Source organism: Pipistrellus kuhlii, unplaced genomic scaffold (genome assembly GCF_014108245.1).
Source record: "Pipistrellus kuhlii isolate mPipKuh1 unplaced genomic scaffold, mPipKuh1.p scaffold_m20_p_66, whole genome shotgun sequence".
NCBI classification, from domain to species: Eukaryota; Metazoa; Chordata; class Mammalia; order Chiroptera; family Vespertilionidae; genus Pipistrellus; species Pipistrellus kuhlii.
This window is the reverse complement of record NW_023425569.1, coordinates 1,099,762-1,233,959: the sequence shown is the minus strand read 5'-3', so window position 1 is coordinate 1,233,959 and position 134,198 is coordinate 1,099,762. Positions and strand designations below refer to the sequence as shown.

The window sequence follows — 134,198 nt, the reverse complement described above, 5'->3', positions numbered from 1 at the left end:
TGATATTCTTAGAATATACTCTCAGTCTGCCTGGGATGTTTTTAGCAAAAACTGATAGTAACAATGACTACTAAGCTTGGATTCCCTGCAAAGTAAGAATATGTCCTTTTCTATTTGTGCAAAAGCATTGCTTTCCACAACGCTATTGTCTGATCCCGTTAAATCCAAAAAGGAAAGGCAGAAAAGCAAAACAGCTGATAATTATATTAATGATGCTGATGATGGTGATGAAGATGATGACAGTGGTGACAGTTATGCTGATGATAGTGATGGGGTTGATGGTGACAGTTATGATGATGATGGTGATGAGGAGGATGATGGTGACAGTCATGATGATGGTGATGATGAGGATAATGGTGCTGACAGTTATGATGATGATGGTGATGAGGATGATGATGGTAACATTTATGCTAATGATGTGATGAGGAGGATGATGGTAACAGTTATGATGATGGTGATGATGAGGATAATGATGCTGACAGTTATGATGATGATGGTGATGAGGATGAGGATGATGGTGATGAGGATGAAGATGATGGCAGTGACAGTTATGATGATGATAGTGATGAGGAGGAGGATGGTAGTGGCAATTATGATGATGATGGTGATGAGGATGTGACATTTATGCTGATGGTGATGATGAGGAGAATGGTGACAGTTATAATGATGATGGTGATGATGAGGATAATGGTGCTGACAGTTATGATGATGATGGTGATGAGGATGAGGATGATGGTGATGAGGATGATGATGATAGTGACAGCTTTGATGATGATGAGGAGGAGGAGGATGGCTATGATAGTTATGATTATGATGGTGACAATTATGATGATGATGGTTGTGAGGAAGAGGATGGTGACAGTTATGCTGATGGTGATGAAGAGAATGATGGTGGTGACAGTTATGATGATGATGGTATGATGAGGATGATGATGGTGACAGTTATGATGATGATGGTGATGAAGAGAATGATGGTGGTGACAGTTATGGTGATGATGGTGATGAGGAGGAGGATGGTGACAATTATGATGATGATGGTATTTATGATGGGGAAGGTGATGATGATGATGATGACAACAATGCCCTGACAATGCCCTGACAATGCCCTGACAATGCCCTGCTACCTGATGACCAGAAACACAGCTACAGTGGAACAAAGCTTGTTGACTCATTGTAACAAGGGAGAATGTGCACAAGTGAAGTGGTAAGAGGATGAGAGAAAGAATTTCTAGCAAGATTTCGCTTCTGTAAAGAGATTTGGGTGAGGGTCCAAGAAAGGGGTTGTGGCTCTGAATTGGAATCTTCCAGGAAAGGGGGATTCTGTAATTGGCTAACTTCATCATTCTTAGCCATCGTGTGGAAAGAACAGATGGTGGTTAGAGATACGATTGGGGAACAAGCTGCAGTCCCTTGTAATATTTACTCAGCAGTGAGGGCATTTTGCCATGTTTGTGTTTGAACTGTGCTCTCCTTCTGTCTATGTTTAGACGTGGTTATAAGTTATCCTCAGTGTGTCTATCCCAGTCCCAGGTGGCCTTGTCTGATGCTGAGGTCTGTGACATGTTTATGTTCCCGGGGGAACACCAACTGGTTCCCAGCTCACAGGGCCTGCTTTTTCTTTTTCTGTCCTTATGAAACAGCTGATGTCATTATATTTATATTAAAATAGCAGAACGAATACTTAGATGGCTAAGAACGTGGCTCAGGTTCACAGGTAGAAAGTAACAGGAACTCAACATGGGTCTGACGCAGAAGGCCGTGTTCTCAGCCTCACACTAAAATGCACCCTCCTGTGGTGGTGGTGATGGTGGGCATTTTATTTGAATAAGTAATACACGTACAAGTGACTAAGCCTGGCTGTAAGCAGAGCATGCAGTGCGCATCAGTCTCCTGGACACGCCAGCCCTGTCCCCGCAGCTGGTCCCTGTCATGACGCTGGCCTTGCAGTGTGCGGGCGGAGTGATCCAGTGAAAAGAATTACTTTGGGAGGAACAGCCAGTGACTTAAAACTTGACAAATTACTTGTTCTTTCCTGTTATTCCAAAAACGTTTCCACAAGATTTGAGAAACTCAACCGACATGAACTGAATATATGCTTGTCCCGCTCTGTGCTCATCCCTGGACAAGCTCCCAAAGTGCAGTGCCACCTGCTGGCCTGAGGAGGCCAGAGCACAGGAAGCCCGGCACTGAGTTGGGGGAGCGGTGCAGGAGGAGGGGAGCAGTCCACTGGGCCCGGATTTACAGGTGGGTGGGGAGGAGAAGAGAACTCCAGAGAGGTGTGTGCAGGTGAGTTCTGGCGGTGACACGGGAAAGGGGTTTTAAAGGACACGTGTGTAGGAGAAGTCTAAGATTCACTGGGTGAAGGGAAATAAATGCCCTCGGGTGCAGAGGATGGGCAGGCTCTGTAGCTACTACCCTGAGATCCTTGATAATCCTCCCTATTCCTCGTGGTTTGGGGGATGAGCTGGTTTTCTTTCAAATTATCCAACCTATGTCCTTCTGGGCCTTCCCCCTAACCAATCCCTTTCTGGAACTTTCAGTGCTCTCTACCCTTATCCAAGCTGATCCTTCCTCTTTTTTCTTTTAATCTTCACCCAATGATATGTTTTTATTGATTTGAGAGAGAGAGAGAGAGAGAGAGAGAGAGAGAGAAACATCTCTGAGAAACATTGATTGGCTGCCTCCAGTACATATTCTGTCCAAGGACGGAACGTGCCCTGACTAGGGATGGAACCCCAGTCTTCCGCGCATGGGACATACTCGAGCCAACAGGGCCCCCTGGCCAGGGCTCCAGTCTGCCCTTTATGGCGCCATTTTGGCTCCTACTGCCAATTCCTGAAGTTCTGCACATCATTTGGTTTCTGCTGGGCATGCGCCCAGCAAAGGCATTTTCCCTGCTGTATTTTTTTTTTTTTGGTTGCCCTACTTTAATGTTTATTTTTTAAAAGAATATATCTTTACTGTTGAGAATATTACAGATGTCCCCCTTCCCCCCACATTGGCCCCCTCCACTCTACCTCTACCTCCAGGCCTTCACCACACTATAGTTGGTGTCCGTGGGTTATGCATCTATGCCTACAAATTACCTGGTTGATCTTTTCCCACCCACCTACCCCCAACTTCCCTCTGAGATCTGTTTTGCTTGTCCGTTTATTTTGTTCATTAGATTCCACATATGAGTGAGATCATGTGATACTTGTTTTTCTCTGACTGACTTAGTATTTCACTTAGCATAATGCTTTCCGGGTCCCTCCATGCCGTCTCACAGGGTAGAGATCCTTCTTTTTCTAGCTGCATAGTATTCCGTGGCGTAAATGTACCACAGCTTCTTTATTCACTCATCTCCTGATGGGCACTAGATTGTGTCTAGATCTTAGCTATGGTAGATTGTGCTACTATGGACATAGGGGTGCATACGTTCTTTTGATTGGTGTTTCAAGTTTCTTAGGATACAGTCCTGGAAGTGAGGTCACTGGGTCAAATGGCAGTTCCAGGAACCATCGGCAGCAAACGTGCAGACATCTCTCAGAGCAGTAGGCCTGCTGATCCATCTCCCAGAGCAAGGGAGTCAAGGAGGGAATAAACAAACAGGACTACATAAAAATAAAGGGCTTCTGCACAGCAAAAGAGACCATCAACAAAAAGGAAAGGGACTCACAGTATGAGAACATGTTTGCTAATGGTACCTCTGATGAGGGGTTAGCTTCTCGGCCTCCTGCACCCTCGTCAGCAGGTTCCTCTGAAACATCGCTCACACTTCCCCCTCTCCTGGGCCTGCTCGTCCTGCTCCAACCAAGCGCTCAGTGTTGGAGGGCCCTGGCTCACTCTCTACCCTCCTCTCCCTGAACCTGGCCTGCCCGAGGTCATCTGGGTCGAGCTGTCCCCGCTCCCAGCGCCCAAATGCAACCTAACCCCGAGCCTCTGGACCCGCTCAGTGGCAGCCGGGCTGGAGTCCTGGCTGGGGAGATGGGGGAGTGGGAAAGATGCACTGTGTTTTGGCAAATTAGTAGCAAAAAATAGTAAAATGTCTCACTAAGTTATGTTGATTGCACCTTGGATATATGGGACTAAATAAAATTTATTTTTAAACTAATGTCACATGTTTCTCTTATGCTTTTAATGTGGCTTGTAGTGAAGTTTAAGCTCACGGGGCCTGGGAGAAGCCCGCCTGCCCCGCCGCCCTCCACACCACCCGCCCCCCCTCACCAGCCTCATCCGGCAGCCACAGCGGCCTTTCCCCAACACCAAGACCAGCACCGACAAAACCTTCATGTCTCTTGATTGGGTTGTAGTTTAAGCCCTCAGCACAGCCTACACACCCGCAAGCCCCGGTCACCTGGCCCCACCCTCTTGGAGCTTCATGTCCTCCCCTCCCCCTGCCCAGCAGTTCTCCACATCAAGCTCGTTCTGCCCTGAGGCTGGCACTGCTGTGCTCTCTGCAGGAAAAGCTTCTGTTCCACATGGGGGTCCCTAATGAGAGATGGTGTCTGGCCTTCCTTTAAAACAGCGCTGCCTGTCTCTTCCGCCATGCTGCTGGCGTGAGTGGGAAAGAGCCCATGCTAGCATGGAACAGGCTCTTTTGTTTATTGCATAAGACTCGGCTTCCTGGTGGTCCTTGGGGATCACGAAGTCTGGGCATAACAGGCATCATACACCCGCCTTTGCTTGGATGGCGGCAAGAACACCCCGGGCAGGTGGCCAGTCTGACCTCAGCGGGTGAGTGTGCTCCCGGGGCCTCTAAGACCAGCCAGGCGTGGGCCCCGGCCGCCCGCAGGGCTGCGTGCTAAATGTGTTTCAATATTTAGTTTTGTTACAAGGAATCCATGCCTGTGCTATCACTTAGCAGGAGTTAAACAGCATAGAACTAAAACCTTCTCTTCCCATTTTCCCTCTCTTGTATGGTTGTGGTTTTGAGGACTTAAAGTGTTCAGAGAACATTTTCCTGATCATGTCAAAGATGACCATGAATTCTCCTCTGTCCTGTTCACTTTCTCCCAAGTATCCTGTCTATTCCCCAAGCTGAATTGTTTGCTGAGTATTCCCGCCCATTTGCATATCTGAAGACATTTCCAGTTCTGACTCTCTTTGGCTCTTCTGATGGATGCGCAGGTGGTTCTGAGCACGTTTTCCTTGCTCATGATGGAACCATCCCAGCAAGAATCAGACTCCCTGCCAGGGTCCTAACTGCCAGATCCCTTGTCAAGCAATATTTAAAGACTGGACTTTGCATAAAGTAGCTTCCAATTTTATAATGCATCATTGTACATCCTTTGTAATTAAAAGCACATTGAAGTTGAAAAAAAGAATATTTTTTTATTTTAAAAACCTGTTAGTTTAATCATATTGAATATCATTTTTATCACCTAGAGATTGGTCAAATTTTGCTATATTTGGGTAAAAGTCCTATATCAGAATCTTCAGTTTAAATGGTTAATTGTCTATTTATAATACTTAGTTTTACTTGAAATGGAAAAAGCAAGATCCTCACATAGATCAAAATATATAGATTTATTGATTCTACAGAGTATCCTGTATTTCTGTATATTTTTCTCTAATTATAAATAATTAAAATAAATCTTAAAATGCAAAATAAATAAATAAATAAAATAAAACAGCGCTGCCTGGGCTCCCAGCATGCCCCGCTCCCCCTTTTAGCCCTTGTCACTCTCGGGAGTTCCTTGTTCATCTGCCCTGACCATTCACTGAGGCTACCCTTACTGCTCCTGCCGAGGCTTCGCCATCTTGGGGGCGGACTTTCCCCGCCTTTTTGCCCTCCTTGTTAGGGCCAAAGGTCTGCCTGCACTGTGCTCCGGGTCAGATGAAGCCCTCATGGATGTTTGCTGAGTGACTAAATGCACAGAGAAATGCCACCCCCCCTGCAACCTTCCCCCCAAAACGAGTCCCCATCCGGCAATTTCCATTGTGTGCCTCTTTACTTCTCTCTCTCCCCATCTAGACGACAAACCAGCGAGGCTGCCTGGCTCCTATTTATTTTACCTCTTAGCGCCGCTCCCAGGGACAGATGCACAAGGGGTGGGCAAACTGGTGACGAGCGAAGGGCTTGGTGACCTCCTTCTCCACAGTGTGCCCCATGCCCACAGCGGCAGGTAAGCCACACAGGAGAGAGGTCAGAGCAAGAGTACAGACCTCACACCTTTTACATCCCGGCCAGCCCTCTAAGGCCTGCTGCGTTCCTGCCCCTGGAGTCCAGTAAGTAGCTATCCTACCTAATAAAAGAGCAATATGCAAATTAACTACACCCACCAGCCAGGCCCACCAGTCAGGCCCACCAGTCATGCCCACCAGCCAATCAGAGTGAGTATGCAAATAAACCCAACCAAGATGGATACCAGAAGGGAGGCTTGGGTTTCCCTGGCAACAGAGGAAGCCAAGCTTTCCACACACTCTGGGGGCCCAGGCCTCCACTTAAGGATACAAAGTTTCGAGATCCAAGATGGCTGCGCCCAGGTGAACACCTAGCCGCAGCCGCACACAACAATTTCAATAAAATACAACTAAAATATAAAACGGACATTGCCCAGAGCTACAGGAAGCTTGACTGACTGGAAATTCTACAGCGAGAAGCAAAGAGAAAACCAGAAGGAGGCGCGGAGGAGCTCGAAAAGCCCAAGGTACGGAGACGCGGCGAGTGGAGAGGACGGAGCCAGAGAGGAGGGAGGCCGAGTGCCTGGCTGGCATTCCCTAGCGGGAAGGAGATAAAACTCTGACTGTGCTGGGCCCCGACTGCTCTGAACCCCAGTTCTAGGCCAGACCCCGGGGACTCAGGCTCAGCCATAGGGAGCCGGGCTGTAAGGTGGAACCCCGGGGAGTGGCGAAAGGAGGTCCAGGAGGCGCGCACACTGCGCGCAGAGAAGGGACAGTCAGCTGTGCCGCGGGATTGCCCTGACGGGAAGGAGACTGGGGCTCCAGACTGCTCTGAATGCCACCTCCAACTCCACTTCCAACTGAACTGAACCCCAATACCGGGCTCATTGGGAGAGAGCATAGACTGTTTGGCAGCAGGCGAAAATCAAGGGCACCTTTCTCTCAGAGGCGCCGGCAGCGAGCACTGAAGGACCCGCATAGGGCGGGGCTGACGGAAGCCAAAGCTGCAGGCTCCACCCTGAAACCCTGTCCCATCTGTAACTGCGAAATGCGACAACAAAATAGATCACAAACAAAAGAAATGGAGGACAAAAAGCGTCTGGATATAGAGTTCAAATCTACACTTATAAGGTTTTTCAAGAATTTCCTAGAAAAGATGGATAAGGCCTATGAGGATATGAAAAGAGATCAACTAGAATTAATAAGGAGTCAACAAGAAATGATAAAGGATCAACAAGAAACAAAGAATACATTGTCTGAAATAAAAAATATTTTACAGAGTCCTAAAAACAGAAGGGAAGATCGCAAGAATCAAGTCAAAGATTTGGAACACAAAGAGCCAGAAGACACTCCTTCACAGAAGCTAGAAGGCAAGAGAATCCAGAAAATTGAAGATAATATAAGAAACCTCTGGGACAACTTCAAGCAAACCAACATCAGAATTATGGGGGTCCCAGAAGATGAGAGAGAGCAAGATATCGAAAACATACTGAAAGAAATAGTGACAGAAAACTTTCCCCACCTGGTGAAAGAATTAGACTTACAAGTCCAGGAAGTGCACAGAACTCCAAACAAAAGGAATCCAAAGAGGACCACACCGAGACACATCATTATTAAAATTCCAAGAGCAAAAGACAAAGAGAGAATATTAAAAGAAGCAAGAGCAAAGAAGGTAGTAACCTATAAAGGAGCACCTATACGATTGTCAGCTGACTTCTCAACAGAAACCATGCAGGCCAGAAGGGAATGGCAAGAAATATTCAAGGTGATGAATAGCAAGAACCTACAGCCAAAAATAATTTACCCAGCAAAGCTATCACTCAGAATCGAAGGCCAGATAAAGAGCTTCACTAATAAAAAAAAAAGCTAAAGGAGTTCATCACCACCAAACCAGAATTATATGAATTGCTGAAGGGGGTTCTTTCAGAAGAGAAAGTAAACAAAGATAAAAATTATGAACAACAAATACGTAACTATCAACAAGTGAATCTAATAACCAAGGAAATTAAAAAAATCTGATCAACAATATTAACTATTGAATATAACAGAATCAGAGGTATGGAAGGGGAGTGAACTGACGATTCTTGGGGAAAAGGGGAGAGGGGGGTGTGGGAAGAGACTGAACATAAACTGTGCACCTATGGATGAGGACAATGGAGAGAGGGGAAAGGGCAGAGGGTGGGGTGGGAACCTGGTGGAGGAGAGCAATGGGGGGGGGGGGGCGGCGAAGGAACATTTGTAATAATATGAACAATAAAAACTTATTTTTAAAAAAGGATACAAAGTTTCAATTATAGAAATGGCGGCAGCCACAGCTGGAGCAGGAGGCTAGGCTCCACTCCAGGCATACCACCACAGGTCCCTTGCCCAGGCCACCCCATGCCCCAAGGGAACCCCCACCCTGATCTGGGACATCCTTCAGGGCAAACCAGCTGGCCCCCAACCATGTACCAAAGAGTAATATGCAGATTGCCCATCATTCCATTGCACAAGATAGCTGCCCTATGTGGTCAAAGATCCTGCCCCCATGTGGACACAAGATGGCCAGCAGGGGAGGGCAAGATGGCCTGCAAGGGAGGGCAGTTGGAGGCGATCAACCCTGCAGGAGAGGGCAGTTAGGGGTGACCAGGCCGGCAGAGGAGGGAAGTTGGGGGCAAACAGGCTGGCAGGGAAGCAGTTAGGATCAATCAGGCTGGGAGGGGAGTGGTTAGGAGCAATCAGGCAGGCAGGCAGGTGAGCAGTTGGGAGCCAGCAGTCCTGGATTGTGAGAGGGATGTCTGACTGCGCATTTAGGCCCAATCCCACCTGACATTCGGACATCCCTCAAGGGATCCCAGATTGGAGAGGGTGCAAGCTGGGCTGAGGGACACCCCCCATCCCCATGAACAAATTTTGTGCACCAGGCCTCTAGTTTCCTTATAAGTTCTCTTTCTTGTTCCAAGGACAGTGGATACAGGCTCCTTGCTCTGCTCTTTGCAATCAAGAATCTTCAGGAAAGCAGGACCCAGAAGAAAGAGGATTCGGCTCCCCCTGCTCCCAGTTCTAGTCAAGGTCTCAGCCCGCCAAACGCACCCACCAGCTCAGAAAGCGAAGAGCAGCCATTGCAAAAGCACTGGGTCCAGCACTGAGACTGGAGGCTGGCTGCCTCCATGGTCCAGGCAGGGGACCGAGCTCTTGGTCCTTTGGGCACATGTATGTGAAAAATCAATGTATATCTTGGTAATTAGCAGGTAACTTCCTAAAGCTACCTGCTGATTAACCAAGAATGTGAATCACTTTTTAAAGGTGGGGTCCCCTTCCCCACTCACCATGGCTGTCTGCGTTTCCTTTGGATTTATCTCCCGTTGGCAGCAGCAAACTATAGCCCTCGATTGCATTCCTCTCCATCCCCGGGGGTTCACCAGTCAATCACCACGTGTTCATTCGGAGCCCATTGCCTGTGAGACATTGTTCACTATCAGCGAAGAGAACAGGGCCGCACCGAGTGCCCGGGAGCCTGCTCTGCACACCCCCACAAAACCACGTGAACAGCCAGCCTCTCACTTACCTCTTCTGTCAGTTCAGATTTCTTCTATCAGTTTTTCCAAAGAAGTGCCCATGGCTACTGAGCAGCCTGTCTAGGTGGCCATAGAAATGGGGAATCATAAAAGGACGTTTAGAAATGTAGGCACTTCTATCGATATAAATCCTCAGTAACAGCAATGCGATCGTGTGCAGCCATCACAGAGATTACTCACGGTGTGCTCCAAGAAGTCAGCAAAGAGAGCTCGCAGCCCAGTCCTGCGGAGCAGGGCAGAGGCAGAGGCGGGAAGTTTAGCAGCCTGCTTTAGAAACAGGTCGTGCAGGCCAGCAGCCTCCTTTGTGACAGAAGGGAGACTCCTACAACTAGAGGGACCCCGGCCAGCCACTAACTTCTGCACGGTCTTGACTTCTCCCAGACCCTGTCTTGTCCTCTGGGACATCCGAGAGACCATGGCCTGTCTCAGCAGCTCCTACCAGCTTTAGCAGGAAACCGCTGAGTGCATTTGAATTATCTCCAGTTCCTCATAATCTACCTGCTCCCACAAAAATCCTGAGGCAATTTACAAAGGTTTATGTAGCACCAAACATAAATGTTGGCAAGTTAAGACATCAGGACAAAGGGCTTACCTGGTAGCTTTTTTGTAGAAGGAAGAGAAATAAATTTAAGCTGGCTTTATAAGAAAAGAGGGGGGAGTGCAACAAAAGCATGGGAGACTCCATCGGTGGCATCCAAAAGCAAGAAAGTAGCAGGGTCCCCAGAAAAGCAGTGGGGACAAGCTTCTGTCGGTTCCAGCAGTGTCAGCTGCCTGTCCCCCAGCTCTCCTTCCCCTGTGCCCCTACTTCTCTCTTTTCTCAGTAGCCTGGCTCTCTGCTGCCCTTCCACTGTTACCTGTGGTCTCCAAGCCTACTTTCCTTAGGGCTCTCGCCACCTGGAGAGACGCTGGCGCTGTCTGGCTCGACCTGAAATTCACAGGAAGAGTTGACCTCTAGCCGACTTGTCACATGATTGCCAATTAACCAGTAGTTGGTTGAGGTGAGGGGTGGGCTTCTTGGTCAGCTCAGGCTGTCATAACAAAATGGCCTAGATGGGGGGCATACACCACAGGAACTTCTTTTCTCACAGAGCAAAAGGCTGAAAGCCGAAGGCCATGGTCCGTGTCCGGCGAGAGCTCTTCTTTGGGTTGCAGATGGCCAGCTCCTCTCTGTGTCCTCCATGGCCTTCCCTTGGTCCATGTGGTGGAGACAGAGAAGAGCTCAGATGTCTTTCCTTATAAGGCCACTAATCTCATCATGAGAGCCCCACCCTCATGTCCTCATCTGATCTCAATTACCTCCCTCAGCCTCATCCCCAAACACCATCAGGTTGGGGTGAGGCAGGGCTTCAACATATAAATGGAGAATGGGGCACAATTGAGTCCATGCAATGGGGTCCACCACCAGGTGTGCGGAGGAGCAGCTAATGTGAACTGGGATGCAAATCGCAAGTCTAACCATTAAAGGGAGAGATAGTGTGGAAACAGGCAGCACTGCACATCACTCGCTAGAGGCAGACACAAAAGTGGCTCTGAGCTTCTAGCTGCCCAAGTGCTGAATGACGGAAGGTGCCACTAATTGAAACAAACTGCCTTCCCAGGAGAACCCCTCCCTCCAACCATGCGGCCTCACAGACATTTCTCCTCCAAGTCTGCATGTGGTGGACGGTCCGTGTCCTCAGGGCCTCCCTAAGAACCTGCAACCTCACCGTTCCTGAGATCTCTCCAATGACCCTCAGAGAGGGCGGAAAGCATCATGCCGAACCTCAAGCTAACAGAGCTCCAGAGCAAGGCTCTGTAATCATCCTCCTCATACAGATGAGAATCTGAGTCAGAGGAGCCAGTCGGCTCTCCCAAGGCCTCGAAAGGAATAAGCAGCCGCAATGAGATACCACACGTGCTGAGGAGGGAGCACATTCCCCATCCGCTCTGCCTGACGAGACCTGGTCAGAGCTTCGGAAAGAGACCTGGTTTGCTCTTTCTCCCCTGGCCCTTCCTGTGGCACGAGCAGAGAAAGCCAGAGGAGACAGAGGGCCTCCTGAAGAGAAACAGGCTGGGAGGCAGCAAGTGTGGGAAAGTGCGGTCTCACCATACTACAAAGGCCTGTACAGATGTGCACCCACGACAACGGTCAGGTCAGAGTTGTGAGTTAGGCCAGACTGCCAGGCTGCAAAAGTCATAGTTGGCACCAAAACCAAGCCATTTGGGTGAAGCATGACTGAAGGTGGTAGCTTAGAGAGGCAGAGGCCAGATGCAGGGATGGAAATAGAAACCTCAGGGCCCAGCAGGCAGGCCTGCAGGGAGCCCCTGACATGTGGGAAGATGCTGGAACTTCCAACACGTTGCCTTTCAGCTGCGTGCATTACCAGGAGGTCTCACGGCAGAACATCTCCGCGGCCAAGAGCAGCGCGAGGCAGCCAGGCAGAGTGAGCAGGGCTTGGAGCTCTCAGGAGCAGTCCTCTGCCAGTGGGAGGAACAGCACTGGGGGTGGGAGGCACACCCCGGACCACAGACACTGGGCACGGGGCCAGTGTGTGGAGGACCAGGGCGCTCAGAACAGGAAGATGTCCACGTGCCCGAGCCCAGGTGTAACTGCTGCTGATTCCAGGGAGGGCAAGTGGATTGAACAGTAGCTGCCACAAAGAGAGAGCCAGGTCCGACCCCAGCAGCTGTGAATTCGCACCAGAGGTTTTGGAAATAGTGTTTGCAAGTGGAATAAGAATCTCTAGATGCGGTCATCCTCGAGTTGGGGTTCAATCCAGTGGCCGGTCCTTATGTAAAGAGAAAGAAAGGGAGATTCCCAGAGGGGAGTAGACCACGTGAATGGAGGCAAAGGTGGAAGGCACGTAGCTACCAGCCACAGAAAGCCATGAACTGCCAGCAGTCCCAGAGCTGCGGGACGGGCATGGAGTCATCCGCCAGGAGGAACCAACCTTGTCAGGACCTGAAGATAGGCCTCTGCCCTCCACAGCGGTGAGAGAGCACATTTGTCTTATGCCCCTCAGTCTGTGGTGTTGCTGTATATTATGCAGTCCAGGGAAGCTAAGGCAGAGGGTAACTTACTGCTATTCCATCTGATGGTCAGTTCTGTCCCTGAGAGTGACTGCCCAGAGCACTCTGTAGAGAACCCGAGGCCATTCAGGCTGCACAGGGACCTGCCGTGATAGCCGGTGTGCCGCAGTGGCGGCCTGGGGTGGCAGCGCCGAGCCAGGATCCTCCTCCCTAGCCCAGCATTCACATGGTATCCGCTGCTGAAAATGCAAAGATCGGTAGCATGATTCTTGCCCTCAGTGGCCTTACAGTCTAGCACCAGAACTCAGTCACATTGAGGCTCACTTGATCTTCCTGTGGAACAAGGGAAAATCGGTCACAACAGCTTTGATAGCAGAGTTATCAGCAGGAAATGCTCACAAAATGTCACTTACAGGAAGCAGAGCAGGCCAGGCATTCTACCTGATGTCAAACTCAATGGGGCCCAGGACACTGAAGACAGTGTGTGGGTGTGGACATGGTAGAAGAATGGTTATTATTTTAGAAAAACCCTCAAAGGTGAAGGTTGCCATCAAATATTTGAATTTGTTTTCATATAAGCTAAGCCTATGCCATCCCAGCACCAAGCTCTTTTTTCCCATTATCTTCTGAGAACCTTATTCTCAGAAACTTCACCTTTCCCAGCCATGTCCCAGGAGCAAAATAGCTGAGAGACATCATGTTCTCCATGAACTCTCACACTCATGGGCCTTTCTCCTACCGGTACCTCTGCCTCAAATCTACTTCAACTTCAGCCAAATAAGTATCTTTCCATAGCTGCCCCATTCTCCATCCCCTCATGAATGAATGATCACACACACACACACACACACACACACACACACACACCCTGAGCCATCATGCAGCTCCTCCACTTCAAACACAGCGCAGGCATCGCACAGGCAGTCCACTGTGCAGTTAGATCTTTGGGAAATGTGTCTTGTTCACTGTCAGCCAGTCTCTAGCAGAGTATCTGGCAAATAGAAAATGCTTGATAACACTAAATATTCAGTGGTCATAAAATATTGAACACGTGTGAATAAATGCTTTAAGATTAGCTATGATTTACTGATGTCCTCTGAAGGGAAGTTGAGAGCCATTTTTGCAAGGTTTTCTGGGTTAAATACCACAGCACTAGCCTCCTCCCTGTGCTAGCTGCTCCTAGCTGCCTGTCTGCCAGCCACTTCCATTCAGTCATTGAGGGCTTGTGCATGTCATCTTTTTCTACCCTAGTTTTTCCAGCATTCTGAGTGATGTTAGCACCCACAGGGATGACCCCACACACAGCCTGTGATTCAGTCTCTTGACTTTGACCTACTCACTTCTAGGTGTCTTCTCTTTCCCTCCACCTCATACTTCAGAAATTGCATGAGCTAGCAATATTCTGCTCCTGGAATCACTAGGGTAAGCACTTTCAGCCTCTGTTTCCTCCCCTCGCTTTCTCAATTGACTCTCAATCTGACAGTCCCTCAACTCCAGGTCATTAGCCCTCTCCTTTCTTCATTTACTGATTCAACTTAGCCTCCATGGTCCATGCTTTTAATAACATTTTTTGCCTGTATCCTATGATGCCTTGCCCATCTGCTGCTTTTGTTCACACCGTCCAGATAAGACCCAAGTCTGGAAAAGCCCAACCGGATGCCAGCTCCATGCCTCTCTCCAACCAGGGCATCTCAGATGCACTACACCTTCTTGACCTTCACATTCAAGTGAGTCCACAACTCTGGCAAACAAATCTACCACATCATCCCTTGTCACCCCATAGTAATATATTCCAAACTTAATCTACTTTTCTTAAGTTTCTGCCCCTGATACCCATATTCTTCTCTCTCATCGAATGATCTTCAGAGAAAAAAGATGATATCAGACAGAAAACTCCCACAACCAAACACGCAGCCTTCCTGAGAGGGAGCCCATCTTGTCCTCCTCCACTCAGACAAAGCAGAGGAGCTGACACAACCATCTCTCCATCTGATCTTTGGATCCTATTGCCACCTTCTACCTTGAGAATCTTTAACCATCATTTATCCATTTACTTCCAATATCTTACAGCCTTTCTCCAACTGAGCCTTCTTTGCTTTTAAACATTTGCTCACCATCAGCAGCAGAGTCCAGTTTCTTCACAGTCAAATTTAAGAGTTGTTTATACTCACTGTTGCATTTCTTCCTCTCCCACACACTCCACAACCCACTTTGATCTGGTTCCAATGCCATCATTCCACTGAAATAGCCCTTGCTACTGCCTCCACTGAAGCCCACGCAGCCATGTTCAGTGGACACTTTCTGAGCTTCATCTTTATTGGCCTCTCAATAGCATTTGACCCTGTTGACCTTTCTCTTCCCTGCACCACTTTTCTGTGGGCCTTCGTGACTTAGTACACTGTGGTTCAATGTCTCCTCCTCTAGCCATACCATCTTCATCGCTTGTTCGGGTTTACCCTCCTGCTCTAGCCCATGAGTAGTGTGTGGAAATAAACTAAACTAAAGTGAATTGGACTGAACCCTTTACTTTCCACAGCAGGAATCTCAAAGGGTCTGGTGTCTTCTTAAACTTCCCCTTGCCCCACTTTCTATTTAGTCAGTATATGAGGAAAAAGTTGACAATGTGTTGTCAAGCTGTTCAACAGTTTCTAAGTAGTGGCTAAGTCTGCAAATCTGCTCAACAGTGACTTTGAGTGATGAAATGAGACAGAGCTCACGCCCAGTGGGGTGGGCTGAAGAAGAGGATGGAGAATATGGGTGGTGGCCGCAGGGGCGGGGATGAGGAGTGGGGACCCTGCTGGGCCTGCACTCTCACCTTCCATTTCCTCCCACTCCACGTGGCTTGCCTCCCTCACCCTGTGAAACGCACTCCGTGATAAACGAGCCGCTGGGCGTTACCTTCTCCTTTGTACTCCTGACTTTAAAAGGCCCTAGTCTGATTTAATAGAAGAATAAGTGAAATGATTAAATGCGTCCTCTTAATTCTTGATCTTTCTACTCACAGCTTCTTTGCATTTGAGAAACTGGGAAAACGTTCTGAAGATATAAGAGGGACAGGCTGACAGACAGACAGACAGACAGACAGACAGTGTAGCACAAGGAGCAGGACCAGAGACGGGGCACAGGGGTGGACAGCACCCCAATTGGCAACTGCAGGGACACAGTTACATCCCTGGGCTGCAGGGCCACCACGTTTCGGTTCTGTCCGCGCTTTGGCGAAGCCATAGGTCAAACTATAAACACACAAAAATACATTAAATATTCATGCCTTTGACCCACAGACTTCACTACAGTGATTTTATAGCAAGGAAAGTTTCTACAATACTTGCAAACTCTATGAATAAAAATATTTACACAATCTTAATAGCAAAAATAATTGGCAATATCTCAACTTTACACTGGTAGGTTAATAAGCAAGTAAAATTAATCTGTAATAACATTATTAACACCATAAAAATATGATAACCAGATTAAATTTTACAAAGCAAGACATAAAATTACATACGCAGTGCAACTGGATCAGAGAAGCAAGAGCTTTTTATGCAGAAAATTTAACTTTGAAGGACAGTCACATAAGTTTAAACAGGAAAATAGCCGAAACCGGTTTGGCTCAGTGGATAGAGCGTCGGCTTGCAGACTGAAAGGTCCCGGGTTCAATTCCAGGCAAGGGCATGTACCTTGGTTGAGGGCACATCCCCAGTAGGGGGTGTGCAAGAGGCAGCTGATTGATGGTTCTCTTTCATCGATGTTTCTAACTCTCTATCCCTCTCTCTTCCTCTCTGTAAAAAATCAATAAAATACATTAAAATAAAATAAAAATACAGGAAAAACATATGTATTAAAAATCTAGCATTCACACATCCACTCATCATGTGTCCAATCCTGCGGGTCATGCCTCTCCTGTGTGCTGCGCATGCACTGCGCACTGAGGTGTGCTGGTGAGGAGAACATGGTACAACGTGCCCTAAAGAAGCTTATGATGTAGTAACTGGATTATAATTTGATTCACTAAGGATTGTAGCAGAACAAAGAAATCAGGTTAAGAGATAACACCGTAAAAATAAATTAATTCAAAAAGCTCTGGCTGGGTGGTTCAGTGGTTGGAGCATTTTTTTTCTTACACCAAAAGGTTGAAGGTTCGATTCCTGGTCAGGGAACATACCTAGTCTGTGGGTTCAATCCCTGGTTGGGGTGTGTACAGAAGGCAATTAATCATTGCTTCTCTCTGACATCTTTGTTTTCTTTCTCTCTCTTTCCCTTCCCCTCTCTTCAAAATCAATAAACACACACGCATACACATATACTCAGGTCTGGATTATAATTTTTAAAAAGCTAGAAAAATAGTGGCAAAAATCAAACCTAAAGAAAAAGGAAAGAATTACTAAATATAAAAAGTTGGATTCATTCAAATCCTAAAAAGTAGAATCAATTTTAAGAACTGACAGGGTGAAAAGACCATGATACAGACAAACATCTCACAATGCCAACTGACAAAAGGGGGGAAACAAAGCGTGCAGCAGGGAGGACTCTGACTCCCAGGCCTGATGTAAGGTCTTTGTTTTGGCGTTGCCCTTTGTTCTCATCTCACAGCACAAAAGGAGCTGAACAAACTGAAAACCAGCCACTCTTCCTGGCCATCAGAGAACTGAAATCACGGCACCCTCTGCCCAGACAGGAGGGCACAGAGTCAGGCCCACGAGAAGCCCAGCGCAGACACCACCTGGGAGCCGTGCTGGGCGGCCCGGCTGTGATGACAAACTGCTGGTCACCCCTCCCTCGGGCCAGTCGGAGGATCTCACACTTCCTGGGCTTTGCCTCCAGGACTGGCCCCGGGTTCCCGTGAAGATGGCTGGGAAAGACCCTTAGGGCCGATGGGGAGAGGAGCCGTGGTGAAATATGCCGAGCCATTCTTCGTAACAAAAGCACTGACAGGCGCAGGCATGGGACAGTGTTTGTTTATTATAGAACTGTGTACGCCTCAGTGATAAATTTTAAAATCGCAGATAAATGGTGCTCTTAAAAGACAGGAATTGACCAAAACTGATGAAATAAGAGGGAAATTTGAATGGAACCAGGATAAGTGTGGAGAAAGGAGCTTCTGTAAGAAACAACCGATGTCATTCTTCGGGATGCAATTTGGAGGACGTGTCAAATGGCTCCAACTCATGCAGGTGCGTGACCTATAAATCACCCTCAATAATAGTGCAAACGAGTGTTCTTCTACAGTCAGAGATATTTATCAAAGTGCTATGTATAATAGCAAAAACTGAGAACAACTTACATTTCAAGTAAAAACAATTTTGAGAAATAAATGGTGGTGCGTCTCTAACGGCTGGTTCCAAAGCTGCTGGTGATGTGATGCAGTGTCAGAAAGCAGCTGCCCGCGTGATGGAGGGACATCTCGGCTGGTGACTATTAGGGGAGAACAGTTCCCAAAGGCTGACATCACATCGCCACTGCACTGCACCCGGGCTTCGGTGTGGGAATTGTTCACTTTCCTCTTCGTGGTCTATATTTTTTCTTTTCACATTTTCATATTTATAACATATGTGTAAAGTATGTACACAGTGAAAAACTGACCAACAAACATACTAAAATATTATTGTCTCAGGTGCTAAAAATATGGTCTTATTTTTTATTCTTATTCTCCACACTGCAACAGTTTAGGGAATTCTTTTATGACTATCATTGCCGATTGAGAAATCAATAAACTTGTAAAGGATGCGGGTTCCTAGGTTGTGGTGCCAATCTGTACGGACCATGTGAGCTCGGCTCCCTCCCTCCCGCACCCTCAGGCCTCCAGTCCGCCGAGGCCCCGCCCACACTCCCTCCAGCCACAGGGATGACCTCCTGTTGAAAACTTGGTAAACATCCATTTGGAAACAGATTTTTAAGGAGAAATTAAAACAAGAAACGTTAATTTGTTCCATTACAACGATTTAATAGAAACAACCATCTAAGAAACGGGAAATGTCAAGGGCATTGGTGGTTGTGTCTAGACACCAATGTTAACGGGGGCCTGGCAGGGAGGAAGGAGAGGGCGAGGCTGCTTCAGAGCCGGCCTGCAGGAGGCCAGCCCTCCACCTCGGCGAGGCCTCCTGGGCCCACTGTGCCCAGAGAACCAGCTTGTCCGCTCGGAGGGGCTCCGGTTGGCCTGCAGATGCCTGCCAGGCCAGGTGCTGTGCTGGGGCCGGGGACTGGGAAGGAAAGGAGGCACAGAGTGTTCTCAGGGGCCTCACCCACCCGACAGGAAAGAGAAGCAGAGCGCTAATCTCCACGTCTCAGAGGGGCAGTGGGTAGGAGCGACAGGAGCCGCCCGCATTCAGCCTGGCTGTGCAGGCGCTCACAGTACGGAGCCTGAGCTGAGCTGAGGGAAGGTGAGGACACGCACCAGGAAAGCAGATGAGTGTGGAAACAGTTGGTCCTCTCCCACAGGGAGCTCTCCCGCGGGCTGTAATGTAGCATTAAACTCTATAACATAGTTGAGGGACAATATTATCACAGCACCACAAGCAATGGTGGCTGAGAACTTTGGGGGGCGGGGGAAGGGGGATGGGGGTAGGGGGGACTGCTGAAGGTGAGTGAGAGGGGGCGGGAAGCAGCCTCGGAATGGGAGTAATGGAGAGCTACCACCTTTCTGAGCCAGGGCTCACTGCACCCATTTCACAGACCAGGAAACTGAGGATCAGAAAGTTTCAATGGCTGGTCCCAGGCTTGTTGCTGGTAAATCTGGGCTCCTGGGCCTCTGGTGAGCGCTCAGCATTAGCGAGGACCCACGCTTCAGAGGGCAGGTGGGGCGGGTGCTGTCCTGGGAAAGCGAGTCTGGAAGCCACACACTCTGCCATCCACTGTTCCCCACCCCGCCCTGCCCCGGGCTCAGCGCGGCCCCCACAGTGAGGCCCCCTCCAGGCAACAGCGCCGTGCTCTTCGTTGGCAGCGGCAGCATTGGAGCTGGAGGTAATGAAGCAGAAGGACCTGCCGGTCAAGGACCTCCCAGCCGCTGGCATCGCCCACACTGGCTCAGCCAAATCCTACCCCCAGGGAGGCCCTGGCCCCAGTGCCATGTGGCCCTGGAGACACCAGGGCGCCAGGTGGGGGTGCAGCCTCAGCAATGTGGGGGTGGGAGTCTAGATGGTTAGGGTTTGGGGTATGTTTTTGCTTCTTTGAAAATTAAAATCACTAAGTTATCATTTACTCTGGATGCAAGTATTTCTGTAGTTTTGACTAATGTGCGCACTCTCAGAACAGGAAGTGCTTCTAGACCCACCTGTGAGTGTTGGACCTCCCGATGCTGAGCCCTGGCCCGGGGGCGGGGGGCCAGGGCCGGGGGCCGGGGGCCGGGGGCCGGGGGCCGGGGGCTGGGGGCTGGGGCCGGGGGCCGGGGGCCGGGGGCGTGATGGCCACCAGGTAGACACCGCAGAGCTGGGCCCACGGCCCAGAACCTCAGCGAGGCCTCCCAGCCGGGCTGGGGCGGGCAGCGGGCAGCGGGCAGCGGGCACCGGACTGCGGGCTGCGGTGGGAGGAGCAGGGACTCTACACCAGGCCACAAGCCCGCCGCCCCCTCTCACCGGCCTCATGTCCCTCCTGGAACGCAGACACCAGCTCCTAGGGACAGCGGGGTCCCCTGGGCTGTGTGAGGGCCCGCAGGGGGCACTCAGTAAGTGGTCCCAGGACAGGCAGAGGCTCAGGCACAGCCTAAGGAGGGGACCCTGGGCAGAGGAACCATGGCCTTAGCTGCTGGGCCTTGACTTTTGACTTATCTTCTTCAGCACCGATGTGTCAGCCTTGGCCGCCCAGCCTCCAGGCTGTGAGAACATGAACGCTGCTGTGTGAGCTGCCCGTCCGTGGTGCTGCCCCCGCTGCCCGATCAGGCTGGTGCCAGCTCCAGCCGCTCCCTCCTCCGTCCCCTCCTCCCCGCACCGCCTGTCCTCAGCCACTGCCTTCCTTTGTCAGCCTGTGCTGTGGAACGTGAGCTCGCTGTCTGTCCCAGGACCTTTCAGTCCTCTTCCCAGCGGGCACGGCGCCTGCCCGGCGCGCGAGCCGGGGCACACACTGCCTCTGCTCCTTACCCTCCTCGGAGAAATCCCATTCCTTCCTGAGGAACAAGGGGCCTGCGTGAGGAAGCCCAGGGACCCTCACACCAGGCCGGGCCAGGGTCCGTCCGGGTGAACCACGCAGAGGGCGTGTGGAGTGGCGCCGTTAGAACGCGCCCCAGGACGTGAAGAGGGCGGAGAGGTGCCGGCCGGCGTCTGCGTGCTGTGCTGGGGGCGGGCGCTCCGTCCCACACAGACGCACGTGCGGGCGAGGCGGGAGCGCGGGCGGCCAGCCATTCAGCGTGGCCCTGCGCAGGAGTCTCTGCTCCTCACGACCAGAGAAGAAATGCACAGTCTTCAACCCCCTCATAGCAAGCACTAACGGTGGCAACAATCATTCAAATAGAACGTAAAACTTGACCCAGAAAACTGGACTTGATCGAATGAACACAAAAGAACTGAAAATGGCAGAGGCCACAGTCAGTAAGAGTTATTAATAACAAAGCTGGCCAACAAATTCAATCTCCAGAACAACAACAAAATATATATATATATATATATACACAAAAGAATTGAGTTAGGTAAAAATAATTTTAGAGAAATAAAGTGAAAACAATCGGAGACAGTCTACTGCCTGCACAGAAAATCGGCCAGGACATTACATTGAAGAGTAGCGTTTACTCCAGAATATTATTCTCAATGCACATTCCTCAGAGTGGGGGTAATTCTTACTCACATCTTTGTATTTGAAGCACTGCCTGCAGGGAAGGCTGCTCTGGAGCGGCCATGGCCACGGCTCTGTGGTGCAGACAAAGCCACGTCCTGCCTCGGGCCCTGGGAGCCACACGCCACCGAGGGAGCAGCTGGGGAGAGCCTTCCGTCACTGAACCCGGCTCTGCCTCCACCCCCCACCCCCGAGTCAGGAGAGCCCTTCCCAGCTCTTTCAGCGACACATGCGTCCCCAACACCATGCACTCCCCCCGCCCCGCACCCACGGCCCTCCTCGCCCACTCGCCACACTCGATGCCTGCTCAGGACACAGCATGCTCCACCGTGGTCGGCCAGGGCCTTGTTTTTTTTTAATGTCTAAAGTTTTACATATGTCTCCTTTCCCCCAACTGAAACACCCCCCCCCCAAGCCATTCCCACCCCGGCAAGCCCCCAACGCCCCAGTGTCTGTGCCCATTGGTGATGCTAATGTGCGTGCATACAGTCCTTTGGCTGCTCTCCAACCACACACCACCACCACCACCGCCGCTGCCGCCATTTGTCTCTGGATCTGTTCTTATTCATCACGTTATGTTGATCATTATGTCCCACGTATGAGGGAGACCATGTTTACTCTTGGAGGGGATGTGAGTGCTCGGCTGTGGAGCGGTGAGGAGGCTCCGGTCACTGCGGGCGCTGCTGAGAAGCTGCACGGTGTAAGCGCCTCCCAGCCTCGCCGGCTGCCCTCTCGGGCTGTGAGCCCCCAGAGCTACCATTTCCTCTGTGTCCTGGGCCTCCAGCCGAGAGCCATGCCCGACATCAGACATTTTACTGTTTCTCACGTGGACAAGCTCAGACCAAGCACCCCAAACCTTAACAGGAAGGGGTGAAGATTAGCATTTCCTTCCAAACTAGAAAGTGTCTGGTTCTGACAGTTTGATTGGCAGCAAGACAAGAGGCCCTGGCTCCTGAGCCGTGTGAGAGCAGGAGTGGATCGAACCAGCGGCCACAGCAGCTAGAGGGCGAGCAGAGGCCAGTGGGGCCAGCGTGTGAGGGAGACACTCACAAAGGAGTGCTGAGTGCCGGTCGGCTCCCTGGCAGCCCGTTCCAGACAATGGGCTGATCGCAAAAGAGTAACTTGCTCAACGAAGACACAGAAACAGATCTGTCTCCTGGCGTCCATCACAGCGGCAGAACCACGGTGGGGATCCTGGACAAGGCACACCTGCCTCCTACCTGTAAATCCTGGATCAGCACACCCTGCCTCCTACCTGTAAATCCTGGACCGGCACACCTGCCTCCCACGCAGGCGGATTGAGGACTACGGTGCATCCAGGCATCTACGATGGTTAGGACGCTCCCGCGGGCGAGTGAGCGATCACAAAGGCGGGCACCTGAGCCACCTGGGGAGCGTGGACACCCGACCAGCCGCCCGGCATCTCCAGGAGGGCTGAGGTCTGGCGGCCGGCAGAACGGCTGGGACCCACGCCGCCCGCTACCCGATGTGCACCTGCGATGGCTCAGGGGAAGCACCACAGCCTTCAGCGGAGATGCTGCTGGCAGACCAGCGTGAGGCCTGGAGGGCGGGAGCCCTGTGGATCCTCCTTCTGCCCAACACCTCCCTGAGCTGAGGCTGCTCATTGTCCTTCAGCATCGGCCACCCACCCAGACAGTCCATCCCCAGATAATGGTGCAGTGCCAGGAGCAAAGCTGCTGCCCAGGGGACAGGGGGTGATCCTCAGACACTCCGTCTGGCTCTGAGGGCCCTGGGCACACTTGGCTTCTGAAAACATGGCGATGCCTTGGACCAGCTGTTACTTCCTGCCACTTCCATGCTTGAAGGTGAGCTGGCCCATCCTCACAACCCCATTTGCAAAGCACTCAGCACAAGAAGAACTGATGCCAAATGCTGGCCACCACCTACCAGGAGACGACAGGAAAATCCCGATCCACCCAGGTCCGCCCTCACAGTGGAGGCTCAGCCTGGTGCAGAGAGCCAGCCGCCTGGCCGGGCTCAGGCCTGGGCTTCCAGAGGCTCAGGTTTCCACGTCCCTGTGACTCCCTTCTCCCTTCCAGCCCTCTGCAGGGGGGGGGGGGGGGGGGGGCCGTGTGTGAGGGGGAGGCGTGGAGAGTGTGTGTGTGGGGGGGGGGGGGGAGGCAGCCTGGCTCCTGAGCCCAGCTGCGGAGCCTAGCAGGGACCCAGCGGGGTTGGGCCGTGTGGAGACCCTCGCTGAGAACTCTGCAGCGATGTGAGAACCAGCAGGGCTCTGTTAGTACCGTCTTTCTCTTAAATACACTCGGCCGAGCTCACCTGAATAAAGAGCAGGTTACCGTTAGTTAAGGCCGGTTATTCCTGTCAACCCCAAAGGCACCCTCTCACTCTCCTTCCCAGGGGGAGACGCCGGGGCGCGGCGAGTTTAAGGAATAGGCCCTCAGCCCCCTTCTCGCCTCCCCACAGCCTTGTGGGACACGCGTGGGCCGTGCAGGGGACCGCAGGCGGGAGGCCGGGCCCGAAGGCCCCCCGGGACCGGCCCGACCACAGCACTGACCGCTCCTCGGAACCAGGCTCTTCCAGGAGGGCAGCCAGCGGAGGGCCAACGGCAGCACCGCCAGGCCTGGGCACGGCGGCTCCACGGCTTCTGAGGGGCTCTGAGCCCACACCGCCACGCAGGCCACGTGCGGAGAGGCCGCCGGAGATGGGAGAAGAGGCGGCCTCCGCACAGCTCAGCCCTCCCTGCAGAGCAGGTGGCTGCGGCCCCACTGCACGGAGCAAAGCAGAGGCGCCGGCCGCAGTCTGTGAGAAGCCCGCTGCCCTCACGCACCCGCACGGAGCCGGAGCCGAAGGCGCGCCAGGAGGAGCCTCTCCCCAGCCACCCGCAGCCTGTCCAGGCTTCCCTCCCCACGGGGCTGGGCAGGGCCTGGGAGGAGCGAATGCTGCCTCAGGCCGCGCTGCTGGCCAGCCGCCTCCAGGAGACCTGAAGTCCGGCTTCTTAGGTTCCAAAGCTCCTTACTCCCGTTCACTGCCAGAGGCGCCCCAGCCCCAGAGCAGCCCCTCTCCCCACCCTGCCGCCCTGGCACCTGCACCCACCACGCCAGCCGCCTCCCAGGCAGCCGAGGGGCCGCCTCCTTCCCAGGCCCCACAGGCTCCCTCCCACATCGCAGGCCTGGTTCTGTGATGCTGACAGATGCTGCCATCCCCTCCTCTGACCCTCAGCAGCCACCCCGGGGCACTCATTTGATTTCTTCATCCGCAGGACCAGGCTGCCGACCTTGCCGCCCACAGACCCAGCAATCGTTAGCACAGTTAATAATTTCCTTTCCTGAGCAATCGATCTCCAGCCTCTCACTTCCCCCATCACATTGTGAGGACGGCTCTGACTTGGACAGCAAAGGCGGGGAGGGGAGGAAGAAGGCAAGTGGCGGCGTGCAGTGTAGGCAGTGCTTAGCCGGCGGGGGGTACTTGGTGAGCCCTAAGGCCCAGGGCCAGGGCCGTGGGAACAATGGCCTCAGGAAGGTGGGTTGGCCTGCAGGTACACACCTGGCCTCTCCCCCCAGGGTCACCCACCCAGGCCAAGTTGTAAACAAAATTGACCAGATCTGCCTTTGAATAGCCCACATTTTGTGTACCTCCTGTGGCCACGGAGGGCCCAGCCACCTGGAGCACCAGTCCGGCACTAACCAGGCACAGGAAACCGGAAGACACACTGTGGCCCAGCTGACAGGCGCCAAGCGCGGCTCCGGCTCTGCTCAGGGGCCAGCGAGAGCACGTGCTGGGCTTCCCGCTCCCCGTCCAAAGGGGGTTCAGTAGGTGAGTCAACGCTCGTCCAGCTGTTTGAAAAGCTCCTCTCGCGCAGTTAGTGCTCAGTAAATCCTGGCAGTGCTGTGTTCTGCGTTTTCTATCCACGGAAAAGAAAAACAGGCTGCGGTGTTTTTACTATTATTATCAAAATTGAAGAAAATACTCACAAGTTTGACTTGATTTCTTATATTTTAAACTGTTAACTCATATTTAAACTTCTAACTTGTGCAAATGTATCATGAATCACCCCAAACACCAATAGATGTCTACTCGTGCTGGCCCAACCCACCTCAGCGCCTGCGCAGCTGGCCTTGCTCGTACTCAGCGTGGAAATCCCCATGTGCGAGCCTTTGGCAGCAAAGTGGAAAATAAGAAAAATGGAAGCATGCTTGTCCACATTACTTAGGCCCATGGACACGCAGGTGCAGCCTATGGCGTCCTCAGGGAGCATCCAGTCGGCATGGCGACTGTGGCTCATTCCAAAGCTGCCAGTCATGGAGGGACATTCATTTATTTCCAGGAACGTGTCACAGTGACAGTCTGAGAACAAAGTGCCAAAGAGTTGTATCAGTGACAATTGCCACCCAAAGCACTAGTGGGCTTTTTAATGAATTAATCATAATAACTATATATATATAAAACCAGAGTCCAACGCCATCATGACCATAATGACTTAATGACCAGTTGCTATGACACCCACTTGTCCAGCGAACCAGCCTGATCCAAAAATTTAGGGTCTGGGGACCTAGGAGTTGCTCGGTCTCAGCCTTGGGCAGCTGCATGGACAAAGCTCAGCTTTGGTGGAAGTGGACCTGGGATCAGGGTGCTGGAGTCAGGCATGGGGTGGGGAGGCTCTCCTGGTGGCCACAGCAGTCTCCGCAGTCCCCGATAGCACCTGGGCATCTGGCCCCGGTCAGACAGCGGCAGGAATAGGGGCTGGGGCTCAGGGGCAGCGGCACACAGGAGCCAGGAGGTGTGAGGCCAGACGTGGGCCCCCACCCGCCCACTGGGCCCAGCAGCACCAGCAGGCAGGCCGTGATGTGCAGCAAGGCACTGGGCCGCAGACAGGAGGGGAAGCAAAGATCTAAAAACATTTGGATCCTCTAGTTTCTTTTTCTTTTTAAAATTTATTTTATTGGTTTTTTTACAGAGAGGAAGGGAGAGGGATAGAGAGTTAGAAACATCGATTCGCTGCCTCCTACACTCCTCCCACTGGGGATGTGCCTGCAACAAAGGTACATGCCCTTGACCGGAATCAAATCTGGGACCCTTCAGTTTACAGGCCAACGCTCTATCCACTGAACCAAACTAGATAAAGCTGGATCCTCTACTTTCAACAAAAACAAAGCTGCACAGGGTCCGGTCTGAGAAGGGGTGAGATGTTATGGAAGGCTCCCTTCTTTGAGTCTCAGCTTCCTCTTCTGTGGAACCGAGACCAAAGATTGTGTGTTCATAGTTACTGAAGACCGTGGCAGCTGTGTTTCCCAAAAATGGCCATGTTTCCCATCCCTCCCTTGGCCTTGCCACTTTCTGCCACGTCCTCTCTCCTGAAGGGGGCTGACCTCTGAATTCCAAGGCCAAGGCCGAAAAGGCGCTGGGCTGCAGACCCACCCACCCCGCCAGGGTTTCCCTTCTCGCCCCACCTAAGCCCTCCTGGCTTGCTTCCCCTCCTTGCTGCACATCACGGCCAACCTGCTGTGCTGCTGGGCCCAGTGGGTGGGGTGGGAGCCCACGTCTGGCCTCGCACCTCCTGGCTCCTGTGTGCCGCTGCCCCTGAGCTCATATAAATTGACAGGTCTGTGTAAACCAGGGACACCCCCTGGTGAAACTGTTGTCTTTTGCCTTCTTTTCAGGGAGATCGGGATCATTAAATTCTAGAGACAATGATGGCTGGATTAAAAGGCAGCCGTGGTGTGGGAATGTTCCATTGGGGAGAGTGAAGTACTGCTTATGGAAGGATGTCGCTGTTGGCAGCTGTAATTCTTGGACATGTGCTATCCCTCAGTACATCATTAGCTGAAGCGCCTGGGGACACATGAAAACATGGACGGCAAGCTTTCCTCCTGCAGAATTGCTGATTTGTAAGGAAGCTGGTAACATACTTCCGCAGTGGAAAGAACGCAAAATGGGAAGACGGAGGACTTAAACTAGGCTCCACTCTCTCCTAAGGTCACAGCCCTCCACTCTTGGGCACTGGGGAGTCAGGGCTGGGGTGGCACTGCCTCTGGGGAACCCACCAGTGGAGAGGCAGGGGTGAGACTGTTACTCCCACACCACTTGATGGACAGACATCCTGTAGCCTAAAGCATGCAAAGGGTAACTACCAAGCCTGGAGGGGAGGGCAGGTTCGGCTCTGACGGTCAACATGGCCCTGCTTTCCTCAGACAGGAGACCAAGCTGGCACTGCGGTGGGAACATCAGTGGAAAACAAGAGAAACGGAGCCACTTTAACATGGAGCTGGAGCCCATCCCAGAGGAGCTGCCTTGCACACCTTCTGCCTCAAACCTTCAGATGTTAAAACAGGCGAAAGAAGCCCATGGGCGGGGCCTAAGCCACCCCGAGTCCCAAGGAACTGTTTGCAGAGGTAACAGGAAGGCAGGTATTAAGACTACTGGACTATGGCTACGGACTGAACATGAAGACCTTGTTTAGAATTGACATCACTGTTAGTTTATCTGCGCCTGTAAAATGCCTTCCTTCTATGCCTGTGATTCTTCCCCTTCTCTGTCTCATACACACCATGGCCCAGGTCTTCCAATTGGAACACAACTTGGGGCTTCTGCCTGAGTCCGTGATTCACAAATAGCTTTTTCTTTTTTATCTGAAATAAAGGTTTGCTGCCTCTCACTCAGGCCTTTTATTTTTAGGCGAAAAATAAAGTTTGCAAGTAAAAAATTAAGATTCGCTTAACTCCGAGCTCCTTAGCTATTTTCTAACTTTCAGGTGGAATGACTTGTGAGTCACCTGAAGCCCACCTAATCCAGCCCTGACTCCCTGCACTCGTAACCCTAATGTATTGCATTTACAAAGAGTTTTCAATAATATGTGGAAGATATTACAAAATTTTCAATGACATGTAATCTCAACTATATGCATGTATGTCTGCAACCAACATAAGATTTTTAAAAATCTTTATTATTGGGAGAATTACAGTATTACTTTTTACCCATTGTTCCCTTCAACCTGGTTCCCACCCTGCCCCAGGCCTTTACTACCCTTTGTCTGTGAGCACAGGGAATGCATATGTGCATGTAAGGTCTTTGGTTAAGCTCTTGTCGCTCTCTCACCCCCTTCCCTATGGGATTCCTCAGTCTGTTTCATGTTTCCATGTCTCATTCTATTTTATTCATTTTTTCCATTAGATTCCTTGTTCATTTCTTTTGATTTTTAGATTCAATTGTTGATAGATATGAATTTATTGCCATTTTATTGTTCATATTTTTTATTTTTTTCTTCTTCCTCTTCTTTGCAATACTGGTTTAGTGGTGATAAACTCCATTAGCTTTTCCTTATATATGAAGCTCTTCATCTCACCTTCAATTTTAAATGATGTAGGTCCTTGCTATCCATCACTTTGAATAGTCTTACCACTCCCTTCTGGCCTGCAAAGCTTCTGTTGAGAAATCAGCTGACAGTTGTATGGCAGCACCCTTGTAGGCAACTAACTGTTTTTCCCAACATATGATTTTAATGGAAGACAAGAAATTAAAAGGAACGTTGTTGATTGGCAGAGACACAGAAATGATCTGGCACACAAAGCTCAATGGAGCCACAGCTGGAGAAGTGGAGACCGGCAGAGAGAAGCAGCGTTAGACTCACCAGGTGGGTGCCTAAATCCCAGCCAGCTGTGCCACCTGGGACACATTCTTACCAACTGCGTCTCTTTGATTCATTAATTTCTCCAGCAAATATTTATCAAAAACTTACCATGAATAAAAATGAGTACTGGACCCTATGGAACTGTCTCAGTCCCCCCACTGATCAAAATAAAGACAATAACACCTACCTTGCAGGGTTATTGTACAAATTCAGCTAAAATGCATGGGGCAGGGTCCCTCACACATGCTTTACAAATGGTATCAGTTCCTATAGGCTGAAACCACAGGTTGGGATTTGATATAAGAATTCATCTTCAGGAGCTAGAGTGCATTCCTACAGCTCAGAGGATGTTCAGTGAAAGCCAGGTATGAGGTGAGTCCCTTCCCATTGTCTCTGTCCTTCAGCTCCACCCCATCATTTCCCAGGTCACAGTCTTACAGCAAACGATCTTCAGGACATAATGGGCTGGCGGCAGCAGGCAGCCGCTCTGAGCCATTCTCACCCTGAATGGTTTGCCTGAGTGACAGCCAGGTCCCATGCCAAGAGCCATCAGCCTTTTCTAGATAAACAGCCTTTATTTAGTAAAACCAAATGAAGAAGAGTCGGGATTTAAGAGAAAAATTGTCTGTCAGAAATATAAGCCTCACATTGAGCAGCATGTCTTAGAGCGGAAGCCCAGATTTAAAAGAGCATTGCCTTTTGTTTCAAAAATGGGATGCAGTAGTGTCCTGCACAGAACAAAGCTGTGTCTCCAAGGAGGGTGATGCTGGCCATCCACCCAGGGCATGAAGTGGCTCATCTGACTTGAGAACCCGCCAATTGGATGTCAATCGTGTGGCTTCTGAATGAAGGGCAGAGAAAGATGTCCTACGAGAGGAGAAACATCAAATAGAGCTGTAGACCTGCAGAGCTGGAAAGCACCTCGGCAACCAATAGTCTTAAAAATGTTAAGACAATCTGGAGAGACCAGAAAAGTGAAGCAAATTTCCCCAAGGAACCCAGCCGGGGAAGACAGTGTCTTAGCTCGGTTCCCTCGAGAGCAGAGCCTGAGACAAAGGCTTGGGGGCAGAAGGTTTTGTGGGGGTGATCCCAGGAAGAAGGGCTGAGGGAGCCTGAGACAGGGAAGGAGGAAAGCCAACCCCAGACGGCATTGCCAAGGTCACTGCTATGGGCAATGCGAACTCATTTTTCAATGGGACCCCTGAGCAGGGCACAGACTGCCCCGCGGGATGGTCTGCCAGAGGATGCGAGGCAGAGTGTTTCTCTGTCAAGTCCTGTCCCAGTAGCAGAGGATTGTCCCAGAGCTTTAACGCCCAGGACCTCTGCACACAAAATCCAGGTCTCCTGGCTCCCAACTGCTCGCCCGCCTGCCTTCCTGATTGCTCCTAACCGCTTCTGTTTGCCAGCATGATCACCCCCTAACCACTCCTCTGCAAGCCTGATTGACACCTAACTGCTCCCTGCCAGCCCAATTGCCCCTAACTGCCCTCCCCTGCTGGCCTGGTCACCTGTAACTGCCCTCCCTTGCCAGCCTGATAATCCCCAACTGCCCTGGAACTCTGTCCTCCCAAATTTATATGCTGCAGCCCTAACCCCTGTAGCTCAAAACAAGAGTGTATCTGGAGGGAGGACCTGTAGAGGCAACCAAGTATAATGAATCCCTTAGGGTAGACCCTAATCCAATGTGACTGGGTGTTCTTATAAGAGGAGACACAAAAAGGGTCACCAGGGCAGGAGTCTCGGGAGGAGGCCTGTGAGGGCCCAGCGGGAGGTACTGTAGACAAGCCCAGGAGGGAGCCCAGAGCAGCTCCTGGGGCGGCCCTCAGAGACCCACCTGCCAACACCGCAGTTTCCCCACTGCCCCAGCCTGGTGAGAAAATAGGGTCTCGTTGTTTAAACTCCCTTGTCTATGGTGTGTGGTTTGGCACCAAGCTGAGTAACACCGGGATCTCAAAGCATAGACAAGACACAGGCTCTGCTGGGCCTTCCACGTGTCCCTCACAGAGCTCTCAGAACTGCCTGTGCAGCTGCCCCAGACCCCACGCTGAGCCCGAGCCGTGCTGAGTCAGTCAGTGTGCAACAGGCCCTGGACCGTGCTGAGTCAGACAGCTGCCTCTGGGCTAGACAAGGGCAGTGAAGCCCAGCCAGGGGGTCATCCTGCCCACCAGAGGAACGCACGGCTGGTGTCCCTTCCATTGCGCATCACCAGGTGTCAGGAGGGCAGACAGTTGTTCCAGTGTTTACCCTTGTCCCTTCTCGTGTATCTTAATCATACTTTTGTGCTGACCGTGACCACTGTCCCAGTTTCTAAGTGACCAATGAGGAGTCCGGGGGAAAGCCACCCCAAAGAGCGTGGTTGAGGAGTTACATCTGTCAGCATCTGCCGTAATAAAGGTTAAAAATTAAGAAGTTTAAAAACAGCCCTCCTCAGTTTGGCTCAGTGGACTGAAGGGTCCTGGGCTCGATTCTGGTCAAGGGCATATACCTGGGTTGCAGGCTCGGTACACCGTAGGGGGTTTGCAGGAGGCAGCTGATCAAGGATTCTCTCTCATCCACATGGAGCCACAGCCTCCCTCTCCGTCAGCCACGGCTCCCAGGGCAGATCCATGCACCCTCAGCAGAGGTGGGGGCCCTGGGCCGCCTCCCGCCGGCTTGCCCTCTGTCATCACCCGGTGGGGCCCACCTTCCTCTTGTTCCTACTCCCAGGCCTTTCCATGCACTTCCTCTCACTCAGCCCCAGCTCCCCCCTTCCAGCATGTCCGGAGCCCCAGGTGCTGTCCCTGCAAGCCTGTGACACTCCCTGACAGACTGTCCCAGCCTGTCCTTCCATGGCGGCCAGTGTTTCTTCTGCCTCGTTAACTTGGTTGGAATGTGAACGGAAATGGCTCCATCTTCTATTCCGTTTGTGTCCTTCCCACCCCTCGGTTAATGCTGTGTCCTTAGTGTGTGGCTATGAGATGTCTCTGCGACTGAGCCGGGAAGCCTTTCACGTTTCTCTTTCCTTTCTTTCATCTCAGGATAACAGCTCTGCGGTTTGTGTGAAACCAAAGGCCCTGGAATACAATGCTGAGCCCTCTGCACTCATTTTATTCTTCATGGTATTGTTTGATTCCTGGGGTTGAATAAAACATGAAAACAGAAGAACTTATACCCTCAGATATACAATCTGAGTCATTACCTGGAGATTTCCACTGGAGCTGACACGGAGGCAAGAGGCACATGTGTTTGTTGGTCAGTTCCTCACCTGTGGGACGAAGGTGGCGCGGTTGGGTGAGCTCCCCTGTGTGAGCGCCTGGCGCCCCGGTGGAGTAGGGTGTGGTTAGAGGAAGGTCGAACTAAGAGACCGGCCTCTGGGAAGACCACCTGAGTAGATGGACGGCTCCCATCAGACCTTGGCAGGCCGAGGGCTGGAGGGCAGACAGGAGCCACAGGGCAAATTAGCCAGCAGTGCTTTCCTCATTTCCTAACAGGAAACAAGCCTGAGTGAGCTTCAAGGACTGGGCCTCAACACATAACCGGAGCCCTGACCTCCAGCTCCCACCCAGACCCCTCGCTCCCACACACACACAAAAAAAACAACCCACAAAGTTATTTTTCAGAATAAGAGACCACCTAAAAATAGCAGAGTTGACTTACAGAGTAAGAGACTGTCTAAGAGAACAGAGTAGGATACATTCCTTGGATGAGAAAAGAATTCGGAAATCTAACAAAAAATTTCCCTAGCCCTCGCCAAGACCCTCCTAAGTTCCCAAAGGAACTTGATTTAACTATAACAACATTTAATCCTGACTATTCTAACCTTCTCCAATTAATTCAACTACTGGTTTCTGAGAGCAAAGTAACAAACAGCTAAATAGAATTTGCTGAAAAACTCTTGTCTCTCTTTAAAACAGAGAGACGGTAAAAAGTGCAGGGAATTAATTAACCCAGCAGTTTTACCAAGCCATTCCTGAGACTTATTCCCCGAAGACCAGGATCCAGCCACATAAGAGAAAACCTGATGAACTAGGACTTGATTTCTTTGATTTCTTTTTTTAATTTAAACATTACTTGGGTCTGTCTCCAGAGAGTTACAAGGATCCTCAAAATGATCCCTTACTAAATGGGGAATTTTGAGAGGATTGATGAAGCGTATAACTCTGATTAAACAACATAAATTAAACTGCCTGAACACAGTTCAAGTTTGTGCAGTGATAAACTAGCAATTATGATTGATGAACTATCTAAAACTCTTCAAAAGAGAAGAAAAGATAAAGCTACAAAATCATGAACTTACAGCCCCAGTGATAAAGCAGCCGCCGAGCCCCCGGGCCTCCTGGACAGGGGGAGAGGGGTCTGCTTATGTTGGTGCACAGACGGGGCTGATCCGAGAGAGGAGCAGGGACATTACCCAGTGGATACGCAGGGACTTCCATGGTGGGTGTGATGGAAGCTCTTATCCATCTGGAATAGGACCTGCCCAGCAGGCTGCACTAACTGCTCTAACTCAGGCTTGTCAATTGGCCAAAGATCGAGCAGCCAATATCCACACGGATGGTCACTATGCATTTGGGGCAGCTCATGACTGAAATGTTCTAGAAGCAACGGGGCTTCCCACTTCCTCAGGGAAAAATGGGAAACACGTTTCATAATCATTAGGTGCCATGGAGCAACCAACTGGCAATTATCCAAATTCCAGGGCATTCGAAAGCTGCCACTGTGGATGCGAACTGCCGTCATTTAGCTGACATTGACTCTAACCAGGAGTGCTAGAGGGGTTACCCAGAGCCCAGGGTGCTCCTTGGTTCCTGTCAGGCCAGGAAAAGGCTCTCTGCTACGGTCCCCATGGACAGCTACAGAAGAAGGAATGAGGAAATGGCACATCCAGCCCAGACTAACAGCTATGGCCCAGACTGCTCACAGGCCAGTCCTGCCTGCAGCGGCCCAACTGCCTGCTCTTCAACACGTGCATGAGTCAGCACCCTGGGTCCCAAAAACATTATAGACAAAAAGGAAAAGGAAAGAGAGACTCAGATCCTGAGAGCCCAGAGATCAGGAATGATTCAGAATAGTCTTAATAAAGGCATAAGCCTGACTGCCTCAGATACACTCACTTTTTCTTTTGAAAATGTGGCCTTGACTTTCATCAAGTTACAGGTTGCCCCCCCTCCCTCCACACCCCCAGAATGGCCCATGGTTTTAGCAAGGCACAAATCGACACTAGAGCTTCCTAGGAATAACTCCTTAGCGCTGTGGTACCGCATTACCCACCTAAAGGCTGGTCGACAATGCATCCTGCGATGGACTTACGATCAATCCAAAAGGAGAACTGTGGGTGAAAAGGGGCCAAGGACCAAACCCAAAAAGCTCAGCAGAGGCCTACATCGAGAGTCTTGAAATTCAGAGGCCAAAAGTAACCAGACAAGACATTCTGAACTTAAAACTCCGAACTGAAAGTGGCCCACGGTGGGTAGTCACATGAGCCTGCAGTTCCTGACAAAAATCAGTCTTTAGCTTAAGTGGGCCTGTTCATTGTCTCTGCGAGTCTAAGATAACACGTCTTTGAAATGTCAAGGAAATGTTCTTTTCCAGAACCCTCAAAGCGCCAGGCGTAGCACCACAGCAAGCGCCCACAGAACCCCTCGTGTTACTTTGTTGCCCACATACCATCTCTATGTGCTGTAAGACTCACTATCCTGCACCCACCAATACAAAATGGTGTCTCTTCATTTTGCTTTTCATCCACTCCTACCTTTGTAATCTACCACCAATGGTTTTCCTTTAATTCTAATAATCCTATATAATAAAAGCCTATCATGCTACCCTATTTCCCCGAAAATAAGACAGTGTCTTATATTAATTTTTGCTCCCAAAGATGCGCTAGGTCTTATTTACAGGGGCTGTCTTATTTTTCCATGAAGAATATGGTACACATTTATTGTTAAATGAAAATAAAGGAAATTTATTACCTGTATACGGTACGGTAGTATGGTAGTTGTCAACATAAACCAGACAAACTGTGAATCCTACAGTATCAAGAATTTACTCATTTATTCAATGACAATCATGTCATCATCTTCTGGAACATCATCCTAACAATTCAATTCCTGAATTTCCTGGTGAATTTCTTGTGACTCCATTTCTTTCAGAATCAGTGGACCAAATCTCTCATGTTCAGCAATAGCATTCTGAGACCGCCCTATTTTCAGGGGATGCCTTATATTTCACTCAGAAGGAAACTTGTAAGTAGGTCTTATTTTTGGAGGATGTCTTATTTTCGGGAAACACAGTAAGTGTCTAACCATTTGACTGTTCAACCAGTCGCTATGATGCACACTGACCACCAGGGGGAAGATGCTCTGACTGGTAGGTTAGCTTGTTCCTGGGGTCCAGCTGATCAGGACTGGGCAAGACGGGCCAGACACAGCCTGGAGCCTTCCCAGAGTCCCTCCCTCACCCAGTTGTGCACCAGTGAGGTCCCTAGCCCAGCCTGCGCCCTCTCACAATCCAGGACCCCTTGGGGGACATTGGAGAGCCAGTTTTGGCCCGATCCCTGCAGGCCAGGCTGAGGGACCTCACCAGTGCACAGGGCCTCTAGTGTATAAAATAATCTGCAAAACTGCTATCTTGGGGAGTATTTTCTAAATTCATTAAGATTTTGCTTCCCAGTGATTGCCATCAGTTTAGCTCAAATCAACTCTAAGATTTGTTTCAGGCTGGGTGCTCTTTTGTCCACAGTCCTATAAAACTGCTCCCACTTCAGATGCCAGTCACAATTCAGGTTGTCACCTGGGCTTCTGACCCACTGCCTATAGATCTGGTATTCCAAAGACCCCCTCCTCCTGTTTATTAATTTGCTAGAGCAACTCACATAACTCAGAGGATCATTTTATTTGCTAGATCACATTATATAAAAGGATATAACTTAGAAACAGACAGATGGAAGAAATGCTTAGGGCAGAATATGGAGAAAAGAGGAAGCAGAGCTTATATTACTGGGGAGACAAAGAGGCCCAGTTATTGTCTTCCTGAAGGAAAGATTTCAATCAAGAAACAGAGTGTAGAAAAGCAAGTAAGAATTTATTGGCCACAGCAAAATCATTCTCCAGGCAGCGAGACAAGGAAGGGCATAGAAGCAACAGGAGAGCCCTGGCTGGGGGCTCTGGCTCGTGGGAAGCCAGAGGAAAGGGGGGGAAGGGGCCTTGAAGACGGGTTGGGGGGGCCTTGGAGACAGGTTGGGGGACCTTGGAGACAGGTTGGGGGGCCTTGGAGACAGGTTGGGGGGCTTTGGAGACAGGTTAGGGATTAGCCGGACTAGCTGCCGCTGCCCATTGCTCCCCTGCATACAAGTCTCCTGGTGTCCCTTAGAGGAAAAGGGAGGGGAGGGGATGGCCCAGTGTGCCCCTGGGGGAGAGAGAGCACTGGGTCCCTCATCGTGGGCATGTATATCTGTTTCTCTTGCAGGTGGGATTCGCAGGGGAGGGTCTCTGTAGAAATCCATCACCTTCCCAGGGGTACTCTTTCAGGGCCGGGGTCTCCACTGATTGGTAGGAGCTGGGGAAGGGTCGTTAGTCAATGAAGCTGGTCCCGAGGCAGCCACGGCAGCACTTGTCTGGTTTTGATGCTTTTCTTGGCCTGGAGCTGAAATACAACTGAGACCTAGATGTTATCTCTACTGTTTGGGGTCTAAACCGTATGACTGGTGATATGAAATGTCAGGGGTCCAAACCGCACGAGCAGTGATGTGCTAGCGAGGAAGGGTACCCTGAGGACAAGGTTCCTGTTTCCCAGTCTTGCCCTTGCTAGGCACAGGGCCTTCTGCCCTGGGGGTTCTGCACCTGGCCCACCGTCCTTGTTCTGCTCGTGCATGTCTAACTGCCTATCACATGTCCATGTCCTCTGTGAGTGTTCTGAGGCTCTCCCCAAATTTCTACGTGATCACCAACTGGAGGTTCTCCAAAGGCACCCCTTCTGGGAATTCGGTGGAGGCTAATGATGCATCCGGAGTGGTTCAATCCTTGGGTGGTGATTGGATTCCATCCCCAGGGTCAGGATGAAACTGGCAGGTTCCGGCCTCTAATCGGGTGGTGCTTGCCTGCACTGGCCCCATCCTTAAATGTGGGCTGGGAGTCTCCTCGCTAACACTAAAACAGCACCTTGATTGCTCTCAACACTTGGGAAATTCCAAGGGTTTTGGGAGCTTTATGAAAGAAACAGGACGCAGACCAAATATACATTTCTTATTATAAGTCACAGTCATAACGAGCTACAGTACCCAGTTGAGCAAACACCGGTGCACATGTGCTGTGGGGCCTTCTCAGGTGCTGTGAACACTTCAGTGAGTGGATGTGGTGGAGCAAGTGACTGCCATGTGGGTGGACATCGTGCCTAAGAGCACAGACTAGGGTTCCAAAGAAGGAAGAGTTCGCTGGAGATGAACATAGCAAGCTTCCAGCCTCTGGCCTGCCCTGAGGATTCCAGCCTGGCCAGCCTCAATCCCCTGAGCCAATCCCTTAAAATCAAGTCTGTCTTTCTTGCTCTCAGCTCTCAGCTAATGCATAGTCACTGGACCTCTCCCTAGTTTTCTCAAAGGGAATTCTCCAGGGAAAAGAAATAGATTTCGGGAGAGAAACCAAGATGGCAGTATAGGTAACTGCCTAACTGCAGCCTCACACACAATTTCAAAAAATACAACTAAAATATAAAGTGGACATTATCCAGAACTATAGGAAAGTTGACTGACTGGAAATTCTACAATGAGAAGGAAAGAGAAAACCAGAAGAAAATCAGAGGAGCTGTAAAAGCCTAAGATACGGAGACACGGTGCGTGCGCGGAGAGCACGGAGCCTGAGAGGAGGGGCGGCTGAGTGCCTGGCTGGTGTTCCCTAGTGGGAAGGAGATAAAAGCTCCAGACTGTGCTGAACCCTAGTTCCAACAGCACTGAACCCCAGTTCTGAGCGAGACCCTGGGGACCCAGACACATACAGAGGGAATCTGGGCTGTAAGGCAGAAGCTCAGGGGAGCAGCGAAAGGCAGAGCCCCGGATTTGCGCACACCGCACGCAGAGGACTGACTGTTGACTGTGCTGCTAGATTGCCCTAGTGGGAAGGAGACAAATGCTCTGGACTGTGCTGAGCCCCAGTTCCGACTGCTCTGAACCCCAGTTCTGGTTGAGACCCTCGGGCCCCAGGCTCATACAGAGGGAATCTGGGCTGTAAGGCAGAAGCTCAGGGGAGCGGCAAAAGGCAGAGCCCCCGAATCGCGCACATTTCGTGCAGAGGACAGACTGTTGATTGAGCAGCTGGATTGCCCTAGCACGAAGGAGACATAAGCTCTGACTGCTCTTAATCCCACTTCTAACTGCACTGAACCCCAGTTGCGGGCTCGTTGGGGGAGAGACTAGACTGTCTAGTAGCGGGCAAAACTCTAGGGCACCTTTCTCTCAGAGGTGCTTGCAGCAAGTACCAAAGGACACTGAGGAACACTGAGACTCAGGAACCTCATAGGGCAGGGCTAACAGGAAGCCAAGGCTGTAGGCTCCACCCTGAAACTCTGCCCCATCCAAGCTGAGCACAGAGGCTCTTGCAGTTTTCCAAGTCCAGTCGAATAAGGCTGTCTCCTGGCATAGATACAGCTAATCCTCCCACTCTACCAATTCAGGGAAGCAGCAAAAATGTCGAGACAAGGAAACAGATCACAAATGAAAGAAATGGAGGACAAAAAGCGACTGGATATAGAGTTCAAAACCACACTTATAAGGTTTTTCAAGAATCTCCTAGAAAAGGCCGATAAAATAAACAAGACCTATAAAGATATGAAAAGGGATCAACTAGAAATAATAAGGGATCAACAAGAAATAAAGAATACATTCTCTGAATTAAAAAATATTATACAGAGTCCTAAAAACAGAATGGAAGATTGCAAGAATCAAGTCAAAGACTTGGAACACAAAGAGCCAGAGGACACTCCTCCGCAGAAGCAAGAAGACAAGAGAATCCAGAAAGTTGAAAATAGTGTAAGAAACCTCTGGGACAACTTCAAGCGAACCAACATCAGAATTATGGGCATCCCAGAAGATGACAGAGAGCAAGATACCGAAAACATACTGAAAGAAATAGTGACAGAAAACTTCCCCCACCTGGTGAAAGAATTAGACTTACAAGTCCAGGAAGTGCACAGAACCCCAAACAAAAGGAATCCAAAGAGGACCACAACAAGACACATCATAATTAAAATTCCAAGAGCAAAAGACAAAGAGAGAATATTAAAAGCAGCAAGAGAAAAGCAGGTAGTTACCTATAAAGGAGCACCCATATGATTGTCAGCTGATTTCTCAACAGAAACCATGCAAGCCAGATGGGAATGGCAAGAAATATTCAAGGTGATGAATAACAAGAACCTACAGCCAAAAATACTCTACCCAGCAAAGGTATCACTCAGAATTGAAGGCCAGATAAAGAGCTTCACAAATAAAAAAAAAAGCTAAAGGAGTTCATCACCACCAACCCAGAATTATATGAATTGCTGAAGGGGGTTCTTTAGGAAGAGGAAGAAAATAAAGATAAAAATTATGAACAACAAATATGTAACTATCAACAAGTGAATTTAAAAACCAAGGGAATTAAAAAACCTGATGAACAATAATAATTGTTGAATATAATAGAATCAGAGGTATGGAAGGGGAGTGGCCTGACAATTCTCAGGGAAAAGAGGACAGGGGGTGGGGGAGGGGGGGTATGGGAAGAAACTGAACATAAACTGTGCACCTATGGATGAGGACAATGGGGGTGGGGAAAGGGCAGAGAATGGGTGGGAACCTGGTGGAGGGGGGGAAAATGAGGAACTTTTGTAATAATATGAACAATAAAGATTTATTTATTTTTCCGGCGTATAAGATGACCCCTAATTTTACAGTTAAAACATAGGTGTAGGCCTATATTTGCTGAATAAGACTACCCCCCCCCCCCCACTTCAAAGAAAAGACTTACTTTGCTGTCAAGATCTGCAGGTAATTTTTGTGCAATTTTGGTCTTTTGCCCCCGATTTTCGGTTGACTTTTTTTCTGTTCAAAAGTCGTCTTATACACCGTAAAATATGGTAGATTTCTTCACATCTTACCTAATAATAGAGAAACAGGCAAATTGATTGTACCTGTGCTACGCCCACAGCCAATCAGAGTGTGTATGCAAATTAACCCAACAAAGATGGCAGTTAATTTCCATACATACCTAGGTCAGGTCACTCCCAGCAGGACCCCTCCAGCGGAGGCTTTAGCCTGGGATCAGAAGGAAGGGGAAAATATTGATGGAAACATATCCTCAGGTGAGGATAAAAAGAAAAATAAAGAAATGTCATATCCTATGAAAGACACATCTTGAAAATGCTTAAAGAAAGTTTTCATTTTTTCATGGTGAAGAGACTGGAGTCCGTGTTGATGAAAATACCTTGGTGGCTGCAGTGACTGGCAGTGGCTGCAGCAGTGGGGTGATGGGTCTGGGGCCTTCCGCTGATCAGTCCAGTCGCCTCCCACAAAAGGAGGCCAGACTGAGACTGAGGTCCCCTCCCAATGGGGAGTGGGCCTAAGCCATCAATAGGACATCCCCTGAGGGCCCGCAGTATGTGAGAGGGGGCAGGCTGGGCTGAGGGACCCCTTCCCAGTGCACGAATTTCATGCACCAGACCCCTACTGGATAAATAAAACATCACCTCCTGCCGTGTCTGACATATATTAGAGTTTTTCTGCATTGTGGCCATGCTCAGGGTCTCCGGGTTCTGCTGCCCATACATGGGAGAGACCCGGGAGCGGATCCCATGCTTCTCTGTCTTCCATTTTCTCCGCTGCTCACCGGAGAGAGGCAGTGCTGGCCGAGGGAGCCGGTAGCATTCTATGCACCTGCACATAGAGCACGTAGGAGGGGCTGACAGGAGTGTTCCTGAAGGGTACCACGGTCAGTGCTGCTGTCGCTCACAGCAATCACCCATCTGCAGGCCCGGGAGCAGGCTGCATGGACCCTTCCTGGAGGCTGGCCTAGCAAACAGGTGCCGTCCCTGGTCCCCGGGGAGCAGAGCGGCGCCCACTCTGGCAGGCTGGGCGGCCTACACCGGCAGGCAGCATGCCTCTTCGAATGGCTGTGTCCTCCGCCTTCTCTTTTGTCCTGCATGCCAGCTTGTTCTCGTGCAAGCTCTATGCCGTGGGTCCCAGAGGCCACCAGCAGCCCAGGCTGCTTTCTCTGCCCAAGTCATCCAGCAAGTCTCAGAATTGCGTTCTCCTGGTCCTGCGTGGGGTTCCATGTTCTCCTGGTCCTGCATGTGGTCACATGTTCTCCTGGTCCTGCGTGGGGTCACATGTTCTCCTGGTCCTGCATGTGATCACATGTTCTCCTGGTCCTGCATGTGATCACATGTTCTCCTGGTCCTGCGTGGGGTCGATGTCCTCCTGGTCCTGCATGAGGCTGCATGTCCTCCTGGTCCTGCGTGGGCTGCATGTTCTCCTGGTCCTGCGTGGGCTGCATGTTCTCCTGGTTCTGCATGGGGTTGCATGCCCAGCCCCGAGCCAGATCCCTGACTGATCGGCCAGGCCCCGGCGACACACTGCTGGAGGGGGTGGCAGAGCAGGAACTCGGGGAGAGGCTGGGGTATGAGCAGGAGAGGGTGCGGGCAGCAGGGGCAGCTGTGGCCATGCCCTGGCCCAGGTCTGTGCTCCCCTCCCAGCCTCGCACCCGCACCCAACCCGCTCCCGCAGGCAGGCCGACTTCCAGCAGCCCAGGATGCAGAAACAGCTTAGAGTGCTCGCGCTGCAGGCCAGGTTCCCGCAGCAAGAACCGGGCTGAGCAGGATGGAGATACAAGTCTTACCTCCCAAAATGAACCGAAGTCCCTCAAAGGTTCCTCCACAGCCTTTGGTAGTCTGACTCTCCCAGCACAAAGCAGCTAGACTCTGCCTGAAGGGAAGTATGAGCTCTTGAATGTACACGTGTGTGCACACACACACACACACACTCACACACAGAGGCAGGAACAAGTGGTGAACATACAGGTAAATCAGTCTAGGAGAAGGCATAAAAAAAGTATATAATGATGCATATGTGTGAGATATATATATATATATATATATATATATATATATATATATATACACACACACATATTTACATCTTATATATAGTTGTATATACACTTTGTGGCCAGATTATTATGATCTCTGAACCCATAATAACCTGGCCACTCAGTATGTGTGTGTGTGTGTGTGTGTGTGTGTGTGTGTGTGTGTTTGTGTGTGTGTGTGTATATATATATATTTTTTTTTTTTTTGAGAGGCCCATTGCATGGGTGGGGTCCAGCGAGGGGAAATGGGCACTTGGCTGGCCTGTCTGCTGGTCGAACTCCTGGTCGAGGGGAAATTTGCATATTAGCCTTTTATTATATAGAATATACATTGAGTGGCCAGATTATTTTGCATTCAGAGATCATAATAATCTGGCCACTCAGTGTATATATCAACATATGTGTGTTATATCATAGATTCAAATATTATATATTCTCAAATAACATGTGTTATCAGGGAAGGCAAGGGGATTTAGAAAAGCAGAGAAGTGGCCATTTGAGGCCAAGTGGTCGGAACAAGTCTCTCTGAGGAAGAAATTTGAACAAAAACTTGAATGAAGGGAAGGATGCAGCCATGCGCAGATCTGGGCTAATTTTTAATGCCTTTTCTTTGTGCATCAGTAACCAGGAGGCAAAAAAGGTGACCTGTCTTCTTGCTCACCCCAACCTCTTCACCGAACTCTGCCTTTATCCCAGCCCACTCACCTCCCCTGTCCCCGCCCCTCAGCTCCAGCCACACCCCAGCAGCCACCCTACAGCTCAAGGGTGAAGAGCTGTGAGCAGCCACAGCTATAGCCATTCTAGCTAACTCCAAAAGCCAGCTGATAACCATTATATTTATTTGAAGTCAGGATGCAGGGAATATTATCATTCAGCAGAAAATGTGTGAGGATGGAGAGAAAAGATTTAAATGTATAAAAAGAAAGTCACCACAGGAAAAAGCTGGTAAATACAGCTGGATTTGATATAAACAGTCAAATTAAAAATTCAAATTTCTGGCACCTTCTTTGACTGTGAAAATACTCTCACTAGAACCAGGAGAAATTTATTCTGGAATGTCACTTCAAAGGCATTGCTCCCCTCAACTCAAGAGGATGTTAAAGACCCTCGTTCAGGACATTATTTTTTGAGATAATCAGCATAATTGTGAAAATTAAGGTGTTTCCAAACATTTGCCATGATATAGCCACCAATGAGGTACGGAGAGTGTCTGCAATGAGGTAAGGAGAGGGAAAAAGCCTGTGAGCCATGGCTTTCTTACACGCTTCCGCTCCGCCTTCGTTGGCACCGCTCTCCCATCGCTCCCTGTGAGAACTGCCATCTCTGAACAAAGCTCAGGTGGCCGCACACATTGTGGACGGAGCTTCCTGCCATCGGGAAAGCAGAGCTAACTGACCTGCAGCCAGGAACGGAGTCAGGGAGAACTACGTTTTGGAATCCTGGCCCCTGGAGGCTCATAGTCTCTCAGACACAGAATTCCAGGCCCACCCTGTGTGTCTGCTGAGTGCTCACCATGTGGCTAGCCTGCATGGCCAGGTCCTCTCCGTGTAAAACACACACCCCAATTCTAAGAGCAAGGATAAAAAAAGGTAGACCTCATCATTAAATACTTTAGTCATTATTCGATAGGTTAAATAACGTATTAATAGTAGTAATTCACTTGTTTCTCTGTGGATGCTGCTACTAGAAAAATTACGATGACATGGGTGGCTCCCGTTCTGTTAACTTGGGACAGCCCTGGTCTGGACACTGAGAGGTCCTGGTCTTGTTAAGGCCTCAACAAAGCAGCATGTGGTTCTGTGTCTTCTTCCAACAGTGCTCGCTGGCCACACACGCAAAGCGCATGCAGTCCCCGTTCTCCCCCTTCCACTGCTCTCTCCCGCAGAGGCCCAGAGGGCCCCGCCTGCTTTAACTTGGGCTTTAACCAGGCCGGGAGCCCCACAAAGCACAGGCAGCCGTTCCTGGCAGGAGCGTGAGCTTGGGGAAGCCAACTCCACCTCGAACCCTGATGTCTAGCCCTGGGGGGAGTGGTGGCAGGTTGGGGGGCCCATGGGGAGAAGGGGGGACACATATGTAATACTTTCAACCATAAAGATAAATTTAAAAAATAAGTGTGAATTTGGAAAAGTTATCTCTGTGCTTCAAAAATGTTTCATGATAAAGCCAAAATATTTACTTTCCTGAGGCAGATAAAATGCATGTAAAAGTTTACATGTATTTGTATGCCTCCACCGGTCTTACTTAACGTCTGTGGGCTCAAGGCCAAGGACAAATGGAAGCCCACAGATCATCTCTGGGCTTCAGCATGGGAGTTTGGGGAAGACACAGCTCAGTCATAACACCCACATCCAAATATTTAAAATGTAAATCAAGCTAACAAGCTGCTTGATAAAATGTGTTCTATCTTGACAAATACTCTTTTTCTGCAATAAAAATAAAAATTATGTGTAATTCTTTGCTTACTAAAAGTTACCAAAATATCACAAGCAAGTAAATGTAATTATTGTGTCTTCTTGGATATTCTGATGAGTGAATGAGTAACAAAAAAACAACAACTATTAATTGTTTTATTCCATAAAATGTATTATCCTTTACTTCATGTCATTGAAATAATTATGTTAAAGGTTTATATATATATATATTTGTGTTCTATTGTTAGGAAACAAAAAACAAAATAAAATTGCATTCAATGTGTACAAAATTTGGCTCTACTTTCTTCAAAAGTGTAAATGAGAAATAAAAATTACTATTCTTATGTTTTTTAAAAAAGTTATTTTTATTTGAAAATAGGCAAAATTACTTATTAAAGTATAACATTTTAGTTAATGAATAGCAACTTTAAAATCAAATGTACTTCAATAAAGTATTTTTATAAGACTTTTTTATAAGTCTTTGAAACTTTAGTTAAATCTTTTACAGTCCTTATCTAAAAATAAAATTGCCTATTATTCTGGCATTCACTGACTATCTCAATGCCAATTAAAGAATAGGTATCAGGCTTCCCCGTGTGGTGTCCAGACCTACATACATGACTTTACAAGACGATCCTCAGCCATCGTGTGCAGTATTTGCGATTGGCGCCCTGACTGGTGAGGCCTTCTGCTGGTGTATGGACAGAAGAAAGAGAATGAATGCTGACACTGGTGGAGAATGACACTATTTTGCAAGGCTCTACTGTATTAATGAGTTCTGAATTTGACAATTTAATTAGTCTGTCTTCACGGGAAAATTTGACATCAATTAGCTTATCTTTATCTTTACCTAAGTGCTTCTGCATTCAGAGCCTCCGTCTCCTGAAGCTGGGCTCACCGCCAAGCTGCTGCGGCTCAGCCCTCTCACCTCTGTTGCCTGCCAACACGGTTGTCCGTTATTCGGAGGACTTAAGTGAGAGCTGTGAAGAGGCGCTTCCTGGGCTGAATGGCGTGAGCCACCAGAGTGGGTGTTCAAGGATGCGGTCGCTGGGTGTCTTTACTGAGCTCCAAGAGGCAGGGGTACCACGTTTTCTCAAATAAATTGTGTCTGTAATATGCAAGAGTCTCCAAAACATAGGACCCAGAGTAAGGTGCCCCTTGCCAGTGCCTTAGGCCTGTCAGAAGCAGACAGTCATCCTGGACCTGAGGCGGCTCACTGAGCTCCACCGCTATTAGCTGTGCTCTTGGGGAAAACAGGAAGCTTACTGGACTGCAGCCTCCTCCCCTGGTCTCTGGGTTTCAGGCAGCCAGCAACTGGGCCTGACCTTCCCCCTGCATCCGCAGCACCTGGAGCTGCAGGGGGTCTCAGTAATTCTGGACTAGTTACCCAAGTTCCTACACTCACTGAGTCTTACTATTTACATCTGTGAAAGAACAGAGGATGCTGAGAGGAGTCAGAGCAGACTTATGTGGACAGGGAAGGAGTGGGAGGAGGAGGAATTGCGGAGCTAGCTGAAACCCCAAGATGTTTTGCAGAAAAACAGGGTGTTTTGAAACAAGGATGTTTTTCTTCAAGTGCAAAATTAATGTTGCAAAAGGGCCAGGAACCAATCAGAGAGCTGTGCAAATAGACAAAGAGGGCCGTTAGCAGATATAAGGGGAGAGCAGGATGCTTCCGGGGCAGCCCATTGAATCCCTCCCTGAGGGGAGCCTGTGTGTATTCGCAGTAAACTCCTGCCTTATTGAGCTCCTCTGGTCCTCGGCCTCATTCTTTGATTCCATGAGACACACACCAGGAAGAATTCGTGCTCACCAGTTCCCATGTCAATGCCTGACCTCATTAAGACTATTTTGAGAATTACATGTGATAAAATTTGCAGAACCCCTGAATACTCTATTAATATTTTATAGATTAATTATAATAAGTAAAGTTAGCAAGCTGTTGAAGGCCTGTGTTCTCATGTACAAGATAGAAGAAGTGATGAAGTTGCTGGTGGAACTAGTGATAAGGCTAAAAGGCTAATTCCAATGTAACCCTGATGTGTGGGGGGCTAGCAATCTGAGTCTGTGCAGTAACCTAATGTACATCCTTGATGACCTATAATTAAGTCACTGCCCCTTTCCTCCACAATCTGGTCTTGCAAGACCTGTTACCTAAATGCTCACATTTTATGGAGGCCATAGACCATGAACAACACACAACCACCAACGGGTTATCAGCACTGATACCAGGCCAGGCCCTTAGATGTGATCTCAAGATCCCATCACAACCCACAGGGTTTTCTGCAAAGCCCATGAGAGGTCCGGAAGGCCTCATCCATATTTGGGGGACAAAGAAACCAAAGGGTTAACAGAAGGGCTTCCACCATATTGGTTGCCTCAGACTCTGGAGGCAACTTCTCTGAGCTGCCGGAGTAATAAAGCTGTGAAACTCCTTTTATCTAAGCATCACTTGGGTTTCTTTGGTCTTCTACCGTTGTATCATAAATCAGCTAGATACAAGATGCCCTAACAAGCCAATTAATTAGGAGTCTTTCTTAAGCATGGGCTCAGAACAGAATATCTCTATCAAATTCTGAGCAATACATAGAGGAAGTTTTCCTTATTTATATCCTTTTGAGCTCTTTGTGGATTTTACAAAGAGCTCTGTGTAAGTTATTTTTGCAGGTAGTTTGTGACCTTGGATATACAATGAACAAACACTTAGCATGAGACTATGGGAATGTTATCAGTATTAGTCTATTACGTTAGATGGATAGCTTGCAAGGTCAGACAGTTAAGTTTTTATCTTTTTCTATTATTCAGACTAAAACAGCTATTTACAGAATAAGAGACTATTTAAAAACAACAGAGTTGATCTGTAGAACAAGGAACTGTCTAAGAATAACAGAGTAGTTCAAAGAGCAGTTTCAATCAGCAGTTTTCCAAAGGAGGGATTACTATGCTTCGTTCCCAATTGGTTCTAAGTAAATGAGTCAAATCATTGACTCTGGTGGATCATTGTTAACATTGTTAACCTATTTAGCGTTGAAATTTCTTTTATTAAGTTCTATAAAGAGAAGTAATAACAAGATGTGTGTGAGAGTCTTATTTCAGAGCATCTGAAGAGTCCTGGATTCTCTATTCTGCCTGTGCTGCCTTAAGCTGGGTGTGATGAAGCCATGTTGGGATCCTGTCTACTTTGACTGCTGTAGGGTGGTCAGGATGATGGTGTGTGGTCCTCTCCAGGTAGGAGTTAGTCTTTGGGTGTAAATTTCTTTACCCAAAAGAGTCACCAGGGTGGTAGGGATGAACTGAATCAGAAGTTTGTACAGGCAGAGTGTCTCAGGCGTGCTTCTGGACTGCTTTTTGGGTAGATTGTAAAGCCTATAAGGACATGAGTGAAGATTGGTTATGGATTTCAGCTTTTCTAGATTTGGCATAGAGTACTTATCTCTTAAAAGCTCTGTAAGCTTAGTATGGTTCCGTGTAAGCTGGTAGGTCAAGGTCTGGAATAGTCACTAGAATCTGTAGAGGCCCCACTGGTTTTAGGGCAGCCTCCCGGGCTGCTTTGTCTGCTTCCTTGACAAGTATAGTAGCGGCTGCTACTTCCTGGAAGCAGGCAGACTATCTAGATGCAACGGGGTCAAGTTTTTGGATAAGTAGGCTACCAGCCTTTGCTAGGGGCCAAGACTTTGGATGAGAACCCTTTGGCTATGCCCCTTGTCCTATATATTATATGTAGAGGTGGAAAGACTTTTTACATCTGGTAGTGCTAGTTGGCCCATCATCCTTGCTCTGTTCACATCTGTCTTACTGCCAAATATATTACTCAAGGATCCTGGCTCTGAATTCTTTTAGGGAAAATGGATGTCGATGGGACTCCTCTGGTTAATTCCATTCTGAAGAGGACGAAGTTTTCTTTCAGAGCCAAGAGATCCTTTCTGTCTGTCAGAGGGACAATGAGGCCTGGGCACCGAAGGAGGTGGGCTCGTGACATGGTGGAGACAAATTGCCTTATAAATTTTAGTATTATTGAGCAACTAGAGGCCCAGTGCATGAAATTCATGCATGGGGGCAGGGGGTGTCCCTTGGCCCAGCCTGCACCCTCTCCAATCTGAGACCCCCTCGAAGGATGTCTGACTGCCCATTTAGGCCCGATCCCCCCCCGGCAGTAGGACATCCCTCTCACATATATATACAGGACTGCTGGCTCCCAACTGTTTGCCTATCTGCCTTCCTGGTTGCCCTAACCGGCTACTGGCAGGTAGAAGCAGGTTGATTTCAAAATGATGATGCTAAGCACACCTTACTGTGCTCCCTTATTGCACCACGGGACACTTGGGGGCACATGACCAGGGCACTCCACACCGTGCAGACCATAATATTTAAAAATGACTCTTGTTCTCATCATTATCAATCAGTCGTAAAGTATTCATGTAACATTCACTAATGCAAGAGAGTGGGCACTGTTCTGAGCTGCAAACATTGTACAGCTTCTCCGCTGCCTGGAGTAGGATGTCCTAGGACAGAGGAAGGTGGAGTAGATCCCTGAACAATGGGTCAGCTGGAGTTTAGAGAGAGTTAGAGGTTCACACTCCAGCCAAGCGTGCCCTGGCGTCGCACCTGTGCCCCGAGTTTCTTGGAAATGGCTAAAATAGCTTTTGTAACCTTTGGGTTGTCATTGTAACTGTCCTAACTCCCTCTTGTGGATTCTGAGTATAAATTTGTTCTAACACCTGAGGTATGCACTGCAGTTTGGCCTTTTCCGCGGTCATTGGCCAGCTTATTAAAGGCTCATAAATTTTTTTAAATATTTTATTGATTTTTTTACAGAGAGGAAAAGAGAGGGATAGAGAGTTAGAAACATCGATGAGACAGAATCATCGATCAGCTGCCTCTTGCACACTCCCACCCCCCACTGGGGATGTGCCCGCAACCAAGGTATGTGCCCTTGACCGGAATCGAACCTGGGACCCTTCAGTCTGCAGGCCAATGCTTTACCCACTGTAAAGGCTCATAAATTTTTATCTCTGTCTCTGGTGGTCATCTCTTGCCCCATAACAGGCACAGAAAAGCAGGTTTCCTTCCCATGAAGCATATGTTGTCCCACTGAGAAGATGACTTTAAAATACAGGAAATCGTTTTTTTAATTACATGGGACAGTGCACAGAGGGAAGTCAGATGCTGCCCTGCATAGTGCTGACCCCCTGAGACAGGAATGCTGAAGAAAGGCTGGAGCAGGAACAGTTTATAAATGACTGACAGAGAAAGAGAAAGAAAAAAGCCAGGGAGGAGAGAGGGTAAAGGATGGGAGGCTGGAGGGAAGGAGAGAGGGAGGGGGAGGAAAGAAAAATAAAGGTAATGGAGTTGAGTGGACATAGAGAAGGGAAGCTACAGTGCACAGGTCAATGTTGGAGAGAATGGAAACCAATATACTAGGTCTAGCGCCTCATTCTCTCAGATTTGAAGGCTGAGGCCCTGTCTTTTGATGTGAAATGATGCTGATATGAGGAAGCAGATGGTCCTCATGTAGCAGATACAATCACTGCAACACTCCTGGATGCTGTGGGAAGGTCAGGTACACAGATTCTGCTGCCTTCTGTCGTCTTCTTTCCCAATGTTACCGAGTCTGCACACTGCAGCTCCCGGCCGGGGTGCCCTCAGTGATCACCACTCCGTTAACCTGTGGGCACCCGGGCCACAGCAAGTATTAACCATCTGGCGCCTCCTTCCATGTTTGCATGTCGCTCAATCACATAGGGTAGTTATCCACCCTCATTTGGCCATTTAGATAGCCAGGCTTTCGCTCATTTCCAAAACACAGCTACAGGGTAACATTTTGTCAGTATTAAGCCAAGCATTTTAACCCCATCTCCTCATTTTCCAGTTAACCTCCCATTTTCCAGGCCAGCTGTTCAGGCCATGACCCCTTTAACAAGACAATAGACTTTAAAGTCAGGCATCGTGAAAAGGAGAAAAAATTGCTAAGGTTTTTTGGAATCAGCTATTTTATTGTCCAGGACTAGGAAACATCAGACGGTGACATTTTCTACAGGAAAAGAGCCAAACGAAAAAGAAAGGGAAACCACCTCTCTGGCCAGGCCACTCTGAGGAGCCAAAGACCACGGTGGGAGCCGGCCACGGGAGTGGGTGCTGGATGCCGAAGGGGCCATGGTCAGAGGGGCTGCCCACCCCCATCAAGAGGGATCCTTGTGAGAAGCCACCTCAGCACCTGCCGCTTCCCTCACCCAGGCTCCCGGGGCCACTCGGAGAGGAGGTGGAGAGCTGTGGGAATAAAGAGACTGCGTTTTTTGCCTAAAAGATTTAAATAGATTACCTAATGGCTCAATCAGGTAAGACCAATTTAAACCTCATAGGACTTGAAAGTTAATTTAAAGGAAAAGTAGATTCATGGGAAGCATAAAGAAACTACACTCCATCTACGCACCTGCGTGCCCTCGCTCCTGCAGCATCAGCATCTGCCGGTGCAGGCTCTTCCCCCGTGCTGGTCCCTGTGAATCAGATGCAGAATGGATGCCTCCATCTTGCGAAAACATCATTACTGCCCTCCTCTAACAGAGTAAGTCAAGTTATGGGAGAAGGACTTACCGAGTGGAGAGAAGAAAACTATTAAACATCTCAGAAGCACGATCCGCCCAGACTGCTATCAGCAAAGCCAGTGGCTGTGACTCGCAGGCCAGCGCTCGCTGTGCCCATCGTGCCAGGTGTGTAATATGAGTGACTCCTGCTGTCAGCAGCATCGCCCATCCTCCCGTGTGCCGAGCACTCACAGTGGTTGCCGCCCTGGCAGGGGTGCTGCAATGCCCCTTCCTAATATGGGGTCAAACCAGGGGACAGCTGTGGTAGAAATCGCTGTACACAATGTCTGCGCTTGAGGAGGATGGTGGCAAACAGTCAAATCCATGTACTAACAGGACATGCAATACAGGCCGCCAGTCTGAGGGCCTGTTACTGGGGACACAGTGACCACAGCAGCCTGGAGGAGCTGTTCCCAGATCTTTTTTCCCTCCAACGAAAGGAAGCTCCTCATCTGCAGAATGAGCAGCCCTGGACCCATGCACAGTAACGACTCTGGTTTTGCCAAAGCCCTAGTACAGGCAAGGGTTACAGATGTTACTGCTCACTTTTTTTGACTAGTTTTAAACACAAAATGTAGGAAACTCCCGCCTCAGTAAGACAATCCATTTGTTTATCCAGAGTCTTGGCTGAAACCTTCCTCATGCTGCCTCTCCAGTGCCCCAGAAGCAGTCTGCGGGCTCCCCGTCCCTCTGCCCACACAGCCTGGCCTCACCTCTGCTGGTGCCAGGCGATGCCCCACAGCTCTTTCCTTCCGCCCATTCAGTCTTGACTCAAACTCTGGCTTCTCGGTGAGACACCCCCACTCATCCACATGCCCTGGTGTTCCCCATCTTTTTAAACGGGTCTATTTTCTCCCATCACATGTTTACCCTCTAACATGCCATCAAACTGGGCTACACGCGGTAAATAAAGAGCTGATTGACTGAACTGTGTTTTTAGTCACTTAATAGAGCACAAAGGCAGTTCCTCCACCATAAATATAATTCCATCATCATTTTCACAGCACTGTGGTGTCACCTGTACATCAAAGGTACAGATGCTGTACATCTTTATTCTACCAACTAATTGTAAAAATTATGACGTTTAAGGCACACTCTCCTGTGGAGTAATACAACATCTGAGATCATGGCAAACCAAGGTGTGAACTGTGAATGGCATTTTCACAGGCATGCCATAAAGAGTATAATTGGATCCATTAAGTATGAAGTACATGAAGTTTAAAGGTTACTGAATAAATGATGTTATTGAACAAAGTGAAATTGAATACAAATTGACTAAAATTAGTGTTCATTTCCTTTCTGAAAAGTCCATTCATGGACCCTGAGGAAAAAGATTAATTTGATGTGAACCCTGAGAATAAATTTCCCTGCTAAGATGAACTCACAAGGCCAGTCAACAGAGAGCCCACATTTTATGAGTAATACTAGTGGTCTGGTGCACAAATTCATGCACATTGAAAGTAAATTAATTAGAATAAATATTTTAATATTGTTATTTGCCCTTTATCTATAACAGAAGTGTCAACCAAATTCACAATCAATGACAAATCAAAACATACACATGTCATTGGCACTAGAGAGAGCTTTAAATGTATAATGCATGCATGAATCAATTTAGCCTTTTATCCTATACTAAAGGCTGGATGCACAGAATTCATGCATGGGGTGGTGGGGTCCCTCAGCCTGGCCTGAACCCTCTTGCAATCCAGGACCCCTGGGGGGATGTTCAATCAAGCCTAAACCAGCAGCTGAACAACCCTCTTGCAACCCAGGATGCCTCACTCCTAACCGCCTGCCAGGACAAGGAACCCCCCTAGGGAGGGGCCACAGGAAGGCTCCCAAGTGTGTCTGGCCAGTCTCACCCAGTTCCAATCAGCCAGACCCCAACAGCAAGCTAACCTCCCAGTCAGAGTGTCTTCCCTCTCAAGGTCGGTGTGGGTCATAGTGACTGGTTGAATGATCAGACACTTAGCATATCAGGCTTTTATTTTCTATATATATAAAAACCACCCATCTGCTCACTCCTAACCACCCACCTGCTCACTCCTAACCACTCGCCTGCTCACTCCTTACCGCTTGGCTCGCAGCTCCTTAGCACTGCCACAGAGTCAGGAGAGGCTCCTTACACTGCTGCTGCACTTGTCAACCGTGAGCCTGACTTCTGGCTGAGCAGTGCTCCTGCTGTGAGAGCACACTGACCACCAGGAGGCAGCTCCTGGTGGTCATCTGCCCCCCTGGTGGTCAGTGCACATTATAGCAACTGGTCATTCTGTCATAACATTCGCTTAGGCTTTTATATATCCTATATAATAATCCTATATAATAATAGAGGAATGTGCAAATTATCCAGGATGCCCTCACAGGTAACGACTGGCAGGAGCGGGTGGGTGTGGCTGCATGCCGCTCGAGACCAGGGGATGTGAGGCTGTGTCAAATAAAATAAAATGCATTCACATGCCCTAAAGCACAGACATCCCAGCAGATAACTCAGTGCAGGTTATTGTGTCATCATTGTGATGACACAATAAATCACAATGATGACACAATACTGATTACACAATAAACTTCATTTAAAGTTGCCCGGGAAGGCTGCTGGGGCTTTCATCTGTCCCTGTCTACACGGAAGATGACAGGATTCTGTTTTCTCGGCACCCAGGTAGGGGGCCTCCCTGGGCAGCTCTCCCCTCCACACCCTGCACAGGACCGGGGCTCCGCTCCCGACCAGGATCCCCGAAGGGAGGGAGCAAGGTGCTTTCCCTGGGACCCTGTTCTCCCTGGGAGTCGGTGTTCATTTTGGTCAATCCTCACCTGAGAACATTTTTCTATTGATTTTTTTTATTTTTTATTAGAGAGAGTGGAAGTGGGGGAGAAAGACAGAAAATAATATGAGAGATATCAATTGGTTGCCTCTTGCTGAATCCCCAACCAGGGCCCTGGATTTAGCCTGCAACCCAGGTTCATGCCCTTGATCGGAATCCAACCCAGTACCCTTCAGTCCGCCTGCAAAAGCACTAGCCACTGAACCAAACCAGCATTTTTTTTTCTTTTTAAGTCCTCCTCTAAGGATTTTATTTTCATTGATTCTAGAGAGAGAGGAAGGGAGAAGGTAAGAGAGAGAAACATTGATCAGCTGCCCAAGCAATCTGGCAGGGATAGAACCCACAACCTGTGAATGTGCCCTCACCTGGAATTGAACCCATGACCCTTAGGCACATGGAAGGATACTCTAATTACTGATCCACACTGACCAGGGCCTGGAGGTACAATCAAAAAAATTTTCAGATCTTCCCTGGCCAGGTGGCTCAATTGGTTGGAGTCTCAACTTGTAACCAAAGGATTTCCTACTGGATTCTAGGTTAGGGCACACGCTTAGGTTTAGGTTAGGTCCCTCTGGATCAGCAGGTGCAGAGGCAGCCTGCTGGTATTTCTCTGTTACATGGATGTTTCTCTCTCTAAAAACCAATTTTAAAAATATCCTCAGATCTAAAATTTTATTTGGTTCTTTTTTAAATTTTATTTTTTTCATTTACAGTTCACATTCAATATCCTATCCTATATAATAAAACCCTAATATGCAAATCAACCGAACAGTGGAATGACTGGTCACTATGAACTGACAACCAGGGAGCAGACGCTCAACATAGGAGTTGCCCCCTGGTGGTCAGTGCACTCCCACACGGGGAGCACCACTCAACCAGAAGCCGGGCTCACAACTGGCGAGTGCAGCGGCGGTGATGGGAGTCTCTGCAGCAGCACTAAGGAGCAGCGAGCTGAGCATTAGGGCGCAGCAAGCAGGTGGGCAGTAAGAAACGAGGGGTTCCAGACTGAGAGAGGACACAGGCCAGGCTGAGGAGCCCTCCCTACCCCCAGTGCATGGATTTTGTGCACCAGGCCTCTAATATAGATAATAAAAGCCTGATATGCTAAGTGTCTGACCATTCAGCCAGTCACTATGATGCACACTGACTACCAGGAGGCAGATGCTCTGACCGGTAGGTTAGCTTAATGCTGGGATTCAGCTGATCTGGACTGGGTGAGATGGGCTGGACACACTCGGGAGCCTTCCTGTGGTCCCTCCCTGAGCCCAATTGTGCACCAGTGGGGCCCCTTGGCCTGGTCCATGCCCTCTGCAATCTGGGACCCTTCAGGGGATATCAAAGAGCCAGTTTCGGCCAGATCCCTGCAGGCAGGACCAAGGAACCCCACTGGTGCATAACTTCATGCACCAGGCCTCTGGTATATATAGAATAAACTTGCTTAATTAGACCTGCTTCCTGATTTAGCTAAACGTTTTCCAGCCCAGTGAAGCACCCCAACTTCTCTTTCAGGTAATTTTTAGCAACACAGCAGTAAATATCAACACAAAGCAGATTATTATTGTAGATCAAGCAAGGAGAACATAGGGTAAAATATTTAACTACAGTCGTGTTTGACTATATTCTGTGCAGTGAGAAAACCTGAAATCATTTTCAAGGTCCACCATTTCTTACTTCTTTTCAGTCAGGTGAAGTTTCTAAGCTTTCTAAATCTCCGTTTTCCAGCTAATGAAAAGAAAATAGAATTCTACTGAGTCTTCTATCTACCTACTCCAAGACTTGTGTGAGGATCAAATGAGATGAGACACAGGAAAATGCGTTACAGACATTTGGTTAAAGTATAAAATGTTTGCAAGGACACACAAATCCAGGAAGAACAGAAAGTCTCAAGCAAGATGAACACTTAAATATCCACACCAAGACAAATCATAATTAAAATGGCAAAGCTTAAAGACAAAGAAATAATTTTAAAAGTCACAAGAGAAAGACAGTTCATTACCTACAAGGGAGCTCCAATTAGACTACAAGTTGACTTCATAACAGAAATCTCTTCAGCCAGAAGAGGTTTGCATGAAATGTTCAAAGTGATGAAAAGCAAGGATCTACAACCAAGACTAAAATGGAAAGAGATGGCCCTGGCCAGGTAGCTGAGTTGGTTAGAGCATCATTCTGATACACCAAGGTTGTGGGTTCAATCCCAGGCAGGGTACATACAATAATCAATTAATTGATGCATAAATAAATAAATGAAACAAAAAAAGCAATGCTTATCTCTTTTTCTGCCTTCCCCTCTCTATAATCAAACAATAAACAAATAAAATTTAAACTATAAAATTTATGGATAAATTAAGATCTTCCCAGACAAGAAAAAGCTTTTAAAGAAGTTATCACCAAATCAGTATAACAAGAATTGTTAAAGGATCTTCTTTTAAAAGAAAGGGGGGCTCTGACCAGTTTGGCTCTGACCAGTGACTAGAGCATTGGGCCACGGACTGAAAGGTCCTGGGTTTGATTCTGGTCGAAGGCATGTACCTTGGTTGTAGGCTCAATCCCCAGTGGGGGCATGCAGGAGGCAGCTGATTGATGTTTCTCTCTCATCGATGTATTGAACTCTCTATCCCTCTCCTTTCCTCTCTAAAAAATTTTTTAAATCTATTAAAAAGAAAGGGGGGAAAAAGATGAACATAGTTATAAAAAATAAAATAGCAATAAATCATACCTATCAGTGATTGCTTTAATTATAAGTGGTTTAAATGCTCCAATCAAAAGGTATATGAGCCTAGACCGGTTTGGCTCAGTGGATAGAGCGTCGGCTTGGGGACTGAAGGGACCTGGGTTCGATTCCGGTCAAGGGCATGTACCTTGTTTGAGGACATATCCCCAGTGGGGGGTGTGCAAGAGGCAGCTGATCGATGACTCTCTCTCATCGATGTTTCTAGCTCTCTATCTCTCTCCCTTCCTCTCTGTACAAAATCAATAAAATATATATGTTTTTTAAACAGGTATATGGAAGCTGAATGGATAATAAAACAAGATCCATATACATGCTATCTACAAGAGATGCACTTCAAAACAAAAAATACACACAAACTAGAAGTAAAGGGATGAAAAATGATATTTCATGCAAATTGAGAGGGGGGAAAAAGCAATACTTACGTTAGACAAAATAGATTTTAAGATAAAGGCTAAATAAGAGATAAAGGACACTACATATTCATAAAAGGGGCAATCCAGCAGGAGGATATAACTCTTGTAAACATTTATGCACCCAACATAGGAGCACCTAAATATGTAAAGCCAATCTTGATGGACATAAAGGGAGAGATCAACATGAATACAGTCACAGTGGGGACTTTAACACCCATTGACATCCCTGGATACATCTCCCAGACAGAAAGTCAACAAGGAAACAGCAGCTTTAAATGACACACTCGATCTGATTGATTTAATTGATATCTTCACTGCATTTCACCCCCAAGCAGCAGAGTATACATTCTTGTCAAGTGCACATGAAACATTTTCTAGGATAGAACACATATTAGGGCACAAAACAAGTCTCAATTAATTTCAGAAAACTGAAATCATATCAAGTATCTTCTCTGAGCACCATGGTCTGAAACTAGAAATCAGTTACAAGAAAAAAACATGAAAAACACACGAACACATGGAGGCAAATAACATTGTTTCTATACAATGACTGGGTTAACAATGAGATCAAGGGAGAAATCAAAAGTTACCTGAAACAAATAAAATTCAGAACAGGATAACCAAAATCCATGAACACAGTGAAAGCAGTCCAAGGAGGAAATTTCATAGCATTACAGACCTACCTCAAAAACAAGACAAATCTCAGATGACACAAAGCAAACTTGGGGCAAAATCTATAAACCTGACCCTCTTAAAGTCCCAGCAAAACAAATAAACAATATTGACTTCCTGATTGCACAGAAATTAGCCTTATCTTGGAACTAGTATAAATAAGAACCCTCAGTGGGACCGAGTTTTCCCCAGTGCACAGCTCCTTCCTAACCAGACACAGACCTCGGCCACAGGCCCGGCGACAGGCCATGGTGCCCGTGGTGGGTGCAGTGCCGGACCCTGGGGAAGCCCGGCTTCCCTCTGATCCGCCAGGCTCGGGCCAGCAGTTGCCTGGGGAGTGGGAGGGCCATGATTTCTGGGAATTTTTACCGTTTGCTTACAGGTAGAGTTGATGCTTTGCGAGATGACTGTCCACTGTGATTCTGGAGTGCCTAAAATTACTAGCCCCCAATACGGCCACACTTTCTAATTACTGCTCTTGCTACATGCTATCTATCATTTGGTAACCGTTTTCATTCTCTTAAAAGTGGTTCTTTGGCCTCTGCCATTCCAGAATCCTCTCACCGTAAGTGAACTCAGAAGAAACCATTTCCGCTGCCATGTCTCCTGCCAGCAGAAGCCCAGCACGGTGCTGTGCAAAGACCCTGATACTCCCTCTGCCCGCCCATCAGAAGAGCGTGTCTCGGCTCTCCTGAAGAGCTTTTGCGTCCACCTTTTCTCAGGACACATTCCAGTCCTCCTCTCACTGTCCGCCTGACGGAGGGAGGTATTTGGGGGATCTTCCTTGCCAATCCAAGGTGCAGTTTGATCGAGGCTCAACTGGGTGGTGTGGGGTGGGTCTGCATCCAGGCTCACTTACACGGTTGCTCAGGCTTCTGCCCCTCAGGATATGGGTCTGTTTACTTCAATCGTGAACTAAAAGCAAAGGGCACTTTGGGGACATGGTGGAATTTATCTCAAGTTTGGGCTCCAAGTTTCAGCTCCATGCCCTCCTCAGACACAGCTTCCAGATCCTGAATCCAAGAAGCAGAATACGGATCCCCTGCCTCCTGTGAGCTTGCTTGCAGCACCTGGAGCGCAGAGGGCACCACCCTATTCAGAGCCACAAATGGGAAGCAGGGTTCTGTGTGATTGCCTTGCCCGGAAGAGCCCTGACACAGGCGCCTCTGGGGGACATCCATGGACATCGGGCGTGTTTTAAATTGGGCTGAATAATTCCTCAAATGTTAATATAATATCTCACTAGAGTCAGGCGGAAAACCTAGAGAAACGTTCCTCTCTGCTATTGCAGGGTGAGTGGAACGGAGGCACAGCTGGGCAAGGCGGCTCCAGCCCCGGCAGGCAGTTTTACACACACACACACACACACACACACACACACACACACACCACGCCGCTCCCAGAGGCGCCCCTCCCAGAGGTCCTGGGAGGGCAAGACCTGGACGCCTGGCCAGTGTGGCTGACACCGAGACCTGTTTATGGGGTGGTGTCACCAGGGCCAAACCTCTCCCTATCCCCGCAATCTCCTCACTGGGCGTTTTTATGCCTGAAACTCTCCTCCCTGGGACAGATTCTTTCCTGTGAGGATCGGCACCACAGCTCGTGATTAACCACAGCCAGTCTGACTCCCTGGTCTGCGTGCTTTACAGGGACAATCCATTAATTCTCACAACGATCTTGTGAGATTGGAACTCTCATGTAACAGATGAGGAAACGGAGGCACAGCGCAATGAGACTGCTCAGGGTCATGCAAGTGTAACGAGTAGGGGGTGGACCAGCAGCCTTGCTCCAGCGTCTGTTTTCTTAACGATCGCACGTGGTTTTCTCTAAATACAAGCCAAACCAATCAGCCGCTGCTGCATCCGTACCATGGCAGGGCTCTGGGCCCAGCTGGAGGAGATGCCGCGTGAGCCGCTGTCTGAGCGGTGCAGGACTCGGGGCCTCCCTTCAGCTTAGGGCCCTGGGCCAGGCACCCTCGTCCTGAGACTCACACGGAGGGCCTCTGAGGTCCGCTGTGACAGCAAGGCAGGCAGACGTTTTTACAGTGCTGGAGCGTGCTTGGCCACCCATGGCCAGTGGCCGAACTGGCTCTGCCAGCAGTTTTATGTACGGTATGAGACACAATTTACACACACACACACCTACACGCACACATACCCCACCTTCTCTACTGCTGGCACTCCAAAGGAAAGCAGTCTGTGCAGTCATGCCACTGTCACACACACACACACACACACACACACACACACACACACACACACACATTCACACACACACACTCACACACGTGCACATGCACACCCCACCTCCTCTACGGCTAGCACTCCAGAGGAAGGCAGTCTGTGCAGTCATGCCCTGTCACACACACACACACACACACACACACACACATACACACACACGTGCACACGCACACCCCACCTCCTCTACGGCTAGCACTCCAGAGGAAGGCAGTCTGTGCAGTCATGCCACTGTCACACACACACACACACACACACACACACATACACACACACACATACACACACACGTGCACATGCACACCCCACCTCCTTCTCGGCTAGCACTCCAGAGGAAGGCAGTCTGTGCAGTCATGCCACTGTCACACACACACACACACACACACACACACACATACACACACACACACACACGTACACACACGTGCACATGCACACCCCACCTCCTCTACGGCTAGCACTCCAGAGGAAGGCAGTCTGTGCAGTCATGCCACTGTCACACACACACACACGTACACACACACGTGCACATGCACACCCCACCTCCTCTACGGCTAGCACTCCAGAGGAAGGCGGTCTGTGCAACAGACCCCGGCTGCCCGGTGAGGTCGGGGAAGGGGAGGGGGAAGCTAGCTCTGTCTGGAGGATGCACCGCAGGCGTGAGCACCAGCACCAATTGCCTCACAGCCTGCAGCCCGGAGCCTGCGGCCAAGGCATGAGCCCTCCCTGATGGAGGGGAGGGCCTCCCCCTGCGCATCCACACTGCAGACACCAGGGGCTCCTGCTGGAACCCGGAGACCTCCCCCACAGGGGCACAGGGCCCTGTGACATGTATGCTTCTCGGATGGCACTGAGAGATACTGGGCTGCAATTCCCCCTCCTCTCCCCCCCCCCCCACTATAGCATGTTTGCAGGCTGCCTCCTGTGCAGAGGGGGCTGGGCCTATGCTGGGGGCCTGGGCCTGTGCTGGGGCCTGTGCTGGGGGCCTGGGCCTGTGCTGGGGCCTGTGCTGGGGCCTGTGCTGGGGCCTGTGCTGGGGGCCTGGGCCTGTGCTGGGGCCTGTGCTGGGGGCCTGGGCCTGTGCTGGGGCCTGTGCTGGGGGCCTGTGCTGGGGCCTGTGCTGGGGGCCTGGGCCTGTGCTGGGGCCTGTGCTGGGGCCTGTGCTGGGGCCTGTGCTGGGGGCCTGGGCCTGTGCTGGGGCCTGTGCTGGGGGCCTGGGCCTGTGCTGGGGCCTGTGCTGGGGGCCTGTGCTGGGGCCTGTGCTGGGGGCCTGGGCCTGTGCTGGGGGCCTGGGCCTGTGCTGGGGGCCTGGGCCTGTGCTGGGGGCCGGGCCTATGCTGGGGGCCTGGGCCTGTGCTGGGGGCCTGGGCCTGTGCTGGGGCCTGTGCTGGGTGCCTGGGCCTGTGCTGGGGCCTGTGCTGGGGCCTGTGCTGGGGGCCGGGCCTGTGCTGGGGGCCAGGCCTGTGCTGGGGGCCAGGCCTGTGCTGGGGGCCAGGCCTGTGTGTGCGATGGGCCTGTGCCCAGAGCCTCTGGAGAACATGCAGGTGTTCAGCCGAGCACCTGGAGTGCTGGGAACAAGCCAGCAAGGACCGAGGATGGATGCTGGCTGCTCCTGCTCCCCCAGGAGCCTGTGGAAGAACTGAGGAAACACAGCCGTCCCCGAGGTGACAGCTGAGTAGCATGTGGCCCTTGAAGATTCTCAGTGAGAAGTTGGTTCAAAGCAGTTTATGGCAGTCGCTTTTTTTGTATAATTGACCCTCTCTCCTTCATTACAAAGCACTAGGATGAAGAGTATAAAGCTCCTTAGTAAGGCCGAATCCCTGGGAGGAGACCATGGAACGAAGGAAAAGGCCCCAGAGTGTTAACCTTGGCACCTGGCGCCAGGCCTGATGAAGGCCAGGCAGAACGAGGGCCCAGAGGAGGTCCTTCCTCCTATTAGCTAAAGTAATTCACACACGGTGTTTGCATGTCTACCGCTTCACCTGGAAGCACAGCCATTTCTGGCGGAAGGCAATGACGAGGAGACGGTGACGCCGCGGCTAGCTTGGCCGTGGAGGGCCACCTCTAATGAAAAGCCCTGTGGGACAGAACCCCGCCTGGCCCAAGAGGAGGCTCTCCACACCTCCTGGCTCAGACCTGCAACAGCTGAGCCCTGCCCGGCGCCCAGCCCCCAGGTCAGAACCAGGGCCACGTTCTGGGAGGCAGAGAAGATGGAAAAGAATATTCCAAATTGAGGAAGTTTATACTGTGACAACTTGAGAGCAACAGCACCCTTTCCGAATTTCTGATCGGAAAACTGACCAAAGAACACTACCTCCTAACATAAAACACCAAGAAATGCTACTACTGTGTTTCCCCGAAAATAAAACATCCTCCGAAAATAAGACCTACCTACAGGTTTCCTTCTGAGTGAAATATAAGGCATCCCCCGAAAATAAGCCCCCCCCAGGCTAAACATGAGAGATTTGGTTCACTGATTCTGAAAGAAATGGAGTCACAAGAAATTCACCAGGAAATTCAGGAATTGGAGTGTTATGATGATGTTCCAGAAGATGATGACATGATGGTCATTGAATAAATGAGTAAATTCTTGATACTGTAGGATTCACAGTTTGTCTGGTTTGTGTTGACAACTACCGTACTACCGTACCCTATACAGGTAATAAATTTCCTTTATTTTCATTTAACAATAAATGTGTACCGTATTCTTCTTCATGGAAAAATAAGACATCCCCTGAAAATAAGACCTAGCACATCTTTGGGAGCAAAAATTAATATAAGACACGGTCTTATTTTCGGGGAAACAGGGTAGCCGTTAGAGGAATACAATAAGCACGGTTTTACATCCTGACGGAACCTCTAAGGAGGATTGGAACGATGCCCAGCGGCCAGGAGGGGCATGAGCGGCTGCTGTGGCAGCTCGGTCAGGAGGACGGAGCAGAGGAGGGGGGAGCTATCAAACCTAGTGTCTGCCTGGGGCAGAGAGCTGAAAAAGACAAGGTAGGAGCCAGGAAGAAATTCTTATCAATTAGGTTAATGATTAAAAATCTTAGCCGAAACCGGTTTGGCTCAGTGGATAGAGCGTTGGCCTGGGGACTAAAGGGTCCCGGGTTTGATTCCGGTCAAGGGCATGTACTTTGGTTGCAAGCACATCCCCAGCAAAAGGCAGCTGATCAATGACTCTCTCTCTCATCGATGTTTCTAACTCTCTATCTCTCTCCCTTCCTCTCTGTAAAAAGTCAATAAAATATATATATTTTTTTTAAATCTTAGCTTAGACTTAAGATGAACAAAAAAATACATCATGATGATAGACAATGATGATGATAGATAGATAGATAGATAGATAGATAGATAGATAGAAAGATAGAGATAGATAATAGATAGATTTCCCTGGGAACTCATAATTAGAAGCCGCCCTTTGCATAGATTTGAGGGTCAAATTTATACAACTGAAATTGACTGAGAAACTCCAAAAATAAGCAAGCAACATAAAGTTGGTTCTCGGGGACCTGTCATGCACAGTGCCCGGAGTGAGATCTATTATTGAAAGACCTGATGTTAAATGTGACCATTATCTCCAAGTGAAACCAAAGATTCAGTACAGTTCTAACAAAACCAGAGCAGGTGTGTTTGTGAAAACTGCTACGTTGGTTATAAAATGCAGGTGAAAATGCAGAGCTGAAAATAAACAAACCCCTTTCCAAAAGAGCAAAGTTGGGCCCGCACCAGAGACAGGACCCGTGAGAGGCCCAGCGTGTGAGACAGTGCTGCGCCCGCCACACCGACTGGCACCAGCCAAGCTCCAGCCACGAATGACACACGGGAAATCCCTTGCCACCTCCAAGCCAGAAACTGACACAGAATCCCAAGGCAGGTCCGGGCCTCCAGGCACTGGGATGGTGGAGCTACAGATAGACGGACTGCTGGCTGGTGGTCTGACCCAGGCCAGGGGCCCTGCCTGGCTCCAGGGCTCTGATAGACCTCAGGGGATTCCAACACTGGAATGCTGACAGCCAGCAAGCCTGATTTTGTGTGGGAGTGTTTTATCTTTAGATTTTTTTAACTTTTTCTGATTACGTGGAACTCACATAGAGATTTTAGGAAATACAAAAATGTGTGATAAGAAAAATAATTTTCACCCATTTTCCTACCACTCCGAGATTACAGGAATACTTCTGAAGGTATGTTTTGAAAAGTGGTTGCACCATCCACCCCCCACCCGACCTAACAGAGGGTCTTGTTCTGTTTCCGCCTTATGCGTGAGTCTGGTCTCCTGAATACGCCTGTCCACTTCTAGACAGCGAGGCCTCTTTGTTCTAAAGATGAGAGTGAGCCAGAGCTCCCCATTCACCCAGCGCCCAGGGCAGAGCTCCTCCCAGCACGCTCCTGGCAGGACGCCCAGCCCCCGCGGCACCGGCAGCCGGTCCTGACTGTCTGCTGGGCACAGGATGGTGCCAGGGGTCTGACCGGAGGGTCCCACTGGACCTGGGTTCAGCCACCTCGGTACTTGGGCTCTGGCTAGGAAAGAATGAAGAGCACGTTTATTTGGAAACTCACAGAGGTGGAAGAAGCAATTCCTAGGAGAAATGTGCTCAGGAAACAAGTTCCAGAAGCAAAGGAAGGGCCGTGGAGCTTGGGAGTGAGGAGGCTGATGGTAACGTGCGGGGGGCAGGGGAGAAAGGGAGAGGCTCCAGGAGGGAGGCACGGGGTCCCCTTCCTAAGGCCGTCCCAGGGGAAGATCTCAATCGGATATTCAGCAGCTTCCCAGGGTGTCCTTCCAGGGTCTAGGTGGCCACAGATTGGTTGGCGGCATGGGGCAGGGGCCGTTATCCACATTACCCAGTGCAAGCGATCCTGAGGGCAGCAGAGTGCTGCTGGCCTGGTTTTACTGCTTCTCTGGGCCTGGAGCTGAAATATTGTACAACTGAGGCCCAGATACTATCTCCAGGGAGGAAAGCTCAGGTCCAACACAGGCCCAGTGAGTGAGGTGCTAGGGTGGACAGGCCACGCATGGGTGAGGTCCCACCCTGCAGGTGTCCTCTGCTGGGCACCTGAGGCTTCCCACCTGGCCACCTCAGCCCTGGCCCATCGTCCTTCCTCTCTCATGTCTGTCTGACTGCCCACACACACACAGAGTCACTGGCTCTGTTCCTCGCTTGCTGCTGGACCTCCCAGCCCTCCCAGGTGGTCACACCATCCACTGCCCGGTGGAGTTCACACCTCCATCCAGACCAAGCCGAGCCTCTAGCCAGGCTGTTGCCGAGCAGTGCTCCCAGGGGGTGGGGCAGCGGTCTGTTCTTGCAGGGAGGACTCCCCACTGAGGGGAGACGAGTGGAAGCAGAGAACAGCCGGTAGGTGTTTCATTCCGTTTACAGTTGTTGATGTCGCTGCTACAAGACCCTGGGGGAGTGTAATGTGTCTTGTTTGGGAGCAGTTAGTTTAAATGTGTTTTAACTGCTCTGGGCTTCAGTGGAAGAGCCATTGTTTTCTTCTGCAGAATCCTGGGCTCACGGAGGCAGCGAGGGAGGCGAGGGCTGTCAGTGGATGTGGAATGGGCTCCGCACCAGGAAGCTCTGTGAGGCATGGTCCTGCCCGAAGACTCTGCCCGCACTCCACTCCTGATGGAGAGCTGCTTTCCGCTCGAACCCCAGCAGGGGTGAGCCTCCCGCCACCGGAGGAAGTATAACCGCCCGCATCCACCGCATTGGCACTGACTGTACGGGGCCGAGCCGTAGACATAGGCAGGGCCGGAGCCGCGGCCAGGGAGGAGCAAGAGCGTCAGGCCAATAGGGAGGCACGGCCCCCAGAAGCAACCCAAGAACCCCCACTCCGCCTGCATCCCACACCCAACTCGCTCGTGGGGACAGTTGGCTTGAATGTGCCCCGTGGCGATGGTGGTGGTGACCGTGAGCTCCCCCATACCTCAGCCTAGGGGACCCACTGCAGCTGGAAGAGAGCATGGCTTTGAAAGGGTTTTGAGTCCGGCCACTGGCTTCAGCTCAGGGTCAGTACTGTCCTTGGTGACGAAGGGGAATCTCACTGGTGACGCCTGGCAGGCTGGAGGGAGGAACTGCCTTGTAAAAGCACTGCATGCGGCTGTCCACAGCGAGCACTCGTAGTGGGAACAGTTGGTGATCGGTGGTGGGAACAGTGAATGATCGGTGGTGCGAACAGGGAGTGACCAGTGGTAGGAACAGTTGGTGATCGGTGGTGCGAACACGGAGTGACCGGTGGTGGGAACAGGGAGTGACCAGTGGTAGGAACAGTTGGTAATCGGTGGTGAGAACAGTTGGTGATCGGTGGTGGGAACAGGGAGTGACTGGTGATGGGAACAGGGAGTGACCGGTGGTGGGAATAGTTGGTGATCGATGATGGAAACAGGGAGTGACTGGTGGTGGGAACAGTTGGTGATCGGTGGTGGGAACAGGGAGTGACCTGTGGTGGGAACAGGGAGTGACCGGTGGTGGGCACAGTTGGTGATCGGTGGTGGGAACCGGGAGTGACCTGTGGTGGGAACAGGGAATGACTGGTGGTGAGAACAGGGAGTGATCGGTGGTGGAAATAGCTGGTGATCAGTGGTGGGAACAGGGAGTGATCGGTGGTGGGAACAGGGAGAGCTCGGTGGTGGGAACAGGGAGTGACTGGTGGTGGGAACAGTTGGTGATCGGTGGTGGGAACAGGGAGTGACTGGTGGTGGGAACAGGGAGTGACCAGTGGTGGGCACAGTTGGTGATCGGTGGTGGGAACAGGGAGTGACTGGTGGTGGGAACAGGGAGTGGTAGGTGGTGGGAACAGGGAGTGATCGGTGGTGGAAATAGCTGGTGATCGGTGGTGGGAACAGGGAGTGACCAGTGGTGGGAACAGGGAGAGCTCGGTGGTGGGAACAGGGAGTGACCTGTGGTGGGAACAGTTGGTGATCGGTGGTGGGAACAGTGAATGATCAGTGGTGCGAACAGAAAGTGATCGCTGGTGGGAACAGGGAGTGACCGGTGGTGGGAACAGTTGGTGATCGGTGGTGGGAACAGGGAGTGACTGGTGGTGGGAACAGTTGGTGATCAGTGGTGGGAACAGGGAGTGACCGGTGGTGGGAACAGGGAGTGATGGGGGTTAGGAGTCCAGGGTGTGTCTGCTGTCTGTGCTGCTGTGGCTGAGAAACCCACAGGCCGAACCTCCGTGGGAACCGGGATCCCCCTGGGAGCAGTGTGTGAGCTCCCCCGCAGGAGCTGTACAAACGGGAAGGTTCCCACAAACACTCCCCGGCCATCGCCACGACGGGTAGAGGAACCGGGACCTGCCATCTGGGGTTCGGGCGGAGTGGCCACGGCAGGGCTGCAGCGGAGCACAGGCCTCTGAGGGCTGCCCACCGCAGATAGGACACCCGGGAGGGGAGCCGGGACGGCCCTGACCCCGACGCCCCTCCCTGTGAGAAACTGAGAGTGTCCTGGGTGATGCGCCTTCCAGGGAGTAAGAGACAAGGCACGAAGCCTGGGCACTGAAAATTCCCTCCCAAGCACTTTATGCATTTCTCTCCTTAGGAAAATAGAAGCAGGAAGTTCTGGTTCTGGGAAAATGGTGAAAAAAGCTACCACAAACCCCTTCCACCACAAATGCATAGAGATTCTAGATAAACTAATGCTAAAATACACTTTAATGCACTACTTTTTAAAACCTTTTTCATATGTCAGATCCAGTCATTACAACCTCACTCCACGTGGACTGAACGGAGACTCCATGCGCCTGAGAATCGGCCTGTTGCTGGGCAGACCCCCAAGTCCCGGGCCTCCCGCGCCGGCACTGCTGTCTGCTCAGGGGAGCAGGAAAGTGTCTGTGGGCACAGCCCTCGGTCAGGGAGTGGACAGGGTCTGTGGGCACAGCCCCCGGTCAGGGAGTGGACAGTGTCTAGTGTCTGTGGGCACAGCCCCCAATCAGGGAGTGGACAGTGTCTGTGGGCACAGCCCTCTGTCAGGGAGTGGACAGGGTCTGTGGGCACAGCCCCGGTCAGGGAGTGGACGGTGTCTGTGGGCACAGCCCTCTGTCAGGGAGTGGACAGGGTCTGTGGGCACAGCCCCGGTCAGGGAGTGGACAGTGTCTGTGGGCACAGCCCCCGGTCAGGGAGTGGACAGGGTCTGTGGGCACAGCCCCCGGTCAGGGAGTGGACAGTGTCTGTGGGCACAGCCCCCGGTCAGGGAGTGGACAGGGTCTGTGGGCACAGCCCCCCGTCAGGGAGTGGACAGTGTCTGTGGGCACAGCCCCAGTCAGGGAGTGTCTAGTGTCTGTGGGCACAGCCCCCGGTCAGGGAGTGGACAGTGTCTGTGGGCACAGCCCCCGGTCAGGGAGTGGACAGTGTCTGTGGGCACAGCCCCCGGTCAGGGAGTGGACGGTGTCTGTGGGCACAGCCCCCGGTCAGGGAGTGGACAGGGTCTGTGGGCACAGCCCCCGGTCAGGGAGTGGACGGTGTCTGTGGGCACAGCCCCCGGTCAGGGAGTGGACAGTGTCTATGGGCACAGCCCCCGGTCAGGGAGTGGACAGGGTCTGTGGGCACAGCCCCCGGTCAGGGAGTGGACAGGGTCTGTGGGCACAGCCCCCAGTCAGGGAGTGGACGGTGTCTGTGGGCACAGCCCCCAGTCAGGGAGTGGACGGTGTCTGTGGGCACAGCCCCCAGTCAGGGAGTGGACAGGGTCTGTGGGCACAGCCCCCGGTCAGGGAGTGGACAGGGTCTGTGGGCACAGCCCCCGGTCAGGGAGTGGACAGTGTCTAGTGTCTGTGGGCACAGCCCCCGGTCAGGGAGTGGACAGGGTTTGTGGGCACAGCCCCCGGTCAGGGAGTGGACAGTGTCTGTGGGCACAGCCCCCGGTCAGGGAGTGGACAGGGTTTGTGGGCACAGCCCCCGGTCAGGGAGTGGACAGGGTCTGTGGGCACAGCCCCCGGTCAGGGAGTGGACGGTGTCTGTGGGCACAGCCCCCGGTCAGGGAGTGGACAGTGTCTAGTGTCTGTGGGCACAGCCCCCGGTCAGGGAGTGGACAGGGTCTGTGGGCACAGCCCCCGGTCAGGGAGTGGACAGGGTCTGTGGGCACAGCCCCTGGTCAGGGAGTGGACAGGGTCTGTGGGCACAGCCCCCAGTCAGGGAGTGGACAGGGTCTGTGGGCACAGCCCCCGGTCAGGGAGTGGACAGGGTCTGTGGGCACAGCCCCTGGTCAGGGAGTGGACAGGGTCTGTGGGCACAGCTCCCTGCACCCGGGAGCGGCAGGAGCTGTGGCTCCAGCTGGCCGCTTGCATGGGCAGCCCCCTCAGATGCGCTGGTGGCATTGCTCTCCTCCTTTGCATGATTTATTTCCTGGCTCGCTTCCAGTCTGTTCCTTTCCCATTTCTGGCTTCTTTGCTGCCATCCAGCTCTGCTAAGAATTACTAATTGGCGCTTCAGAAGCTTAGGAAGAGGCCAGGAAGCTCGGGCAAGACATGGGTGTGGCTTCAGCTGGAGCACCGTGGCCTTTAAACCTGGAAGAATCTGTTTCTAGTGCCCTCTTGGGGCCATTTCTGAGAACTGCAATGGAAGCAGCTAAATAGTGATCCTGGTGGTCTGTATGCAGAGACACCCTTTTCTTTACTTCTAGCTTAAGACCAGTCTATCTTTTCTGAATGAAACATGGCTTTAAAATTGTCAAGAGCGGAATATTAAATCAGAGAGAGAGGATCCAAGATGGCTGCTCAGGTAGACATCTAACCACAGCAGCACACAACAATTTCAATGGAATACAACTAAAATGTAGAGTGGACATCGCTCAGAGCTGCAGGCAGTCGACTGACTGAAAATTCTACAAGAAGGAAAGCGAAAACCAGAAGGAAAATCAGAGGAGCTAAAAAAAAGCCTAAGGTACGGAAACATGCTGTGCGCCCGCACACACGCACAGGCAGAGAGGTTGCAGCTGGAGAGGAGGAGGAGGCTGGGTGCTGCCTGGCGTTCCCTAGCAGGAAGGAAATAGAACCCCCAGCCTGGGCTGAACCCCCGAACCAGCAGCACTGAGCCCCAGTTATGGGCCAGACCCTGGGGACCCAGGCTCCGGCAGGGGGAGACGGGGCTGTGAGGCAGAATCCCAGGGGAGCGGCGAAAGGCGGGACCCCCGGAGTCGCGTGCACATTGTGCACAGAGGACTGAATGTTGACTCTGATGCTGGATTACCCTAGCCGGAAGAAACAAAGCCTCCAGCTGCGCTGAGCCTCAGTCTGGACTGCTCTGAACCCCAGTTCTAGGCCAATCCCTGGGGACCCAAGCTCAAGCAGAGGGAGATGGGGCTGTGAGGTGGAGTCCTGGGAGAGCGGAGAAAGGCCTAGCCCCCGGAGTCGCGCACATTGCTTGCAAGGGAAGGAATGTTGACTCTGATGCAGGATTGCCCTGGAGGGAAGGAAACAGGAGCCCCAGCCCTGTTGGGCCCCAGTTTCAACTGCTCTGAACCCCAGTCCTAGGCCAGACCCTGGGGACCCAGGCTCAGGCAGGGGAAGACGGGGCTGTGAGGCGGAATCCCAGGGGAGCGGCGAAAAGCGGAGCCCCCAGAGTCGCACACACTGCGGGCAGAGGACAGTCTGTTGACTCTGATCCTAGACTCCCCTAGCGGGAAGGAGAAAAAAAGCTCCAGACTGGAGGAACGAGACGAGGAGCAGGAGCCCCTGCCAGACACCAACCAGCCAGGCACCAGCAAGGAGCCGGGCGACGGGGCCCCAAGGTGGGGGGGTGCCCCTGAGCCTTCGACCGCTGAGCGCGGGCAACGGAGCCAAGGCTGGGGGCTGCTTCCTGGGCAGCGCTGACCCCGGCAACAGGCTGAAGCAGTGCAGGAGCCCACGGAGAACAAAGGGGTGCCACAGGCCAACCTGCTGAGCTCCCAGGACAAGGAGGAAGAAACCAAAGAAGTTCTCAATGTGAAGAAATCAAGTGAGAGCAAAAGATAGTAAAATTACTTAAGAAAGAATACAAAGAAGATCTTGAAAAATCAAAGACTAAGTCAGAACTCAACTCACCAGCCAACATTGCAACATAAATGCATTTAAAAAAAAAAAAAAAAAAAAAAAAGGACAGAATGTTGGAACAGCGGCGGCCAGGCCTAGAGTGGCCAGGCACAAAGCAGCAACGGCCAGGCCCCAGAGCAGCAGCAGCCAGAACCAGAGCAGCAACAGCTAGCACTGGAGCAGCCAGACCTGGGGCAGTGGCAGCCAGGCCTGAGGCGGAGGCGGCCAAGCCCAGGGTGGCCAGTCCAGGAACACCCAGACCTGGAGTGGCCGGGCCCGGAGAAGCCGGGTTGGGAGCAGCCAGGTCCAGAACAGCAGTAGCCAAGCCCGGAGCATCCAGGCCGGGAGAAGCCAGAGTCAGAGCGGCCGGGCCCGGGGCAGCCGGGCCCAGAGCAGCCGGGTTGGGTGCGGCCAGGCCCAGAGCAGCAGCTGCCAGGCTGGGAGCAGCCAGGCCCGGAGCAGTGGCTGCCAGGCTGAGAGCGGCCAGGCGTGGAACAGCCGGGTCAGGTGCGGCCAGGCCTGGAGCAGCAGCTGCCAGGCTGGGAGCGGCCAGGCCCGGAGCAGCGGCTGGCAGGCTGGGAGCAGCCAGGCCCAGAGCAGACGGGTCTGGTGCGGCCAGGCCCGGAGCAGCAGCTGCCAGGCTGGGAGCGGCCAGGCCCGGAGCAGCCAGGTCGGGTGCGGCCAGGCCTGGAGCAGCAGCTGCCAGGCTGGGAGCGGCCAGGCCCGGAGCAGCGGCTGCCAGGCTGGGAGCAGCCAGGCCCGGAGCAGCCGGGTTTGGTGCGGCCAGGCCCGGAGCAGCAGCTGCCAGGCTGGGAGCAGCCAGGCCTGGAGCAGCCGGGCCCAAAGCAGCCGGGTTGGGTGCGGCCAGGCCCGGAGCAGCAGCAGCCAAGTCCAGAGCAACTAGGTCGGGAGAGGCAGTGACCAGACCCAGAACAGCTGGTTGTGGAACGAACCAGAGCAACAGAGGCCAGGCCCAGAGCAGCCAGGCCCAGAACAGCTCACTCCTCACCTGCCCCTGCCCCACGGCTGCCTCTCAGACATGGCTGGAAACTTTTGTGGGAACTTGAGGGTCTGCTGAATCAAGTGATGAAGGCTTAGATCTGGATGTGTTGAGTTAGTATAGTGCTGGGGTGTTGATCTGTGAGTGCCTTGGGTGGGGCCTGGATGAGGCTGGTTGACCTATTTGGAAATGTCTTTTGTGTGAAGTGTATCATTGGGCATGTGGAGGTATTATTGATATGAGAAAATGCTAAGTAACTGATTTACTATCTGAAAAGGGATTTACTATCGGGGAAAGGGAGGGAGGAAGAGACTGAACATAAACTGCACATATGGATGAGGACAATGGGGGAGGGGAGGGGGCGGAGGGTGGGGTGGGAGCCTGGTGGAGGGGGAAAGAAATGAGGAACCTTTGTAATAATATGAACAATAAAGATTGATTTAAAAAAATAAATAAATAAATAAATAATAAAGAAAAAAGAAAAAAAGAAAAAAGAAAAGAAAAAAGAAAATACTTAAATAAAAAATAAATAAATAAATAAATAAATAAATAAATAAATAAATAAATAAATAAAATTGTCAAGAGCATACGTAGCAGTCACAGGGCCCGAGCCGTGGCCAGGAAACAAGCTCTTGATGGGTAACATTCAGCAAACTAGCTCAGTCCATGTTTTAGCCAATATCCAGATAAAATCAGTTTTACAGTGAAACTAATTCTGGTGTTTGCCCTTACGAACTCAGCGTCCCTTTTCTCCCGGCCAGCCAGGCCCTCGCCCACCATCCAGCACGTGCTGCCTCTTCTCCAGGCCGCGCTCCTGTGCCTCCGACCCGCCGTGACTGCTGCCAAGACTGGGTGCCCGTCTGTCCTAGGTGTATAGTGTCCAGGAGTTTCTCCTGCCGTAGGCCCACGGCCCACAATAGTGAACACAGATGGTCACACCCAACAATGTCACTTCTAGGAATACATCTTCCTGAGAGGCACACTAGTGTGAAATTCTAGTTGAATGCAGGCTCTCATATAGTGTTTTTAATAGCAAAATATAGGCAATCATATGACTGCCTCCAACAAGAGAATCCTATATAATGGAAGTGTAGTATGCAAATTGTCTCCTGACTGGCTGGCGGAAGGGAGGGAGGCTCCTGCCAACAGCTGGCAGCCACTAGGGACCATAGCAGTGCACGAATGTCATGCACTGCGTCTCTAGTAGAAAATAAATTATGGTACAATACAATAAATAGCTGGCAGCCAAAAAAGAAAATGATGTGGAAAATCTCCAGGATATATTATTATGTAAAGAAAGTGCAGCCTTAGCTTGTTTGCTCAGTGGATAGAGCATCAGCCTGCAAGTCCAAGGTTCAATTCAGTCAAAGGTATGTAATTCAGTTGCAGGTTCTTCCTGGATGGGCCCTGGTCTGGCTCCTGTAGGAAGTAACTAATTGATGTGTTTCTCTGACATCAATATTTCTCTGTCTTTTCCTCTCCCTTCCACTGTCTCTAAAAACCAGTGGAAAAACATCCTATAGTGAGCATTTTATTTAAAAGTGCACATAGTATACTAACATAGACGTGTGGGTGTGTGTGATGTGCAATTGAATATTCCTAGAAGAGTACCTAAGCAACCAATAGTATTGGAGCCTTAGAGGAGGGGAACTGAGTGGCTTTGGGTAGGAGTGGAGGGAGGCTTTGAAACTTTAATTTTGCACCTATTTATTTTCAGTAAGTGTGTTTACTTTTCCAGACATGCATAAGGAAAAGAATGGTCCTTGCCACGTGGACCAACTGGGAGCTGGAAGGGCAGTGTCCACATCAACCAGGAGCAGAAGGTGTAGGTCGGTTAGCAAATGTCATGCATTTCTCTGTATTTGTTCCTTTTGTTATTCCAGGGCTTTCAGTCAAGAGTGTTTCTGAGTTAAAATTTTCAAAGCATTTCCTTTATTTTTGTATGTAAAAAGTTAGAAAGGTGACCCAGAGCGGGAGCTGTAGATTTTCCTTAGCGATTTTAGAACTCGTTTCCCACCCAGCTGTGCTGGATTGGACCAGGGTCGTGGGCTTTCCAGGACACAGAGCTGTGCTCTAAACCCACGTGCCTGCTGGGTGCCGGTTTTCTCCGGGTGGATCCTGTCCAGGAGTTCCTCCTACAAAAGGCCCAGGGAGGCTTTCCTGGTGGCCACAGCAGTCCCCGAAGGCCATGTGCCAGCTTTTTAATGAAAAAATTTGGAACCCAATTGCAACATTATCTAGTCAAATCCAGGACTCCTCTGAGCTGCTTTCATGTCTTTGGAGAGGGAAAGATGGGACTCCTCCGTGTCTTTTAGGCTCAATGGGTAGCCCATCTTTAGATACGAGAGGGCCAGGGCATTTTACTTGAGGTAAGCAAAACTGAAGCTTATCTTTTGAGATATTATGTCCTTTTATAGCTAACTGGTGCAATAAGTATATTGCATCTTCTTGGGAGTCTAATATGTCCTAGAGCATAAAAATAAAGCATCTACACACCTGAAACATGTAAAATTTTATTAACAAGTGTCACCCCAATAAATTGAGTAAACAGAAAAAAAATAAAGTATCTACACATTGGATTAGAGCAGAATATCTGAAAAATTCAACACCATTCAAATCCGTTTTTAGTATCTAAAACAATAGATGGGACTGTCTGTATATCCCTGGGGCATTACTGCCCAAGTAAACTTGTAATCCTTCCAAGTGAAAGCAAAGAGCTTTCTCTCTCTCTCTCTCTCTCGATCGATAGAGTCGCTCGAAATAGTCATCTAATCTCTCCCTCTCTCTCTCTCTCCTCTCCTCTCCTCTCCTCTCTCTCTCTCTCTCTCTCCTCTCTCTCTCTCTCTCTCTCTCTCTCTCTCTCTCTCAGAAATGTGCAAAAGGCACTACATAAATCTATCACTGAAAAATATTGACAGTTCACAGGCACGGCTAATAATTGGTTCTGTGGATTTGGAACCTCGGGAAGTTTGGGAATAACTATCTTATTTATATAATAGCTCTGAGATCCTGTACATCATTGTGTTGTAGGCAGCTATAAACAGCACCAGGAAATAGACTAGTGGAGTCAGATTGGACCTGGGTTCAGCAACCTCAGTACTTAAGTTCTGGCTAGGAAAGAATTCAGAGGCAAGACTGAAACTATAAGAGAACATGTATATATATAAAAAGCTAGAGACCATAATGCTGTCACAGCCTTAATGACCTAACGACCGGTCACTGTGACACCCCCTGCAGCCAGCAAACTTGCCTGATTCCCAAACTTGCCTGATTCGTGCTGGATCACCCCCAACACCTTGATCAGGGTGGGGTCAGCTGGCCAACCACCTTGGCTGGCAGAAATTTGGGGTCCAGGGACCTTGGAGTTGCTTGGTCTCAGTCTCGGGCAGCTACACGGTCAGATCTCTCCTTTGGTGGAAGTGGGCCTGGGATCAGGGCACGGGAGCTGGGGATGGAGAGGAGAGGCTTTCCTGGGGCCACAGCAGTCCCCGAAGGCCATGTGCAGCATGTGGGCATCTGGCCCCCGTCAGACAGCGGCAGGAATAGGGGCCACGGGGCCCAGGGGGCAGCAGCACACAGGAACCAGGAGGTGCAAGGCCCAACCTGAGCTTTTACCCCGCCCACCAGGCCCAACAGCACCAGCAGGTGAGCCATGATGTGCAGCAAGGAGGGGAAGCAAGCCAGGAGGGCGAGGCCGCAAGCAAGACAGAGCCCCGAGCGAGCGGCATGGCAGAGCTGGAGCTGGAAACCCTGGCGGGTGGGCGGGACTGCAGCCCTGCGCCTTTTGGCCTTGGCATTCAGAGGTCAGCCCCCTTCGAGAGAGGACGTGGCGGAAAGTGGCAAGGCCACGGGAGGGATGGGAAACGTGGCCATCTTCGGGAAACACATCTGCCACGGTCTTCAGTAACTATGAACAGATAATCTTTGGTCTCGTTCCACAGAAGAGGAAACTGAGACAAAAGGGAGCCTTCCATGTCCCCTCACCCCTTCTCAGACCTGACCCTGTGCAGCTTTGTTTTCAGTGAAAGTAGAGGATCCAAAATGTTTTTAGATCTTCACTCTGTTAGGCAGGAGAGAATTTAGCACAGGGTATCAGTGCTTGGGCAATCATTGGAAAGCTGGAGTGGGTATTAGGCTGGACCCCCAGGAAAGACTCCCTGCCAGCGGGAGGAGCTGTCCCCTCGGCCACAACTGAACTCCGATCCGGCCGCCCTGGCCTTCCGGGAAACGGGGCATGAGCGTGGGAGCGAGCTTACACGGGGCCCCCCCCCACAAGCCTCACAGGGCTGCGGACGCGGGGCCCAGCGGTGGGACCGGCTCTGAGGGAGGCTGCGGGGACCGGAGGGCGGGTGTCCCTCTGGGCCCGGGGCCGTGTCCCCGCACACACTGACCTGCATCGGCCCTGCACGGACTGGACGGAGGAGCTGGGGCCGAGCGTGGGCCCCGGCACCAGGCTCAGACCCCCCACCGCTCACCTGCGAGCCACAAACCAACCTCCTGTTCCCTCACCTGACCCGGAACCCCGGCCCCCGACCCCGAGTTCTCACGTCTATTAAATCACACCACTCAGGGCGGCACCTAGTAAACTTCTTTTTAATCCTCACCTGAGTTTATTTTTTCATTGATCTTTAGAGAGTGGAGGGGAGAGAGAAAAACATCATTGTGAGAGACACATCAACTGGTGCCTTCTGCCCAACCCCAAACCTGCAACCGAGGGATGTGCCCTGGACCAGAAACCGCACCGAAGACCCTCCGGTCCCTGGACAGCACTGACACAGCACGGCCAGGGCCCCAGCAGACCTCTCGGCACGCAGCTGGCTCTGCAGCCCCTCTTCCCTCGCTGTCCCTGGTTCCTGCCTCTGCATGCCATCCAGCTCCCGCAGGGCCGCCGTGAGGGGAGGAGAGAGGGGAGGGGAGGAGCCGCCCAGCGGACTCACAGGGCTGGTGGTGCAGCTGGTGGCGACCCAGGAACCGGCCTCTGCCAGCACACGCCCAGGCGGGGAGCACAGGTACCGGTGACGACGCACAGACAGGAATGGAGAGAACACGCACTTCCCGAGCTTCTGTCGGGCTGTCTCATTGTTTTGAACACTAAGGTTTATTGTCAAACAGCACACAGACGCCTGCGGGGCAGGGCCAGGCCAGACAGCGGTCTGGTCCTAAGGTGTCTAGGGGGACTGGACCCCACGCCCAGCAGGGCAGGAAAGGAGGACCCTGGCCAGGTGGCTCAGCCAAAGCTTCAGGCAAGCGCGGCGGCTCCGCAGCCGGGGCCCACCGGGCCGGACGCGGCTGTGGACCCCGGAGGGCGCTGGCGGTGGCGGCAGCCAGGAACTCAACTAGGGGACAGCAGCATCGGAGGCTGGCGACTCCCGCTGCCGGACCGGCTCTTCGGAAAGCCCCCTCCTCTTCGGGAGACGCCTCTCGGCTCAGGTCTCTCCTCGATTCCCTTTGCTCTCCAAAAAGTTCAAAAACAAAAAAAAGAACACACACACTTGGGGAGAAGGTGTTCACACAGACGCCCCGCACACGGCCTCACTGCACACGCTCCGTGAAGTTCTCGGGGAAGACGCCCTGGCACTTGTCCAGCTCCTTGTGCTGGTTCCAGTCGCTCTCCTTCACGCCCATGAGCCAGCCTTCGTCCTGGGGGGCAGAGCGCAGGCTGATCGGGCGCCAAGGAGGGTGCTGGACCCGCAGGCTGTGTGTGGCCGGGGATCTCTGGGAAGCTGTCCGCCCCCGAAAGAACGCTCCTCCAGGCAGCCTTCCCTGCTAACCTCCCCAGACCCAAGCCCAGCTGCCAGGACCGTCCGCCCTTCGGCAGGTGGGTTAACCCCGTCCTCTGGCGGGACCTCGTCACCCCGGACCCTGGAAGTCGGCCTGACCGCGGCCCTGCTCTGGGCGTGTCTGACAGCCCTCAGTCCCAGCCAGGAGCTCCCCACCGTTCACAGGCACCTGCCAAGGACTTGGCCACCCTCCCGAACCCCCAATCAGCCCAGGACAGCAGGCTTCCAGAGGAGCCCGAGGCACCCCCCAGCCTCTGCCCCAGACCCGACCCTCCCAGGTCCCGACATCTCCCGGGCCCAGACCCTGCCCCAGGCCTGCAGCTGAGCTATGCCAGGTGCCACCTGCATCCCCATCGCTTCCCTCTCTGTCCTCTGTCCTACCTGAGCCACTCCTGCTGGCCCAGATGGCAGGCAGGGGCAGAGCCAGGATTCTGCCCTGAAACCCGCCCCACCAGGGCTGCGACCGAGGTTCAGGAGGAGCCGCTGACGGGCATCAGCCGGGAACCTCATTCCTCACCCCCGCCCGTGGCTGCAGTGCGGTGCCCTGAGCCGCCCAGGACCTCCTCCTTCCCAACCAGCCTCCTCCCACCCTCAGCCCTGTCAGCCAAACCCCCCGGAGGTGCGGAGGACTAAGTAGGCCAGTCCAACCAGGACCCCTGGGCACTGCAGATGTCACCTGGATATCAAGGGGCACCCCCAACCCCCTGCCAACACCCCGACACCCACAGTGAGTCCTGCTGCAGCCACAGCCAGTGCACACAGCAGCCGGCCCACCCAGGAGACAGGGCCGCCAAGCTTGCCCCCACGGAGCTCCCCCCCGCCCCCCGCCCCCCGCCCAGGCAGATAAGGAGAAGCCAGGAGGTTCACGGAAGGACGGCCCCGGTGGAGGGGGGTGGGGGGTACACAGGGAAGTATGGAGAAGGAAGCCTACAGAGCTGAGGCGTGCAAGGAAGCGTGGGGAGAGAGGAGAGGCATGTGGGGGACCAGATAGACAGAGGGAGGGAAAGTCGGAGGGAGGGAGGAAGGGACGGAAGGATGGAGGGATAGAGAGATGGAGGGAGGGACAGAGGAAGGGAAGGAGGGAGGGACGGAGGGATGGAGGGATAGAGAGATGGAGGGAGGGACAGAGGGAGGGACGGAGGGAGGGACGGAGGGATGGAGGGATAGAGAGATGGAGGGAGGGACAGAGGGAGGGAAGGAGGGAGGGACGGAGGGATGGAGGGATAGAGAGATGGAGGGAGGGACAGAGGGAGGGACGGAGGGAGGGACGGACGGAGGGACGGAAGGAGGGATAGAGGGATGGAGGGAGGGAGGGAGGGACGGAGGGATGGAGGGATAGAGAGATGGAGGGAGGGACAGAGGAAGGGACGGAGGGATGGAGGGATAGAGAGATGGAGGGAGGGACAGAGGGAGGGACGGAGGGAGGGACGGACGGAGGGATAGAGGGATAAAGGGACAGAAGGAGGAAGGGAGGGAGGGACGGACTGACGGAGGGACGGAAGGAGGGAGCGGGCGAAGGGCGTGAGGAGGACAGGTACGGGGCCCACCTGCTCCTCGGGGTTCTGGAAGGGGATCACCAGCACCACGTCCCCCGCCTTGAGCTGCAACTCGTCCGTGTCGGTGGCGGCGTAGTCATGCTGGGCCTGCACCTGCGGGGGTGCGGGAGCTGCTCACCCGCGCTCGGAGGCCTGGCCCTGCGGCCGGTGTGCGCGGCCAGGAGCGCGGGAGCAGTGCCAGCTCGCCAGCCAGTGGCAGGCGCTGCAGGAGGGAGGCGGCTTCGGGCCAACTCCATCGCCGGCCTCCCCCGCCCCAGGACACCTGGGCAGGGACCGGCGAGCTGGGGCTGGGCCGGGCCTTACCTTGAACATGAACCCCGGGGGCAGGTCCACGCGCGCACCCCCGCCGCTGCCCTCCACCGCCCCGTTCACCGCGGAGAAGGTCTCCACCACCACGGCCGGCAGCGAGTTCTGGGAGGGAGCGTGTCCGTGAGCGGGAGGGGGGCGGGAGGGGGCGGGGGGGGGGCGGGAGGGGCAGGAGGGGGGTGGCAAGGGGGGCAGGGAGGGTGTGGGAGAGGGGGGCGGGAGGGGGCGGGAGGGGGCAGGAGGGGGTGGCAAGGGGGGCAGGAGGGTGTGGAGAGGGGGGCGGGAGGGGGCGGGAGGGGGCAGGAGGGGGGTGGCAAGGGGGGCAGGGAGGGTGTGGAGAGGGGGGCGGGAGGGGTGTGGGGAGGGGGCGGGAGGGGGCGGGAGGGGGCAGGAGGGGGGTGGCGAGGGGTGCTGGCTGGCACCAGCCCAGCCTGCCTCCAGCCCCCCCGCGGAAACTGCAGCACACAGAGCTGGGGCACAGACAGGCGAGCAGCAGACAGACAGACAGCGGGGAGGAGAGGCAGGGCAGGGCCAGCCCTGGGTCTCACCGAGGCTGCTTCCCCGGCTGCTGTGTCCCCGGGCTCCTGGGTGCCTCCTGCCGCCTCCGAGGCCTCTGCCGGCTGCAACATAAACGCAGCCGGTCAGACGGGCCACCGTGGACAGGCAGGGCCAGGGGCAGCGCCGCGAGGCGCCTGGAGCCGGCCAGCGTCTGACCGGCCAGGAGCCCTGGAGCAGAGCGAGGTCCTGGGCTTGGGAGCAGCTGGCCCGACATCGCCCTCACAGGCCCGCCGAGGCCCAAGCCGAGGCGCCTGGCCACCAGCCCCGCCTGGCCGCCGGCCCGCAGGCTGCTCCGGGAAGAGGGCGGGCGCAGGCTGGGCACCGGGATGGGGGGTGGCTGGGCAGGGTCAGGGGCCCCTGGTGCAGCCGGCTGCCCCGGGCCAGCCCCCCTCGGCCACTGCCAGCCCTGGGAGCGATCCGCACCCCTCGCTCTTCGGAGGGGGATGGCACTGCAGGGGGCGAGGGAGGAGGCTCTGACAGTCCTCACCCTAACCCCGCGGTGCTCCGCATGCTCCTCCCTCCGGGGAGGGGTGCTCTGAGCCAGCCGCCCGAGCACGGTGACTGCCCATCCCAGGCAGGGCCCGTGGCCCTGCGTCACCCCTGGCTCGCGCAGCGTGTCCATCCTAAGCTCCCTCCTCTAGGCTCCTCTTCCGAGCTACACCCCGTTCCGGGGGCAGACGGGGCTGGCAGGCGGCACTTACTTGGGCAGGCCCTGGCTCGGCCGCCCGGCCGGGCCAGGCCACGGCAAAGGTGCCCTCGGCAGCGTTGGGCTCGCTGGGAGGTGAGCTGCCAGCTGGCCCCTCTGCGGGCTGGTGGCAGGCACCACGGAGAAGGGGGGAGGGCGGGAGCCGGGGGGGCGGGCGGTGGGCAGGGCACGAGACAGAGACAGGCGTGAGCCGCCGGTGCTGGCACAGGGGCAGCGCTGGCCAGAGCCCGGACAGACGCCCACCCTGTGGGGCACCTGCCTCCATGTCCCAGTCCCCCTGAAACTCCCCCAGGCCCTCCAGTCAGCCCTTCCACGGGCTGTCCCAGCCGCCCAGCCTGGCCGAGGCGCGTCGCCAGCCCTTCCACAGGCCCGTCCCTGCCTCGGAGCCCGTGCAGAGCCGCCAGCTCACCTTTCCCTCCCCCCACCCTGCCCCCTGTGGCCCCGATGTGGCCCCCTGTGGCCTCTGGGGACAAAGCCTGTCAAAGGCAGAGACCCCGCCCCAGGCCTCCGATGGGAAGTCAGCCAGCTGGCCGGGGTGGAGGCCGCTCAGGCCCTGGCACCGGGCCATCCGGGAGGACCCTTCCCAAGTGAAACCAAGGGGCCCTCCCCATGGGCTGGCGGGCAGGGCCCTCCCCACGGGGCTGGCGGGCAGGGCCCTCCCCATGGGGCTGACGAGCAGGGGCCCTCCCCATGGGCTGACGAGCAGGGGCCCTCCCCATGGGGCTGACGAGCAGGGGCCCTCCCCACGGGGCTGGGGGGCAGGGCCCTCCCCACGGGGCTGGGGGGCAGGGCCCTCCCCATGGGGCTGGCGGGCAGGGGCCCTCCCCATGGGGCTGACGAGCAGGGGCCCTCCCCATGGGGCTGACGAGCAGGGGCCCTCCCCACGGGGCTGGGGGGCAGGGCCCTCCCCACGGGGCTGGGGGGCAGGGCCCTCCCCACGGGGCTGGCGGGCAGGAGCCCCAGAAGAGGAGCCGCTGGCGGCAGCCGCACAGGAGCGGCTGTGCTCACGCTGAGCGGGCCCCACGCAGAGGGCGGCGGGACCGCGCGGAGCAGCAGGCTTACCTCCCAGAGGTCCCAGGGGATGGGCTGAGGCAGCAGGGGGAGAAGCACAGAGTTAGCACAGGAGTTAGCGGGCAGCAAGCAGCAGGTGACCCGCCCCACCCCCCCAGGGCCCTCGAGCCGGCAGGCACAGGTCAGCCTGAGCCAGGCTGGGTCCCCGGAGGCCGAGTCCCGGACAGCGCTCCGGAGACTGCCACCCAGGCCGGGGCACCCCGACAGGGCTGCCGCAGGACAGGCGCGGGCGCTGGAGAAGCTGACCGCTGCCAGGTGAGGCCACGGCCCTCCCCCGGGCCCGCCCTGTCCCTTCCGTTCCCGTGCTGGACTGGCAGAGGGGCGAGGCCCGGAGGGAGGGGAGTGGGAGCGGGCCGGGCCCACGGGCCCTCACGGCCGGGGGACAGACAGGAGCCCAGGGCCCGCGGCCCGGATGCCGGCGGGCACAGGGGTGGCAGATCGGACCAACCTGACCGGAGGGCGTGGGCGCCTTCACGGGGCTCGCCGCGGGCAGGGGGTCAAAGTCCAGGTCCAGCAGGCTGGCCTGCTCCGAGAACGGCCCCGGGGCCTCGAACTGGGCGGGGCGGCGGCAGCAGAGGAGGAAGCGGTTAGTGACGGAGAAGCACACACAGCACAGACAGGCGGCGCGGCCGAGGGCACACGGGCGCCCGCGCAGACGGCCCTCACGGGGCAGCACGTCCTCGCCGGACACCCCGGCGCACACCCCCACCTCAGGCCGGCCCCCACCCGCCAGCCCGCTCACTGCGGGCTCTGCCTCTCACTCCTGCACCACCAGCTGCCAGAACCTCCCGCCCGGGGCCCCCGGGACCTCCTCGGGACCTCCCCGCCCCCGGGCCCTCCCCGCCCCCGGGACCTCACCACACACCCGGGACCTCCCCGCCCCCGGGACCTCACCGCCCCCAGGACCTCACCATACACCTGGGAAGCCCGGGCATGTGGGCGGGCAGGCCACGGGCCCTGGGACAGGCTCGTCTCCCTCTCCGCCCTGACAGATGTCCCCCTGTGTGACACCCACCAGCCAGCTCCCGGGGGTGAGGACAGGGCCAAACCAGACACACTGCCACGGGGCCCGACCGTGAAGGTGGGTCCCAACACCTGTGGCACCCCAGCCACCCCGAGATCACCATGAGGGCCCGGTCAGCTCAGCAATGGGCCTGTGAAGGCACACGTGGCCCGGTGCTGGAGGCCCCGCCCACGGTGAGGGCCTCACAGGCCAGAGCCCTGCAGAAGATGCCCCAGCACCGAGCCGGGGACACGCGGCCCCGTCCGTGTGAGGGCTCCCGGCCTCAATCCGGGGGCCCACCAGCTCTGCCTCTCCTGGCAGGCACGAGCACGGAGGGGAGCGCCCTCCGGCCCTGTCCTCGGTCCTCCGAGGCCCGGGGTGTGCGGAGGGCTCCCCGAGAAGCTGCTCGCCGAGGTGTGGCCTCAGGAGAGGCCTGCAGGCCTGGAGCACCGGGCACCGCTGCCCACGGCTCAGGGGACAAGGCCTGGCTGAGGAACTGACCAGGTCACTATGGAGGTGGGGACACTGCCCAGCCAGGTCACAGTGCTGGGCACGGGCAGAAGCACACGCCAGCGGCATGTGGCCCAGCAGCCTGCTCCCTGCACTCAGGATGCCACCGGCGTCCCCACCTCCACAGACCGGCTGCCCGCCCGGGCCCAGGCCTGACACGGCCCTGTGCCCACGCAGCACCACACTGCACGTCCCTGCTTCTGACCGAGTCCTCCTGAGAGGATGGTCCTCAGCTCCACCTCCTCCCCCTCCACCCTGCTCATCACCGCCCTGCCCAGCGCCCGACCTGGCCCTCAGCTCCACCTCCTCCCCCCTCCACCCTGCTCATCACCGCCCTGCCCAGCGCCCGACCTGGCCCTCAGCTCCACCTCCTCCCCCTCCACCGTGCTCACACCGCCCTGCCCAGCGCCCGGCCGCTGAGAGGCTGCTACGGAGTCCGAGCGAGTGCCCCAGGCAGGGCCCCCACAGCCTGGGACCGAAAGCCACACAGAACCAGGTTTGCGTGGCCAGGGCCTGGCTGGGAGGCGCAGGACCCAGGCCCTGGCCGCACTGCGTGTGGTGCAGGCCGCTCCGGAGCGACCCTCTGCTCGGCCTCCTGCTGACCTGCTGGGCAAGCACTGGCAGGCGAGCTCCGAGCTCAGTCTGGCCCACCACAGCCTCAGGCTGTCTCTGCCCCAGGAAGGACCCCGCCCCACTGGCAAGGCCTCCGCGCTCCCACCCTTCAGCCCCAGCATCCATGCCCAGGAGGCCGCTGAGATGATCACCCGCTGGGACCGCCTGCTCAGGTGCCTGAGGCGGCCGCGGGCATGCTCAGATGGAGGAGGGATGACGATGGAAGCGCGGTGAACGAATGAGTGAGGGAGGGAGGCGCAGGCCAGGTCTCTGGCCGAAGCCCGGCTCTGCAGGCAGAGGCACAGGTGGGATGGAGGGAGGCCATGCACGCCCGGAGAGCAGGAGGAGGGGAGCTGGGCCGCAGCCGGCGCGGCTGACCTGGGAGGGGGTGGTCACGCTGATCTCGGGGATAAAGGTGTCACCAAACAGGCTGAGGATCTGCTCCTGCTTGACCTCCTTGGACGGGGTGAGTTTGGGAGGCGGAGGGACAGGTGGGCCTTTCCGGAGCTGATCCACGCGGGTGAGGGGCCGCGCAGGGAGCACGGGGTGGGAGACAGACAGACAGACAAAGCCAAGGTTAGTCACACGGACGCGGCCCGCCCAGGCAGCGGGGTGGATGAAGCAAGGAGTCACTGCTCCCCGAGACAGGCCCCAGCCCCCCTCCAGGGAGGAGGTCTGGCGCTGTGCAGAGAGAACGAGGAAAGGCGGGGGAGAAGGAAGGGGAAGGAGGGGAGAGCAGAGGAGCAGAGGGCTCTCCAGGTGAGGCCCAGCCGCCTGGCCCCTCGGCCTCGCTCTGCCTGCTCCGCTGGGAGCTCGGGCAGCGGGGCCTCCAGTCACTGCGGCCTGAGCAGGACCAGGAGGAGGCCGCAGAGCAGTCACAGCCCTGCCCGGAGCCGGGCCTCACGGCGCGCCCGCCCGCCCGCAGCACTCATCAAGGGGCTGCCAGTCTGCCTCCCAGGCGACTGCCGGCTTCGATGCAAGCGCCGCTCAAAGGGGGCTCGGCTCTGCTACCATCTGTGTCCTCATCACGGTCGGTGGGTGAGGCACAGCCCAGCAGAGCTGCTGCCAGGAGTGGAGGGCAGGCAGCCCACGGAGACACTGCCCCGCCCTCCGCTTCAACTCCCTTCAGGAAGCCTGGAGGGCGGGCGGGCGGGGCAGGTTTCTCCACGGGGGCCCTTTCACTGTCCCATGCCAGGTGGCAGCTGCCCGCCCCCCCCAGGACCTGGTGCTCGGGCTGAGGGCCTGAGCCTGTGTCCTACGTGGAGGGAAGATGGAGGGCGTAAAGCCACTGGGCACAGTGAGGAGGAAGGAAACAGGACAGACGCCCTGCATTAAGGCAGCCTGGGCCAGCAGGGCTCAGGGAGAGCAACGCCGGCTCAGCCCACTCTGGGCAAAGCCCCTGGCTCCAGACCGGCCCAGGCCCGGGCGGGAAGCAGAACGGGGAGAGGGGCCGCAGCCGCAGGAGGACAGGCAGGAGGGGCAGCGCCGAGACCGCCTACCTGAGACGGGGACTTGGGCAGGGCAGGCCCGGGGGCGGCCGCCCCCGCCGGCTCGGGCTCGTGGTTGGCTCTGGCCTCGGCGGTGGCCGCGGGGGAGCCATCGGGCGGCGGCGAGGGGCTCTTGTTCTCTTTCGCAGGCGCGCCGTCACTGCGGAGGGAGACAGGGTGTCCGGTGGAGGGGGGCCTAGCGCCAAAGAACGTGTGCAGATCTGCAGGTGTGTGCGGGAGGTGTGCACGTCGGATGCCCTGGGGTTCATGTGCACGAGAACACGTGTGTGTGTGTGTGTGAGCATGAAGAGCAGTGTGCAGGAGGATGTGCATGTGAGGATGCCCAGGGTCCATGTGCACGAGAACCGTGTGTGTGTGTGTGTGTGTGTGTGTGTGTGAGAGAGAGGGGGGGGGGGGAGAGCATGTAGAGCAGTGTGCAGAAGGCTGTGCATGTGAGGATGCCCAGGGTCCATGTGCAAGAGAACACGTGTGTGTGTGTGTGTGAGCATGAAGAGCAGTGTGCAGGAGGATGTGCATGTGAGGATGCCCAGGGTCCATGTGCACGAGAACCGTGTGTGTGTGTGTGTGTGTGTGTGAGAGAGAGAGGGGGGTGGGGGGAGAGCATGTAGAGCAGTGTGCAGAAGGCTGTGCATGTGAGGATGCCCAGGGTCCATGTGCAAGAGAACTGTGTGTGTGTGTGTGTGTGAGAGAGACAGAGAGAGAGAGAGAGGGAGAGAGAGGGAGAGCATGTAGAGCAGTGTGCAGAAGGCTGTGCATGTGAGGATGCCCAGGGTCCATGTGCAAGAGAACACGTGTGTGTGTGTGTGAGAGCATGTAGAGCAGTGTGCGGGAGGAGTGTTCATGTGAGGATGCCCAGGTTCCATGTGCAGAACGTGTGTGTGTGTGTGTGTGTAGCCCAGGTTCCATGTGCAGAACGTGTGTGTGTGTGTGTGTGTGTGTGTGTGTGTGTGTGAGCATGAAGAGCAGTGTGCAGGAGGGTGTGCATGTGAGGATGCCCAGGGTCCATGTGCACGAGAACATGTGTGTGTGTATGTGTGTGTGTGTGTGTGAGCATGTAGAGCAGTGTGCGGGAGGAGTGTTCATGTGAGGATGCCCAGGTTCCATGTGCAGAACGTGTGTGTGTGTGTGTGTGTGTGTGTGAGCATGTGGAGCAGTGTGTGAACCCGAGTGTGAGGAGTGTCCACGTGGACTCACTGGAACGTGATGTGCCACGGGTGAGCTGCGGGTCCCTGTGCCTGAGGCCTGGAAGCAGCACCTGGGCAGCTCTGAGCGGGGCCTGTGGTCCCCAGGGGTCAGAGCGGCCTGGTGGCCTCACGGGCCCGAGCTCGCCAGAGAGAAAGCCAAGCAGCCTAGAGGCAATGAGTCCCCACCAGCCACACGTCAGTCCTGCGATCCACTGGGTGCTGAGCTGCACCCAGAGGCCTGCTGCCTCCTCCCGCCCGCCGCCCCACTCACACTCACACCGATGCCTGGCCCCCCGCCCACACCACGCCTCCGCCCAGGCCTCACATCGCTGTCTCCGAACCCTGGCTCCCAGGGACCTTCCGGGAAGGCCTGGGAGGCCCCGGAGGCCATGGCGGAGGAGAGCAGAGGGTGCCCACAGCCCAGGGCTGGGCTGGGGGTGAGTTTCATGAGCACCTGTTCCGCATGAGAACCAGGAGCTGTGTGCACAGGCCTCCTGTGTGTGTGGGTGCAGAGGGCCCAGCACACCTGTGTGTGCTCAGACATGCCGGCACGGCTGGCCGCCACTAGCCACCAGCCCAGTGGCTGTGCACATTCCACTCAAGTGGAGTCAATTAAGAATCCAGCTCCTTGCCCTGACCAGTGTGGCTCAGTGGATAAAGCGTCGGCCTGCGGACTGAAGGTTCGATTCCGGTCAAGGGCATGTACCTTGGTTGCGGGCACATCCCCAATAGGAGGTGTGCAGGAGGCAGCTGATGGATGTTTCTCTCTCATCAATGTTTCTAACTCTATCCCTCTCCTTTCCGCTCTGTAAAAAGTCAGAAAGACTCCAGCTCCTCAGGCACACTGGCCGGACCCCGATGCAGCCACACGCGGTGCCTGGCTGCCTGGGCAGGGGCTCCAGCGGGCAGTCCCGGGAGTGAGTGGGTGAGTGTCCTGGGAGGCGTGTGCTCCGAGGATCAGGTGGGCGGACAGAGGCGGCCCCGCCCTCCGGCCCCTCTGCGCTGGCACCGTTAACCAGCGCACACGGCTCAGGCTGCCGCCCCCCGCCCTCCCGGTGCCTCCCGGTGCCCAGTTAGGGGTTAGTGCCCGGAGCAGCGGGCGGCATGCACGGGCGCAGCGGCGGCCTGGCCCCACAGCACTCGGCGGTACCTGGGCTTCTTCCTGCGCAGCCGCGAGAACAGTTTAGCTTTCTTTCTGTGGACGGACGGACGGAGCCTTCACCCAGGGAAGCGGGCTGTGGCTGGCCGTCCTCACCCCTCGGGCCACTAACGGGGCCGGGCGGAAAGCCACCCCCAACACCCAGGGGTGCGAGGTCAGCCCGGGCCCCGGCGTGCTGACGAGACGGCGGAGCCGGGGAGCTCAGGGCCGGCGGGCAGCCACGGGCTCCGGCGTGTCCGGAAGGGGTGGCCGTGCCAGTGGGCCCCGGGCCGGTGAGCAGGCCGCTGCGGGCACCAGCCCTCCTTCCCCCGGTGGCCAGGATGGCGACCAGGACAGCCCTTGCCCGGCCCGCAGCAGGAGGCACTGGCGTCCCCCTTGGCCTGCACCCACCGCCACCCCCAGCGCTGCTCAGCCAGGGCACGCTGGTGATTGTCAGAGGAGAGGGGCAGCAATGTGCACTGAACGCTCCTTGGTCCCGGGTAACCCAGCCACCCGCGAAGCAGAGTGGCTCCCTGTGCTCCCACTCAGGCGCCGAGAGGCCTTCCCGCCCTCCCCTCAGGAAGCGGGTCTCCTCGACACGCTGTCCTGGCTCTGGCTGGGGTGTGCGATGCCAGCCCAGACTCGGGCTCCCCCCGCCCTAAGAGGACTGCTCACTTCCCGGACCCCACACCCTCCGCCTCCCGCAGAGGAGGGCTCCTCCCGCAGGAGGCTCGGAGGGCAGCCCGCACCGCTGCCCGAGCACAGGCAGGCCACGCCGGGAAGGCCACGCCGGTGACCACGGAAGCAGCCCTGCCCAGCCTCGCCGGTCCCAGCCCCGCGGCCACGCCGGCCCAGCACCGAGCACGCGCCTCACGCACCTGGGCTGGGCCTTGACCGTGAAGGTGTTGCTCCCGTGCTGCTTCTCCAGGCCGCCCAGCACGTCGTTGAGGCTCTGGTTGAGCTGCGGAGAGAGGGCACCGGGCAGGGCCCCTGAGCCACCACAGCCTCTCCCCACGCCCGGCTCCCCGAAGCCCCCGCACGCCCTGCCCGAAAGCAGCGCTGCCCGGCAGCGGGAGCTGCGAGCCCACCCCCACGGGAAGCCAGGGGGGAGTGGAGGAAGCGGCTGCCTGCCCACGGAGCCTCTTTCGTGGAGATTCCTCACAGCGCCCGCGGAGCCGGCTGTGGGAATGGTTAGCCGCCTTCAAACAGCCGTGGCTCTGAGCTGCTAGGCCACCTGCCGAGATGCTCCCGGCCACTGCCCCTGCCGGGAGTCCCACCAGGCCTGCCCTGCGCACCCAGCCTCTGGGCTGCTGCCAGGAGGCTCCGGGACCACCCCTCCTGCTCTACACAATGCTTTCCGCCCGGCCACCTGGTCCCCTGTCCTCGCTGCCCGGCCTCTGAGGGCGAGGGGAAAGAAGGCAGAAAGGGCGGCTACGGTGCCGGGTGACTGGGAAGGCCCGCGACGGCCCTCTGCGGGCCGGGGCCCAGCACCCCTTCCCCCTGCAGGCGCCAGGGCCGCCAGGGCACGGGGGTGGAGGTCCGGCCGGTCCCCCTCTGCTCTGCCCTCTGCCTCCCGGTTAAACCACGTGAAAGTAACAACACGGGCGTGGGCAACCCCACCTTCCCACACAGGGCCGCAAAGATCTAGCAGCCCTGGCTCAACCTCTGAGACACATGGAAGGATGTTAAAAACAGAAAATCCCAGCAGATTATTTATTTGCTTACGAAATGGGAAGCCACCACGTTTCCTGACAGCCCCCCAGGCCCAAGCTGCCTGAGGACAGTCACAGCATGAGCAGCGGGCTCTGTGCAGCCAGCACCCCTCCCCCCTCCCCCTCCCCCCCGCACCCCCACACCCCCCGCAGCTCCGGGGCAGTGGAGGGGCGTTGGGGGCTCCGGGCCACAGGGCCTGTGCCACTCGGTGGGGAGGTGGGAGCTGGCCGGCCTCTGTGCCCGGGGCCGCCCGCACACCCACCTTGCTCATCTCCCGGTGGAAGTTCTCCTCCAGGCCCGCGATGCTCTGGAACGTGTTCACATAGAACCCCACGCGGCTGCGGAGACAAAAGGAACACGCAGGTCAGTCAGGGTGGCGGCCAGGAGCCCGTGCACGCCGCCCGCTGCACCCGCGCCTGCGACACAGCTGAGAGGCGTGTACCCGATGCAGGGGCACCAGGGGTGCAGGTGGGGAGGGGGCACCGGGGGTGCAGGTGGGGAGGGGGCACCGGGGGTGCAGGTGGGAGGGGGCACCGGGGGTGCAGGTGGGAGGGGGCACCAGGGGTGCAGGTGGGGAGGGGGCACCGGGGGTGCAGGTGGGAGGGGGCACCGGGGGTGCATGTGGGGAGGGGGCACCGGGGGTGCAGGTGGGGAGGGGGCACCGGGGGTGCAGGTGGGAGGGGGCACCAGGGGTGCAGGTGGGGAGGGGGCACTGGGGGTGCAGGTGGGAGGGGGCACCGGGGGTGCAGGTGGACAGGGGGCGAGGGGCCGGCCACCTCCCCCTCACCTGTTCCACAGGGACGGCAGCTCCTCCTGCAGGTCCACATTCATCTCCTCGAACACCTTCTGCGCTTTGACCAGCTCCTCCTCGGCCTGCAGGCGGGACCAGTGTTGGCTTCTGCTGCCAGTCCCAGCCTGAGAGCGAGGCCAGGCCGGCCCCTCAGACCTGCTCCAACCTCCCGCCCGCCTGCGAGCTCACACTGGGCTCTGGGCCGGGGGTGGGACCGGGCAGCCCCAGCCTCGCAGCCCCTGGGACCCGGCGCCAGGCCCTCGGAGGGGCGGACAGCCCTGGCGAGGGGAGCCCTCTCCTGCCGGGCAGCCCGGGAGGGAGACGAGGGGTGACAGGGCACAGGAAGGTGCAGCGTGGGCCGGGGCACAGGACCCAGCCTCGGGACCTGCCGCTATGTGAGCCCCAGGCTCGGTGTCAGCCTGCGCCCTGCCCCCTCTCAAGGCCCCTCTGCTCAGGCTCAGCCCCCAGCCTGCATCCACCTCCCCAGCAGCCTTCCCCCTCCTGTCACCTGTGCGCCCAGCTGGAGGGCAGGCCTGCTCCAGCCCCCCCGCCCTGCGCAAGCCGGTGCCCTCCAGCCGCTCCCACCCCGCAGTGGTGCTGGGGCCCAGGCCGAGCCCAAGGGGGGAAAGCTGCAGCCCCCGCGCCCCCAAGGTGCAGGGCCACCACCAGACCCGCTGGGGGCTCTGCCAGCTCTCCTGCAGGCACGGCTGGAAACAGTGACTCAGAGTGCCTGGCTCGGGCTGAGTCACCGCCCAGGACCCCTCCCACGACAGCCTCTGCCGAAAGGCCGCATCGCCACGGGCCTCCCCCGCCTCGGGCACCAGGCCAGCCCGCGCCGCCCCTCTGCGCGTGCCAGGCTGAGCTCTGCAGCTCGGGTGCAGGGGGCGGGGAGCGGTCCGCCATCTGCCGGAACTTGCTCAAGTGAGCGTGCCTGGCCCAAGCTTTAACATCCTGATTTAAAGTTAGAGGTGGGAGGGAGGGCAGAAACCCATGCCCTGCTCCCGCGAGGGGCTCCGGCCCGGCAGCTGCCCCTGGGCGCTAAGATGGCGTGCACGCCGCAGCTCGGCCGCAAGCCTGAGCGCCCGGCACTGCCCTGCGCCTCCCTCCGCAGCCTGGGCCGTCCCCGCTCGGTGCCGTGGAGCCCGCCTCCCCCCAGATGCCGGCCTGGCTCCCGAGAACAACCGTGACCAGGACGAGGGCAGCGGCAGGGTCTCGGCGCCGTGTGCCGGCACGGCCCGCGGCCCAGCGATCCTGGGAAGCACGGCGCTACTCCTTTAACCCCGAAGGTCAGGGCCGGAGCCACGTGCACCCCCTGGGTCTGAGCGGCAGGGAGTGCAGGACCGCCGCCCGCCGGGGAGGGAGGACCGCCGCCCTCCGCGGGAGGGAGGACCGCCGCCCGCCGGGGAGGGAGGACCGCCGCCCGCCGGGGGAGGGAGGACCGCCGCCCGCCGGGGAGGGAGGACCGCCGCCCGCCGGGGAGGGAGGACCGCCGCCCGCCGAGGGAGGACCGCCGCCCGCCGGGGGAGGGAGGACCGCCGCCCGCCGGGGGAGGGAGGACCGCCGCCCGCCGGGGGAGGACCGCCGCCCACTGAGGGAGGACCGCCGCCCGCCGGGGAGGGAGGACCGCCGCCCGCCGGGGGAGGACCGCCGCCCGCCGGGGGAGGACCGCCGCCCGCGGGGAGGAGGACCGCCGCCCGCCGGGGAGGGAGGACCGCCGCCCGCCGGGGAGGGAGGACCGCCGCCCGCCGGGGAGGGAGGACCGCCGCCCGCCGGGGAGGGAGGACCGCCGCCCGCCGGGGAGGGAGGGCCGCCGCCCGCCGGGGAGGGAGGACCGCCGCCCGCCGGGGAGGAGGACCGCCGCCCGCCGGGGGAGGGAGGACCGCCGCCCGCCGGGGGAGGAGGACCGCCCCCCGCCGGGGAGGGAGGACCGCCGCCCGCCGGGAGGGAGGACCGCCGCCCGCCGGGGGAGGACCGCCGCCCGCCGGGGAGGGAGGACCGCCGCCCGCCGGGGAGGGAGGACCGCCGCCCGCCGGGGAGGGAGGACCGCCGCCCGCCGGGGAGGGAGGACCGCCGCCCGCCGGGGGAGGGAGGACCGCCGCCCGCCGGGGAGGGAGGACCGCCGCCCACTGAGGGAGGACCGCCGCCCGCCGGGGAGGGAGGACCGCCGCCCGCCGGGGAGGGAGGACCGCCGCCCGCCGGGGAGGGAGGACCGCCACCCGCCGCGGGAGGCTGGACGCCCCAGTGGCTCCGCTACATGCTGACCGATGGACGTGAGCAGTGGACCCAAAACGGGGCACCGGGGCCCTGCAGGCAGCGCTGGGGGACTGGCAGTGTGACAAGCTCGGCCTTGGGCACACAGGAGCTGGTCAGCTCGGAGTGCACCGCCCGCCACCTCGCACTGTCTGCAGCCAGGCCAGCCCTGGGGCAGCTGCAGGCTCCAGCACCCAGCTCCCAGGCTGCCAGCCCCCCAGGACCCTAAGGCCGCCCCACCCCAGCCAGGCGTGAGGCAGGGGGAGCCAAAGGAAGAATGCTCAGACTCGAATCCAAACGGGAAAGCCAATTTGGCTGGAAGGCGAAACATCTCAGCCAACAGCAGCGATGACATCACGTGCTTTAGCTTCCCCTGCGACACCCGGACCGGGCGTGGGCCCTCCAGCCAGACCCCAACCACACCCATCCCAGGAGCCCGAAGCTGCTTCCGGCCTCCCCGCCCCAGCCTCTCGGGAGACTCCTCCCCCACAAAGCTGCTCAGGGCCTCGGAGACCTGCCTCAGGAAGACGGCACAGAAACCACGTCTCCGGGGTGGCCCGGCCCTCCGGCCAGAGTCCCCGCTCTGCAGAGGCCGCTGGCGCTGCCGCACCCGCAGCACAGGACAGCGGCCTCTCAGACCTGGCCCTCCTCAGACCCCGGAGCTCCTGGCCACTCTCCCCAGTGAGCCCAGCTCTGGCCTACAGAAATCAGGCAGCGGGTCCGGTAAGAAGCTGGCCCCAGCCTGCTGACCGGCGCCCACCGCACAGAGGCGGGACGATGCGATCAGGAGGGGCCCGGCAGCCGCGGCAGCCGCCCGCCCGGAGAGAAACCCTCCTCCCGGCCGGCACTGTCGCCTGCCCCCACCCCAAGGCCCCGAGGGCTCAGGTTCCGGGTCACGTCAGTTTCTCTGCGGAGCCCTCCGGGGCCTGCACACTGCCCGGCGGAGGGCAGGACTGCGTGGCATCCTCCTTCGGGAAGCCCCGCGGCCTCTGTGCGCGGGCCGTCCCCCCAGCTCCCCAGGGGCCCGCCTCAGCACACCAGCGTGCTGGGGAGCCCTCCACGGCCTCCAGGGCTCTGGGCCCACATTTCCCCAGGTCCCCAGGGCCTGTGCAGGCCACCCCGGAGCCTGGGCCGGGGCACGAGGAACCCCCGCCTCAGCCCCTGAGCGGCTCCGGGACCCGGCAGGAGACTGCCTCCTCCGTTTTCTCCCCAGAAAAGGCAGACCACCTCCCAGTTCTGGGCCCCGAAGGCAGCTTGTGCCGGGCCAGAGCCCTGGTGCCGCAGCCCGCCCTGCAGGAGCCTCCGAGGACCCAGGGCTCCAGCTCTCCTGGCCTCTGGACGCCAGGGTGTCAGCCAGGCCTGCCAGAGCCCGACGCTGAGCCCACCTGGCCTCCCAGAGCCCCCAGCCTCTGCCCCTGCGGGACCCGGGGCTGGTCCAGCACAGGCCTCTGCAACCAGCCCTGCCTCCAGCTGGGAAGGCCCTCCCCCCGCCCCCCAAGCCAGGGCAGTGCAGACAGGACAGGGCACAGACTGGAAGGCGCCAGCACGTGCAAGTTAGAAGCCAGTGTCACCTGATTTCGGAGCAGGTTAGTTTGAGCTACGAGATGAGCCTGCAGTTTGCCTTGGCACCACTGGGGGGCGGCTTTCTCAAGCAGCGAGACAGGCTGGGGAAGGGAAGTCAGGGGAGGGAGAGTGGAGAACGGAGGGAGGCAGGGAGGCAGAGAGAAACAGAGACAGACATTAAACACCAAGTCCAAAGGCCTGGAAGGCGGACAAACAAGCTGCTGCCCTCCAGGGACCCGGCCCCTCGGAGGCCGAGAGAATTAAGGGAGCCCCCAGCAGGCGCCGAAGGGGTGAATTCCAACTGCAAAGCAAAATGTGAGAGCCGTTAGCTGGGGCAGGGTGAGGCACTCAGGGCCCGCTGGGTGGGGCTCTCCCTCAGGCCCGGTGGGAAATGGGTCCCACCAAGCCCTACACCCCCCACCCCCCCGAACCCCCCATCCCACCGCCTGGCTTGTTCCAGCAGACACAGGCTCACAGGAACCCACTCAGACACCGGCTGGGCGAGGGCCTCGCCCCTGCAACCCAAGCCTCTCCTTCAAGAAAGTGCCACCGGGAGCAGGGGGAGGGGAGCGGGGCGGCCAAGGACCAGGGGCTGGGCAGGTGCCACTGGATGAGCCAGAGGGACCACCCTGGGGACCGCCCCGGGACCGTGAGGACCTGTCACCCACCACCAGCTCTGGGACCTGCCGGTCACAGGTGAGGGCAGGGCCAGGCGCACAGGGGCAGGTGCACACAGACCTCTCCCCCACCCCTCCCCGTCTCCCCACACGCCCTGGCCCTCACCTTGGCAATTTTGGCCTCATCCTTCTTTTTGGCAGTTTGGAGGGACTCGTAATGGTGCCGGGCGCTGTCGTAGTCCACCAGCTTCCGGCCCCGCTTCGCGATGCGCGACTGGAGAGAGCGGAGGGGAGGGCTGACAGGCCTGGCCACGCTGCCAGCGCCGACCAGCAGAGCCGGGCGGGAGGAGCCACGCGTCCCAGGGGGCCCACCGGAAAGGCTGTGCACGCCTCTGCGCCCTTCCTCACACACGGCAGGCCACCGCCTGGCACAGCCACGGCAGCGCCCACCAGCCATCGAGGCCGAGCCCCCCGGCCTGGCCCCGGGCCTGGACCATGCTTCCCCTGGGCCACGCCCTCAGCCTCCACACTCCCACCGGGAGCCCGAGGCAGCAGCCGGGGGAGGGGGGCCAGCAGGACCCCTGTGGGTCCGGTCCGGCTCTTCTTCCCCAGGGAAGCACCGGGCCTGACCTCGGTGGGGACACTGGCTCATTGACAACACAGCACAGCCCACCAGCAGGGCAGCAGGCTGTGAGAGCACACAGTCACACAGCGGCCCCGGATGGCTGTGAGAGCACACAGCCACACAGAGACCCCGGATGGCTGTGAGAGCACACAGTCACACAGACCCCGGATGGCTGTGAGAGCACACAGCCACACAGAGACCCCGGATGGCTGTGAGAGCACACAGTCACAGAGACCCCAGATGGCTGTGAGAGCACACAGTCACAGAGACCCCGGATGGCTGTGAGAGCACACAGTCACACAGAGACCCCGGATGGCTGTGAGAGCACACAGTCACAGAGACCCCGGATGGCTGTGAGAGCACACAGTCACACAGACCCCGGATGGCTGTGAGAGCACACAGTCACACAGACCCCGGATGGCTGTGAGAGCACACAGTCACACAGAGACCCCAGATGGCTGTGAGAGCACACAGTCACACAGACCCCGGATGGCTGTGAGAGCACACAGTCACAGAGACCCCGGATGGCTGTGAGAGCACACAGTCACACAGACCCCGGATGGCTGTGAGAGCACACAGTCACAGAGACCCCGGATGGCTGTGAGAGCACACAGTCACACAGAGACCCCGGATGGCTGTGAGAGCACACAGTCACAGAGACCCCGGATGGCTGTGAGAGCACACAGTCACACAGCGACCCCGGATGGCTGTGAGAGCACACAGTCACAGAGACCCCGGATGGCTGTGAGAGCACACAGCCACACGGAGACCCCGGATGGCTGTGAGAGCACACAGCCACAGAGACCCCGGATGGCTGTGAGAGCACACAGTCACAGAGACCCCGGATGGCTGTGAGAGCACACAGCCACAGAGACCCCGGATGGCTGTGAGAGCACACAGTCACAGAGACCCCGGATGGCTGTGAGAGCACACAACCACAGAGACCCCGGATGGCTGTGAGAGCACACAGTCACAGAGACCCCGGATGGCTGTGAGAGCACACAGTCACAGAGACCCCGGATGGCTGTGAGAGCACACAGTCACACAGAGACCCCGGATGGCTGTGAGAGCACACAGCCACACAGAGACCCCGGATGGCTGTGAGAGCACACAGTCACACAGACCCCGGATGGCTGTGAGAGCACACAGCCACACAGAGACCCCGGATGGCTGTGAGAGCACACAGCCACACAGAGACCCCGGATGGCTGTGAGAGCACACAGCCACACGGCGACCCCGGATGAGGGGCGATGCGTACACACAGCCTAACAGGCGGACATCTCGGACACACCGTATGCAGTCCCAGACTCCAGGCACTGCCACACGCAGCACACGCAGCACACGCAGCACACGCACAGCTCCCAGCTCAGAAAGGCCCTGTCTGGGCTGGCGGGCTGGCCGCAGCAGGAGCAGTCCTGGGGGACCAAGCGCCAGTGGCAGGGATGCCTGCCTCTGGGCAGGTCACTGCGGTGCCTGAGCCAGCCCGGCCTGCCCCCACCCAGTCCCTCTCTCCCTCTCGTCTCCCTGTATGGCGCCAATGGACAGCCTCTCACCTTGATGTCAGGGAACTGGCCCAGATACGTGTCCATGGTCAGCAGCGCCTGGTCCACCAGCTTCTGGTGGTAATCCATCCAGAGCAGGTCGTTGTTCTAGAGGAGCAACAGCAGGTGAGTGCACCCAGCGCCAGCCCACCCCACCACTGCCGCCTCCCAGCTCCTGCCCCATCACTTCAAGGTTTGGTGGCTTCTCAAATCCTTTTCTTCATCTGTAAAATGGCCAGCAGTAGAGGCCAGCAAGGCCCCATGGGAGGCCCGAGCCACCTGCCCCGCCTCACCTCGGCAATCTTGCTTGCTTCGTCCCTGCCGGGCCAGTCGGGCTCATACACCTCCTGCAGACACTCGTTCAGCTTCTTGGAGGCCTCATGCATGGCTGGGGGCAGAAGGGCCATGCTGCAGCCAGTGCCACGGGGGCCCGGATGGCGGGTCCCCGGGCCCGGGAGGTGTGTGGGCCTCCACAGCAGTCCCTGCCCTTTGCCCACAGGCCTGACGCCTTCCCAGCTCTTTACACGCCACCACGTGGGAAGGCCCCGCCCGCATCTGTGAAGTCCAGCCCCCCAGGCCTGTCTGCGCCTTACCTTTAACTGAGGCCAGGTAGGTCCGGAGGTCCTTCTGCAGCCGGGTGCCCTCATTCTGCAAAGGAAAGACGTGAACAAGGTGAGGGCGGGCCACGCCTGTACCCCCCCTTCCTGCATGTGCACCCGCAGACCAGTGAAGGCCGTCCTCGTCTGGACACGGCAGGCGAGAGAAGAGGGGCGCGCCAACGCCCTGGCCGGGCCGGCCCCAGCTCAGCCCAGCACGGCGGCCGCGCCTCCGGCACCAACAGCACCGAGCGGCCGGGCGCTCTCGGCTCCCCCGGCTGTGGCCTGAGGGGGCGCATCCCGAGTTGGCAGTGCTCAGCCCTGTAAGGGCGTCCCGAAGACACACGTCCTGGACAGGACACTGGGGCATGGCCGGCGACATGCACACGGCCCACACGCGTGTATGGTGGAACTGCTGCGCGGCAGGCTTGCCCACAGACAACCATGGACCGGTGCCAGTGTACAGACACGTGGGCGAGGGCGGGGCACCTTGTTCTAAAAGCTCAGATGGTGCCCAAGACCAGCAGCTCCCACCGCGTTGTGCCAGGATGGAGGGCAGCCTGGGGAGAAGAGGCTCCAGAAGGGGTGGCCTCGGACATGGCCAGCTGAGAGGAGGGTAGGAGTCAGAGGAAGGGTCAGGGGAGTGGGCCAGGAGCGAAACTACCATCATGCTGGGCCTGACCCGCTGGGTCCCCCCAAACCCAGCTTCTCCCAGCCAGGCCTCCACTCCTCACTCCCTGCAACAGCCCAGCGACCGCGACTCTGCCCAGGGAGGGGTGGCCATGGCCCAGGTGCTGCACTTGCCTGGGATGTACCAGGATGTACCAGGCCCTGGTGCCTCCCACACAAGGCCACGCTGTGAGCGGGCGCGGGCACAGCTGTGCGGGGCCGCCCAGTGCAGCTGCAGCCGGGCCCCCTCAGCCATCGCAGCCGGCCTCCGGCCAGGCAGCCCGCCCTGCCGAGCTGCTTCCGAGCAGGGCAGGGCCCGTCAGCACGGATCTGTGAGCTCCTTCCACACGGCTCCTCCCCTGCGCCTGGGGAGTCTCTGCAGTTCCCGAGCTCTGACGCTCCAGAGGAACAGCGGGAGGACGGAGTTCTGGACCCACTGCCGGGCCTGCTCCCCAGCCCCACAGCCCAGGACCCGCGCCCGGTGCAGCTGCACGGCCAGCACCCTGTCTCCGCTGAGGACGGAGCCCCTCTCTTCCCAGGGGCCCGGGCAGGGGCCACTCCTGCACAGGCCCCCCCGGCTCCAGCGGCCTCTCGCCACTCCACACCAGTGCAGAGGGGTGCCGCCTGGAGCAGAGCTGGTGGGCCTGGGCGGGAAGGGCACACAGCAGTGACGAGGCCTGGGCTGCAGGGTCTTCGGGGCTGCCTGAGCAGGTTCATGGGCGTGGGGGGAGGAACAGGAGGCCTCCAGGACTCGAGCAGGGAGGGCAGGGGACGTGAGAACAGTGACGCAGGTGACTGCACCCGCTCCCAGGACCCCCTCCTAGGCGCGCTGGGACCAGCCTCGGCCTGCGCCATGCTCACAGGGAACGGGCAGACACCACCGCCAGCCCAGCCGCCTGCCCCCTCCCCCAGGCCCTGCCGGCCAGAGCCGCTGACCTCACCCCTCCAGTATGGTGCCCCACACCCCGGCTCAGTCACCCCACACCTGTTAGATCCACAACGGCCTGGTCGCCTAAGCCCCCAGGGAGGTTACCCCTGGTGGGAGGACTCAAGCTTGACCCCCCAGCTCCCACCTTTGGCCCCTGAAAAGCCAGTCCCCACCCACCCGAGGGCGGGAGGAGGCCAGCTTAAGTGGCCGGTGCACGTGCCCCCAGCCCAGCTCCCTGCCGGCCCGTCAGGTCTTCCTGCCTGGCCCCTCGGAGCCAGGGACCCGAGCCGGGACTCTGAGCAACAAATGGGAGGGCAGCCCTCCTGTCCCAGCCCCGGGCCAGGCCACAGCACCCTCCTTTCCCAGGGTACCCGCCTCACCTTCTGCCAAACGCCCGCCTGCTCAGGGGCAGCCCTAGCCCCCAGGCCCCCGCCCCCAGCCTCCAGCCCCCAGCCCCACCCCCAGCCCCCAGCCCCCAGCCGGCAGCCCCAGCCCCCAGCCCCCAGCCTCCAGCCTCCAGCCCCCAGCCCCTAGCCCGCAGGCCCAGCCTCAGCCCAAGCCCACAGCCCCAGCCCCCAGCCCCCAGACCCAGCCCCCAGCTCCCCGCCCCCCGCCCCAGCCCGTCCCCTGCCCACAGCCCCAGCCCACAGCCCACAGCCCGCAGCCCCCAGCCCCCAGCCCAGTCACCGGCCAGCTGCCCCAACACTCCCCTCCAGGCCAGCCCGCTGCCCTGCGGACCTGGGATCCTGCCTTAGAACCCCAAGCTCCCGTCAGCCCCGTGGCCATGGAGCCCATCTCTCTCTGAGCCTCAGGGCCTCCTCCATAAAACACAGGATGTTAGCAGCCATCACACAGACGCAGGGCAAGCCCAGCCGGCGTGCTTCCAGACAGAGCGTTCGCCCATGACCAGGAGGTCACGATTCGATTCTGATCAGGGCACAGGCCCGGGCTGTGGGCTCCATCCCAGTGTGGGGCGTGCAGGAGGCGGCCAACCCATGGTTCTCATCACTGCTTTTCTCTCCCCCTCCTCGTCCTCCCTCTCTGAATCAATAAAGACGTATTTTATTTTTAATTAAAGACCAAGAGGCGGAAGGCCGTGGCTGTGAAGAGGCACAGCAGCGGCCGCGGCAGCCCTCTAGGAGCAACTCCTGCAGGGAGAGCAGCCCCATGCGGAGCCAGGGCGGAGCTGCCCGGGCTTCTGTCCACGTCTGTTCACGGAAGAACAGCGAGGCCCGGGGCGTGGGCTCCGCCAGGGCCACCAAGGCCCCTGCCCTGCGCCCACCAGGCCCTGACACACTCCTACTTAGACACCTGGCCCTGACACAGCCCCTACTGACACATCCTACTGACACACCTCCTACTGACACACCCACTGACACACCAGGCCCTGACACAGCCCCTACTGACACACATCCTACTGACAAACCTCCTACTGACACACTCCCTACTGACACACCTCCTGACACACTCCCTACTGACACACCTCCTGACACACTCCCTACTGACACATCCTACTGACAAACCTCCTACTGACACACTCCCTACTGACACATCCTACTGACACACCTCCTACTGACACACCTCCTACTGACACACCTCCTACTGACACACCTCCTACTTAGACACCTGGCCCTGACACAGCCCCTACTGACACACATCCTACTGACAAACCTCCTACTGACACACTCCCTACTGACACACCTCCTGACACACCTCCTACTGACACACCTCCTGACACACTCCCTACTGACACATCCTACTGACACACCTCCTACTGACACACCTCCTACTGACACACCTCCTACTTAGACACCTGGCCCTGACACAGCCCCTACTGACACATCCTACTGACACACCTCCTACTGACACACCCACTGACACACCAGGCCCTGACACAGCCCCTACTGACACACATCCTGACACACATCCTACTGACACACCCACTGACACACCAGGCCAAGACACACCCCCTACTGATACACTTTCTGACACACCCCCTACTGACACACCTACTGACACACCCCCTACTGACACACCTACTGATATACCCCCTACTGACACACACCCTATTAACACACCTACTGACACACCTCCTACTGACACACCCTCTACTGACACACCTCCTACTTAGACACCTGGCCCAGACACAGCCCCTACTGACACACATCCTACTGACACACCAGGCCAAGACACACCCCCTACTGACACACCTACTGACATACCCCCTACTGACACACCCCCTATTAACACACCTACTGACATACCTCCTACTGACACACCTACTGACACACCCCCTACTGACACACATCCTACTGACACATCTACTTACACACCAGGCCCTGACACACCCCTGACACACCCCCTACTGACACACATCCTACTGACACATCTCTTACTTACACACCAGGCCCTGACACACCCCTGACACACCTCCTACTGACATACCTCCTACTTAGACACCAGGCCCTGACACAGCCCCTACTGACACACCTCCTACTGACACACCCACTGACACACCAGGCCCTGACACACCCCCTACTGACACACCTACTGACACACCTCCTACTGACACACCTCCTACTGACACACTCCCTACTGACAAACCTCCTACTGACACATCTCCTACTGAGACACCCCCTATTGACACACCTCCTACTTAGACACCAGGCCCTGACACAGCCCCTACTGACACACCTCCTACTGACACACCCACTGACACACCAGGCCCTGACACACCCCCTACTGACCCTCCTACTGACACACCTCCTACTGACACACCTACTGACACACCAGGCCCTGACACAGCTCCTACTGACACACATCCTACTGACACACCCACTGACACACCAGGCCCTGACACACCTCCTATTGACACACCCCCTACTGACACACCCCCTACTGACACACCTACTGATACACCCCCTACTGACACACCTCCTACTTAGACACCAGGCCTTGACACAGCCCCTACTGACATACATCCTGACACACCCACTGACACACCCCCTACTGACACACCTACTGACACATCTACTGACACACCTACTGACATACCTACTGACACACCTCCTACTGACACACCTACTAATACACCCCCTACTGACACACCTCCTACTTAAGACACCAGGCCTTGACACAGCCCCTACTGACATATATCCTGACACACCCACTGACACACCTCCTACTGACACACCAGGCCTGGCACACCTCCTACTGACACACCCCCTACTGACACACCCCCTACTGATGGCCTAGCAGTCAGGCAGCCATGGGACTCCACGCTCTGCCTGAAAGTCAGCTGAGCTCCTCTGCCATCTTCCTGGGCTCCCAGCCTTCCCCTCTCCCCTTTCCGTCCCCATTCCCTCCCTCTTTTCCTCTCCCTCCCCCTCCCTCTCTCCATCCCCTTCTTCCTACTCTTCTGCCTCCGCCCTCTCCCTCCCCTTCCTTCTCTCTCTCTCTTCCTGCAGGCTCCGGGGCCATGGCTGTCAGTTCTCAGGAGGAAAATGGCTTTCCCCTGGCTTCCATTCCAACTGTAGGACTGGTGGTGCCTTTGGTGCTTCTGAGACCTCAGACATGACAAGGAGTAGAGAGGCCGGGTCCCTCCAACTCGCCCATCCCCTGTGCCCGCACTCCCTCCTCTAGGCAATCTCCCAAGACCTGCTGACCCCTCCTCTGCACTCCTCTCCACAAACCAGCTCCTGACAGTTCCACCCACAGCCACAGGCCATTCCCCCAGCCCCCAGGCCCGGCCGCCCCACTCACCAGCCCCCAGGCCCGGCCGCCCCACTCACCGGCCCCCAGGCCCGGCTGCCCTACTCACCAGCTGCTTGTTGAAGTTCTGGACACACTGTTCGAACTGCTCGTCCTTCGTCTCATCGGCCTTGCCCAGTTTCTGGAGGACCTGCCGAGGCAGAGGGGGGAGAGTGCCCCTGAGATGAGACCAGCCCAAGCAGAGTGCCCTTAGCAACACCCAGCCAGGGTCCCGGAGGCCGGGCTGGTGCCACCAGCCCAGGCGTGGGACCACCAGGCCTCCTGGCTGCTCCGATCCACCCCCTTCCAGGCCTGCCGTCACCACAGGAGGACTGGGACAGGCCAGCCGGGGCCTGCGCCGGAGGACGGGGCTTCGAAGACAGGCTACGGAACAGGTGCCCCTCACTGCAGACCTCACATACACCTGGGTGCCCGCCCCACAGCGCCCCCCCTGCACTCCGTCCCTGCGCTGGGCCCACCGCCAGGAGGAAGGGAGGAAAGGTGCCAGGGCCAGGCTCTGGGTCCCTAGCCGTCAGCTCCCTATCTGAGTATGTTTTCAAATATGACCCACCCCAGGCTCCTGCTCCACCTCCACAGCCCAGCAGGTATGCGCGCACACACACACACACACACACACAGCCACACACACACACGGCCACACACACACACACAGCCACACACACACACACACACACGCAGCCACACACACAGCCACACACACACACGGCCACACACACACAGCCACACACACACACACAGCCACACACACACACACACACACACGCAGCCACACACACACACACACACAGCCACACACACACACACACACACACACACACACGGCCACATGCTGGGAGGAGGTGGAGGGCAAAGGTGAGTCAAGGCAGAGAGCGAGACCGGCCAGGAGAGGAGCCTGAGAGGAAGCCAGAAGGGCAGGCCCATCAGGTTCTCCTAGACTTCCCTCTTCCCCCGACCCCCCCCACCCCACCCCCTCCTCTCCCCCACCCCCGCCTCGACCCCCCCACCCGACCCCCCCCCGCCCGACACCCCCCTCCCGCCTCGACCCCCCCACCCGACCCCCCCATCCTCCCCACCCCGACCCCCTCCCCACCCCGACCCCCTCCAGGAGAGAGGAGGGGGAAGAGCAGGGAGGGGGAGGGAAGAGCAGGAGAGAAGGGCACCAAACAGAGGTGTGGAAGGGGGCAGGGAGGAGAGCTGAGAAAGAAGAGCTGGGAGCAGGGCGGGAAGTGGAGGCAGAGGTGGGGAGGGTCTGCAACAAGAGGGAAGCCAGACTGCCCCCATCCCCAGACTGCCCCCATCCCCAGACCGCCCCCATCCCCAGACCGCCCCCATCCCCAGACTGCCCCCATCCCCAGACTGCCCCCATCCCCAGACCGCCCCCATCCCCAGACCGCCCCCATCCCCAGACTGCCGCCATCCCCAGACTGCCGCCCACGGCCCTGGCCCCGCCCTCAGGGGCGGGAGCAACACTGACGCTCAGGAGAGGCTGCAGCCGAGCTCAATGGGCAGAGGGCACGCTGGGCCGCACGGGACCCGAGCCCCAGCTCCATCCACCGCAGCCCCAGGCCGGGGTCCGAGGGGTCTGGAGGGGTCGCAGCCCCAGGCCGGGGTCCGAGGGGCCCGAGGGGTCGCAGCCCCAGGCCGGGGTCCGAGGGGTCCGAGGGGTCGCAGCCCCAGGCCGGGGACCGGAGGGGTCCGAGGGGTCGCAGCCCCAGGCCGGGGTCCGAGGTCCGAGGGGTCGCAGCCCCAGGCCGGGGTCCGAGGTCCGAGGGGTCGCAGCCCCAGGCCGGGGTCCGAGGGGCCCGGAGGGGTCGCAGCCCCAGGCCGGGGTCCGAGGGGTCTGGAGGGGTCGCAGCCCCAGGCCGGGGTCCGGGTTCCGAGGGGTCGCAGCCCCAGGCCGGGGTCCGGGGTCCGAGGGGTCGCAGCCCCAGGCCGGGGTCCGGGGTCCGAGGGGTCGCAGCCCCAGGCCGGGGTCCGGGGTCCAAGGGGTCGCAGCCCCAGGCCGGGGTCCGAGGGGCCCGGAGGGGTCGCAGCCCCAGGCCGGGGTCCGGGGTCCGAGGGGTCGCAGCCCCGGGCCGAGGGGTCGCAGCCCCAGGCCGGGGTCCGGGGTCCGAGGGGTCGCAGCCCCAGGCCGGGGTCCGAGGGGTCTGGAGGGGTCGCAGCCCCAGGCCGGGGTCCGAGGGGTCTGGAGGGGTCGCAGCCCCAGGCTGGGGTCCGAGGGGCCCGGAGGGGTCGCAGCCCCAGGCCGGGGTCCGAGGGGCCCGGAGGGGTCGCAGCCCCAGGCCGGGGTCCGAGGGGCCCGGAGGGGTCGCAGCCCCAGGCCGGGGTCCGAGGGGTCCGAGGGGTCGCAGTCCCGGGCACAGCCCTGACAGGCCCAGCGCGGCCTGTGCTGGGAGCTGCCCCCTCCCCCCAGCTGGCCCAGGAGCCCGCAGCCGCCAGCTGAGTTCCTCCCACCGCACAGCACACGTCCGGCCCCGGACAGCGGAGGCCGGGAGCCCAGGACAGGAGCGCCGTCGGCCTGCCGCCAGGAGGACCCCTCCGGGGAAGCTGCGGCTCAGACAGAGCTTACAACAGCCAGGAGCCGGAGGATGAGGGTTCCCCTCACTCGAGGCCACCGGAAAGGCGGGGCCGTGGGCAGGAGGCAGGGAGGCCCGGGGACAGTGGGCAGGGGGCAGGGAGGCCCGGGGACAGTGGACAGGGGGCAGGGAGGCCCGGGGACAGTGGACAGGGGGCAGGGAGGCCCGGGGCCGTGGGCAGGAGGCAGGGAGGCCCGGGGACAGTGGGCAGCCCGGGGACAGTGGGAGGAGGCAGGGAGGCCCGGGGACAATGGACAGGGGGCAGGGAGGCCCGGGGACAATGGACAGGGGGCAGGGAGGCCCGGGGACAGTGGACAGTGGACAGGGCGGCCTGGGGACAGTGGACAGGGGGCAGGGAGGCACGGGGCCGTGGGCAGGAGGCTGGGAGCCCGGGAGCACCTGGACAGGCACTGCCGCACGGTCAGGATGGCCCCCCGAGCTAGGCGAGAGGGAAACCGGGGAAACGGGGAGTGCTGACAGGCAGGTGCCTCTACCTGCCAGTGCCCACCGCCTCCGAGGAGAGGAATGGAAGCCAGGGGCTCCGGGGCAGGAGTGGGGCCTGGCCAGCCGCCCCCAGCCTGGGCACCGGGAGTGGCTTCCTGCCCTGCCCTCCCCTCGCCCCGAGGACACGCACTGAGTCACAGGATTCACACTGCCCTCGGCACTCGCAGCGCCGGGCAGCTGAGTGCTCCGGCCGCCCCACGGGCCCCACGGCCCCCACGGCCCCCACGGCCGCCCCATGGCCGCCCCACGGCCCCCACGGCCGCCCCACGGCCCCCACGGCCCCCCACGGCCCCCCACGGCCCCTCACAGACCGCCCCCCAGGCCCCCACAGACCACCCCACAGACCGCCCCCCAGGACCCCACAGACCGCTCCACAGACCGCCCCCCAGGCCCCCAAAGACCGCCCCACAGCCGCCCCACAGGCCCCCACAGGCCGCCCCCCAGGCCCCCACAGACCGCCCCACAGACCGCCCCCCAGGCCCCCACAGCCGCCCGGGCGGGCTCCAGGCCCCCACAGACCGCCCCCCAGGCCCCCACAGCCGCCCGGGCGGGCTCCAGGCCCGCAGGCGGTGAGGAGGCCTGGGCACAGGGCCAGTCCTGCGCTCTGGGCCTCACGTGCCCGGTCTGGAGAGAACACGGGCGCCACCTGGGCCACGTCTGCAGCACACACCTCTGGGCCTGGCCTCGCACACACCAGCCGCCACATCCTCACACCGGTCCCCACAGAGGCGCCAGAGACATTGGACACACACTGACACGTGTGCACCAGATGCACGTGCACACGGCAAAGCCTCCTCCTGCCACACCGAGCCCTGGCGGTGCCCTCCTCTCAGTGTCACCACCTCTCCCCACCTCTCAGCAGCCTCTCACCACCTCCTCCAGCACAGATAGCGGTGTGGGCCGGGAAGCGCCTGCCGCACGCACACCACCCGCACCGAGGGCCCGGACCCCCCCAGTGCCCGGCCTGTGAACAGCCACACGCCCAGCCTGTCCCTCTGCTGCACGGGCCGGGCACAGACACGCGTGTTCCTGTGACCGCGCTGCTGCACGGGCCGGGCACAGACACACGTGTTCCTGTGACCGCGCTGCTGCACGGGCCGGGCACAGACACGCGTGTTCCTGTGGCCGCGCTGCTGCACGGGCCGGGCACAGACACGCGTGTTCCTGTGGCCGCGCTGCTGCACGGGCCGGGCACAGACACGCGTGTTTCCTGTGGCCGCGCTGCTGCACGGGCCGGGCACAGACACGCGTGTTCCTGTGACCGCGCTGCTGCACGGGCCGGGCACAGACACGCGTGTTCCTGTGACCGCGCTGCTGCACGGGCCGGGCAAAGACACGCGTGTTCCTGTGGCCGCGCTGCTGCACGGGCCGGGCACAGACACGCGTGTTCCTGTGGCCGCGCTGCTGCACGGGCCGGGCACAGACACGCGTGTTCCTGTGGCCGCGCTGCTGCACGGGCCGGGCCACAGACACGCGTGTTCCTGTGGCCGCGCTGCTGCACGGGCCGGGCACAGACACGCGTGTTCCTGTGGCCGCGCTGCTGCACGGGCCGGGCACAGACACGCGTGTTCCTGTGGCCGCGCTGCTGCACGGGCCGGGCACAGACACGCGTGTTCCTGTGGCCGCGCTGCTGCACGGGCCGGGCACAGACACGCGTGTTCCTGTGGACGGGCCGGGCAACAGACACGCGTGTTCCTGTGACCGCGCTGCTGCACGGGCCGGGCACAGACACGCGTGTTCCTGTGACCGCGCTGCTGCACGGGCCGGGCACAGACACGCGTGTTCCTGTGGCCGCGCTGCTGCACGGGCCGGGCACAGACACGCGTGTTCCTGTGGCCGCGCTGCTGCACGGGCCGGGCACAGACACGCGTGTTCCTGTGACCGCGCTGCTGCACGGGCCGGGCACAGACACGCGTGTTCCTGAGACCACGGCTAAGCTAGCGTGGCTCTGAGGGCAGCCATGGCCTAGAACAAATCCCATCTCTCACCCCTCTCCTCCTCTGCGCCCCTGGTCACGGCGGGCAGTGGCGCCTGACCGCAGAGCAGCCTGGGGGAGGGAGCCAGGACCAGGAGGCGGCATTCCCGCGAACCCGAGGTCGGGTGGGTGTGGGTGCCAGGCTGGCTGCAGGGTCCCGCCTGAAGCAGCCGCCTGCGGGCCGGCCGGAGGCTCTGGGAGGGCCGGGCTGCTGCTCCCGCCTCCCGGCCCTCGGCGCCCCCAATGGGGAGGCCAAGGAAGGGCCGGTCTGCTCCCCTGTGCCCCCTTTCAGAGGTGAGGGCGGGGGACACGCGGTCCGAGTCCCTGTCCACAAGGAGCTCCCAGTGTGGCAACTGGAAGCAAAACCGATCTGAACCCACCTGCCCAAAGGCAGGGCCGGGACACAATTCAGTCCAAACCCCCAGCTCCGCTGCCACTCCCCGTGCCCTCCACGGGACCGGGCACCCACGGCTGCTCAGCCTTCAGGGGGCACCCTCCACAGGAGGCCCCAAGGCTGCGGGCTCCAGCCCCGCCAGGCCTTCCCCTGCTTCACACAGACCCTCCACCCGCAGGATAACACAGGGGTGGGGGGTGGGGGAGAGAAGGCCACGCAGGTGGGAGAGGCGGCTCAGGAGGGAGGAGGAGGGAGGAGGGAGGAGAGGGCGCAGGAGAAGGGAGGAGGGAAGAGGGGGAGGGGGAAGAGGAGGAAGGAGGAGGGAGGAGGGAGGAGGGAGGGGAGAGAGGGGGCGTAGGAGGAGGGAGGAGGAGGAGGGGGAGGAGGAGGAGGAGGAGGGAGGAGGGGGAAGGGGCGCAGGAGGGAGGGGGTTGGGAGGATGAGCAGAACAGGGGGAGGAGGGAGGAGGGAGGAGGGAGGAAGGAGGGGAGAGAGGGGGCGTAGGAGGAGGGGGAGGAGGAGGGGGAGGAGGGAGGAGGGAGGAGGGGGCGCAGGAGGGAGGGGGTTGGGAGGAGGAGCAGAGCAGGGGGAGGAGGTGGACTAATGGCAGGTGGTCAGGATCCCCCTCTGTCTGGGTTGTGCATTGGGGGGAGGCAGGGCCACATTCTCATGCTTATCACAGGGTCTCCCTTTGCAACACACCAAGGAGCCTTTGCTGAGGGGCTGAGAGCCGCACAGCCACGGGTGCTGCCCAGGACGCCTCTCAGTGTCACCACCTCTCCCCACCTCTCAGCAGCCTCTCACCACCTCCTCCAGCACAGATAGGCGCGGGCCGGTGACACTCCGCTGACACGACACTCCGGTGACAGCGCGCGGACAGGGAGGGCTGCCCGCAGGCCTGGCGGGCGCGGCCCCAGCCTCCCCCGTCCCGCGCCTTCTCAGCGCTTCCTCTCCTCCACGGACTGGGCCAGGGGCCGCCGCACGGGGCTGCAGGCCTCCCGGCCCACAGGGCAGGGCCAGCTACTGGAACCGGAGCAGCCCCCACCACAAGCCTCCCTCCTCCGGGAAGTGTCCCTCCGTGAGCAGGCGGCGCTGAGCGGACACGGACACCAGCCTGAGGCCCCGGAGCCAGGCCAGCGCCGCGGCCACCCGCAAACCAGGGGCGGCTCCCCTCTGAGCCCTGAGCTGGGCCTTGACTCCCGGAGGGCTGAACCCCACAGGGGGGTGGGGACACAGGCGGCACAGGGCACAGAAAGGCCCTCCTAGGACCTCAGGCTGGGAGGCGGGAAGCCATGGGAGCAGGGCCCCATCCCCAGTCAGCCTGCTCCGGGCGCTGGCCCAGTCCTGTCCCGGCCGCCGCAGGCGCCACCCCCTCCCACCCCCACCCCCACCCACTCCCACACACACTCCCACTCCCACACACACTCCCACGCCCGGGGGGCTTCACCCGCTCCCCGAGACCCACCACCCAGCCACGACCCCAGGCCAGGCGTCACCTTCCTCATCCTGAGCCCGCAGCCTCGGTGCAGTGAGCCTGCCCGGAGGGCGGGTGGCACCCGGACCCGGCTGCTTCCTCCCCGCAGAGCCGCGGTGGGGACCACAGCACAGGACGCACATCCTGGAACCCTCACGGCTCCTCAAGGGCAGGTGGAGGCCAGGCTTTCCCACAGCTGGGCCCGTTCTGGGGGTGACAGACACCGCAAGAGGGAAAAGGGGGGCAGGGCCTCTGGCATGGGGCCAAAAGCCACCCATGACCCTCCCCCCAGACGTGCCCAGACGGGGTACCCTGCCCACAGCCCCTGTGAGTGTCCGCAGCCGCAGAGGGAGCTGACGGGCAGAGCCATAACTAACATCCCTGGCTGCCCCGAATGCTCCCGTCTCTGCTGCTTTTAGATCTGGCTCCTCAGGCCAGGCCTGCCTCCTCCCCTCCGGAACGTTCCCGGTCACCGGGCACTCCTCCGTGACACACACTGTGCGGTGCAAACGAGTCCTGGCGCGCGGCACTCGGGATGCACGGATGCTTCCCTGAGGAGACCAGGTCAAACCCCGTTCCGGGCCAGTCCCAGGCGCCGCGTGTGCTCCCGGCCGCACCGCGTGGGCGCCGGGCGGCGTTCCTAGCTGATGGGGCATCTGAGGGGCCCGGCGCCTCCCCACCAGTCATGCTCCTCGGCGGGTCCACGGGCAGCACGTCGCCCGGCCGTGTCCCGCCCCGCTCGGACCCGCTGCCTGCCCCGCTCGGTGCCCGAGTCCCAGGCAGTGACTCTGTGCCCTGCCTGGCAGCCTCACGGGCTCAGGTCCACTCTGCACCAGACGCCGGCCTTCATTACTCTCCTTCCTGCTCACGCCCTCCAGTCAAACGGCCGCGGAGCCTCTGGACCTGGCCGGTCTCCGCACTTCCTCCCTCCTCCCACCACAGACACTGCGGCTCCGCCATTGCTCTGAGGAGCCCTGGGCCCTTTGGGGGCGGGTGCCATGGCATCTCATGTGACCTGGGGGCCACGCCGGGGCTGTGAGCTCACCCCCTTTAGAGACAGGAGGGAACGCTGAGACGTTAAGTAATGTGGGCTCTAAGCGATGCCTGAAGCAGCAGAGGCAGGCTCTGTGGTTTGCGGTGGTGAACAAGGTGCTCGGAGCTCGTGTGCACTGCAAGCCAGCCCGCTGACGGCCCGCCGCCCTCCGGCCCACACGCCCCTGCTCGGCCCGGGCAGCGCCTGCGCTGGGGGCCCAGCGCGCAGCCCCCTCCGGCCTCCTCCGCCTCTCCCAGGGGCTGGCAGCGCGGAGCCGGGCGCCGGGCGCGTGGGGCCGGCCGGCCCAGGCCCGGACTCCGGCTGCCGGTCCCTTCACCAGGTGCTCTCTGGGAAGTGGCTCTTGATCCTGAGCCGCTGGTGACTGCAGGAGGGAGCAGCGTTCTCTTCTGACCCAGCCCAGAAGCCGCCTCTCCCGGGGGCCGGCGGACGCGCCGAGGGGGGCAGGAGCCCGCCTTCGGAGCACAGCGCTCCTCCAGGCTGGCCATCTCCAGCGGCCAGAGCTGCTGCGCCCGGGCTGGAGAGGGGACCGCGCAGAGAGGGCCAGAGAGAGGCCTGGCCTCCCTGGGAGGGTCACCCGGGACCCCTTGGCCCGGCTCCAGCCAGCTGCGAGAAAGGAAGCTCAGGACACGTGGCTAGCCTCGTGCAGCACCAGAAGGCTTCGCCTTACAGCTTCCCAGAGGCTCGATGACTTTTTAAGAGGATAGATAGGCCCATGCATGGATTCGTGCACCAGTGGAGTCCCTCAGCCTGGCCTGGGCCCTCTGCAATCCAGGACCCCTCAGGGGATGTTGGACTGCCGGTATCAGCCCAATCCCCACAGGCCAGGCCAGGCCGAGGGACCTGCAGGGATTGGGCCAGAGCCAGCAGTCCAGCATCCCCGAAGGGAGGTAGTGTGCGAAGCGGCAGGCGGCCAGGGAGGAGCCTGAGCCCAGGCCAGGCCGGGCGTCGCTCCTTGCTCATCCCGGCCCTGCTGCACCTGCCACACCACCGCCCAATAAGCTCATTGAGCAGCGCTCCTGCTGTGGGAGCACACTGACCAGCAGGGGGCAGCTCCTACGTTGAGCATCTGCCCCCTGGTGGTCAGTGCACATCATCACGACCAGCCGACCAGTGGTTTGGTTGTTTAGGTTTTTATATATATAGACTAGAGGCCTGGTGCACAAAATTTGTGCATGGGGGTTGGTTCCACTCAGCCCAGCCTGTGCCCTCTCCGAGTCCAGGACCCCTCCAGGGGATGTCCGAAGCCAGCAGTTAGACATCCCTCTCTCAGTCTGGGACCCCTCGCTCCTTACCGCCTGCCTGCTCATTGCTCCTTAGTGCTGCCACTGAGGCAGGAGAGGCTCCCGCGACCACCACTGCACTCACAGCTTCAGGCTGAGCGGCACTCCCCCGGGGGAGCACACTGACCACCAGGGGGCAGCTCCTGCAGTGAGCGTGTGCATCACAGCAATCGGTTATTCTGGTCATCCCACTGTAACAGTCACTTAGGCTTTTATTATTATAGATTGGCCTTGGTCAAGAGCCAGGAACTGCACTCCATCCCAAGGAGCCCCAAATGCTCCTCAGCACTCTAGGCCCCATACACGCACAGCTCCCTCTGCACACGCACAGCTCCCTCTGCACACACACAGCTCCCTCTGCAAACACACAGATCCCTCTGCACACGCATAGGACCCTCTGTGCACCCACACGGCTCCCTCTGCACACACACAGATCCCTCTGCACACGCACAGCTCCCTCTGCACACGCACAGCTCCCTCTGCGCACACACAAGGCTCCCTCTGCGCACACACACAGCTCCCTCTGCACACGCACAGCTCCCTCTGCGCACACACACAGCTCCCTCTGCACACGCACAGCTCCCTCTGAACACGCACAGCTCCCTCTGCACACGCACACGCACAGCTCCCTCTGCGCACGCACACAGCTCCCTCTGCGCACGCACACAGCTCCCTCTGCGCACACACAGCTCCCTCTGCGCACACACAAGGCTCCCTCTGCGCACACACACGGCTCCCTCTGCGCACACACACAGCTCCCTCTGCACACACACAGCTCCCTCTGCGCACACACACAGCTCCCTCTGCACACGCACAGCTCCCTCTGCGCACAAACACAGCTCCCTCTGCGCACAAACACAGCTCCCTCTGCACACGCACACGCACAGCTCCCTCTGCGCACGCACACAGCTCCCTCTGCGCACGCACACAGCTCCCTCTGCGCACACACAGCTCCCTCTGCGCACACACAAGGATCCCTCTGCGCACACACACAGCTCCCTCTGCGCACACACACAGCTCCCTCTGCACACACACAGCTCCCTCTGCGCACACACACAGCTCCCTCTGCACACGCACACGCACAGCTCCCTCTGCGCACACACACAGCTCCCTCTGCGCACACACACAGCTCCCTCTGAACACGCACAGCTCCCTCTGCACACGCACATGCACAGCTCCCTCTGCGCACACACTGCTCCCTCTGTGCACAAACACAGCTCCCTCTGAACACGCACAGCTCCCTCTGCACACGCACATGCACAGCTCCCTCTGCGCACACACTGCTCCCTCTGTGCACACACACAGCTCCCTCTGCGCACACACACAGTTCCCTCTGCACACACACACAGCTCCCTCTGCGCGCGCACACAGCTCCCCCTTTCGCATATACACAGCTCCCTCTGCGCACACACACAGCTCCCTCTGCACATGCACAGCTCCCTCTGCACACACACACAGCTCCCTCTGTGCACACACACAGCTCCCTCTGCGCACACACACAGCTCCCTCTGCACACACACACACACAGCACCCTCTGCACACACACACACACACACACACACACACACAGCTCCCCCTTTCGCACATACACAGCTCCCTCTGCAACACACACAGCTCCCTCTGCACACGCACAGCTCCCTCTGCGCACGCACACGCACAGCTCCCTCTGCGCACGCACAAGCACAGCTCCCTCTGCGCACACACACAGCTCCCTCTGCACACACACAGCTCCCTCTGCACACACACAGCTCCCTCTGCGCACACACAGCTCCCTCTGCGCACAGAGTTCCCTCTACACACACACACACACACACAGCTCCCTCTGCACACGCACAGCTCCCTCTGCGCACGCACAGCTCCCTCTGCGCACGCACAGCTCCCTCTACACATGCACACACAAGCTCCCTCTGCACACACACAGCTCCCTCTGCACACACACAGCTCCCTCTGCGCATGCACAGCTCCCTCTGTGCACACACAAGCTCCCTCTGCGCACACACAGCTCCCTCTGCGCACACACAGCTCCCTCTGCGCATGCACAGCTCCCTCTGCACACACACAGTTCCCTCTACACACACACACACACACACACACACACACACAGCTCCCTCTGCACACGCACGGCTCCCTCTGCACACGCACGGCTCCCTCTGCGAACACACACACACACAGATCCCTCTGCACACAAACAGATCCCTCTACACACACACACGGCTCTCTCTGCACACGCACAGCTCCCTCTGCGCACGCACAGCTCCCTCTGCGAACACACACACACAGATCCCTCTGCACACACATAGCTCCCTCTGCGCACGCACAGCTCCCTCTGCACATGCACACGCACACGCACAGCTCCCTCTGCGCACACACAAGCTCCCTCTGCGCACGCACGGCTCCCTCTGCACACACACAGCTCCCTCTGCGCACGCACAGTTCCCTCTACACACACACACACACACAGCTCCCTCTGCACACACACAGTTCCCTCTGCACACGCACGGCTCCCTCTGCACACGCACACGCACACGCACAGCTCCCTCTGCGCACGCACGGCTCCCTCTGCGCACGCACGGCTCCCTCTGCGCACGCACGGCTCCCTCTGCGCACGCACAGATCCCTCTGCACACACACGGCTTTCTCTGCACACACACACAGCTCCCTCTGCGCACGCACAGCTCCCTCTGCGAACACACACACACAGATCCCTCTGCACACACATAGCTCCCTCTGCGCACGCACAGCTCCCTCTGCACATGCACACGCACAGCTCCCTCTGCGCACACACAAGCTCCCTCTGCGCACGCACGGCTCCCTCTGCACACACACAGCTCCCTCTGCGCACACACGGCTCCCTCTGCGCACGCACAGTTCCCTCTACACACACACACACACACACACAGCTCCCTCTGCACACACACAGTTCCCTCTGCACACGCACGGCTCCCTCTGCACACGCACACGCACACGCACAGCTCCCTCTGCGCACGCACGGCTCCCTCTGCGCACGCACGGCTCCCTCTGCGCACACACAGATCCCTCTGCACACACACGGCTTTCTCTGCACACACACACAGCTCCCTCTGCGCACGCACAGCTCCCTCTGCGAACACACACACACAGATCCCTCTGCACACACATAGCTCCCTCTGCGCACGCACAGCTCCCTCTGCACATGCACACGCACACGCACAGCTCCCTCTGCGCACACACAAGCTCCCTCTGCGCACGCACGGCTCCCTCTGCACACACACAGCTCCCTCTGCGCACACACGGCTCCCTCTGTGCACGCACAGTTCCCTCTACACACACACACACACACACACAGCTCCCTCTGCACACACACAGTTCCCTCTGCACATGCACGGCTCCCTCTGCACACGCACACGCACACGCACAGCTCCCTCTGCGCACGCACGGCTCCCTCTGCGCACGCACGGCTCCCTCTGCGCACACACAGATCCCTCTGCACACACACGGCTTTCTCTGCACACACACAGCTCCCTCTGCGCACGCACGGCTCCCTCTGCGAACACACACACACAGATCCCTCTGCGCACGCACAGCTCCCTCTGCGAACACACACACACAGATCCCTCTGCACACACATAGCTCCCTCTGCGCACGCACAGCTCCCTCTACACACACACACACACACGACTCCCTCTACACACGCACAGCTCCCTCTGCGCATGCACAGCTCCCTCTGCACGCACACACACGGCTCCCTCTGCACACGCACACAGCTCCCTCTGCACACACACAGCTCCCTCTGCGAACACACACACACACAGATCCCTCTGCGCACACATAGCTCCCTCTGCGCACGCACAGCTCCCTCTACACACACACACACACACGACTCCCTCTACACACGCACAGCTCCCTCTGCGCACACACAGCTCCCTCTGCGCATGCACACAGCTCCCTCTGCACACACAAAGCTCCCTCTGCACACACACAGCTCTCTCTGTGAACACACACACAGCTCCCTCTGCACACACACACACGGCTCCCTCTGCGCACTCACATGGCTCCCTCTGCACACACACGGCTCCCTCTGCGCACTCACACGGCTCCCTCTACACACACAGCTCCCTCTGCGCACACACACGGCTCCCTCTGCGCACACACACGGCTCCCTCTGCACACGCACACGGCACCCTCTGCACACACACACGGCTACCTCTGCGCACGCACAGCTCCCTCTGCACACACACAGGTCCCCTCTGCACATGCATAGGTCCCCATGCCCACAGAGAAGGCACACACAGCATTCACATGTTCACATGCTGATGCTTGCCACCTGTCAGTACACACACATACTCCCAACAGGCTCCTGTCCAAGGCCTGGGGCTGCCTCCAGGCAGCAGGAAGGTGGCGGGAACCACAGAGGCCACAGAGCCAGGCAAGAAGCAGAGCAGAGGCCGGGAGAAGCCGTGTGAGGAGAACCAGATGAGAGGAGCCTAGAGAGAACACAGAGAGGAAGCCAACAGCAGCCCCGGCAGAAGGCCCAGGTGGGGCAGTCCGGCGCTGGGCGCATTCGCGGTGCACAGGCTGCCCTGAGAGTCAGCCTGGCTCAGGTCTCTCCGCCCCCCTCACTGGGTCCTCTGTTCCTCCAGCTGGCTGCCACCCCCTTCCTCTCAGGCAAACACCGGGAGCTCGGCTCACGCTGCTGAGAGGACCCCTGGCCAGCATATTCCATCTCAGCCACACACCTGCCCAGCCCAGCTAGCCCCGTGGACACCGGAGGCAGGCATGTGCCTGCCCCTCCTCTGCGCTCCAAGAGCTCACTGAGGTCACACAGCAGGGCCTGACCCCAGCAAGCCAGGGCCAAGGACCCACCCTAAGGGGCCACATCCTGACACCCTGACAGGTGCTGTCATGTCCCAGGGCAACCTGAGATATGACAGATGAATAAACAGGCTCCGAGAAGTCACTCAGCTAATGAGCGGCAGAACCAGGACCCCAAACCTGATCATCCCCAAGCCCCAGATCAACATGTGATTCTCAAACAGGGAACAAAGGCAGCCTGTCAGGGTTTCTTGCAGAAGGTTCACATTCCATCTTGCTGCGTCCCCAAAATTTTACTGTAAAGATGGCACTTAGGGGACATAACCACCGCAGTGAGACAGACTGTGCTGAATGCCAAGTCTGCAGACTTCAGCAATGACATGCAAAACCAGAAAACATCGCCAGGTTCCTCCTGCCCCAACGCTCCAGGGCTCCCCCACTCGCCGATCTGCTTTTCAGTCTGTTCTGGAAGGCGCTGGGCCGGACACCAGTGCTGGCTGGCCCGCTGACTGGCCAGGAAGCCACTGGTCTCCTTGGGAGAGTGCACCCTGGAGCCTCTGCCTGCGGAGCTGGCCGAGCTGCCGGCAGGGAGCAGGTTACCTCCTTCCTCTTTCTGGGACTTTCTCTTTCCCCCATGAAATGCGGGCGAGAGTGAGGAGTGGTGTCGGTTTCCTCTTTTCCATCCTCCACAGGACACACAGCCCAGCCCGGCCAGCCCCACAGCAGGGCCTTGGAATGGAGCTGCTCGGTCAGAGCCTGTGCAGAGAGGGCCTCCCAGCCCAGCCCTCTCGGAGTCCCAGGGGCTGAGGGAGGTCTCTCCTCCACACCCACCCCCGGGGGAAAGGAAGCCAGGCCCCAGGTGGGGAGTTTCCAGTCGCTCCAGGCTGCAGGACTCCCTCCTCTCCCAGCCCCTCCCTTCCCGGCCTGAAATTCCACCTGGGCTGCAGATAAGCCTGTGGAGGCACTGGGCTGGGCTGGGCAGCCGGACTGAGCACAGGGAGCACAGGGAGCAGAGGCCAGGGGCCGGTCAGGCGGGTGAGGGGCGGGCGCCTGTGAGGACCGGCTGGGCTGGGGCAGGGCGGCCACAGAAAGGCAGCAGCCACTCACCAAAGGCGCCGGAGGCCTCACAAGTGGCCTGGGCACCCCATGAGGAGAGAGAGGGGTCCCCCGAGAAGAAACTGAGGCTGAGGGGGAAGCTGGAACGTGAACACCGCTATCAGCCAACCTCCCTAGGGGTCTGCCCGGAGGAGGTGGGCCAGGGCAGCACTGGAGCCCAGGGCATGCTGCGGCCTGGCTGGCGGGACAGGCTCCCTCCTCGCAGGGCCCCCACCAGGCTGGGCCCATTCCTAGCCTCGCAGGACCAGGAGCCACAGGCGGCAGGAGGGCTACTGAGGGCCAAGCCCACCCATGGAGGCTGTCCCGAACAGCCCTCCCTCCTGCCCTCCGCCCACCCAGTGACCCGCTGGCGAGGAAAGGGCTGTGCCCGCCTGACTTCACCCTCACAGCTCGGACCCAAGGCCCTCCCCTGAGGAGCCGCACCCTGACACCGGCCTTGCCCCCGGGGCTGAGGCTCCACTCTGCTTGGATGCCCGCCCAGGCTGCCCAGCTCTGACCTGCAAGCAGGAAGCACAGTCCCTGCCCAGGAGGGGCAGTGCCCAGGGACAGCTCTAGTCCACCAAGGAGAGGCCTGCAGGGCACCCGAGGGGGTGCTCTTAGGAAGGAGCTCCGGGGGGACACCTGAGGAGCGGGCGGGCCGCGCAGAGCCCGGGCGGAGGGAGGCGGGTCCGGAGAGGCTGCACACAGGAGGAGTTGGCTGGAAGGAGCCCCCGGGGTGGGCCGGGCAGCGCGGTGGCTCACACCAGGCACAGTTCAGAGGGCAGGCCCGCCTCCGTCCGGGCCGTCTGGGCTCACGGGGCAGGCAGGCCAGGGCTCGGCCCGGAGCGCACCGCGGCCCCTCGGCCGTCCTCGCGCCCTCGCGTGCCGTCCGGGCGAGGAGAGGGGCAGCCACGCGCATTTCGGAGCCGTGGGCCTTGCTCCCTGCATGTGCCACCCGGGGGCCTGGCTCGGACGGACACACCAGACATTCCCCCAGGCCCGGGCACTCTGGCCCGGACACGAAGCCTGCGGCCCGCAGTCTAAGGACCTCAGGCTGCGGGGATGCCAGAGCGGCCCGGAGGTGCGGATGCAGCGGCAAGAGCAGGACGTGGTGAGGAGGTCAGAGGAGGGTGACAGGGAAGGGAAAGGGCTCCATGGAGCCATGGAAGGAGGGAGCTGCCATCAGCACGGCAGACTCCTGGGGACACGTGGGGATCCTGGTGAGTCTGCGGCACCTGCAGACGTCAGGAGGGAGGTGGGGACACACCGGCCAGGGCCCTGGGCGTCAGGACAGACCCCACCAGACTCCTGCCGCTCCCATTCCCAGCCCAGCGGCCTCAGTCACTCCCCGGGCAGTGACTGCTCAGTGTCTGCCTGGGCAGCTCGACAGAAAGGGGGGCGAGCCGGTGGGAGGGGCCCGGGCAGCGGGGCAGGGGGGCCCAGCCCTGAGCCCTGGCCGCAGGTCGCAGGGCGGCGTTGGGTGAGTCCGGGGACAGCTGTGGGGTATAGGGAGAGGGCACAGCAGACAGGTGTCTGGCTTCCTTCCCCCTCAAGCCAGAACCCTCTGGCAGCCCCGCGCACCGCGGCCCCCCTGCCCCTGGCACCGGAGGCTGAGGCTGGGTGCAGCCAGCACCCTGCTCCCCGTGCTCACTCGCTCACAGACACTCCTCCCAGTGGGAGGCAGCACCGACCACCCACCTCCCCTCCTGGCCCGGCAGCCTCCGCAGCCTCCGCACCCCCAGCTGGGCCAGCCCTCCTCACACCGGCCCATCTGGCCCCTGGGAGCCACCAGCAGAGGAAGGACTGGCTCCTTCCCACCGCGGCAGTGACAGCCCCAGCACTGGCATCCCAGCGCCAAGCGGACAGACAGATGGACGGACGGACACAGCCCTCTGGAGAGGCTCCGAGAGGGCCGCGGGCCTTCCGGGACAGGCACGCACCCTGGCCCAGCGCTCCACGCCACCTGTTCAGAGATGTCAGCACAGCCACCCCCGCCGCCCCATCCCTCCGTCCCAGAGTGTGCTATTCTCAGCCAGGCTGGGTGCTGCCATCAGCACAGGGGACTCCGCCCGGCGGCCCACCGCCCCGCACCAGCTGCTCCTGAGCTCGGGGAGAGGACAGCCTGTCCGAGGGGCAGCAGGCCTGGCCCAGCCTCAGCAGAGCGCAGGTGGGGGCAGGGACAAAGCCTGCCCACACCCACCTGCCTCGCCTGGGGGCCCAGTGGAGGGCCATGGAACCCCCAGTCTTCCCTCCTCAGCCCGACCATGCTGGCCCCTTGGGTCACCTCCTCCAGGCAGCCTTCCCTGACCCCACCAGAGGCACAGAGACTCACTTGTCCCTCCAGAAGCCCTCAGCCCTCTGCATACCTGTTCCTGTCTGAGCTCAACCTAAATGTGCAACCAGGTTATTCACTCGTTTTCCCAATCCCAGTCCTCCATTCCCAGGTCTGTGTGGCTGGAACTGTTAAATAGTAAGGAGGAAGATATGCAGTATGGTTTTCAAACACGTTGTCACTATTATTTTGGTGGTTGTTATTCTTGTTATTCAAAGAGTCGCTCGATGCCCAGTCAGCTTTCAGCAGTTCCCCAGTGCTGCCCGCCCAGGGCGCACAGGGCACGGCAGCAGGGAGCCTGGCCCGCGGCCCCAGGCCCAGGAGCAGTGCTGGTGGCTCCCCAGTGCCCAGTGCCCGGAGGCACCACAGGGACTGCCCATGTTGTGGGTGGGGACTTGCTGGTTCTGGGGTGGCCATGCTCCCAGCCCAGCTCTGGGCCGACTCCGCTGCAGGTCACCGGAGATGAGGAGGAGGATGGTGGGAAGGGACTGGAAGAGGAGGGGGTGTTTGTTCCACTATCAGGTCAAGGGTCAAGGTTGGGGGATATGGAGCAAGAGGGGACCACGAACCCACTAGGGGAGTCATGTGGCAGCCCCAGCCCTGGGGGGCGGGGGGGGCGCAGGACGGGCTTCCTGGGCTCCTCCTGCTGGCCCTGCACCCACTGTGGCCAGAGCCCACGCCGCCAGGCCTCCTCCCCTCGCCGCTCAGGGGCCCAGCGCTGGTGGCCGACTGTGGGGCGGCCTCCCATAGTCTCTTGGGGCAGAGCAGGGAGACGGGGAGGGCAGAGCGGGGAGGCGGGGAGGGCAGAGCGGGGAGGCGGGGAGGGCAGAGCGGGGAGGCGGGGAGGGCAGAGCGGGGAGGCGGGGAGGGCAGAGCGGGGAGGCAGAAAAGCGGACACTGGCCTCAGGCTGCTCTCCCGCAGGCCCTGCACTCACCGCCCTCGGGCAGCTCCCGGTGCCGGGCCAGTGGGCCAGGCCCAGACCCCAGGGCAGGGCCCCCCCAGGCCGCCAGACCCAGGGCGGTGCTCGGCACCCCAGAACGGGCGAGGGCTGCCTGGCGAGGCCTCCTCCAGGCCTCCGTCCGCCCAGCAGAGGCCAGGCTCGGGGGAGACCGCCAGGCCTGCGTCCCCGGGGGGCGGGGGCGGAGGGGGGCGGTAAAAACTAAATCAGCTCCTGGCTTAGCGTGCGTTTCAGAAAAACATTTGGGTCCTGTCCCAGGTTCAGCAAATGCATCCAATTAATTGTGATTCTTTTTCTTGGTTTAAGTCACAAGACTCCCAGGCCCCCAACGCTTCCTCTGGGGGAGGGGACTGGGGAACCGGTGCTCCCTCTCTCTGAGGCTCCCTGGGGCTGAGCCAGCTCCGTCCTGCGCCCCCCCCCCTCACGGAGTCTTTGGGGGACCCCAACTCTGAGGGGCCAGCTCTAGGACCACCCTCCCCTCCAGTGTGCCAGTTCCTAGGGCACCCAAGTGTGCCCACCACACACACACACACACACCCCCCGGAGTGTGCCCACCGAGGGAGCCCCCGTTTTCATTGGGAAACACTGAAGCAGCACATCTGCACCTGAACAGTCACGTGTCACTGACCCCGCCATCCCAGCTGAGGGATGCGGAGGCCGCTCGGGCAGGCCAGCTCGGGCCTCCTCGGACCGAAGGCAGGGAACCCCAGGGCTTCGCACCCAGTGCTCTCCGCTGTCAAAGGGCCCAGCCAGCGCCGCTAGGCCCCAGGCCCGGCGGCCACCTGGGGAGGGCGGGCGTGGGGTCCTCGGGCAGTGACAGGGCGTGTAGATGTGTCGTCCCCCCACCCCCCACCCTCCGGCCCAGCCGGACCTGGCCACAGGCACACTCACATCCGCACAGGCAGCCCCGGCTCCCGCTCCCCACACACACCCACGTCTCTCGAACCTGGGCCCTTCTACACATAGGCCCGTGAACGAACGAGTGAGTGAGTGAGTGAATGGCAGGAGACCTCTCCTCTGTCCTAGCTCCCTCCCTCTTCTGGCCTCTCAACCACAGCCCCCCTCCCCCCCCAGCCTTGCGCCCTCCGCCCCATTCCACCCGGGGCGGGCACCGGCTCCGGAGCAGGCTTCCCAGTGGTACAGGGCAAGGGGGGCCCTGCAGCTCAGGAGCCCGGTCTCGGGCGAAGACAAATGGCTCAAGACACAGGCAGCTGCTCACGACGTGGGCTCTCGGGGCTTCCCCAAGATGGCCGAGGGCAGACACCGCCCACGCCCACCGCCTCTGGCAGGAGCGCCCCCCACGGGAGAGCACGAAACGGGCCCGGGAGGCGTGGCTGCCCAGGCCCCAAAGCGGGCAGGCGGTCACTGGCACCTGCTCTTCCTCTGCTGGGTCTGTCCTCCCACACAAACCCGTCTTCTCCCTCCCTCTCACCCTGCCCGGCCTGGGGTGCCCACCTCGCGCCCCGCCCCGCCCCGGCCGGGCCCCGAGACAGCGCTCACGGGCTGGGGAGCCCCGGCAGACAGGGTGGAGGAAGCAGGGTCCCCTTGGGTCTCCCAGCCTCTCGCCCTGCGCCAGGCCTGTGCCCAGTGCCCAGGGCGGGCCCAGGCCCAGGCATGTGGCCCCGTCCGGGGAGGGGCCGCACTGAGCACAGGGTCCAAAAAAAGCAGCAGCAGCTGCTGGGAAGGGGCCAGGCCGCAAAGGCTTTCCTGGGCCGTCCCGCCCGGCCCCACGGCCCGTCCCAGCACCCCAGCCACAGGGGGTGGGAGCCCTGACCGCGCCAGCAGCCTCACCCTCTCCCTCACCCTCCTCACATGCCTACTGAGGTCCTTCCCACCCAGGGGTCTGCACCGACAGCATGGCGTCCGCAGCCCGCCTCGAGAGCCTCCCGCTCTGGCCCAGGACAGCCTCTGTCCGCGCCTGGCCTCCAGGGCTGCGTGGAAGGGGGAACTGGCCATCCGCCCCAGCTCTGAAGCCTCCGAGCTCGGCGTGTCGCTGCGCCCGTGTCACCTGGGGCCCAGGCAAGGGGGCAGGTGTCCACACAAGGGGGCAGGGGCAGCAAGGCGAGGGCACAGGCCACCCGCCCAGGACCCCGCCCTGAAGGGTAAATGGGGGCAGCAGCCCTCCCCAGACCATGCCTCCCTGGACAGGCTGCATTCTAAGCTGCCAGGGGGCTCGGGCCTCCGCTCACCCAGCCCCATCCTCAGAAAGCCGGGGTTCCCGCGGCCCAGGACACGAGGCGGGATCCCAGGGAGCCAGACCGGGAGATGGGAGACGGACATGGCCGGGCAAACTGAGAGAGGAAGGCGAGCAGGCTGGGCGGATGGCATCTGGGCAGAGCCGCTGGTCCCTCTGCCCTCCAGGGCCTGGCCCCTCCCCCTCACACACTCCAGCGCCCGGACGGCTTCCAGAACAAACCTCCCGCCCCACAGCCTACCTCCTTGCCCTTCAAACCCAGCCAGGGGTCACGTCTCCTGGGAAGCCTTCTTGGCTGCCCAGGACGATGGGCAGCTCTTCAGGGCCCTAGTGCCCTTGTCCTACCCGCCCAGTGCCGGGCTGGGTGCAGTGTGGGGGCAGGGTCTCTGTTCTCAGCACCCTCAGCCCCTCGCCTCCTGCTCCCCCTTCGCCACCCCCCCCCCCCCCCGGCAGGCTGCGGTGGAGGACGGTGCTGGCATGGCAGTCACCCCGCCCCGCAGATGATTGGGGTAAGAGGCGGGGTGGCTCAGCCAGGAGCCAGCCCCGTGGCCTACGAGAGGCCCAAAGGCTCCTTGGAAGCAGCCCCACAGCCGCTGTGGCCGCAGCCCGGAGCCACCCCACGCCCCAGGCCCCGACGCAGGCTCGGTGCCCCACTGCCCGTGACCTCGCGCTGCAGATGGAGACGCGGAAGCTCCCTGGCCTAGCGCGAGGTGGGAGCAGGCGCGGGGACCGAGGCCGTGACCCCACTGCCAGTGCCACCCTCTCATCCACAGCCTGGCGGCACGGGCGGACGGGGTGGGGCTCAGGGTGCTGAGAGCAGAGCCCTGCCCCAACACGATGCCCACGTCCAGGGCACCATGGACAGCTCTGCGTGCCCAGAGGGCGGCCCACGGCCAGGCTCCCACTCCGGCCTGGGCCCCATCTGCAGGGGCGCTGGGGCCGGAGCCAGAACCCTGGGTGAAAGGGATGTCCCGGAAGAGAGCGCGGAGGCCCAGCAACGAGTGGAAGGGGGTGAGGCTAACCTGACCGCAAGTCCCAGGCCCAGCCAGCCGGGCAGCAGTGGCCCGCACCAGTCCCCTCCGAGCTTCCTCAGGCTGGAGGAGCCCCAGGCTGCGGCCTAAAGCCAGGCAGGACCGCCTGGGGGGCCCAGCCCATTCCTGGAAACCCCATTTCTGGGTCCAACAGGGCTGCCCTGGCTCAAGCAAGCACACTATGCGGAGGAGGTGTGTGCAGGGTACCTGGGTGCCCTGAGCGGCTGCGGTGGGACGGGGGCCCTCCATCTGGTACCAGGGCTGCCCCCCCGCTGCCGCCTCTGCTCTCTGAAGGCTGAACTCCTGCAGCCTCAGCCCTCCCTGGCACCTGAAGACGTGCCTCTGCGCAGCAGGTGTGCCCGAGCACGCATGTGCCTGCTGGGGACACTGGGCACCTGGCGGAGGCAGGACCGGCTTCCTGGAGCAGGAATTCCAGGTGCCTGCCTCCAGCCTGGGCCGGGAGAGCTGCTCCCCGCCACAGGGCCACGCTCCCGGAGCAGCAGGCCCAGACTTCCTGACTCCACTCTGGAAAAGCCTCCGTGTGTCTGTGTGAGTGTGTGCGCGTGCGTGCGTGCGTGTGCGTGTGTGTGTGCGCGTGTCTGTGTGCGTGTGCATGTGCGTGTGTGTGTGTGGGGGTCTGTGTGTGTGCGTGTGTCTGTGTGTGTGTGCGCGTGCGTGCGTGCGTGTGCGTGTGTGTGTGTGCGTGCGTGTCTGTGTGCATGTGCATGTGCGTGTGCATGTGTGTGTGTGCGTCTGTGTGCGTGTGCATGTGCGCGTGTCTGTGTGTGTGCATGTGTGTGTGCGTGTATGTGCGCGTGTGCGCGTGTCTGTGTGCGTGTGCATGTGCGTGTGTGTGCGCGCGTGTCTGTGTGCATGTGCATGTGCGTGTGCATGTGTGTGTGTGCGCGCGTCTGTGTGCGTGTGCATGTGCGTGTGTGTGTATGTGCGCATGTGCGCGTGTCTGTGTGCGTGTGCATGTGCGTGTGTGTGTGCGCGTGTCTGTGTGCGAGTGCGTGTGTGTGTGCGCGTGTCTGTGTGCGTGTGCATGTGCATGTGTGTGTCTGTGTGTGTGCATGTGCATGTGCGTGTGTGCGTGTCTGTGTGTGCGTGTGTCTGTGTGCATGTGCATGTGCGTGTCTGTGTGTGTGTGCGAGTGCGTGCGCGCGTGCGTGTGTCTCTGTGTGTGCGTGTGTCTGTGTGCGTGTGCATGTGTGTGTGTGTGTGTGTGTGTGTGTATGTGTGATCAGCAGCAGGGCTATTTCCTCCCCAATAACATTAAGAAACAACTAGTATTACCATCATTTAACCAAAGAAACGTTTAGACAGAAGTAAACAGATATAATCTCAGAATAAAGGGTGTTCTTTTATATTGAATAGAGGCCCAGTGCATGAATCCGTGCACAGGTGGGGTCTGGCCAGCCCACCCCACAGGGCCACTGGGCTGGGCCAGGCCAGCGGGAAAGTTAAGGGTGGAAGGGGGAGGGGAGGAGCTGCAGGCCCTGCCCCCTGGTCGAACTCCTGGTGGAGGGGACAATTTGCATATTAGCCTTTTATTACACAGGATAAACTGATTGCTGCTTTTACCTTGGGAAACACACGCACACCACATGGCCTCATTTCCATGCGGGAATACCTGTCCTAGATTTGCATCAGGAAACCCCAGGCCCTCCCTTGGCCCCAGAGCCTACAACACGTCCTGAAAGGGGAAAGGTCACATCCCAACACTTAAGCCTAGATGCTGGGTGAGGATCAGGGGGGACTTGGGGCCCCAAATCTCACTTAATAGGAAAGAGAGGTCTTGGGGACCAAGATCTGTTAAATGGCCCCCTAACCGATAGCCTTCCTGGTCAGGAGGGCCTCACTCTTCTAATTTGATTGTCCCCAAGCAACCCGGACAGCAGACCAAGAGAGCCCACGGGCAAGTCACTCCACTGCTCTGAGCCTCAGCTTCTCCATCTGCTGAATGGGAATCTCAGCGACCTCACTAGGCTGCAGGCAGGATGAGACTCTTCACCCAGCACCCGGACGCAGCTCTCTCTGTTAGTTAACATTTAACCAAGGCCCCGGGCAGGAAGGACCGGCCTTTCCCTTCGGGACCCACCCTCCCTGCCCGGCCAGAACCACGGGGCCTCTTCGGGAGAGGGCCCTCCGGGGAGGCTGAGCTGCTCCTCAGGAGACCCGGGCCTGCCCGCTGCTCGCGTCCACGGAATCTGTCGAACGCTTCCTTGTGCTCTGGGGCACACACCACCTGCTTCAGACACGGCAACTGAGGCTCAGAGAGGTCGGCGCGAGGGTCCCTGGGTGCAGACTGGAGGGAGGGACCCACGCCCAGAGCTCCGGGGCCGAGGGGCCTGCCCACCTGCGGTGCTGCCGGGCGGCCCCTGCCCCGGCGAGAGCTGCCCTCTCCCTTTCCCTTCCCGCTTCATCCCAAAGGCGGGCGTGCCCAAGAGGCAGCTCAGACCACGTGACACCACAGGAAGCAGCTCCACATCCTCTCCTCCAATCTCTGCCTGAGGACCACGTGCACTGCCCGGGCCCCGGGAAAGCCTGAGCTGAGCGGTTCCTGGGGAAAGCAGCCCCGCCCCGCTGCCTCTGCAGCCAGAGCATCAGCTCCTGGAGTGAAGGCTTGGTTTTGCTTGGCTGGTACGCCCACCCTAAAACAGTGCCCCCACCCAGGGCTTCAAGGGGAAACGAACCGATAAGCAGCAGTACCCCCAGCGGAGGGGAACGTGGTCCAGGCCCACAATTTATGTGCAGCCAAGTCAAGATCACCCAGAGCAGCTGGATTCCCTCCCTGCTTCGGGCTGCCCTGCCACACGGGCACATGAACACACACACGCATACACACTAACTTCTGGGACGAGGCAACACCTGAGCCCTTATTCGCCAAGGGCTCCGCAGGGGTCAGCTGTCCGCTGAGGCCTGGGACGGAGCCACTGGCCCACCCAGGGGCCCGGAACACCTGTGCGGAGGGGCAGCTCCAGGCCCGAGCCGGCATTTAGTGAGCACCTGCTGTGCCTGGGCACTTGTTCGAGGCTTTACTCCACGATTCTTACCCATCCGCTACACCAAGCATGTCGAACTCACGGCCCAGCCAATACGTAAGAAACGTTTTAACAAAAATTTCAAAACTTAGTATTTACAATATCCTGTTATTCGTAACTAGAGGACCGGTGCACAAAATTTGTGCACAAGGGGGGGGGGGGCGGGGAGGGTGGTCCCTCAGCCCAGCCAGCACCCTCTCCAATCTGGAACCCCTCGGAGGATGTCCAACTGCCCATTTATAAACGGGCGGTCAGACATCCCTCTCACAATGGAGGACAGCTGGCTCCCAACTGCTCGCCTGCCTGCTTTCCTGGTTGCCCTTAACCACTTCTGCCTGCCAGCCTGATCAACCCTAACCACTCCCCTGCCAGCCTGATCACACCCTAAGCTAGGGGTGTCAAACTCAATCAGAGAAGGGGCCAAAATCTAAAATCCAGCCTAAATCGCGGGCCGAATGGTTTACTGAACAGTCATAAACTGTCATTGTGATGGAAACGCAGCGGAGTGCAGTGATGACAGCGCGGTGCAGGCCACATTGCAAGGCCTGGCGGGATGGATTTGGCCCGCGGGCCTTGTGTTTGACACATGTGCCCTAAGCAATCCCCTGCCAGCCTGATCACATCCTAAGCACTCCCTTGCCAGCCTGTTTGCCCCTAACTGCCCTCCCCTGCAGGCCTGGTCATCCCTAACTGCCCTCTCCTAAAGGCCAGGTCCCCCCAACTGCTCTCCCCTGTAGCCCTGCCCCCACCCCAACTGCCCTTCCCTGCAAGCCCGGTCACCTCCAACTTCCCTCCTCTTCCGGCCTGGTCTCTCCCAACTGCCCTCCCCTGCTGGCCATCTTGTGGCAGCCAACTTGTGTGTTAGAGTGATGGTCAATCTGCAGATTACTCTTTTATTAGATATGATAGAGGCCTGGTGCATGGGTGGGGGCCAGCGGAAGGGTGTCCTGGATCAGGGTGGGGGTTCCCTTGGGATGTGGGGCGGCCTAGGCGAGGGGCCTATGGTGGTTTGCAGGCTAGCCAGGCCCCCCCCCCCCACTTAAGCAGAGACCCTGGTATCTGGGGTTTATTTATCTTCTATAATTAAAACTTTGTAGCCTAGAGTGGAGCCAAGCCTCCTGCTCGCTCAGTTTCTGTTGGAATTTATTTACCTTCTACAATTGAAACTTTATAGCCTTGAGTGGAGGCCTAGGCCTGCAAGGGCAGGCGGAAAGCTTGGCTTCCTCCATTGCCAGGGAAACACAAGCTCGTTCAGCCATCTTGGTTAGGTTAATTTGCATACTTGCTCTGATTGGTTTGTGGGTGTGGCTTGTGGATGTAGCGGAATGATGGTTCATTTGCATATTGCTCTTTTATTAGATAGGATTACTAATAACGAACTACAACGCTCACTAATGTCTCGTTACTATAATTGTGTCGTTTGTTTGCCTTACATGTAAATGCACCATTTTTCTCCACCAACACCAGCAGCGAATATTTTAGCAGCTGATGGCCACGTCATTAATCTTGGACTGACTTGTTTGGTGTGCACAACAGGAAATATTTCACTATCGGAGAACAAGAAAAAGGGGTTTATTTGCATTACGCTTATTAATTTGTGCAGTTATTCAGTGTCTGGTAAGCTAATGTTCAAGAAATAATATTAATTTTTATTAAAAGGTTCTATTATTTTATGTTAACGGTGACTCATTTATTTCAGCCATTTGTATTCAGCTTATCTCTATCGAAATAAATCTATATTTCTATGAAAATTAAAGCTTCTGTGTTTGCAGCCACATACACTTAAATCTTGTTTATTTGGCCCGGGGCAGCCTTTGAGTATGACAAGCTTGTTCTATATACATAAAGACACTGGCTCGGGGGTTCTGTGACTGGCCCACGCCCGCCTGCCTGCCAAGCCCTCACAGGCACTCTTCTCCTTTGGCGAGACAGAGGCCTGACACCAAGAGGAGGACAGGAATGCTAGAACCTTCTGGAGAAAGAGCCATGGAGGCCAGTCTCAGGTGAAGGAGGGAAGGGCAGAGCATCCTCTCCCATTGTCCAGCGCAGACAACTTCCTGCGGTGTGGGGCCGGCCGGGCCAGGGGCGGAGAGGGAGGTAGAAGGGGCTTGTGGGTTAAAATGCTGGAGTGCAGGCCTCGTCTTCTCCGGAGCCCACAGAGTACAAGATACCCCTGAATTCAAGCTCCGAGGAAAGGCATAGACCAGGGCACAGCCGGCCCCAATCTGCTGCCCCCTCCCACTCTGGACTCACCACACACCCACCTTCTCTTCAGGTGCCCGGCAGCCTGCAGTCCTCACCCCACCCCCTGCGGCCCATTCCTGTCCCTCCTGGAACAGCCTCTGCATCCCAGGCGCCATGCACTCACCTCCCCGCATGCCCAGGCAGCAGCCTCCCTCACACAGCCCCCATGGGCCAGCGATCTACTCAGCGAGACTCGGCCCAGCCGGGCCCACTGGGCTGCCCACACATCCCCCGGCCACCGAGATGCCGGCAGGAGCTCCGTGCACAGCAGCTTGAGCTCCGGGAGAAACTGCTCTGGCCTGATATCCAGAGGCTCAGGAAAACCGGTACAAGCTCAGCAAGAGCTTGGGACATTCTCGAGAGAGAGCACGAGCTAGCAAGCAAGGAAGGGGGGAGAGAGCGGTGGGTAGCTAGCTGGTGAGCGGAAGGAGCAGGAAGAGTCCTCAGACATTCGAGAACAGAGAGATGGACGCCAAGGGGAAAGGGAGAGGGAGAAAGTGGGCGAAGAGGAATGTGTGTGGATGGGCCTGGGAAGGGGGTCCGGGAAGACCTGGGGTGTCAGAGGCGCTCCCAGCGACCTGGGTGGGCTCCCTGCCCCCAGCGCCTGCTCCTGGGTGTATGGAGGCTGCTGTGCGGACAAGGACTGGTTGTGAAGGCCCGATTCCTCCTGAGGAGGCCAAAATGGATGTTGGGGGGGGGGGGGGGGGGGAGCAGCAGATGAGCGGTGCCCGCCTGGCCGAGTGTCAGGGCTATAAATAGCCGCCGTTGCACCTTCCCTCTCGTGAGCACCTGCTCCCGCAGGCCCGGCTCTCTGTCCGGGCTGCCCCTCCCCACCCCGCCGCCCCCGCGCAAGGCCAGCCTCCCGCAGGCACCCCGAGGAGGGCTCCTGGCACGGACCTCAGGGAGGAGCAGGCCAGATTCCAGCCTGCCCCAGCTGTCCCTTCTCCCCAACTGACCCCTCCCCCAAGGGGCCCAGCTCCACAACCTCTAATCCTGTCATCTGACCCAGCCCCACCCGAACGGAATTAGCTCCGTCCAGCCGCCCTCCTGAGCCCAAACGGGCACTGTCCTTTAGAGGGTCCAGGAAGCCACCACAAAGGGAAGATGACCTCATGGTGCCCGGCCTGAGCTCTGGGCAGCGGGGCTGGGGTGAGCAGCCGTGGCACCATGCTGGCAGACCCTGGCAACCGTCTCCATGCCTCCTCCTGTTCTCCCGGCACCCAGGCCCCAGGCCCCAGGACCTTACAGCCACACCTCTGCGCCAGCAGACCACGCACCCTGCCCCAGCCGCTCCGGCTCACCAGGCAGGCACAGGACACATGGCCAGCTGGGACAGCCCAGCCCACCCTCAAGCCAGCGCAAGGCTCCCACGCCAGCCACTAAACGTCCTCATTTGCTCATAAACAGCCACTCAGCGCCGGCAGGGACCTTGAAGGCCTGTCCTCCGTCCCTCGTCCCTCAGGAGGCAGCGTGGAGGCAGGCTGGCCGAGGGGTTGGCCAGGCCAGGACCCTGGAGAGACACAGCTACCAGGGGGCAAGCTCTGCTGACCACCCGTGGCCCTCTGGGAGGGGCGGCTGGGAACGACCAGCCTGGCCTGCTCAGGAAGTGCCTCCTCGGAGACTGGACAGCGGGAGTCACCACTTTCCCACTGACTTGGCAGAGGCAGGTGGGCGGGTGGGGGACCTGTGAGACCACTGGCCACATGAGCTAGAGGTGGTGCTGTCGCCGGCAGAAGGTGCTGGCAGGCCGCAGGTCCTGGCACTCAGGCTGTGCGGCCCGGAGCAGGAGGGAGAGGTTCCGTGGGCTGAGCCATCAGGCTTCGTGGGGAGGGGTACCCAGCGGCTCCCACAGGGCCGTGGACAGGAGGGCTGCTTTCTGAGACACAGGGAGGCCTGCTGTGCCGCTGGGGCTTCTGATGGGTCCCTATCGGCAGCACGAAGCTGCTCAGTCCCCTGCAGCCGGCTCGGGTGGCCGGCCCTGGTGCGAGGCAGCACCCGCAGCTGACCAGCTGTCAGCCACTGCCTGTGGCCACAAAACGGGCTAAGGAGGCGGCAGCGGCAGCGCCGCGGGGTCAGTGATGACATTGGCACTTGCATGGAGGGGCAGTCCAGGCCTACTGCCCCAGAATGGGGAGGATGCGGCCGCATGACAAGGCAGCCAGGCGAAGGGACACAGCAGGAGGGCGAGGGCCGCAGGAGGGGCTGGACGGCCTCAGCCCTGAGGGCTCCTCTTTCACCAGGGAGCAGGCTGGGGCCGAGCCGCTCCCGGCACCGGGCTCCTGGGCGCAGAGGAGCCCTCCCCCACCTGGGCCCGGAGCCGCGGCCCGGCTATCTATAGGGCCCTAATCCCCTCCCGCCCCGCAGGGGGGGGGGGGACAGCTGGGCCGCCGGCTCCGCAGGGAGGGCCGCTCCACCGCCGCCCACTCCTCGGCCGGCCCGGGGACCGGGGCCCTCACCCGCACCCTCCATCGCCGTCGCTCCTTGGCTCAATCCTTAGGGGCCCGCCGGCGCCGCGGCCGGGCATTCCCTAAGAACAGTCAACCCGGAGGCGGAGGCCAGGCGGCCCCCTCCCCCGCGGAGCACCCCGCCCGCGTCTCACGTTGCACAGTCCGGGGGCGGGGGGGCCCGGACCGACCGGAGCCAGGGGCGCCGGCCCCGGGCCGAGCGAGCGGACCCCGCCGCCCGCGTGTCCGCCCCGCCCGCCGCGCTCCCGCCGGGGCTCCGGGTCCGCGCCGCTCCCGCCCGGCCCCGCGCCCTCCGCGCCCTCCCGCCCGGCCCCGCGCCGGCCGCCACCTCCCGGCGCCGGAAACGCGGAGCCCCCGGGGGCCGCGCAGCCCTCCGGCCCCGGAACTCCCAGGCCGCGGGCGCCGGGGGAGCCCAGCCCGCACCGCGGAGCGGCGGAGGGAGGCGGGCAGCGGGCAGCGCGGGGAAGGGGCCTCGGGAACCCCGCCGCCGCCCGGAGGACCCGCGGCCCGGCCACCGGGGCGCCACCCTCCCCGCTCGGCGGCTCCCGGACCCGGCCGCCGCGGGGCCGGCGTGCGGAGGACACGGCGGGAGGACACGGAGGAGGGGCGGCGCCGCTCGGGCCCGCGGGGTCGGGCAGGTGCCGGGCCGGGAGCCCAGGGCCGCGCCGCGGCGGGCCCCCTCCGCGCCCCGGAGGCCGCGGGCGCCGGCGGGGACCGCCCGGGCGGGGGCCGCTCGCGCTCACCTTCTCCTGCGCGCGCGTGAGCTTCTTCTGCATGTTGCTGGCGAACTTCCCGGCCGTCACCCCCTTGCTGCCCATCTCCGCCATCGCGCCGCCGCCCGCCGCGGGCGCCGCGCTCAGCCCGCCGCTCCGTGCGCCCGCCGCCCCGGCCGCGCCGCTCCGGCCCCGCCGCTCCGCTCGCGCCGCTCGGAGCGGACACCGCGCGGGGGCGGGGCGAGCGCGGAGCCACGCGACGCGGCCGGGGCGGGGCGGCGGGGGCGGTCAGCTCCGCCGCGGACGCCGCGGGCGAAGGCCCTCCGGCGGGAGCCCGGGCGGGGGCGCCCGGGCCGCGCGGACGCGGTGCCTGGGCCGCTTCCCCTCCCGGGGCCGCCCCGCGGGCCGGGGTGGCCGGGCACCGCGCTTTCCGGAGGCGGTGCGGGTGGGATCCCGGAGCCGCCTCCGCCCGCTCTGAGGCTCCACCCCGGCCTCCCGGGGCGGCACGCTCACCGGCGCCCGCCCGGTGCTCTGGGGGCCGCGGACGAGTTCCCCTTTCTGCCCGGGCACCGAACCTGCCAGCGGGGCGCGGCCCGGGTGCTGGAGCCGCTTCACAGCCGCCGGCATGGCCGGTGCTCCGCCCGGCCCCCCGCTCAGCGCTGCCCCAGTCTCCGTGCAGCCTGTGATGTGGGTGCTGCTATAAACTGCATCAACAAAGTAATAGTTACTATTGTACCAATTACCCTATCAATAATGATGGAATTATTATTCCATCTTACAAACGAGGCAGAGTTCTGGCCTTGGGGCTTTTGCCCACTATACCCTGGGGGTCTCCTCTGCTCGCAGGGAGAGAAAGGGTTAATGACCACTGTTTAACGGGAAGATGAGGTCACTGCCAACAACTCTGCCAACAGACCACTGGCGCGCATTCTACATACATACATACAGGTTGGGGCAAAAGTAAGGCTACAGTTGTTCATATGGAACATGAGAGGTTCTCGAAGCAGAAAACAAGACAGAGTCCAGGCGATTAAAAGGGGGAGGTTTTAATCTGCGCTCCCCGGCAGAGCTCGCTGGTCCAGGGCGGGCCAGGGAAG

At 57.8% G+C, this 134,198-nt stretch overlaps 1 protein-coding gene and 2 long non-coding RNA genes across 25 annotated transcripts; 2 read left to right on the top strand and 1 right to left on the bottom strand.

Annotated features, from left to right (window-relative positions):
- The first annotated feature begins 71,206 nt into the window (after positions 1 to 71,206).
- On the top strand, positions 71,207 to 82,507 carry LOC123651599. Its single transcript, XR_006740418.1, has 3 exons — positions 71,207 to 71,217; positions 81,222 to 81,235; positions 82,387 to 82,507. It is a non-coding gene; the product is annotated as an uncharacterized LOC123651599 (long non-coding RNA).
- BIN1 (bridging integrator 1) lies at positions 77,054 to 133,308 on the bottom strand. 23 transcript variants are annotated; one of them, XM_045575111.1, is made up of 21 exons: positions 133,268 to 133,308; positions 133,132 to 133,230; positions 103,026 to 103,106; positions 97,606 to 97,660; positions 97,306 to 97,400; positions 97,025 to 97,120; positions 95,013 to 95,120; positions 94,238 to 94,330; positions 90,414 to 90,499; positions 89,889 to 89,964; positions 88,792 to 88,874; positions 87,926 to 87,970; positions 85,583 to 85,730; positions 84,462 to 84,590; positions 82,407 to 82,511; positions 81,950 to 81,973; positions 80,883 to 80,990; positions 80,172 to 80,243; positions 79,621 to 79,728; positions 79,309 to 79,410; positions 77,054 to 77,621 (listed from the first exon to the last, which is right to left on the bottom strand). In XM_045575111.1, exons 2-21 carry the CDS (start codon positions 133,213 to 133,215, stop codon positions 77,514 to 77,516), a joined length of 1,806 nt encoding a protein of 601 aa, XP_045431067.1. In that variant the 5' UTR covers positions 133,216 to 133,230; positions 133,268 to 133,308; the 3' UTR covers positions 77,054 to 77,513. The 23 variants fall into 23 exon arrangements, with proteins under 23 accessions (XP_045431067.1, XP_036276223.1, XP_045431068.1 ...); XM_036420330.2 differs by having other exon boundaries at positions 133,132 to 133,301; XM_045575112.1 differs by lacking the exon at positions 84,462 to 84,590 and having other exon boundaries at positions 133,132 to 133,301.
- On the top strand, positions 85,701 to 87,040 carry LOC123651598. The gene is made up of 3 exons (XR_006740417.1): positions 85,701 to 85,810; positions 86,014 to 86,069; positions 86,565 to 87,040. It is a non-coding gene; the product is annotated as an uncharacterized LOC123651598 (long non-coding RNA).
- Positions 133,309 to 134,198: the final 890 nt, after the last annotated feature.

Bases quoted from the DNA above. Each gene is read 5' to 3' on its own strand.
- BIN1 (XM_045575111.1), bottom strand. From the start codon at position 133,215: ATGGCGGAGATGGGCAGCAAGGGGGTGACGGCCGGGAAGTTCGCCAGC. The intron at 103,107-133,131 runs GTGAGCGCGAGC...CTGCCTCGGCAG, and splicing joins TCACGCGCGCGCAGGAGAAG to GTCCTCCAGAAACTGGGCAA. The intron at 97,661-103,025 runs GTGAGTAGGGCA...TTTCCTTTGCAG, and splicing joins AGAACTTCAACAAGCAGCTG to AATGAGGGCACCCGGCTGCA.